This window comes from Heptranchias perlo, chromosome 12 (genome assembly GCF_035084215.1).
Source record: "Heptranchias perlo isolate sHepPer1 chromosome 12, sHepPer1.hap1, whole genome shotgun sequence".
NCBI classification, from domain to species: Eukaryota; Metazoa; Chordata; class Chondrichthyes; order Hexanchiformes; family Hexanchidae; genus Heptranchias; species Heptranchias perlo.
In genome coordinates this window covers 33,720,095-33,864,273 of record NC_090336.1, presented here as the reverse complement: position 1 = coordinate 33,864,273, position 144,179 = coordinate 33,720,095, and the positions used below count along the sequence as shown (strand labels likewise).

General features: G+C 43.1%; 1 protein-coding gene, 1 long non-coding RNA gene and 3 other non-coding genes across 7 annotated transcripts; 1 reads left to right on the top strand and 4 right to left on the bottom strand.

Annotated features, from left to right (window-relative positions):
- Positions 1–32,612: 32,612 nt before the first annotated feature.
- LOC137327944 (uncharacterized) lies at positions 32,613–48,194 on the bottom strand. 3 transcript variants are annotated; one of them, XR_010964572.1, is made up of 6 exons: positions 48,085–48,194; positions 46,878–46,971; positions 44,609–44,675; positions 35,645–35,703; positions 33,725–33,795; positions 32,613–32,877 (listed from the first exon to the last, which is right to left on the bottom strand). It is a non-coding gene; the product is annotated as an uncharacterized lncRNA (long non-coding RNA). The 3 variants fall into 3 exon arrangements; XR_010964573.1 differs by lacking the exon at positions 48,085–48,194 and adding an exon at positions 47,654–47,751; XR_010964574.1 differs by lacking the exon at positions 35,645–35,703.
- Positions 33,536–33,615, bottom strand: LOC137330637 (small nucleolar RNA SNORD35). The gene has a single exon (XR_010965069.1). It is a non-coding gene; the product is annotated as a small nucleolar RNA SNORD35 (small nucleolar RNA).
- Positions 46,411–46,490, bottom strand: LOC137330636 (small nucleolar RNA SNORD35). The gene has a single exon (XR_010965068.1). It is a non-coding gene; the product is annotated as a small nucleolar RNA SNORD35 (small nucleolar RNA).
- LOC137330635 (small nucleolar RNA SNORD35) lies at positions 47,067–47,145 on the bottom strand. Its single transcript, XR_010965067.1, has one exon. It is a non-coding gene; the product is annotated as a small nucleolar RNA SNORD35 (small nucleolar RNA).
- A 69-nt stretch (positions 48,195–48,263) lies between the features above and the next one.
- Positions 48,264–116,995, top strand: ric3a (RIC3 acetylcholine receptor chaperone a). The gene is made up of 6 exons (XM_067993917.1): positions 48,264–48,483; positions 88,894–89,114; positions 98,444–98,528; positions 98,974–99,067; positions 109,520–109,665; positions 113,430–116,995. The coding sequence occupies exons 1-6, from the start codon at positions 48,363–48,365 to the stop codon at positions 113,897–113,899; spliced, it is 1,137 nt and encodes a 378-aa protein (XP_067850018.1). The 5' UTR covers positions 48,264–48,362; the 3' UTR covers positions 113,900–116,995.
- The last annotated feature ends 27,184 nt before the right edge of the window (positions 116,996–144,179 follow it).

The following is a 144,179-nucleotide window of genomic DNA, read 5'->3' as shown; positions in this document are numbered from 1 at the left end:
TTAGGTCAATCTCAAAGTCTGTAAAATATCACACACTGTGTTTCATAACTCTCTATTAAGTCCTTCACCAAAGATTCATCCAGTTGCCTCTTGAATTTACCAACATAATCCTTCTCCACTGCTTCCCAGGCTGTTCAGTCGCCATCCTGTATGTCAAGCAATTGAATCTAAGCTGCCTTTTCTCAGCTTGAGTGGGTTCCTCCCTGTAGACTTTGTGGCTGTGTTAAACATATTAGGATTCAGTCAAATCTTGAATAATCAATAAAATTCCCTATGAGCCTTCCCTTCCTAAAGGTAAGCATTCCCAATTTACATAGCCTCTTTAGGTGCCTAATCCAGGGTATCCTTCCCAAAGCCAAGATGTCCCTACTATAGCATAGCAACCAAAATTGTATACAATATGCCAGGTGATCCTGGACCATTGTTTTGTAGAAATGCAGTATCATTTCCTAGGACTTTTACTCTAGGCCTCTGACTATTCTGCTCAGGATCCTGTTTTCTTTCTCTCCTTGTTGCTGCTGCGCACTATGCCGTTTCAATGATCCATCCACCAGTATCCCCAGATTCCCCTCCCGTTTTGTGTCCCATGGATCATTACCATTTGGCATATATTCCCACCATTTATTTCCATTCCCCAATGTTATCACTCTGCATTTATCTACATAAAACAATATTTGATATGTGCCTGGGGCCCTCAGACCATCCAATTTGAGGGGAGGGGGAGGGTGGAGGGGGGGGAGGTGTCCAGGTGCGAAGCCCATCATCAGCTCTTTGGGACACCACTGAAAATGGGCATTCCTGGACCGCAGCAGAAAAAATTGAGGCAGGAGGGCCAGGAATGCCCATTCCATTTCCATGCCAACATAGGCCCTCCTCCACCCCTTGGTGCAGATCCTGGGCAACTTAATGGGGGCAGAGACCTGCCACAATGGGTTTCCATGCCCTTTTTCCTTACCTTTTCACCCAGGCAATAGGCATTCCCAAGGGGCAAAAGTAAGGAAACTTCGCCCTCTCATGTCTTGAGAATCCCCTTTAGTAAAGCTGCATCTCCACTGGTTTCCAGAGCTGTGGTTGTTCACCCCAAAGTGGTGCCTCTGATACTGGTCAACTGGAATGGGAGCTCCTTCTTTCCACCCGCTCAGTGGCACCCTGGAGTGTGAGAGATTGAGCACTGTTAGCTCAGCTATTTGTCTTAACCTTTCAGATCCCTGATCTAGTAACTGTACTTTTCAATTCTCATGGACAACTTCTTGGAACCAATCTCTCAACATCGAATCACTCAAGCATTCAACAGACTGTACACTTTTCCCAACTGCTATTTCCTCGCGGAAAACAATCTGTAATTATCTATGAACAGAGTCTATGTATGTTTGATAGTCTAAGAACAGCTTAGTTTAATATGTGCATTAAATTGACTAATATTAATGTGAACTAAGTAGATTTTGGTGCAAATTCTATTTTTAGTGATTTTCCATTGTGCAACCTGTTTTTGTAATGAAGTACCTCTGGTTGTCTGCAGCAGTCCTTTGTGCTCTTGATGGAGTTACATTGTGTTATTGTTTGTGGTTTACATTTATGTATTTTCTCTCTGTGTTTGACAATAATTTTTGATTCAGTTTCACAGATGCACTGTTGATGTAGACTTTGCTTCAGTCAGGCAATTTATATCATTATTTCCCAGCCAGCTCGTATGGATAGTGTAAGTTTTTCTTTAATGCAATCTCAGATCATTTTAGAAACTTTAAATCTAAAGTAGAGATGAGAATATTGAACAGTTCTTTCTGGAAGCTTGTATGTTTTCCTTTGAATGACCCAGTCTATTTTCCTCTGGGAGTCTTTTCCTCTAAATAATTGTTTTTTTCTTATTATTTGTTCTTGGCAGTATTTAATGCCCATCTTTAGTTGCCCCACATGTAGGACTGGAATCACATGCAAGCCAGACTAGGTAGGAGTGGTAGGCCCCTTCTCTGAAGGACATTAGAGCACGAGTTGAGATTTTATGATAATCCAGCAGCTTTCAGGTGAATTCAATTTCACACCTTTGAACTCATGACCTCTGGCTCACAAGTCTAGTACCATAACCACTAGGCTACCGTACCGTCTGGGTAATATTGTTTTCTGTCATGAGATGATGGCCGCCTCAGCCCCAAGAGCCTCTTTCACAAAACCAGCAGCCAACCACCTCTCGTGACACTGGACCTCAAGTGGCACTAGACAAAGCACCAGGATATGTCATAGGAAAGCACATCTAGGTAATCAGGAGAAACATTGTGATAAGAAGTAGGTTTGATAACTGTAATTATAAAATAAACCATATATAGCACTTTGAATTGTCTCTGTTGCTAGATGAGCAGATGTGGTAATGCAAGCTCAAATTGGGGTAACGTGGCATGTATGCTTATGAGGGCCAGGAAGTCGGAATGCAATGATTGGAGACAGCAGGAAGGCTGGGGAGATGTAGTAATGGAAGTTTTCAAAGAGCACCACTTTAATTTGAAGGGAATGCATTATTAATGATCACCCTATGAATTTTCCTAGTAGCTGTCATGGAAGAATGCTCTGAGTACTGATTCTCATGACGCTGATTTCGAGGTTCCTCCATCACCTCATCCACACCCAACTCCCCCTAGGATTTCATTTCCAGTCTTTTCTGAATAGCAAAGTTGTAAAGAGCACAACAAACAACCACAATGTGAAAGACTTGCTCGGATGCATACTGCAGTTCCTCTCCAGATCTATCCAGACAGTGAAACCTTGCCTTCAGAGCCCATCAAGTCTTCTCAATGATTACTGTAGATGATGAATGAGCCTTATTGTAGTGATGTTCTGCTTGTGAATTTGGCAGTCGAAATGGGGCCATGAGCCATGGAAGCAAGGGGCATGCCATGACTCCCAAAAGCTGTCCCAACACTTCACCATCTTTCCTGAATAGAGCTGAGAAGCTGGAGTTCTTCATGATGAATGCATCGTGACAACTCCCTGCAAATTTGGCATTGACTAGTAGGATTTGTTGTAGCTGATCACAGGAACTTGAACATTGAGGGAGTGGAATCCTTTCTTATTCAGGAAATTCAACTGTAGGAGCCTCCTACTCCATTGCCCCCTGAACTTTGAGGAAAGCAGCAACATGAATAGCCATGTTATGCTGCCGCCAAGGGGTCATCCCAAAATGAATAAATTCCCTAGCTTTCCTGAAGATGGTATATAAAGGCCCAGATGGCACCTGGGTGATGTTGTAGAAGGTCCTCAGCTGTGGCTTGGAAGGCAACTGTTCCATAAACGATGAGAGCTGTGCTGACTTTGACAGTCACTGACAGAGCTGTTCGGTTTCTTGATCTGGGCTGTTGATGATCGTGCAGAAGGTGGCATAGTTCATCAAAGGCTTCTTTAGTGAATCAAAGTCAGTGGAAGCACAGCTCCTCTCTCAGTCCCTCATAAGATCTCTAGCGAGATAATAGCGAGTTATCATACTCTTTTAATGGTGCCTCTCTCTTGATCTTTCTTCTTCACAAAGATTGCAAAGATTGGGATACCCATAGGAAAACCCATGCTGCCCTATGGGGATTGAATATGTGCTGATGACCAGAGAGTCTTTCGCTCTGGCAGTTTGAAATGCAGCTCTGTTGCTCCCGAAAGCAAATTTTAAAAAATTCCCAAAACATGCTGGCAAACCTGAGAAAGGGACAAAAGTTGTCCAGAGAGTAAGCACCTTTAAATGGATCATTTTTGCCAGGTGGACCTGCTCTTTTATCTGCTCATAAGGTAATGATATCAACAGCAATGATGTCTAACAGGGACAGAAATCACGGAATTCCACTGCCCCATGCCAGCTATCTCATTTTCATATGCATGCTAGTGAATGGACAGGCACATGATACAATCCCACCCACCTGGACTGGAAATTTCAGTGGAATGAAAACAGGGTTTAAAGCTAGTGGAAGCTGGTCCTGTCCTAAAATCCAACCCCCAAAATTGAGGTGCACCTACATTACACTCCATCTCTCCAAAACCAATGTGAGTTTTCAGCCGCCCCATGCCATAACAAATCACAAATCGTTCTCAATAAAACTATTTACCTTCTTTCGGAATGACACTTAGCAGACGCCAGTCACCGGCTCCCTCATATATCTTTATTTTCACTAAATACTGCACTAAGAACTTAGCGCATTTCTAGCCCAACCAGCTGCTCTTGCCATCCAACAACTGCTAAATTACACCATCAATCAACACAACAAAAACTGAAATATATCTGCAACGACAGTTCCACTTACACAAGGGTCAACAGAGACTCTCTGACTATACCTCATGCAACTTCCTGTAACTCATTGAATTTATCAATGACCCCCCGATAAACACACTAATGTGCAATAAAAGAAACAACCATCATTTACACACGAATACAAGGTTTTCGAGTCTATCTGTAGCACTCCACAACTTCCGTTCAGCACAAATACAATTTGGAGCTTTGAATAAAAAACTAACAAATGCCAGTTATGTATTTGAGCTGGATTCTCCTCCGATTGGTGGATTAGTGGCAAATTGGGACTTCAGTCCATTCAGTTGAATCAGTTGCTAACTAAGAAGGCCTCGTCATGTGGGGTGGGCCAGCAGCAGTTAAATCAATGGAAAGTAAACTCAGGCAGGGTGTAAAACGATCAGGACGATCCTGTCAGTTTCCTGCTGAGAAGGTTAGGTTAAAATCACCCCCCCGGGTGTCAGGAGGTTATTTGACTGCAGGGGCATCACAGCCAACCCTGTCCTAACTTAATGTCCATAAACATGCCCAAGTAGCAAGGGTAGCTGGATAGCAACTAGGAGCAGAATCTGTGACCAATGTTCCCCTCCCTAACTCATGGGTGCAAAGGCCAATCGGAGTACTTTCAGCTGCCACAACTAAATCAACGCAGACCAGGGAAAAAACCTGGCAGCAGCTATTCACTGGATTAACGCACTGCTCTTAACAGCTATAGTTCTAGGATGCAGAGGCTTCCTGGTTTCTGAGCATCATGGTGAGAAAATTAACCACCAATTTCACGCATCAAAACTGCTTCATTTAATTGTGCATCTGGGTGAAAAGCATATTAAATACATTCCAAGACATATACTCTGGGCCTGAAGTACTGATTCTTTCTACCTGCTTCTCCAACACCTCTCTTTGTTTGTCCAGGTCACTGGGGTTGTCCTTGAATGCTTCCACTCCTACTCATTTGAACAAAGCCAGAGCACCTCCAGCAATAGTTTCTCTTCTCAATCACCACACCATCAACTCCAGACACCCCAAGAAACTGTTCTTGGCACCCTTCTCTTCTTCGTGTACATGCTGCCCCTCGGCAACATCGTCCACAGATATGGGGTTAACTTCCACAGAATCATGGACACCCAGCTCCATGCTGTCAGACTGCTTGTCCAACACCCAGTCTTGAATGAGTTTTAACTAGGGGTGTAGTCATGGCTGGGTTATGGCCATGAGCTTAAGATGCATCAAGAAAAATTTTGAAAACTTTGTTAGTTGTATGCATGGCTAGGCAATCCTGCTTCGTAAATCTTCTTCCTATGGACCCAAACGATACATGCTGTCATTTTGAATGTGCTTTGATTAAAATACGTCAACTCAGTTATTGAAACATTGTCTGTGAGCTATATAAACCATGCTAATTTGTACTAATCTAATTATTAAAATAGTAAATATGAAATTCCTCAAGCTGACATTGAATATCTTAATATATCTCCGATAGTAAGTAAACATATGCTGAATCAGAAAATGACATTTTAATTCACTATGCCATAACTAAGTGGAGTTACTGCTCACTTACCAGTCAAAATGCTTTTACATTCACTGATCTGAAGATAGAGCCCACGAACTCTTCATGACAACATTAAAACTATAAAAGTCAATCTTCAAATTGATGTAGCTCCCCTCCTGAGCTGCAGTATGAGAAACTAATGGAAAGCTGCAAGGGGCACACTCTGTGATTGCTGTTGATTCATGCCTTACGTCAGAGCACCACAATAGGCAAAGTTCACCAAAAGTCAATATTTTAACTTTAACAAAATAGGTCAGGATAAAATCCTACAGGACATTCCCATTGTAATGATCCTGTGGAGGGCATTAGTGTTGAACTGCTCTTCCCCCATTCCATCTATCACCATCAATCTCAACTGTGCTCCTGCCAACAATCAGTTCAATTGATGATGTCACAGGTCAGCAACCAAATGGAGCAAAACGTTCTTTTAAGTAAGGGTGGGGGGAGTGGGGAAAGAGTAAAATGTAAGGTATAAATTCAGGATATTGAACCTTTAAACATTATATGGGTGTAACATAAAACCCATTTGGTGTCCAAATGTAAAAAAAACAGGATGTTACCTTTGGGATGTGTACTGAATTAGTAGTTCTAGTGTAGTTGCTCTAGTTTATGGTATCACTGCAACCAAACTAGTTTCTAAGTGAGTAAAGATTATTTTAAAACATTCTTGCACACACTCCTGATGACAAACACTGGGAGTGCGAGAGGGCAGTAAAAAGACATCTCATGCCTGGCAGGGGGACTCTGGAATTCTCATTGAGAAGTGAAAAATAAAAAGTTCAAAACCAGTAGGCCATTTTGAAGACTTACGACCTAGAAATAACACAGTGCAGTATTAGCATACAAATACTTAAGACAGCCATAATAAATTAAGCTACCTACTATTTAAAAGAGGCATTAATCCATTTAAAATAACAAAAAAAATATTTCATACAAACATATTAAACATTTGTAGTTCCGATGGAAATTTTGCACTGTATCATTTCTGGGCTGTTGTGTTCTTTATGTTGCTTGTACCCAAGAAAACCAATTTCTGCTTCTATTCTATAAAAACATTTTGAATGGACTACAATACCAGGAATTTTGCACAAATACATTATATAGGCAGGAAAAACTTTAGATGCCTATGAACTAAAACCTGAGGGAAAGCTTTTAAAAAGGTATTATCTTCATAAAATGTGTGGCAAACATTTTCTATGTTTGAGGAAGAAGAACCATGAATCATATGCAAGTGGTGTAATGTGATTCAGTATGATTTGTGTCGTGTATCATAACAAAATGAGTAACAACCAGCCTAAAAGTTTTGCACAGAGTGCCCTTTAAAAGGGGATTTTAATAATAGGAAGCTCTCTTTTTGAAGAATGCACATAGCCTTCACTGGAGGAATGCTGAGGCTGTCTGAGAGGTTAAGTAATGGGTAATGGCTCTTTAGTTATTTTTTCCTGGGTTTCTTCTTTTGACAAGTACTTATGGTGAGACTGCTTTTACTTAATTAAAGACGCTCTTCTCTCTAGCTTCCTTGCTTATGCTATGACTTTACTCTGGAATTCAGTGAGTGAAGTCACACAGGTTCAATCCCCAGTCTGTATGACATTAGCTGATCTGACCCATGGTGGTGGTCTCTTAGCTTCAGTGTTCCTGGGTTAGGGAGCATAGCAATTGGCCAGGGTTCCCACTCCCAATTGCTATGCAGTGACCTATGTTGGAAATGCACGCGGGTGGACATTGGGTGAAGGAAAGATCAGGCTCAGCTATGATACCCCCCAATAGTTGAGTAGTCTGCTGATTCTCACTGTTTAGATTCACATGCGAAGAATGGCTACTTTGATGAGGTACCAGAGGACAACGAGCAACTGTACCTCAGCATGGAGTCCACAACTTCAGAAATGTAAGGGACAAAAAGTGAGATTCTTTTTGAACAAGTACACTGGATTTGATGCTACTTATTTTTGAATCCAACATCCTAGTACCTGCTGACTCCACCTTATTACATCTAGCGCAGTAACAATAGGTAGGGTTGAGTACACCTGCCACCTCCAATTCTCATTCCCACTCACTCATGCAAAACCTGCATCCCAATTTAGTGTGCAATTTCCACTTCCCTTTATATCAAATGCATTCTTATTTTTGGAAAATCTTGTCTGGGAATGCAATAAACTCCTGTCAATCGTCTGAAGTTGTAGGACAACAATCAAATGGAAAGTGGATGGAGGGGAGGAGATTTAGTGTTAATCGAGATAAGGCCAGTAAGTGCACTTAGCTATAAAATGTAAACATTAGAGGCACCAGTTCAGCCTTTCACCCCTGTGTGAGCCTGCAACATAAGCAGCTGACCTTGGCAAACTCTCAAAGCATGAACATAGGGCTCTGAATAAGCAGGATAAATGAAGGCTGTCTTCTGAAACATTTTTAACATAACTACAAAAACAAGCAAGGCACTGTCTCAGGAATAATTACAGGAATAGGATACAGGAAGTACGGGGTTGGATCTGAAAGGAAGATCAATGGACCGAAGGTCTGCATAGGTCCACAGGGGTCAGGAGTTCTTAAAAGAACATGTATATTAAATCTATAACTCTTTTCTACAAAGTGGAATCAGCAGTTTACTCGCCCAGCACCTTTTAAAAAAATTGTAAAAGGTTTCCTGATGGATAAAAGCACTATGTGATGAGACAATGAGCAGTACAGAGCAGCAACTTCCCAAGTTTAGTCTCTGGTCTGTGCTGAGTTAACTGATCTCAACCAAAGGTGGTCATGAGGGAGCTAGAATTGGCCTTAACGTTCCTGGAATAGGGAAGAAAGAAATCAGTAAGGATTTTTAATTTCTTGGCTCAGTAACTCCTGCTGCCAGGTGCACGTGTGGGGCCGTCTAATGACGATTGATCAGACTCAGCTGTGAAGCGCCCATGATTAAATATCACATAGATTCTCACTGTCTAGGTTCACTCAAGTAAAAATAAATGCAAGTTCATTCATTCATGTCCATTTGGGCAAGTTACTGGAAGGCTGCTTGCACTCACAGAACTCAACCAAGGTTACCAACCCTCCAGGATTGACCTGGAGTCTCCAGGAATTTAAGATTAATCTCCAGGATACTGCTGCGAGCAAACCCAGGAGAAAAATCATTGGGGCATTAAAAGAAATTGTGGGGGTTTTTTTTTTTCATTTTCTTTTAACACTTTCCCTTATTAGTTATAAAAATATTGGAGATGGGGAGAAAGGCTGTTTGACTGAGAGTCAAGAATCATCTAATCGGGCAACCAATAGAATTTGTTTGCTTTCTAATTGGTGTGGAAGGCAGTGCGCCATGAGGATGGAGTGTTGGGTGACCAATGGGGAGGCAGCAGGTCATGTGATGAAACCTCCAGGGATACATCCAACCAGAGTTGGCAAACCTAAACTCAATCTGAGCACGAGTCATTGCCTTCAGGCGAGAAATACGAGAATCAGAAGGAAAGTTGGAGAGAAAGAAAAAAAAATATCTTGAGCCCTAATGCTGAACACAACTAGAACCCACTGATTTCACTGGCTGTGCAATAACGTACAGGGGATAGTCACCTGGCAATATGTGGAAGAGATCTATTAATATACAGTATTTTATGTAGAAGGCTGTACAATATCAGAAGCAGTGATGTGATGACTTTCTTGTACATTTAGCCATCAATCTCTCTCCCAATGTCAACACATTTCTTGTCTCTATTTTGGGGGATTCCAAGACACCACCCATGGGCCAAATGCGGCCCATGAGCTCCTTTGATTTGATCCGTGAAACCTCTGCTGGTTCTTTTCTATCTTGTGTGCTCAGCTTACATCTTTACACTTCCTGGGCCTGGAGGACTGGAAATGGTTGCTCCCTAATGGATTTTGACCAATCGCGGAGCACGTTCTTTGTGACAATCAGGAATCACTCTTTACCAGTTCCCCAGACCCCAGAACTTTAAAGAGCTGAACCTTGCAAGCTTTTGAACTTTGGGAGAAAGAGAGGAGGATAGAGGGGATAGGAGGAAAAAGTATAGGTAAAGGAGGGAGTGGATGAGGGGAAAGGAGGGAGGAGAATGCTGGAATGAGTAAGACATAGATCAAAGTAATAGATTGGAAAAAGCTAATTTTGAGGGGATGAGAATGGAACTGGGGAAGGTAAACTGGAAAAAAAATTGACAGACAAGGAAATAGAACAGCAGTGGGTAATATCCAAAACGGTAATCAACAGAGTCCAGGAGAAATATATTCCACAAAAAAAGCAAGAACAAACTAGCCAGTAATGACACACCATGGACGAATAAAGAAATAAGGGCAAAATTGAAACTGAAGAAAAAGGCATACACTAAGTACACAGACAACAAAGGAGAGGATGACAAAAGGGAATACGAAGAGGTTAGGAAAGAAGTCAAAAAAACAATTAGGAAAGCAAAAAGGAACTATGAGATTAAATTATCAAGGAATATAAAAAGAAATAGTAAAGTATTCCACAAACACGTAAATAACAAAAGAAAAATCAGAATAATGGATGCACATGATAAACTCACAGGTAATGACAGTGAGACGGCAGAAATATTGAATAGTTATTTTGCCTCTGTATTTACCAGAGAGACTAACAAAGTGGGCAGGACATTAGAAGAAGAGATTGAAAAAGATATTAAAACATTTAAGATAGAAAGGAGGGGAGATAATTGATAAACTAATCAAACTTAGGGAGGATAAAACCCCTGGTCCGGATGGATTGCGCATATTAAAAGAAGTTAGGGAGGAGATGGCAGAGGCACTATTACGTATATATAAACATTCACTAGTAAAGGGAAAAATGCCAGAGGACTGGCGGACAGCTAATGTTATTCCTATATTTAAAAAGGGAGAAAGAACAAGTCCAGGGAACATAGGAACAGGAATAGGCCATTTAGCCCCTCGAGCCTATTCCACCAATGAGATCATGGCTGATCTGTGACCGAACTCCATATAGCCGCCTTAGGCCATATCCCTTAATACCTTGGGTTAACAAAAATCTATCAATCTCAGATTTAAAATTAACAATTGAGCTAACATCAACTGCTGTTTGAAGAAGAGAGTTCCAAACTTCTACCACCCTTTGCGTGTAGAAGTGTTTCCTAACTTCACTACTGAAAGTCCTGGCTCTAATTTTTAGATTATGTCCCCTAGTCCGAGACTCCCCAACCAGCAGAAATAGTTTCTCTCTATCTACCCTATCAGTTGCCCTTAATATCTTGAAAACTTTGATGAAATCACCCCTTAATCTTCTAAATTCCAAGGAATACAACCCTAGTTTATGTAATCTCTCCTCATAATTTAACGCTTGGAGTCCAGGTATCATTCTAGTAAATCTACGCTGCAGTCCCTCCAAAGCCAATATATCCTTCCTAAGGTGCGGTGCCCAGAACTGAACACAGTATTCCAGGTGTGGTCTAACCAGGGCTTTGTATAGCTCTAGCATAACTTCTACCCCTTGTATTCTAGTTCTCTAGATATAAAGGCCAGTATTCCATTAGCCTTTTTGATAATTTTCTGTATCTGTCCATGACATTTTAACGATCTATGTACGTGAACCCCGAAGTCTCTTTGGACCTCCACTGTTTCAAGCTTTTCAACATTTAGAAACGGATCTATCCTTTCTAGGTCCAAAGTGGATGACCTCACACTTGCCTACATTGAAATCATTTGCCACAGTTTTGCCCATTCACTTGATCTATTATTATCTCTAATATCTCTATAATTTTATGCTTCCATCTACACTGCTTATGATGCTGCCTATCTTTGTGTCATCGGCAAACTTGGATATGTGGATCTCTATCCCATCATCTAAGTCGTTAATAAATACAGTGAATAGTTGAGGCCCCAACACAGATCCCTGTGAAACACCATTAGTCACATCCTGCCAATTTGTGTACTTGCCCATTATCCCTACTCTCTGTTTCCTGCCACTCAGCCAATTTCCTAACCAGGTCAATAATTCCCTCAATTCCATGAGCTTCAATTGTAGCTAACAGTCTCTTATGAGGGACTTTATCGAATGCCTTCTGGAAGTTCATGTAAACAACATTCACAGACAATCCCCTGTCCACTACTTTAGTCACCTCTTCAAAAAATTCAATCAGGTTTGTCAGGCATGACCTACCCTTTACAAAACCATGCTGGCTCTCACTGATCAGCCGAAAATTTTCAAGGTGTTCAGTCATTCTATCCTTAATTATAGGCTCTAGTAATTTCCCGAAAACAGAGGTTAGACTAACTGGTCTATAATTGCCTGGTTTCTCTCTCTCACCTTTCTTAAATAGTAAAGTGACATGTGCAATTTTCCAATCTAAAGGAACGGTTCCTGAATCAAGAGAACTTTGGAAGATTATAGTTAGGGCTTCTGCAATGTTCTCACCTACTTCCTATAGACCTATGGACCAGCTAGGCCAGTTAGCTTAACATCAGAGGCAGGAAAGGCAATGAATCTTTACTCAAAGATGTAATAGAAAGATATCGAGAGAACGAAAACATCAGAAAGAATAGTCAGCAGGGATTTCAAAAGGGAAAGTCATGCTTGACCAACCTTATTGAATTCTTTGAAGAAGTAACAGAAAGAGTAGATAAGGGTGATGCAGTAGATGTAATATATTTGGATTTCCAAAAGGCCTTCGATAAGGTCCTGCATTGTAAACACATGGCTAAGGTCAGAGCATGTGGAGTTAGGGGACTGACAGCAGAATATATAGCAAGCTGGCTACAAAACAAAAAAGAGAGTAGGGGGTTAAGGGTAGCTACTCAGACTGGCAAAAGGTGGAAAGTGTTGTACCACAGTGATCGGTGCTGCGACCATTGTTGTTCACAATTTACATTAATGATTTGGACTCGGGAATCGGAAGTATAACCTCAAAATTTGGGGATGGCTCCAAATTGGGGGGAGTAATTAATACAAAGGGAGAATGCATCACAATGCAAGAGGACATTAATAAACTTGCAGAATGAGCAAATAATTAGCAAATGAATTTCAATATAGATAAGTGTGAGGTGATGCATTTTGGTAGAAAGAATAAGAAGGCCATATACTGCTTGGGTAATAAGAGCCTAAACGGGATAGAGGAGCAAAGGAATCTAGGGGTACAGATACACAAATCACTAAAAGTAGCAATGCAGGTTAATAAGGCCATAAAAAAGGAAAATCAAGCACTAGGTTCATTTCTAGAGAGACAGAATTGAAAAACAAAGAAGTTATGTTAAACTTGTATAGAACCTTGGTTAGACCACACTTGGAGTATTGTGCACAGTTCTGGTCTCCATGTTATAGAAAGGATGTAGAGGCATTGGAGAGGGTGCAAAAAAGATTCACAAGGATGATACCAGACCTGGGAAGATATACTTATCAGGAAAAGCTGAAAGAGGCTGGAGCTCTTTTCTCTAGAAAAGAGAAGGCTGAGGGGTGACCTGATAGAGGCCTTTAAGATAATGAAAGGGTTTGATAGGGTAGATGTAGAGAAAATGTTTCCACTTGTGGGCGAGTCCAAAACTAGGGGTCATAAATATAAAATAGTCGTTAATAAATCCAATAGGGAATTCAGGAGAAACTTCTTTACCCACAAGGAGTAGTTGAGGTAAATGGCATAGATACATTTAAGGGGAAGCTAGATAAGCACATGGGGGAGAAAGGAATAGAAGGGTATCCTGATAGGGTTAGATATGGAGGGAGGGAAGAGGCTCATGTGGAGCATAAATGCAAGCCTAGACCAGTTGGGCCGAATGGCCAGTTTCTGTGCTGTAGTTTCGATGTAACTCGATAGGGGAAGGAGGGAGTAAGATGGGGAAAGGAGTGGAGGGTGTTAGAGGAAAACTGTACAGGAAGGATGGAGAGGGAGGAAGGGGGAGCATAATAAGGAAGAAGGAGGCTTGAATTTTTATGTATGGGAGGGTTGGCTCTCACTTTTTGTGTGTCTGGGAGGTTTTTTTTTGATGCATGATCTCACACATGTGTATGAGGGCTCACATTTTTGCACAATCATATGCAGGCCACTCAGTAATTTTGACATGTGTATCCAAACATTGATAGTGCCCTACACTATTGGCCTTGGCCTAGATTTCTCATCAAAAAATAGTTGCTGTGTCTTCTGTAGCACAAGTTGTCCCCAGCAACTGCATGGCAGTCTTGTCTGAGTTTCAAAGCAGGCTATTGTTGACTGCTCGAGAACCTGAGCTTGACTAAAAAGCACCTTAATAAAATCACAGTACCCTGTGAATCATCACATCAGCCATTCATGGGATATAAACTATATACCACAATTGATCAGCAGAGTGCCTCTATTTGTGCACTTTGGTCTTCACACCCAGAATAGCAGGGCACATAAATTAAAATGTTTGAATGTAACTGCAATGTTTTAATTATTTACACAGGGTAGATTAATTAAAATGTTTAGATGTAACTGTTCAGCACTTTAATTATTTATGCAAAGAGTTTCCATATCAGCTTCTGTGGCAAACACATTCGCTCATTATGTGTTGTGAAACATTGCTATTTTTGTTGAAAAAAATGACTATCTAATTTTGTGAAGAAAACATAGTGAATTAATTATTTCAAAAATACCGTAAAGGATAAATGTAATACTGTAAAGCATATACAGCTGTCAGGACAATGTTGCCACTGGTGAAATATGGAACTGCGCCATAAAGGCCAGGTAAGTCCCAGGTTTGATCCCCAATTCGCTGATGTCAGTTAAGATGGCAATATGAGTACTACATTTGGCCTCAGCACCCCTAGGTCAGCCAGGATTCCTGTTGCCAATCAGCATTCACAGTGGATGCTGGGTAATGATAGGATCAAGCTCAGCTGTAATACCCCAGAGGCACTGTCTAAGCTGATAGAGCAAGAATAGCTATTTGGCTGGGGCACTGGAGGGAGGCTGGTGGCTCTGGCAATCTGAGCAAAGGCTTCAGGAGGAGGCCAGAAAATTGAAGGGCCAAAATAACCCTCTCAGGATATGTGTTTATTTCTTTAAACTAGATATTTGAATCATCGACAGCTACAGGTGAGGTGCCTGAAGATTGGAGGGTAGCAAATGTTGTGCCTTTGTTTAAGAAGGGCGGCAGAGAAAAGCCTGGGAACTACAGACCGGTGAGCCTGACATCTGTAGTGGGTAAGTTGTTAGAGGGTACTCTGAGAGACAGGATCTACAGGCATTTGGAGAGGCAGGGACTGATTAGGAACAGTCAGCATGGTTTTGTGAGAGGAAAATCATGTCTCACAAATTTGATTGAGTTTTTTGAAGGGGTAACCAAGAAGATAGATGAGGGCTGTGCAGTAGATGTGGTCGACATGGACTTTAGCAAAGCCTTTGACAAGGTACCGCATGGTAGGTTGTTACATAAGGTTAGATCTCACGGGATCCAAGGTGAGGTAGCCAATTGGATACAAAATTGGATTGACGACAGAAGACAGAGGGTGGTTGTAGAGGGTTGTTTTTCAAACTGGACGCCTGTGACCAGCGGTGTGCCTCAGGGATCGGTGCTGGGTCCGCTGTTATTTGTTATTTATATTAATGATTTGGATGAGAATTTAGGAGGCATGGTTAGTAAGTTTGCAGATGACACCAAGATTGGGGGCATTGTGGACAGTGAAGAAGGTTATCTAGGATTGCAACGGGATCTTGATAAATTGGGCCAGTGGGCCGATGAATGGCAGATGGAGTTTAATTTAGATAAATGTGAGGTGATGCATTTTGGTAGATCGAATCGGGCCAGGTCCTACTCTGTTAATGGTAGGGCGTTGGGGAGAGTTATAGGACAAAGAGATCTAGGAGTACAGGTTCATAGCTCCTTCAAAGTGGAGTCACAGGTGGATAGGGTGGTGAAGAAGGCATTCAGCTTGCTTGGTTTCATTGGTCAGAACATTGAATACAGGAGTTGGGATGTCTTGTTGAAGTTGTACAAGACATTAGTAAGGCCACACTTGGAATACTGTGTACAGTTCTGGTCACCCTATTATAGAAAGGATATTATTAAACTAGAAAGAGTGCAGAAAAGATTTACTAGGATGCTACCGGGACTTGATGGTTTGACTTATAGGGAGAGGTTGGATAGACTGAGACTTTTTTCCCTGGAGAGTAGGAGGTTTAGGGGTGATCTTATAGAAGTCTATAAAATAATGAGGGGCATAGATAAGGTAGATAGTCATAATCTTTTCCCAAAGGTAGGGGAGTCTATAACGAGGGGGCATAGATTTAAGGTGAGAGGGGAGAGATACAAAAGGGTCCAGAGGGGCAATTTTTTCACTCAAAGGGTGGTGAGTGTCTGGAACGAGCTGCCAGAGGCAGTAGTAGAGGCGGGTACAATTTTGTCTTTTAAAAAGCATTTGGACAGTTACATGGGTAAGATGGGTATAGAGGGATATGGGCCAAGTGCAGGCAACTGGGACTAGCTTAGTGGTATAAACTGGGCGACATGGACATGTTGGGCCGAAGGGCCTGTTTCCATGTTGTAAACTTCTATGATTCTATTCTATGATTCTAGTGGATCTCCTTTTCACAGCCTTATAGTCTGTTTTGTAAGGACAGGAGTTTAATAGCAAGAAACACACAATGTAATATTCTGTGGCAAAAGTACAGTGTTCAGTAACCTTTTAACAAATCCTCAGGTGAATTAGAGGTCTGACTGTTTTTATTTAAACCACACTTATTTTAATGACTTTCTGTTGCTAGGGAATTTTCTCTGTGGTTCGGAAATGGCGGGCTTCCTTCCTCCTTTTTAAAGATTGTTTTGCACCTGTAATGTGATGTCTGCAGTGTGACATTTGGAGTGAAAAAGACATGCACTAGTTGCAAGATTTCTTTATACATAGATAGACACGAGTTGGACCAGAGAGGTTTCTGTGAATCCTATTAAATTTGTTTCTCACATTTTTTGTATAGCTTTTCAATTCCACAGTTCCAGTTCACTATTCTCAGTTTCTTGTACACAAACCTTCAATTGCCATCTTTACATGATTTTTGGCAGGAAACGCCATTATCTACTTTACACTCAGCTAGAATGTCAATGCAGGTGAATGCTTGTAAACTCAGTTGCTGCTATAGTACACGTTTACAACACAGAAGGTGGCCATTTAGTTGCAAATGCACTATACAGTACTTTGAATGGGGAAAACTGGGCAATTTGGGATTTAGGTTCACAAGACATTAAAAGCACTATCCAGGACAAAGCAGCCCATTTGATTGGCACCCCATCCACCACCCTAAACATTCACTCCCTCCACCACTGGCGCACAGTGGCTGCAGTGTGTACCATCCACAGGATGCACTGCAGCAACTCGCCAAGGCTTCTTCGACAGCACTGCCCAAACCCACGACCCCTACCACCTAGAAGGACAAGGGCAGCAGGCACATGGGAACAACACCACCTGCACGTTCCCCTCCAAGACACACACCATTCTGACTTGGAAATATATTGCCGTTCCTTCATCGTCGCTGGGTCAAAATCCTGGAAGTCCCTAACTAACAGCACTGTGGGAGAATCTTCACCAGACGGACTGCAGCGGTTCAAGAAGGCGGCTCACCACCACCTTCTCAAGGGCAATTAGGGATGGGCAATAAATGCTGGCCTTGCCAGCGATGCCCACATCCCATGAGCAAATAAAAAAAAAGCAGCACCTCAAGCATATAAGACCATCAGAATAGCTAGTGCGGTTCTGGGTTTTAGAGCAAGATATATTGAATGTAAAAGCTCAGATGTAATTGAGATAAACCTTAGTAAGACCACAGTTGGAGTACTGTGTGCAGTTTCGGGTTCCAGGAAAGGACGTTGAGGCAATAGAGAGTGTAAAGCAACTTCAATAGGATTCTGCCTTGTATGAGGAAATACAAATACAAAGACCTGTAAAGTTGGGGCTGTTTTCATTAGAACAAAGGTGATTACAGGGTGGCTTGATAGAGATGTTTAAAATTATGAAGGGATGGCACAAAGTAGATAGAAAGAACTTGCATTTATATAGTACCTTTCACGACCTCAGGTCATCCCAAACGCTTTACAGCCAATGAAGTACTTTTGAAGTGTAGTCACTGTTGTAATGCAAGGAAAAGCAGCAGCCAATTTGCAGACAGCAAGGTCCCACAAACAGCAATGGGATAATGACCGGATAATCTGTTTTAGTGATGTTGGTTGAGGAATAAATATTGGCCAGACACTGGGGAGAATTTCCCTGCTCTTATTTGAAATAGTGCCATGGGATTTTTTACATCCACCTGAGAGGACAGACAGGGTCTTGGTTTAACGTCTCACCCGAAAGACCGTGGGTGCAGTACTCCCTCAGTATTGCACTGAACGGTCATAGATTTTACGCTCAGGTCTCTGGAGTGGGACTTGAACCCACGACCTTCTGACTCAGAGGTGAGACTGCTACCCACTGAGCCACTTGTTTGAAGCAGATTGTTTCCAGTTGTTTGGAGGGTTGGCGGGGGGGGGGGGCGGTGGGGAAGAGTCTAGAGTGAGGTGACAGACATAAGATTAAATGTAAGAGATTTGAGACAGAGAAAGAACATAAGAACATAAGAAATAGGAGCAGGAGTAGGCCAATCGGCCCCTCGAGCCTGCTCCGCCATTCAATAAGATCATGGCTGATCTGATCCTAACCTCAAATTTAAATTCATGTCCAATTTCCTGCCCGCTCCCCGTAACCCCTAATTCCCTTTACTTCTAGGAAACTGTCGATTTCTGTTTTAAATTTATTTAATGATGTAGCTTCCACAGCTTCCTGGGGCAGCAAATTCCACAGACCTACTACCCTCTGAGTGAAGAAGTTTCTCCTCATCTCAGTTTTGAAAGAGCAGCCCCTTATTCTAAGATTATGCCCCCTAGTTCTAGTTTCACCCATCCTTGGGAACATCCTTACCGCATCCACCCGATCAAGCCCCTTCACAATCTTATATGTTTCAATAAGATCGCTTCTCATTCTTCTGAACTCCAATGAGTAGAGTCCCAATCTACTCAACCTCTCCTCATATGTCCGCCCCCTCATCCCCGGGATTAACCGAGTGAACCTTCTTTGTACTGCCTCGAGAGCAAGTATGTCTTTTCTTAAGTATGGAGACCAAAACTGTATGCAGTATTCCAGGTGCGGTCTCACCAATACCTTATATAACTGCAGCAATACCTCCCTGTTTTTATATTCTATCCCCCTAGCAATAAAAGCCAACATTCCGTTGGCCTTCTTTTTTTAAAAACAGAGTTGTGAGGCTGTGGAATGCACTACCAGAGATAGTAATTGAAGCAGAGACCACATCAATTTAGTTAGGTGGTTGAAGGAAAAAGGAATAGAGGAATACATGGGATTAGGACTAGTACTCCTGTGGAATATCACCAGCACTGATTGTTTGGGCCGAATGGCCTGTTTGCATGTTATAATTTTTATGTAATGCTATGCAATCTTTATGAAACAGAAAAAAAGACTGTAGCTCAATGCAAATCATAGTGAAATTGATCATTCTTCTCCTGAAAACGTATTGCCTCTGCATCCCCATGTATGGTCTTTAAAGTTATGGGATTTATTTATTTTGGTAGTTACTCTATTTCACCCTTAAGCCCCCTGCTCCTGGCTTTCCCCTGATCATACAATCTATAGCTTGTCACTGTCCCACGGGTGATTAAGAGGCAAGTTTAGACTAGGGATAGGTAGATGAGGATCTTCTCTGCAGTCTGCTCAGTCGCACCAGGTTTCAGAATTCAGGCTACCAGTTTAATTCAATTTGAAAATGTTTCAATTTGTAACCGTTAAGTAGAGAACAGCAGAACACGAGTGAGTACCCAGGGAAACCCGGAATGTAATCTCATCCAAATGTCAGACGGTATCATAAATTGAGGCAGTTTACATTGTAACGATTGTCTGAGCAAAAGGATGAGACTACTACCTAGTGATCACTTCTACACATCCAATTATTTTCTTATATATAATTTGGAATTAACATTGCAATATAATAATCTGCCTCTCACTTTACTTGTCTTAGCAGTGGGTGACATTTAGTGCAATTAATGGTGACGATGTCCTGAGCAAACCATTAACGATTGTATTGTAATCACTGTCATTTCAGTTACAGGAATTTAATCCTCAGTTGATTCCAGGGATGTAGAAATCGCAGAGACAGTGCATGTATATCACATACTTCTAATTAGCAGAATCCACATCTTCATAATATCTGCTTCAAGAATGTCAATGAACAAACATTGCTCCAGCAACCTAAACTCTTGTTTTATTTTGTACACATACCAGTACCAAGTTCTGCACAAATAAGCATGATTGGGGGAAGGAGAATTTTGGCTTTTAAAAATACCAATTCTGCTGCTTGGTGCTCGCTTGTGTGGAGCCGGTTGTATTATTCATACTGTTACAAGCTGTCCGTACCGAACAAAGTGGCAAATTCACAGCATATCCCACATAAATCAAAGGTTAACAACAGAATTACTTATGCCTCCCATTTACTCTCAGTAAAGTGCAATGTGCTGCTCGCTGGACAAAGTTCCATTTTTTCATTTGCTGAAAACAAAATGACTGTCAGAATAGATATGTTTATTTAATGCTTATTGTGCACAAAAATTATAGCAGAACCCATGCTAAACTCAGCAATTACTTTAATGTGAACATAGGAACATGAGTAGGCCATTGAGCCCCTCGAGCTTGTTCTGCTACTAGATCATGGCTGATCTTTACCTTAACTCCATTTCCCTTGAACCTCATTCTAAAGCCCTATACGTGATGTAAGATTCAAATGTTTCTCTTTTGTGACTGTTTGTTTATTCAGATAAACTGATTTAGGTTTGGGAGATATTTGTGGTTCCACTGTCCAAAGCCAGGGGCGTGGGGCAGGGTCATCAATTTTATCAATGCAAGTGATGCATCCGTCCATCACTGTGAATTGTGATGAAGAAGCTTCAACCATGTGAATGACCACATAAGTGGGCAGGAAAACATCATTCACATTAATAAAGAAACATCTTCGGCCACCATGAAGCCATTCAGTTGTCAATTAACAGTCATATGCACTGCAGACGAGTTTTAGCTACTTTCAGTCACCTTACAGGACGGATACCTTATTATAGTAGGGAATCATGTCTTATGGATGGCGTGGGCAGTGTAGTCTAGCTCCAATGAATTATGCCATGGAGTGGTCAATGATTCCTCAAATGCTAACTTCTGTGCTGGTCGGAGAGCAGAAAGAGGGAAACAAAGGAGAGAACAGCAGAAAGCAGATGTTCCTTGGACAGCTTATTCTAGGTTACTTGAGTGGCTCCTTGCTTCTGGACCTAGAGCAGCATTCTTAGAGGCTTGGGAGCAGATCCCATACCTACTGTTTTGAATAGAAAATTTTGTTTCTATCTCACAAAGGAAGGGTGGAGTGGGGGAGAATACAAATAAATTGTAAACTAGGATTAGAAGGCAATGATACTTTTAACAGAGGCCAACAGAAAATTCATAATGAAGAGGAGACATTTTAATGGTAACACTGAAGTTCTCAGAAATGAGAGCAGCCCATAATTCATCAGTCACAGGTGCAAATGAATTCTGATGCTCTCTGGCATGACTGAGAGAATGTCAGTAATGCACCATTAACATTGCCGCATGCTATCTGTTCTCAAGGTGATTCATGGTTACATTCTAACACATTCTGGAATTTGACTATTAAGTTATAATTTACTGCCATATATGATCACATCACTGGGCAGTGAAATTATCATTCACAATCGTGGAACAAACTAGAAATAAAAAGTGAGCTTATCCAAATCTGTCCAAGATAACCATTAAATCCGGTCCATTCCCTCTGCCCTTCTTGTCTTTTCAACACAGCCACTGCCTATGGATTCTACCATCCCAAATACTACTACCACCATTCCCAAGAGCAATATCATTTCATTCAAATAAATTGGTACCAAATAGCTCTATAATCTTCAGCAATTCCTACAGGATTACTCATGAACAGATGTTACATGATATTTTTGTTTCATCATCAAAGCACATTTCAAACCTGCATCTCTATCACACAAAAATCACTCCCTTGCCTGACGTCTGAGTATCCTAACCCGACCAAACACCCTAACGTGCTGGAAATTTTTATTTTTTGACAATTTTCTCTCCTTCTCTTAAAAGCAATTCACTCTTTGAGGTATGGTTTCACATATGTCAGACACCTCCAGCTATCCCATCCAAGTGGACATTTTCATGTGTGAACCTTAATAATGAGCAGTGATGGACTATTCAACTGTGAGGGCACCACACCCAGGCTCAATCCATGCCGAGTCCCCGTCTTAGTCCCTACACACCCTTTACAGCATGAGCCACCTTTCGACTATCAGGAGAAGCACATCTGGATGATTTCCCCCTTTCTAGCCCAGGGGTACTCTGGCAAATTGTCATTCCAGCTGAGATCAGCCAACTCAGGTATAATTGCAGATAATATACACTAAATGCATTGGGATATCTTACAAAGTGGTGAACTGATTTTTGGCTGGTGATTCCCAATCAGTGAGTTCTTGGTCTAACTCAAGCCACCCTGAACAGATGATGAATGGAGGCACGGTATTTTCCTAATGGGTGTGGGTGGAAATCAGAATGCAAGAGGGTGCGAACCCCAGATCAATCTCACAGGCATCCCCAGTGACTGGTCATAGAACATTGACTGACATGTGACAGCAAGATCGCTTGCTGTAAAAAGGCATGGACCAGGAGTAAAGGACCGTAAAGAGCAGAACGATGCATCACAGATTGGCATTTTCACTTGTTTTCCTTCCTTATTGTGATAGAGCTATTTTCTTCTTCAAGGAAGAAGAACTTGCATTTATATAGCATCTATCACATCTCTCAGAAACATCACAAAAGCAATTCTCACAGAGAACAATAAGACAGCTGCCAGTTAATCTATTTATGATGGTGTTGGTTGAAGGAACAATGTCAACTAGGACACTGGGAGAACTCACTGCTGTTCTTCAAACAAAGCTATGGGATCTTTATCACACACCTGAACTGACAGAGGCTCAGTTTAATGACTCACCTAGGTGCTGGAACCTCTAACAATGAAGCACTCCCTCACTGCCACACTGAATTGGTAGCTTACATTAAATGCCCAAAGCGGGACTTGAGCACACAATCTTGTGACTCAGAGACAATAGCACTACCAATTGAGCCAAGTGAACACTTCAGAATCTGTATTATAACAGAGCTCTCCCTTCACACTTTGTTATACTCTTCCTTCACTCTCTGTTATAACAGAACTATTCTTTAATATCCTCTAATAACAGAGCTATTCCTTCAGGCCTTGCTTTGTAATAGAGTAGCAACATATGATGGCAACAGCAACAGAAATGCAGCCACCAAAACAGTCGCTACTTGCTAGGTGCAGTGAAATTATAAAATGTTTTTTATAAAATGGTTACAATTTCCCTCCATAATGTGAATTTTAGAAACAATAATGGCTACTTTTAGTGAAGTAAAGGGAGTAATTTAATCAAAGGTTGGTAAATCTCAACTGCTTAACCTTCCCTGTTACAGGCTATTATGTCATTTGAAACCCCTTTCACCACTGGATCTCTGCCTTATAATTCAGTGAAAATTATTCATCATATTCTCAGTAACTCAGGTTCAGCCATCCCTTATGAACAGCTTTCAACGGTTCACAAATTCTAAGGACATTCTGAGTCATCTACTCACACCATAAACATAAACATGGCTAAACTGGCATACAGTGTGTCCTATGAGCTTCAGAAGGCAGACAAGAGGCATTGATATATTCCTCTTTTCTCCTGTATCATCTTTTTCTTGTCTTTGTTTTGTATTTTGTTTCCTTTCTTCATAGCCCACTTGGTTGTTGGATTTATGTGTTTTCTGTTGTAGGGAATGAGAAAAGTGCTGGAAATAACGGCACAGTACATACAAGTGGGAGATCCTCCGACAAGAGAATGGGAGATCACTATCTCACCATGGGTCTCCTGCTGAATACAGACGAGTTAATAGGCCTGCTCACTTTACATTTTATTTTCACCATGCAAAAGATCATAACACTATTTGCTGCGACAACACCAGCCATGGCCCATACAGTAGACAACATAGCCACTGTGTGTGGAGCTGATCTTCTCTATCTTTAACTCGAATAATATTGCACTTGCAACATTATGACAAGCCTTAGAAGAAAGCTGAAGACCATTTTGTTGGAGGTTTGATATTTGTGAACCAGCAAAAAAAATACTGCCTTTTTTTTTTAAAAACACAAAAATGGAAAATACAAAAACCCCAAGCTTGCTGTAGTGATATGAATCATACTCCCAGCAAAATTTTTAATTCTGTTTATTGCAGAAGCTCAGAGAGGTGTATCTGACAGCTGCTGGCAGCCACAAAGATTCAATTATACGCTGTGCAAACATTAATAAAAAAAATGGCATTTTTAAAAATGTCACCTATTCAGGATTTGTGAAGAACAATATTTCTGTAATTAGTTCATTAATATTCAATTAGGGTCAGTGGGCTAAATAAAACCTTTTCAGAAACTAGGGGAAATTTTCGAACACACAGTACTGCAGATGCCTACTTTCATTATCATCTGTATACAGGCGTACCTTATCTACTGGCCAGATGTCGGAGAACAATGTTCCCCGATTATCATCCTGGCACAGTCTGCATCTCCGAGCTCTGGTTTTCTGAGTGCACAGAGTAGATACCAGAACATTTAGCGCCATTGATATGTGGTTCATGTTCGATTTTTAAGGCCGTATTTTTTACTTCCTCTTCTTGCAGTGACGGTATTTAGGATGGCAGAATGGGTAGTTGATTGATTTTGTCAGTGGTCTTTCTTCCATGGTTCACTAAACACTCTTCAGTGCAATGCTGTGTCAAATATTGAGCTGAGAGCCAAGTGTTTCTCCCCATTGCTGCTCAGAACACTTAATTCGGTACCCACTATCAGAACTGGATGTTGTAAGCTGCTTTGATTCCCAATAGTAGGTGTGAGTGTTGAGAAAGCAGCAAATTCATAGCGTGCCTCCTTCAGTCTCCTGTACAAGTCAAAAATTGACAATAAGATCATTTTGTCACCTTAGATTTGCTATTTGAAACCCTGTCCATCATCAGAAATATGAGTTCCCATTCTATTCCTACATAGTGTTTGTTTAATGGGGGTTACTTTATAAAGAGAATTATTTTTATTACGGTTTATTCCTATTAACTGCTCGTTGCTATAACTGAAAGAAAAATCCTTCATTGCTTCCTAACACAAATAAACAGTTTGTCCATAAGATGGCATATAATTTTCAGTTACCTGATTGTTGTCTAATGTCAAGTGTTAAACATTACCTGTCCACAACAATCAAATGGATTTCTGAATGTTGGAGGCAACATTGCGGATGATCCTACCCGTTCTTTTTCTTACTCTCACCTATTTTCATGCATCCTAACTCCTCACGTTTTTAAAATTTCTCTCCTTTTGTATTTCAGTTTCACTCTTTTATCCTGCTTTTCTTCATACTCACCAACTTTTCTGCTCTTTCATGTAGGATGCCACAATCATGCTACCTGGTATGGAGTTCACAGAGGAAGGGACAGTCCTGCCAACAGAACCTGGGATGTTGTCATTGAAGGAGGCATTAAATCAGTCACCAAAACAAGAAAAAAAATTGAGCCAGTTTAGACATAATTCTGTAGCGTACCCTTGTTAATCTTTTGGAGTGAGCTGAAGTGGTGTAGGGAAGACTGTCAGTGGGCCTAATCTTGGTGTTACATTCTGAAAAGTTGGCTCATTTTGCCAAACAAATCGTCCATTTATCAGGTTGTTGGTTATTAGACATATAAGCTTTGGTTGTTAGTTGCACAGAGGTGCATTGAAGTACAATCCATTGAATAAACCCAGAATATTCCATATCGATAGTCAACCCATCAGGTGATGAGGGTCACTTGAGGCCATTGCCCGATTATTTTTATATCTACTTCAAATTGCCTAATTCCGCTCATAGATTGAAATCTGCCTTTTCACTTTGTCCTCAGCTATAACTTCCCAAGAGTCAAGCTGTGTTCTATCATGGGATTCTGTTTCGGGCTGTTTTTGCTGGCACCTGTGGAATCGCTTTACTTCCTTCAGCTCTATGCCCACTGCAGTCCTGGAGAATCTTTCATTTGACATTCTCATCATCTCACTCGCATCTTCATCAACATGCTCTTAATCTGGGTTGTTCTTGCTGTTTAGGATGTCAGTATTGGATGGCTGCAATTGTCGAATGGACCCAGGAATTAGAGGTGAAGGTTGAGGTTGCATCAGCTTAAGAGGTAGGCCTGAATACTGGGTCTGCACTGGCCTGGAGCCAAGCTGGGGCAGTAGGGACTTTCCATTGAAACTTAGGCTTTTCAGTTAGACCTGGCCCAGACCCACAAATAGAGTTACAGTATGTAAGGTGTAGTAATAAGTCCTCACTGACTGATACATCTAGCACAAAAATGTTCACATGCCAATCAGCCAAGTCCAGTTATACTACTGAATTCCCCTTACACTGGTCAGTATTCCAGAGTTTGCAAGTTATGGTTACTCTGGACTTGTGTCCCTTCTGTCCTATCCATTACTGTTCTCATATTCAATGCATAAGCAGTAATGTTTGATGCAGATACCTCTGCACTTTACATACTGTGCATTAACAGATGACCTGCCAGTTGTGATTAACCTACCAGGAATAGATGAAGAGGCCATTTTTTCTGGCCCCCTCTCAATTCAGGGTGAGCAGTTTGATCCAAAATAGGAATACAGAGTTATCCCAAATATCATTGCTTCCGGTTCCAACAATAACACACCAGAGTTCTGGGCAGCCATACTTTCCAAGACTGCATCTGCAGTCAGCATCATTCAACAACTGTTGTTTTGCCACTCACCTATCACTGTCAGGCTTTTCTCCAACTGTTTCATCTATTTATGCACAGGTATTGGCTAAAGTGAAGATGATATTATATTGTTATTTTCTTGGCCACACATGCAACGATTCAGCGACACAGACAATGATTTGATGCGGGGCATGCTTGGCTGCTGTGGGTGGTTAGCAAAGTTGTAAAATGTAATACATCAGCACTGGAATATTAGTGTGTGTACACACCCATGAGCTGTCAAGTACTTTTAAAGTAAACAACACCACTTAGATAATTTTGAATTCTTTCCTACCTGCCATTCCCCTTCCCCCATTTAACCTGCACTAGCTTAGTTGCACTCCAACCCTTTATCCCAACTGGTCAGTAACTTCTACTATCCAGCCTCAGTGTTATTATTCAATGTCTGTTGGTGCTTTTGGTCTACATAATATACCTTTCAATTTTATGCATTTGCAATTTATGATTGAATACCAATTTGACCTGAGAGTTGACAGACAAATCAGGGGTTAACAATCAATTTAAGCACAAATATCCAGCAACTATAAGCTGATCCGTGATTGAGGTGACCATGAACGAATGGCATTGTGATCGCTACACACACAACCAAGTGGGTGCAGCCCCATCAAAACTCAGACTGCTTGAAGGAATTTCAAAATGAGGCAAAAGTGAACAAATCATTTTCTTCATTTGAAGCAATAGCTAAATGCTTATTAGATAAGTGCCCAGAGGGCACCTTGTGCCCATGGAACTGAACCCCAGCATGAGCCTTTAGGAGAGGAAGAGAAAGCATTTAGCATTCCCTAGTGGGCAGCCAGTGTCTGAAGTGCCGAACCTGTTCCCTGCTATAATTTCAAAATGAGATGACAGATGTATCTCATTAACAGCGTTTATGATAACACTCACAAGTGATTGTTTTGTTTAACCAGTCAATGCATCACTGAATACCAAGCACCTGGACAAATATAAAGTAAATTGTATTCTGCTAATGCACCAAAAATCTGACATAAGGATCATCTATCAATAGTGACCCTACACTTTAACACCAACAATAAATAGAACCTAAATTAGTTAGGGCATCAGATGCCATTTCCAAAATTTGTCATTATAGACAATAGGATTTTAAAAATATGTACATGTGATGCCTGGCAAAAAAGTATAGCATGTTGACATTAGGTGAGGATTAGAGTGGACTCAGATAGGATACCTCCTACTGCCCAATAGTCTGCTAGCATTCTGTTTAGGCTTACATGTGGAAAGAATTTGCACTTATATAGTGCCTTTCACATCCTTGTTACATTCCAAAGCACTTCACAGTCAATTAATTATTCTGAAAAGCAATCACTGTTATGTAGGAAAATGCCAGTTTGCACACAAAGTCCCACAACTAAAAATGAAGTGAATGAATAGTTACTATGTTTTGATGCTGTTGTTTGAGGGATAACTATTGGCCAACACACCAGGAGAATTCCCTTGCTCTACTTCGAGTAGTACCACCCGAATATGTAGCTTCGGTTTAACATCTCATCCAAAAGACGGTATCTCTGACAACGAAGCACTCCCTCAGTACTGCACTTAAGTGTTAGCCTAAACTATGGGCTCAGGTTTCTAAATGAGACTTAAACCCACAACTTTCTAACTCAGAGGCAAGACTGCTACCACTGAAGCAAACTGAAAAATTGTCATTTAGATAACAGCCCACAGGTAGCTTATGCCCATGGAAATGAAGCCCAGAATGAGCTTTTAGGAGGAGGGGGGAGGGGGGACCAAAAAAAAAACTTATGAAACATACAAATATCCAACACTAGGGTTAAGGAATTAACATTTCAATGCAGTATACATTTGACCATACTTACAGTGCATGTATCCAGCACTTGTTTAAATGGCCATTTCTATGGATTTTATTTGGGGAAAAAACTGGTACATTAACAATGCATTATATTTCATCTATCGCGCAACAATTACAAATACAAATTAAAATAAGAGTTCTAACTTGTGTTGTGCATTATAATTCGGCAAAGCACTTTCCCGTTCAAAGTTACTTGAAGCTTATGCAAACAATGTAGTCAAGGGGGTAAATGTTTGTTATTTTCCATCCTGGCAGTATTAGCTCTGCCAATCCATACTTCATTTGCATACAAAATGCTTCATTCCAGCAATCAATGAAAGTGCTGTATTTAGAGCTTATCACAAACATGCAGGGATCAGATTCTTTAGCCTACTCGTTAAATTCTGGCGATGCATAACAAAACGAAAAGGCTGGAGAACTGGAAACTGCATGGGATTTAGAGATGCCTTCACTTAATTTCAGACAATGCGTCAGGAAAAAGAAACATCACAGGGTTTATCCATTGGGACGTACACATCTTAAGCCAAAAAGGTAATTTTTGAAATGTCAGGAGCATGTCGCCATTATTATACAGGGAAATAACCCAGAAAGCAGCTCTGTCCTACCCTTAGGAGAATGCCATTTTTAAAATTGAACTATTCAGGATAGTGTAGCATAAAATTACATATATATCCTCTTCAAGGGGAAATGCTCATGAACATGGACTTACTATTGAAATCTTTTGTTTATAATTTCAGTATTGTGCTTTCTCTTTCCTCGTTCTTACATCTGCTCACTGAATTAGGTCAACAACCACTCTGAAGTATTTATGGACAAAGGGGAGATCTGTGAGCTTAAGGCAACACATCAAATTCCACTTTGATATTTCTTCATGTTACTGGCAATTGAGATAATAAATAAAAATTCAAAGAAACTGGACAGTGATGTTAACTGATTGTTACTTGCTCCACTAAACTCTATCCTACACACTGCACAAATGCAGCTCGCAAGCTCGAATGCTCTTGATAGGATTTCAGAATGATGTCAAACATTGAACAAGACTTGCTGATCAAGAAGTCTTTCTAGAGTTTGTTTTGATTACAGCAATGTGGGTTGTGCTGCTAAGTCTTAATATAGTAATTTGTTTACTGATATAATTTCACTGACAGGTCAACTCATTACTTTACCATTGGATGTTACCATGGAGTTTGCCAATCTCAGTTGTCATTAAGAGATACTAAGCAAAGGTCTGGTGTTTCCTCCATAGAAAGAGGGAAGAAAAATGGAGGGCAAATAACTCATGGCTGAGTTAGGAGAATCAGATTACAACACAAGCAGTCCTTCAGGTCATCGTGCTGGTACAAACTCTCAATTGGAGCCATCTATTCTAATCCCATTCCCTTGTTTTCAAGTACATCATAGAAAGTTACGGCACCGAAGGCCATTCAACGTGTCCGTGCCAGCCGAAAAAGAGCTATCCAGCTTAATCCCATTTGGCTCGTAGCCCTGCACGTTACAGCACTTCATGTGCACATCCAAGCACCTTTTAAATGAGTTGAGGGTTTCTGCCTCTACCATCCTTCCAGGCAGTGAGTTCCAGACCCCCACCACCCTCTGGGTGAAAAAATAATTCTCTTCAGCTCCCCTCTAATCCTTCAACCAATTACTTTAAATCTATGCCTCCTGGTCACTGACCCCTCTGCTACTATTTTACAACCCCCTACTTATTTTAAATATGGTCTCTGCTCTTTGGGAAACAACATATGGTGGGGCATAAGACAGGCAGGAACTAATGAACTATTGGAGGGGGGGGAAATCCAACAGAACACCCTAAAAAAATTCCAGTTCTCAACAGTAAATGCTAAGTATTGTTCCATATGGATTACCCCTGAAGGAACTACAATCAGTGGATCTGTGTTAAGAATACTGATAAAATACAATGTGGGGCCGTAACAGGGTAGCAATGTAACTTTCATTATACATCTAGGGTCATAAGAAATGCACAGAAACATGTCAGACAGGAGAATGGGCAATTGGCTGCAGCGTCAGTTACGGTCAGCTGAGAAACTAATCCTGCTCCCTATCAGCAGTCTATTTTAATGTGCTATGCCAAGCAGGCAGCAAGGACATCCACCTGACAAGGGCAGGGCCCCACTTTAAACATGCAGTTTGACATCTGGTCACTTCATCAGACCTTGACTGCTATTTCAACTGGTGGCCAGAGTAGGAACACCACTGTGGCTTCCCCACCAGGTGAAGAAAGCAGCAAGAGGACCCAGGGCCAGAAAGTGCCCAAAAGCAAGTTTTTAAAAAATAAACTTACATGGGACAAGGAGCAGGTCCTTCCAGATCCAACAAGGAAAGTTTAAGCTGTCTTTCCTCCCACCCTCAAATCGATCACAAGACCCTCCCTGCAACTTAGCTGAGTGCATTCCTGGCCAGCTGCCTTATGTTCTGCTCGCACCTGACACCTGGGTGGGCAAAATGACCCATGGCTGAGGCCGGCAGGGGTTTTGGTACTTATCTCAGCCCTCAGCTGCCTGATTTAAAGACCCTGTCGCCTGGTGCCAGCAGAGGCAAGACACCATCATTAACTGAAATTAGAGCCCTCAGCACCAATTATTTTCAACTCTGCCAAGCTGGCCATTGCTGGGAGCTGTTAAGCTTAATATACTTTTTAATCTTCTATACAAGATGAGAAATAAAGTAATTAACCAAGCAAAATCAGTTACCAAACTTAGTAGTCAATAGTCAAATAAATTGTGGATTAGTAATCATGAATGGACTATTGCTTCTTGTACAGTATTTATTTAAAGCCTTTGATAGTATTATTCTAACCAACAATGAACAGTATTTGATGCAGGCAAATTATTCCCAGTGATGAAGAATGTATTATACAACCACAGGCCAGCTATCAGGCTGTAGTGTAAAATTCTAACATGTGCCTTAAAAGAGGCAAAAAGGTAGATTATCCACTTGCAGATGGACAGTGCTTCAACAAGGCATTGTGTACCCTGACCACATGACATGACCCCATTATGCTGGCTAGCACAACCAGCTGTGAAACAGGCTGAACATATTGTTGTCCTACAGCAGAATCCCATTGTACACAGTAATGCTATTCCATTTAGCACAAGGTTTCACTCCATAGTAATAGGCATCTTTATAGATTAGACTTTTAAAAAAAAACAGCAGTTGGGAACTTCTGCCTTATAGATGAGGTGAGAGTGACTGCCCTTGACATCAAGGCAGCATTTGATAGAGTGCGGCACCAAGGAGCCCCAGTAAAATTGAAGTCAATAGGAATCAGGGGGAAAGCTCTCCAGTGGCTGGAGTCGTACCGAGCATAAAGGATGATAGGGGTTTTTGGAGGCCAATCATCTCAGCCCCAGGACATTGCTGCAGGAGTTCCTCGGGGCAGTGTCCCAGGCCCAACCATCTTCAGTTGCTTCATCAATGACCTTCCCGCCATCATAAAAGGTCAGAAATGGGGATGTTTGCAGTGATCAGTTCCATTTGCAACCCCTCAAATAATGAAACAATCCATGCCCACATGCAGCAAGACCTGGGCAACATCCAGGCCTTGGGCTCATAAGTGGCAAGTAATATTCACACCAGACAAGTGACAGGCAAAGACCATCTCCAACAAGAGAGTCTAACCACCTCTCCTTGACATTCAACGGCATTACCACACAGACTGCAGCGGTTCAAGAAGGTGGCTCATCACCACCTTCTCAAGGGGAATTAAGGATGGGCATTAAATGCTGGCCTCACCAGAGACACCCACATCGCATGAACAAATAAAAAGAAAATTGTGCATTCTGCACCTCAGTTGAGAACGTCCCACTGATTTATTGACTAACTTTGGGTTAGACCCCCTTATTATCCACTCCACTTGACTTGTTTTCTTGTGTTAAGCCTCAATTGTTCTACTCAACTTTCTAGAACAAAATCAAATAAGTGATACTTCTTTCCTTGTTGGCACTAGATACATACTGTCTAGGAAGCAATCCTGGCTGCACTATCTTTCTCTTTCATTTTCAAAAATTATAGGCCTCTAGCTGCCACTTGTCGTTCATTAAAGCAAATCAAAAATATATGTACACTTAAAGAAAACACTGGCAACTCATTACAAACTATGAATTACTTTATTTGAATGAACTGCACATTACTTACACCCGGAATTTAGCAAAGGCATGCAAAGTAAGTGCTTGTAGGGTACACACAAGCCATAAATGACACTCTAGCCTTTGAAAGGCTTCTGCTGGGAATGAATGTGACCAAGTTTGTAGTGTGTTGGACATTAATTCTGGCCCTTTTATTTTGAGGGTTCCTTTGTCAATATTAAAACATCTCTTCAAAGCTTGATGCACTCATGACCAATACAGATGTCCCTGGAACAGAAAAAAAGTGCAGAAAGTGAATGTCACTTAAATTAACACATCCATTCAACTTCGGAAGTGCAACACTGGCCCAAATTAAGAAGTTTGCCACACCATACATGAACAATCAATTTTTAGGACCCACACAAAAAGCATATTGCATGAGTGCTTTATGTTTTCAATAGTAAGCAACAATGCAGTCTGTTGCAAGAAGCATCCTATTATAATTGGCCCCAAGGAGCCAAACTTTGGCAAATAACATTTTCACTCTTTACTGTAGTGTCCAGACACCTCCACACCTTTCTGCAGCCTAACAAGGTGGTTCATTTAAGCAGATATTGCTGCATGACTGTTCAGAGATAAGGGACGTGCAAGAGTGCTTTGGGCATAGCTTTGTTTCCACACATGAAGTTAATCTCACATATTGACTACTCTGGCAGATAACACTAGACTGTTCTCGGTTCCTCAAGTTTAAGTCATCTACTTAGTCCAATATCTTACATAATTACTTCAGCAATTTATTTGAATCTGAGCTATTACAGCATTACTATGAAGACCATTGTGACTAAATACAAGGTTAAAAATGTGCTACGGGCAGAATACAGGCACATTTTTCATCTTACATAATGCTTCAAATGAACTGTAACCAGTCACTTGCTTCATCCCTATCCCAGAGTAATCAGTCATTGCTATAAAGCAGTTTCATCACTGTTGTTATGAAGACCATCGTGAGTATAAACATCATTTTAACTCTGGACAGGCAAGAGCTCAGAGTTGAGCATATGGTTATGTCCACTTAGTCACAGACAACTTTACATAAAGGCAACTGCACCAGTAGACAAGCTCTCTTTACATGTACCTGAGAAGCAGATTCCTTAGTCTTCCTGATGGAGGGAATACAACTCTTGCATAGCAGAACACTTCATCTGGCTAAAACAAAAACAATTTTAGTGGTCACCACAGCAAAATTTCAGAAAACCCCTTTCCTTAAATAATTAACTTGTATTACTCTACAAAGAGCAGAATTGGAGCCCTCAATGTTTCATTGTTCAGTTTCAATTTTTCTATTTGTGCTTGCCGCCACCCCCTCCCTCCCCCTAGGACAAACTCAAAAGACCAAGAGTCCCACAGATGAAGCAGCACTAAATGGCCAGTCAGGAGGTGCAAGCCTAGACAAGTGCCAGCAAGCTATCACATCTGATTAGGGTTCTTTTCTGGACTGGATGTAGAGGAGGCAAATAGCAGATGCATTTAAGAAAATCTAGATAAGCACATGAAGGAGAAAAGGGTATACTGATAGGGAGATGAAGAGGGGAGATGAAGTAGGGAGGGAGGAGGTTCATACAGAGCATGAAGGCCAGCATAGACCAGTTGGGCTGAATGAATCTACAACACAGAAACAGTCCAATGTAACACTTATGTTCAAGCCCTTTCCTGGTCACAGGATCCCAAACAGTGACACCTACCATTCCAAACCTTCCAATTTCTTTATTGCACTTTTAGAACTAACTGGCATTGATCACCTTTCTCAAAAGGAATTCATCCAGTCCTTTTTGGACTGTAGGAGAGCTGCCATCCCTGATAATTGACTACAGGGGTGACAATTGTGGAACAGACCAAGACCCTTAGCTCTAAATTGTACCTTTAGAGCCTAGTTCTTGATTTGTGCACCTGACAGAAGCAGATCTAAATTACCCACACATGCCAACATTTATTTTTTCCACTGATCCCTTTCCTCAAAACATTGTTGAATAGGGGAAGAGCAGTGGCAATGAAGTTTCAGCTTAAGAGATTAAGATGCTTACTTCCACCTTGTGGTTTTTTTTTAAAGTTTAACTCAATTGCTACCATTTCCATTCTAAATATCAATTATACTTCCACTGAAAGTCATATGTTTCTTCAAGCCAACAAAACCATCCAAGAGTTGAAGTCATTGCTTTAAAGCAGTTTTACCATTATGAAGACCATGGTGAATATAAACATTAACTCTAGATACAAATCTCATTTTGGATATCAAAAAAAGTGTCACTTGCAAGAGAAAAGTCAGCACTATGCCACCTTAACACATCAGTGCAACTACAGAATATGGACAGATGCAATCATGCCTACCTGGTGGACAGACAGCATAGCCTATCTGAAGATTCAAGGGTAGAAAAGGACATACTTGCAGACTACTGAAGCGGTCTAACCAAAATGAGGACACATATACCTAAATTTAAAAACCCTTTTCAGTAAATCACAGCTTAGCACAATTTAAATTGCAAGATAAATACATGAAGATGGCCATTTAACCCATTTGAGCTCCAAATAGGCCCTACAATTTTCCTCACCCCAAATCACAGCATCCAAATGTTGTGATTATAGTTTCGACCTGTACAAGGCCCACCAGAAGTAGATTCACTGCCTGATCACTTGTTGCTTTTTAAAAAATGCCTCCTCTCCATTTCTACAAAACAGAAACCAATTACCATGTGGCAGCTTCCATCAATGGTTATGAGTACCATTGTGAGTATAATCTAATTCTGCAGAAACACAGCCTACACTATCATAGATGCTATTACATTAAATGAACCATCACTGCAAATTGAATGCTGGCAAGCACCCACATGCTTGCCTACTGTACAGTCCATCATGACAAGTTCTTTCAGCTATGGAGCACCAGCCTAATATAAATGCAGGATAAAAACAGAGAAACCAAATAAATTATGAGTCATGATTTCAGTTCAGCTTATTGTTCACCTCCACTGTTACTTGGATTTAAAATTTCAGGAGGACTTACCTATACAAGTTTCAATTACTTCAGTGCCAATGTGGATCGATCATATGGTGGTATCATACCTATGTGACAACCACAAGACAAGTATCATGAAAGCACCTGAAACTTTAACTTTCTTTCTCTACAGATGCTGCCTGACGTTGAGTTTCTCCAGCATTTTCTCTTTTTATTTCAGATTTCCAACATCTGCAGTATTTTGCTTTTGATACTTAACTGCCAGGTTGTTTTGGTGATTGAACAAGAGCACAGCCAATATTGGTCAGTAAATCCAATGGGAAATGTCTACAGAATGTAACCTGAACATCCAAATTGAGTGTTTCTATAGAGCCATACCAATACTCAAATCAAGATTACTTAATTCTATTGATTAAATTATAAGCAGCTAAAACTTTTCTAATGCACTGATTAAAAGTATAATAGGATCTTTGGCAGAACAGCAGAACTTCTTATTCCCACCACAATAACTATTCAGAGCATTTCAATCAAACAGAACAGCACCTCAGTATCAGAAAAGGGACAAGTCCATAACTTGGTTACAACCGACCAACTACAAATGCTATTTTTAACCCATTAGAAATAGTACAAATTCCAGCCAAGAGAACTTTTGCTATTCATTAAGGGAGTCACTTTTCCACAAAGGATTTGGAAAAGGTTTTGACAGTTTAAAGCAACATCAATGTACAATGTTCTGGACTAGTAATCCAGAGGCCTGGACTAATAATCCAGAGTCATGAGTTCAAATCCTGCCACGGCAGCTGGGGAATTTAAATTCAGTTAATTAAATAAAATCTGGAATTTAAAAAAAACTAGTATCAGTAACTGTGGCCATGAAACTACCGGACTGTCGTAAAACCCAACTGGTTCACTAGTATCCTTTAGGGAAGGAAACTTGCCGTCCTTACCCGGTCTGGCCTATGTGACTCCAGACACACAGCAATGTGGTTGATTCTTAATTGCCCTAGCAAGCCACTCAGTTGTACAATCTCGCTAAAAAGTCACAAGAATAAAACCGGACGGACGACCCAGCAGCGGACCACTAGGCACCGGACACGACAAAGGCCAAGCCCAGTCAACCCTGCAAAGTCCTCAATAACATCTGGGGACTTGTGCCAAAATTGGGAGAGCTCTCCCATAGACTAGTCAAGCAACAGCCTGACAGCCACACTCACAGAATCATACCTTTCAGCCAACATCCCAGACTCTTCCATCACTATCCCTGGGTATGTCTTGACCCACTGGCAGGACAGACCGACCAGTGGTGGCAGACATTGATTATACAGTCAGGAGGGAGTGGCCCTGGGAGTCCTCAACATTGACTCCAGACCCCATGAAATCTCATGGCATGTCAAACATGGGCAAGGAAACCTCCTGCTGATTACCACCTACCATCCTACCATCCTCCTCAGCTGATGAATCAGTCCTCCTCCATGTTGAGCAGCACTGAGGGTAGCAAGGGCACAGAATGTACTCTGGGTGGGGGACTTCAATGTCAATCACCAAGAGTGGCTTGGTAGCACCACTACTGACAGAGTCCTGAAGGACATAGCTGCCAGACTGGGTCTGCGACAGGTGGTGAGCAAACCAACATGAGGGGAAAACCTATTTCACCTCGTCCTCACCAATCTACCTGCGCAGGCGCATCTATCCATGACAGTATTGGTAGGAGTGACCACCGCACAGTCCTCGTGGAGACGAAGTCCCGTCTTCGCACTGAGGACACCATCCAACGTGTTGTGTGGCACTATCACCATGATAAATGGGATAGATTCAGAACAGATCTAGCAGCTCAAAACTGGGCATCCATGAGGCACTGTGGGCCATCAGCAGCAGAACTGTATTCCAGCACAATCTGTAACCTCATGGCCTGGCATACTCCTCACTCTACCATTACCAAGCCAGGGGATCAATGAGGAGTGTAGAAGAGCATGCCAGGAGCAGCACCAGGCATACCTAAATGAGGTGCCAAACTGGTGAAGCTACAACTCAGGACTACATGCATGCTAAACAGCAGAAGCAACATGTTACAGACAGAGCTAAGTGATTCCTACAACCAACGGATTAGATCAAAGCTCTGCAGTCCTGCCACATCCGGTCGTGAATGGTGGTGGACAATTAAACAACTAACGGGAAGAGGAGGCTCTGCAAACATCCCCATTCTCAACAATGGCAGAGTCCAGCATGTGAGTGCAAAAGACAAGTCTGAAGCGTTTGCAACCATCTTAAACCAGAAGTGCCGAGTGGATGATCCATCTTGGCCTCCTCCCAATATCCCCATCACAGAAGCCAGACTTCAACCAATTCGATTCACTCCATGTGATATCAAGAAACGGCTGAGTGCAGTGGATACAGCAAAGGCTATGGACCCTGACCACATCCCGGCGGTAGTGCTGAAGTCTTGTGCGCCAGAACTAGCCGTGCCTCTAGCCAAACTGTTCCAGTATAGCTACAACACTGGCATCAACCAGACAATGTTGAAAATTACCCAGGTACGCCTTGTCCACACAAAGCAGGACAAATCCAATCCGGCCAATTACTGCCCCATCAGTCTGCTCTCAATCAGCAAAGCGATGGAAGGTGTTGTCGACAGTGCTATCAAGCAGCACTTACTCACCGATGCTAAGTTTGGGTTCTGCCAGGACCATCCAACTCCAGACCTCATTACAGCCTTAGTCCAAACAAGGACACAAAGAGCCGAATTCCAGAGGGCGAGAGTGACTACCCTTGACATCAAGGCAGCATTTGACCGTGTGGGGTACCAAGGAGCCCTAGTAAAATTGAAGTCAATGGGAATCAGGGGGAAAAACACTCCAGTGGCTGGAGTCATACCTAGCACAAAAAGGATGATGATAGTGGTTGTTGGAGGCCAATCATCTCAGCCCCAGGACATTGCTGCAGGGGTTCCTCAGGGCAGCGTCCTAGGCCCAACCATCTTCAGCTGCTTCATCAATGACCTTCCTCCATGATAAGGTCAGGAGTGGGGATGGTCGCTGATGATTGCAGTGTTCAGTGCCGTTCGCAACACGTCAGATAATGAAGCAGTCCGTGCCTGCATGCAGCAAGACCTGGACAACATCCAGGTCTGGGCTCATAAGTGACATGTAACATTCACACCAGACAATGACCATCTCCAACGAGAGAGAGAGTGTCTAGCCACCTCCCCTTGACATTCAACGGCATTACCATCGCCAAATTCCCCCACCAACATCATCCTGGGGGTCACCATTGACCAGAAACTTAACTGGACCAGCCATATAAATACCGTGGCTACAAGAGCAGGTCAGAGGCTGGGTATTCTGCGGCGAGTGACTCACCTCCTGACTCCCCAAAGCAGTTCCACCATCTACAAGGCACAAGTCAGGAGTGCGATGGAATACTCTCCACTTGCTTGGACGAGTGCAGCGCCAACAACACTCAAGAAGCTCGACACCATCCAGGACAAAGCAGCCCGCTTGATTGGCACCCCATCAACCACCCTAAACATTTACTCCCTTCACCACCGGCATGCCGTGGCTTCAGTGTACACCATCCACAGGATGCACTGCAGCAACTCGCCAAGGCTTCTTCAACAGCACCTGTTGCCACCTAGAAGGACAAGGCACCAGGCACATGGGAACACCACCACCTGCACCCTCCCCTCCAAGTCACACACCATCCTGACTTGGAAATATATCACTGTCCCTTCATCGTCGCTGGGTCAAAGTCCTGGAACTCCCTACCTAACAGCACTGTGGGTGAACCTTCACCACAAGAACTGCAGCGGTTCAAGGCAGCAGCTCACCACCACCTTCTCAAGGGCAATAAATGCTGGCCTCGCCAGCGACGCCCACATCCCATGAACGAATATAAAAAAATTACAAAAGAGTGATGAACGGTAGCTAAAATGCTACTGAGCTAGGCACTGAAGTTGTTTCCCTAAAGACAAAATTTGTTAGCTGGTCTCGATAAACTCGTTCCGAGTACTCTGCAAGGACTGTCTCCAAATTTTTAGATCACCCTTTAGTGGGAGGAATGAGAAAAAAAAAAAATTGATGGGTGCTGTCCAAACATCAAGCTGAACTTACCACATATATGTAGCCCTTCTGGGCATGATTAATATCTGTGGCTTTCAGATGCATCGGAGGCTAACTAAGAATGCAGAGAATGGATGCTGACCAGCAAAGCAGCATTTATTTGATAACCAATCCAAGGTGAGCATGCTTCTGTTATGAGCAAAATGCACTGCTAGTCAGAAAGACTACCACAATACTGCTTTAAAGCAGAGCATGCATCCATGAAATGTCACATAAAAGTCAAGAGCTACAATACACAAGTAATTGCCAATCTGACTAATATTCTTCTCAGACATAAAATGGACAATGACGCAATCTGCCATTCTAAGGAGGCCTGTTCAATTGTAACTGGCACTAGTCTTGAGACAATTTTGCCAGACTATATTTGCTTTAATGAGTAACACACGATGTGACAATTGGTTCGTTGATCACATTTTCCCAGATTTACAGGTTTCTTTGTAGTTTAACACTCACCATCACCCTGCAACAGCTTGAACAAAGGGAGATTGATGAGCAAATTTGGACACCAAGTTAAAAAGCCATAAATCCATTCTTTGATTCACAGAACTTATTCTCTGACTTCCTCCAGATGACTTATGAAACTAACAAAGTTAAACAGACTTCACTAGTACAAGTCTCCTGCAATGTTCCTTTGGCACAAAAACAAAGACCACCATGTCAAATCGCTAGCAACCTATTGGTGTCATGTCAATTAACATGAGAATTCTAGTAGCTGACTCAAGTAAATTCTTATGCACAAATCACAAGCGTTCCATATTGTGAAACATCTGAATCCACACCTAATCATTACCACAAAGAACACAAGCAGGCAGCGGATAGTCAAACCTGGGGCAGCTCAATCAGAAGCTATCAAATAGTCTAGAATAATAAATTTTAGGACAGCTGTAATGTTCAAAGCCATTTAACCTCAAGCCCAAAAATGACAAACTTAAATTCCCTCAAATGGCAATAATCCAGAAATAAGCATCGCTGATTTAACTGTACTAAAAAAGAGAAACAGAAGTGCCAAGAACTGTGCAAGAGCTCATTTCTGCCCTGCTGCATCACCAACTACCCATGCAGTCCAAAGTTTAAGCATGACTGGATGGTTTCAGAATACAAATTAGAAATGGCTGAAGAACTTATTCTGTAGCCTGAGGCCAGTCTCCCATCTGCTAACATTCCAGCATTTACTGGCTTAGAAGAAAAAAGTTTGATCCAATACAAACTGCTAGTTTTCACCTGTACAACACCTAAACAATTTTCTTGTTTCTGTAATTAGGAATGTGCCAGGGACTTCCAACTTTTCACATCTTTGAATCAGCAGAGCTATATGCCTAAATGTCTACAAATCTTATAGAAGACTGCAGGACATTTACAGATAATTTTATTTTCAGCAGCCAGCCTAAGGGATGATTTTCCATCAACAAATTGGGGCAGCTAACTACCCACAAAAATTCACCAATTGTGTATAAAACTAGTGACAAGCTTATGGGTATGTTTGTAATTAACAGTCCAGAATAAGGCCATTGCATACAATACAAGGTTGGACCTTACAATGAGAGCAATAGTGATAAGGGATTCAACAGTTAGGGGAACAGACAGGTGTTTCTGTGGCCGCAGACATGAGTCCAGGATGGTATATTGCCTCCCTGGTACCAGGGTCAAGGATGTCACTGAGCGGCTGCAGAACATTCTGAAGGGGGGGGGGGTGAACAGCCAGATGTAGCGGTCAAGATCGGTACCAACGACATAGGTAGAAAGGGGGATGAGGTCCTGCAGGCAGATTTTAGGAAGTTAGGGGAGATTAATAAGCAGGACCTCAAAAAGGTAGTAATCTCCAGATTACTCCCGGTGCCACACGCTGCCGAGTATAGGAATCGGCAGATAGAGCAGATGAATGCATGGCTGGAGAGATGGTGCAAGAGGGAGGGCTTTAGATTCCTGGGGCATTAGGACCTGTACAGGCCAGACAGGTTACACCTCAGAGCTGGGACCAATGTCCTTGCAGGGAGGTTTGCTAGTGCTGTGGGAGAGAGTTTAAACTAACTTGGCAGGGGGATGGGCACCAGGAATGTAGCACTGGAAAGGAGAAACGAAGTGCACAAAGGATTGGGAGAGACAGATAGCACTAGAGTAAGAACTAGTACAGTATTAGTACTGTAAGCCTGGAGAATACAAGGAGGTCTAAGATAGGTTTACAGTGCATGTATGTAAACAAGGTTGGTGAGCTGCAGGCACAATCAGCCACATGGGAATATGATATTGTGGCAATAACAGAGACCTGGCTCAAAAAAGGGCAGGATTGGGAACTAAATATCCCTGGATACAAGGTGTTCAGGAAAGTTAGGAAAGGGGGTGGCAGTATTGATTAATGAGAATACTGTAGTGCTGGAGAGAGGGGATGTCCTGGAGGGGTCAAGGACAGAATCTATTTGGTCAGAGTTAAGAAACAATAGAGGTGCCATTACACTACTGGGGGTATTCTATAGGCCACTGACTAGTGGGAAGGATATAGAGGAGCAAATTTGCAGGGAAATTACAGAGATGTGCAAGAGCCATTGAGTAGTAATAATGGAGGACTTCAACTATTCTAATACAGACTGGGATAGTAATAGTGTAAGGAGCAAAAAGGGGAGAAATTTTTGAGGTATGTTCAGGAGGATTTTTGACCAGAACGTTTCTGGCCCAATGAGGAAGGAAACATTGCTGGATCTGGTTCTGGGGAATGAGGTGGGTCAAGTGGAGCAAGTGTCAGTTGGGGGAACATCTAGGGAACAGTGATCATAGTATCATAAGGTTTAGATTAGCTATGGAAAAGGACAAGGACCATGCTAAAGTAAAAATACTCAATTGGAGGAAGGCAAATTTCAGTGGGATGAGAACGGATCTGGCCCAGGTAAATGCGAATCAAAGATTGGTGGCAAAACTGTAATTGAACAATGGGTGGCCTTTAAAGAGGAGATGGTTCGGGTATAGTCTAGATACATTCTCACGAGGGAGAAAGGTAAGGCAACTAAAGCCAGAGCTCCCTGGATGACACAAGAGGTGTATGACAGATGTCAGGTTGATAATACAAGTGAGAACCAGGTAGAATATAGAAAGTTCAGAGGGGAAGCAAAAAACAAAATAAGAGGGGCAAAGAGAGTGTATGGGAATAGAATGGCAGCTAACCCAAAAGTCTTCTATAGGCATGTAAACAGTAAACGAGTAGTGAGGAGTGGTGGGACCGATTAATGACCAAAAAGGAGATCTATGCTTGGAGGCAGAGGGCATGGCTGAGGCACTAAATGAATACTTTGCATCTGTCTTTAACAAGGAAGATGCTGCCAAAGTCACAGTAAAAGGGCAGGTAATTGAGATACTGGATGGGCTAAAAATTGATAAAGGGGGTACTAGAAAGGCTAGCTGTACTTAAAGTAGATAAGTCACCTAGTCCAGATGGGATGCACCCTAGGTTACTGAGGGAAGTATGGGTGGAAATTGCAGAGGCACTGGCCATAATCTTCCAATCATCCTTAGATATGGGGGTGGTGCCAGAAGACTGGAGAATTGCAAATGTCACACCCTTGTTCAAAAAAGGGTGTAAGGATAAAACCAGCAACAGGCCAGTCAGTTTAACCTCAGTGGTCAGGAAACTTTTAGAAATGATAATCCGGAACAAAGTTAATAGTCACTTGGACAAGTGTGGATTAATTAAAGAAAGCCAGCACAGATTTGTTAAAGACAAATCGTGTTTAACCAACATGATTGAGTTTTTTTGATGAAGTAAGAGGGGCAATGAGGGCAAAGCAGTTGATGTGGTGTATATGGACTTCCAAAAGGCATTTGATAAAGTGCCACATAACAGACTTATCATCAAAGTTGAAGCCCGTGAAATAAGAGGGACAGCGGCAACATGGATACGAAACTGGTTAACAGTAGTGGTGAACAGTTGTTTTTCAGACTGGAGGGAGGTGTACAGTGGCGTTCCCCAGGGGTCAGTGCTAGGACCACTGCTTTTCTTGATAGATATTAATGACTTGGATGTACAGGGCACATCATCAAAATTTACAGATGACAAAACTTGGAAGGGTAGTGAACAGCAAAGAGGATATCGACAAGCTGGTGCAATGGGCGGACACGTGGCAGATGAAATTTAACGCAGAAAAGGGTGAAGTGATACATTTGGTAGGAAGAACGATAGGCAATATAAACTAAAGGATGCAGGAACAGAAAGATCTGGGGGTATATGCACAAATCGTTAGTGGCAGGGCAGGTTGAGAAAGCAGTTTAAAAAAAACCACACAGGATCCTGGGCTTTATAGAGCCAGAGTACAAAAGCAAGGAGGTTGTGATGAACCTTTATAAAACACTGGTTCGGCCACAACTGTAAGTGTGTCCAGTTCTGGGCATGGCACTTTAGGAAGGACGTGAAGGGCATAGATAGGGTGCAGAAGAGATTTACTAGAATGATTCCAGGGATGAGAGACTTCAGTTATGCAGATAGCCTGGAGAAACTGGGCTTGTTCTCCTTAAAGAGAAGGTTGAGAGGAGATTTGATAGAGGTATTCAAAATCACAAAGGGTCGAGAGAGAGAAACTGCTCCCATTGGCAGAAGGGGCAAGAACCAGAGGACACAGATTTAAAGTGATTGGCAAAAGAACCAAAGGTGACATGAGGTAAAACTTTAAACACACAGCAAATGGTTATGATCTGGAATGCACTGCCAGAGGGTGGTGGAGGCAGATTCAATCGTTGCTTTCAAAAGGGAACCGGATAAGTACTTGAAGGGCTATGCGGGGAGTGGGACTAGCTAGATTGGTCTTGCAGATAGCCAGCATGGACTTGATGGGCCGAATGGCCTCCCTCCACGATGTAACCATTCTATGATTCTAGGTGCAGAAGTGCATATACTTTACACTGTTTGCAACGATACCTGGCTCATTTCCATGATTTTGCCAGGATTGCAGATAATCAGATGAAAATATTCTTGAAGTTGCAATCTGTTGGGAGTGAATAGAAATGTTCAGGTTAAGCCATATGCTGAATTATTTTTGTATCAGTAATATTACAGCTTTCAAAACTTTACAAAAAGGCACTTGCCAAGTCAGTCAGCTTTAATAGCAGGATTAATGCAGCTGGGACATGACCATAGTTTATTACTTTTAAACTACCATTCTTAAAAAGGTTGCATGAACTCAGAAGATTTTTAATTAAGAGTAAGAGGACCAGTTAGCCTAACATCTGTTGTCAGGAAATTACTAGAGTCTATAATTAAGGAGAGAGTGACTGAACATCTTGAAAATTTTCAGCTGATCAGAGAGCCAGCATGGATTTGTAAAGGGTGTGGTATGGCTGAGGAACCTGATTGAAGCTTTTGAAGAGGTGACTAAAGTAGTGGGCAGGGGAATGTCAATGATGTTGTTTATATGTACTTCCAGAAGGTAATTAATAAAGTCCCTCACAAGAGACTGTTAGCTAAAGTTGAAGCTCATGGAATTGAAGGCAAATTATTGACCTGGTTAGGAAACTGGCTCAGTGGCAGGAAACAGAGTAGGGATAATGGGCAGGTACTCAAATTGGCAGCATGTGACTAGTGGTGTCTCAGAGATCTGTGTTGGGGCCTCAACTATTCACTGTATTTATTAACGACTTAGATGATGGGATAGAGAGCCACATATCCAAGTTTGCCGATGACACGAAGATAGGCAGCATTGTAAGCAGTGTAGATGGAAGCATAAAATTAGAGCAAATTAATAGATTAAATGAATGAAATCCATTTGCCACAGTTTTGCCCAATATAGGCAAGTGTAAGGTCATCCACGTTAGACCTAAAAAGGATCGATCAGAGTACTTTCTAAATGGTGAAAAGCTTGAAACAGTGGAGGTCCAAAGAGACTATGGGGTCCATTCACAGATATTTAAAATGTCACGGACAGGTACAGAAAATAAGCTAAAAGGCTAATCAAATGTTGGCCTTTATATCTAGAGGAAGAGAATACAAGGGGGTAGAAGTTATGCTGCAGCTATGCAAAGCCCTGGTTAGACCACACCTGAAGTACTGCATTCAGTTCTGGGCACCGCACCTTAGGAAGGATATATTGGCCGTGGAGGGAATGCAGTGTAGATTTACTAGAATGATACCTGGACTCCAAGGATTAAATTTCAGGGAGAGATTACACAAACTAGGGTTGTATTCCTTGGAATTGAGGATTAAGGGGTGATTCGATTGAAGTTTTCAAGAATTTAAGGGGAACTGAGGGTAGATAAACTATTTCTGCTGGGTGGGAAGTCTAGGACTGGGGACATAGCCTAACAATTAGAGCCAGGACTTTCAGGAGTGAAGTTAGGAAACACTTCTACACACAAAGGGTGGTAGAAGTTTGGAACTCTTCTGCAAACAGCAACGGATGCTAGCTCAATTGTTAACTTTAAATCTGAGATTGTTAGATGTCTATTAACTAGAGGTATTAAGGGATATGGGGCTACAGCAGGTACATGGAGTTAAGTCACAGATCAGCCATGATCTCATTGAATGACAGAACAGGCTCGAGGGGCTAAATGGCCTACTCATGTTCCTATCAGTGGAGGCAATAAAAAGACTAAAGACGATTGTGGCGTGTAATGAACCAAATTGCAGTTCAAATACCCCAAAACTTCCAACTGCTAATAAATAACCATTAACTTTGTAAAACAGATTAGTAGCTAGCTCAAATATAAAAGCACCCAACTAAATCCTGAGCAGCAATCAGCAATGCCTTGAGGCAGTCTCATCACAAAAGTTATGAAGACCATCGTGAGATAGAACATCATTTTCTGCTCCGTGATCATTAATTTCACCAGTTCCTTTTAGTATAATTACTATACAGAGATGGTTAGTACATTCCCTGCCTTCAAAATGCCTGACTATAAAAGTGTAAAAATAAGAATCAGGAAAAGAATTTGCATAAGGTTTAGGAAACACTACATGTTTTGAATTTACACATGATTCCTAATTACCCTTCATGTGTGAAAATGGAACATTCAAGTATTTTCAGACCATCACTCACACACAACTACTCATCAGCTGTCTTCACAAGTAGAGATGTAGTATAGAAAAATTAGGAAACACTAGAGTAAGGATTTGGAAACCCACTGAAATGTGAAGTTGAAAATAAACCACATCATAAAATCCAAATGAGTGATCATCACTTAGAAAGTCTTACTTTCATTTAAGTTACTCGCTTAACCACGTGGTGAAGACTCACTCTGGTCCCTTCCCATCACAGCAGCGCCATCACCCGAAACTCCACCAAGAATCTGCAAATTTTAAAAAAGGGAAAATTTAAATTGAAAGCACCGACTCAAGCCACCGAAATCACTAAATATGAACAAGGTGGGGGAACTAATTCCTGAGCAGCAAATCAGCAATGCCTTAAGGCAGTCTCATCACAAAAGTTATGAAGACCATCGTGAGATAGAACATCATTTTCTGCTCAGCGATTATTAATTCCACCAGCTCCTTTTGGTACAATTACTATAATAGAGATTGTTGGTACTTTTCCCTTCCCTGCCTTTAATATAAATCACTATAAAAAGTTTTTAAAAAAAATACAACTCGGGAATATAATTTGCATAAGATTCAGAAAACACCACTGCATGATATGAATTTGCACATGATTTCTAATTACCTTTCATGTGAGAAAGTGAAACATTCAAGTGGTTTGAGACCATCACACACAACGGCAGAGACCTCATCGGCTGTCTTCACAAGTAGAGATAGAAAAATAGGAGCAGGAGGCGGCCATTCGGCCCTGCGCCGCCATTCTAAATGATCGCGGCTGATCGTCTAACCCTGTTCCCGCTTCCCCCCCCCCCCCCCCCCTTATCCCTTTAGCATTGAGATGTAGGATAGAAAAAAATTAGGAAACATTTAAGAGGAAGAATAAAATAAACAACATCATGAAATCCAAGTGAGTGACCATGAATTAGGAAGTCTTACCTTTCATTCGAGTCACTCGCTCAGCCACGTGGTGAAGACTCCCTCGGGTCTCTTCCCATCTCCACCCCCCGAAACCCCATCTCCACCCCCCGAAACCCCATCTCCACCCCCCGAAACCCCATCTCCACCCCCCGAGAACCTGAAAACATTGGATTAGAAAAGGTGAAATGTGAAGTTTAAAGCGCCTGCCCGAGATACTGAGATCACTCAATGTGATCAAAGCGGGGGAAGGGATGAAGGAGGAGGGGGGGGGGGGGAAAGAGACACGGCGCGGTCCGGGCCCCGGGGATGGGGATGAGGATGAGGACGGGCCCGGAGGGCCTTTACAACGGAGGCCGCTTCACAGCCGCCCCGCGGGGTCGATTAACAGTAACACTGGTGGTGGGGGGGTGCAGGAAACCGCTCTGACGGACTATAAACGCGGCCGTTACCGTCTTGTCCCGAGTCGAGGCCGCTGCTCTGCCCCGGGCCCGGGCCCGCACTCGGCGCCGCCGCCTCGTCCCGACAGAGGCCGGCTTCTCCTTCCGGGTCACTATTTATTACCGGGCCCACCGGAAACTGGCGTCGCGTCACGTCGCGTCACACTCCCTCCCTCCGTTGCCAATGGCATCGAGCCCCGGGCCTGAATTCACTCCCTGTCACCGACCCCCGGGTGAATCCTCCAGCCGACGCTTCGACCCGGCTCTCCAGCGCCGGCTAACTCGCAGCCATGAGTGCCTCCGCCTTCCAGAAGGTGGCCCTGATTTCCTGCATCGTGCTCTGCTGCTCCGTCGTCTTTCCCAAAGTGTTTGTTTTCCGAGCGACGAAGGAAGAGCCTCAGCCGCAGGAGGGTAAGGACGGGCGGGCGGGCGGGGAGCGGAGCGACCCCCTCACCCCAATAGGAGCCGCGGGGCCTGGGTCCTGGTCGTCCAACCCACCTTTATTTCCCTTTTCCACTCCTTTCCCCCCCCCCCATCATCATCCTCACTCCCCCCCCCCCCCCCATCATCATCCTCACCCCCCCCCCCCATCATCATCCTCACTCCCCCCCCCATCATCATCCTCACTCCCCCCCCCCATCATCATCCTCACTCCCCCCCCCCCCATCATCATCCTTACTCCCCCCCCCCCCATCATCATCCTTACTCCCCCCCCCCCATCATCATCCTCACTCCCCCCCCCCCCCATCATCATCCTTACTCCCCCCCCCCCATCATCATCCTTACTCCCCCCCCCCATCATCATCCTTACTCCCCCCCCCCCATCATCATCATCATCCTTACTCCCCCCCCCCCATCATCATCCTTACTCCCCCCCCCCCCATCATCATCCTTACTCCCCCCCCCCATCATCATCATCATCCTTACTCCCCCCCCCCCCATCATCATCCTTACTCCCCCCCCCCATCATCATCCTCACTCCCCCCCCCCCCCCATCATCATCCTTACTCCCCCCCCCCATCATCATCCTTACTCCCCCCCCCCCATCATCATCCTTACTCCCCCCCCCCATCATCATCCTCACTCCCCCCCCCCCCCCCCATCATCATCCTTACTCCCCCCCCCCCATCATCATCCTTACTCCCCCCCCCCATCATCATCCTTACTCCCCCCCCCCCATCATCATCATCCTTACTCCCCCCCCCCCATCATCATCCTTACTCCCCCCCCCCATCATCATCCTTACTCCCCCCCCCCCATCATCATCCTTACTCCCCCCCCCCCATCATCATCCTTACTCCCCCCCCCCCCCATCATCATCCTTACTCCCCCCCCCCCCATCATCATCCTTACTCCCCCCCCCCCCCATCATCATCCTTACTCCCCCCCCCCCCATCATCATCCTTACTCCCCCCCCCCCCAATCGTCATCCTTACTCCCCCCCCCCCGTCGTCATCCTCACTCCCCCCCCCCCGTCGTCATCCTTACTCCCCCCCATCGTCATCCTTACTCCCCCCCCCCCCCATCGTCATCCTTACTCCCCCCCCCATCGTCATCCTTACTCCCCCCCCCATCGTCATCCTTACTCCCCCCCCCATCGTCATCCTTACTCCCCCCCCAATCATCATCCTTACTCCCCCCCCCCCATCATCATCCTTACTCCCCCCCCCCATCATCATCCTTACTCCCCCCCCATCATCATCCTTACTCCCCTCCCCCCCATCATCATCCTTACTCCCCCCCCCCCCCCCATCATCATCCTTACTCCCCCCCCCCCATCATCATCCTTACTCCCCCCCCCCCCCCCCATCATCATCCTTACTCCCCCCCCCCCATCATCATCCTTACTCCCCCCCCATCATCATCCTTACTCCCCTCCCCCCCATCATCATCCTTACTCCCCCCCCCCATCATCATCCTTACTCCCCCACCCCCCCCATCATCATCCTTACTCCCCCCCCCCGTCGTCATCCTCACTCCCCCCCCCCGTCGTCATCCTTACTCCCCCCCCCCCCATCGTCATCCTTACTCCCCCCCCCCCCATCGTCATCCTTACTCCCCCCCCCATCGTCATCCTTACTCCCCCCCCCATCGTCATCCTTACTCCCCCCCCCCCATCGTCATCCTTACTCCCCCCCCAATCATCATCCTTACTCCCCCCCCCCCATCATCATCCTTACTCCCCCCCCCCCATCATCATCCTTACTCCCCCCCCATCATCATCCTTACTCCCCTCCCCCCCATCATCATCCTTACTCCCCCCCCCCATCATCATCCTTACTCCCCCCCCCCCATCATCATCCTTACTCCCCCCCCCCCATCATCATCCTTACTCCCCCCCCCCATCATCATCCTTACTCCCCCCCCCCCCCCCCATCATCATCCTTACTCCCCCCCCCCCCCATCATCATCCTTACTCCCCCCCCATCATCATCCTTACTCCCCTCCCCCCCATCATCATCCTTACTCCCCCCCCCCATCATCATCCTTACTCCCCCCCCCCCCCCCCCATCACCATCCTTACTCCCCCCCCCATCATCATCCTTACTCCCCCCCCCCCCCCATCATCATCCTTACTCCCCCCCCCCCCCCATCATCATCCTTACTCCCCCCCCCCCCATCATCATCCTTACTCCCCCCCCCCCCCCCGTCATCATCCTTACTCCCCCCCCCCCCCCAATCATCCTTACTCCTCCCCCCCCCATCATCCTTACTCCTCCACCCCCATCATCCTTACTCCTCCCCCCCATCATCCTTACTCCTCCCCCCCCCATCATCCTTACTCCTCCCCCCCCATCATCCTTACTCCTCCCCCCCCATCATCCTTACTCCTCCCCCCCCATCATCCTTACTCCTTCCCAACCCCCCCCCCCCCCCCCCGCTATCATCCTTACTCCTTCCCTCCATTTGCCCCTTCCATTGGGTTGCCTACTTCTGTTGACTCCAGCACACTATCCACTGTTGACAAACACCATTCATTTGCTGCCATGATCATATCCAGAGTTATGCATCTCCAATAAAGTTAATTTACACAACCATCATGTTTTGTTTGCATTTCCATCCTGGTTTCTTATCCTTGTGTTTTCCCTATTGTCTAGAACCTGTGCTCCCAACGATTTTGTCCCTCCTCCCTGAGTTGAAATCAGCACCACTGGGTTAAAGAAAAAAGTGCCCTTTTTTCCCCCCCCTTGTTGAGATTTGAATTATTACTGTCTAAATCGGGACTAAAGGGGTTTGAGGGTTTTCTGGCGCCTGTGACTGCTTCCCACTTTTAATTGTTTGATTTTCACCTGTTTATTATTCAGTAAAATAAGAAACAATGTTAATTTAACAGCTTTTAAAAAGTAAGTTACATTAAATATTCTCGGGTCTTCAACCACGTAGTTGCTCTACAGTAATCTCGGCATGAAATCTGCAGAGTAAAGCATTCTCAAGAATTGTTGATATCTTTAACATTTACTAGCTGAAAAGACAGGTGAGGGATTGGCAGTTTCTAGGTTACCTATTGCTAAATCCAACTAGATGTTTAAAAATTTTTTTTAAAAACTGTATTAACTATAAAACATGTTACAACATTGGAAACATACTTACCAACCTAGAAAACCAGCAAACACTGACCAAAAAACTGACACTACAAAAAAGGTGTCTACTCAAAAAAAGTCAACATTTTTATTGCAGGAAAAAATGAAATTTAATCTGTAACTGACTCCAATATTCATTTAAAGAAAGCATAGCAATTACATCTTCTCGTCTTAAAAAGGGACACAGTCCTACATCATGTTTTACATGGTGTGATGCTTCTGTTGTAAAACACATTCTGTAACTTGCCATGGAACAGTACTATGGGAGAAATGCTAATATTAAGTAATATTTAATGCCCTGAGGGATTAATTTGAAAGTATCTTCTCTCCTCCCAGATGATTGTCACCCTTTAAAGAGGATTCTGATTTAAATATTTTTAAAAGGAGGAAGATTGCAGCATTTTGAAAATAAAATGCTCAGTTAATATGAACAGTTTAGATGCTGAAATATTAAACAAATACATTGGGATGATATGTTCAAAGAGACTTCCTTGGAGCACACCCCCTTGTTAACGCTGACCACTTTCCAGTCTAAGATTCTTTTATCTTCCTTCCATTTCTATGAAGTATTTGCAAATACATAGGATCTTAACAGCAGTGCAGTACCTGAAATGGAAAAGCAGAGGTTCTCAAAGGAACCCTGTGAACCAAGGAATTCTTCCTCTCTTTCCCCCCCCCCAAAAAAAATTGCTGTAGAAATAAATACTGTGTATAATTTCTGATACCCTTAAACTCTTTAGCAAGGAGAACTTAGCATAGATAAGGTCAGAGTGAGAAAATAATACAGCAAGAAGCATCAACAGAAGAAAATGAGCACCAATAAGTCACTGGGGCCTGACAGGAAGTGGTGCAACACGTCAAGCTGATCTGCACCATTCAGAGAACCTGGCACTAAATCTGGAAAATGTTTTTTGGATGAACAAATTATCCACATCACAAATTGATTCCTCACATCATGTTACACACTGACCACTGTCCCATGCAAAGCACTTGGACTGCCTTACAACTTTTTGAATGCTTACTATGCATATCCTTACTGCTGTAGGATACAAATTCCAGTTGCAATTTATCCCTGAAACTGTTGACGTACAAAATATTGTGAAATAACCTAGACGCACACGCGCTGCAGGATGGCCACTTGGTAATCGTTCCTCACACTTCAAATAGCTCAACACTACTATTCTGCTTGGAGGACAAGGTGGCATATAACAGAAGGCACCAAACCAGAAATGGAGGAGGGCTCAGCCATAAACTGTAAACAGCTTTGAAGATCACAATTGCATTGAGAACATGGAGGGAATGGAGCAAAGTGAAATTGGTGCTTCTCGCCCCCTCCTCCAAGCTGAGGGCCAGTACCATCTTTCTCATGTCTGTTCTCTACCTAAACACTCACTCATTATTACTGTCACCCAGTCATACATTCAAGGACAATATATTGCAATGAAGAGTATATTTCAAGGGGTGTCATGCAGCTAGCATTCTAACAGTTCTTCCGCTTCTCTATAGGTGTTCCCCCCCAAAAAAACTATCCGGGGCTTAGAGCTCTTATGAAGGAGCTAACACCTGACAGCACCCAGTGTCACTTTTTCTCTCTGTCACAAGCACCAGTACAGATACATCTACCCCAATGGATTTAGGGAGTGAGTTTGAGGAGGGAGCATTGGGTGATAGATTGAGCACGAGTGAGGAGGACCAGGAACCTGCTGTCTGGTAGGCCAGCTTCCATCTTTCCACAGCCGCACATCTTGGGGATTTGGACTTTGTGCAGCCTGTTTATAGAATTCTATCTGAGCACAATCATCGGGTTGTCCACAGCACCCTGCAACATGTGGCAGTGACTATGGAGGAGCCCACTAGTCACACTATGTATTGGTGTAAAAAGGCCCGTTGGTGCTACTGTCCACCGTGCAGCACTCAGCAACTTCATAAGCATCTGCAGCAGAGTCCCCAGTACCAGAGGTCCAAAGCACAGTGGGAGCATCTCATGACTGTTCAAACTGCTGCTCTAGATGACTGGCTTAAACCTACAACAAGGCTCTTTTCCGGCATAAGCAGGTAGTCCCCATAGCATAGGGTAGAACCAGTACCAAGGCCTTCTTGTAACCTGCTACGAGGAAGTAAAAGGCCACTGTAATTGCACAAGGCTGCTATGAATACCCAACAGCCAGCCAAGTAATTAACTCCTTTCACTTGGCGAACACCTAGAAAGAGCATTAGAATTGATTTTAGAAGACACAGTACATTTACATTGTTACCAAGAGAAGCACAGATCACTTTTCGGAAAATAAATTGGTTGCAGTTTATTTCAACCATGTACAGGTCTAGGAGGACAAAAGCACGCAATGAACCGCAGATCCAATCACAGATGTCTGACCAGCGTGGTTTCAGTGCAGTTGCAGGATGGAAGCTGGACTGAAGGAAGATGGTGTGACAAAAATGACGCACACCTGTCTTAGCTTTATAGAGATTCCTTTAATTAAGGAGTTTAAAATAGAGAAGCGACATTCATTTCACTGGATATATATGGTGCGCGTGTCCTAGGCTGTCTGCAAAGCTTGAGAGAGGAGCCAAGCTGCTTTCAAAAAAAACCTAGACTGATAGAATCGTACAAATTTATGGCCTCGTTCTGTGCCGTTCAGCCCATCGTGTCTGTGGCGGCCGAAAAAGAGCCATCCAGCCTAATCCCACTTTCCAGCTCTTGGTCCGTAGCCTTGTATGTTACGGCACTTCAATTGCATATCCAAGCGATGAGGGTTTCTGCCTCTACCACCCTTTCAGGCAGTGAGTTCCAGACCCCTACCACCCTCTGGGTGAAAATTCTTTTCCTCAGCTTCCCTCTAATCGTTCTACCAATTACTTTAAGTTTATGTCCCCTGGTTATTGACCCCTCTGCTAAAGGAAATCGATCCTTACTATCCAATACATTTAGTTATGTGTATAATAGTTATTTTCAAATGTTATTTTCAACAGTTCTTAAAATCCAGGAATCACAGTAATTGTTTTTGGAGACATTTAAAGGAGCTGTGGCAATTTACATCAGAGTCAGTTTAGAACATCCAACAGACAGACAGACATTCATACATACCCTTTTAAATAAAGTCTCTTAAAAGTTTAAACTGAAAATGAGGTCTGATGTGATGTTCTACCACTTATTGAAGACAGAAGAGAGATCCTATGGAGCTGCAGAATTAGCTAAAATAATTACTGGGCAAGCTGTTCTGTTCGTAATCATGGGCACGTTACCGATAGCTTACCTAGATATCAAAGCTAATGATGATACTCTGGAAAGCAAAGAGACTTGGGACTCACCTATGACAGTGAGCCAAAAAGTCTAGAGTATAAATGTAACAATAGGAGGTGATGACATGCTCCAAAACCTTAGAGAGGAAAGAAAGGTTGGAGATGGGGTGGTAGTTAGAGAGGATGGCTGGGTCAAGTGTGGGCTTTTTGAGGAGGGGGTGATTATGATGGTTATGAAAAGGAGGGCAATGGTGCCTGAAAAAGGGGTGCTATTGGCAATGTCAACTATAGGGGCCAGGAAAAGTAAGTGAGTGATCAGTGATGGGCTGGGGAGGGGATAGAGAGAGCAGGATGTGTCTCATGGAAAAGGTGAGCCTCCTGAGGGCATGAGGAGAGATGGGAGAGAAACTACAGAATGATGGGATCAGGATAGAGTAAGTAGGGGTTGGACTTGTTCTTGGGGGTAGGGAGAGTAGCTGGTGGCAGGGGCTTTGAGTCTTAGAAATGATGAAATCCATCAGTTCTTTGTACTTGCTGTAGGAGGTGAGGGTGGAAGGGGAATGAAAAAGTTTGTGAAGGCGATTCATCATGGAGAAAAGGAGCCATGGATTATCCTTGCCCTCCAAGATAATCCCAGAGTAATAAGAAGATTTGGCTGAAGAAAGTGTGACACGGTAGAGTTTAACAGGGTTGAGCAAGATCTGAAGATGAATGACTAGGCTAGTCATACCAGTTGTTGTTTAGTTTGTGACCCTCGGATTTAAGGGACAAAGATGGGAACTGTGCCGGGGAGTGGGAAAAGGTGACTCATTTGGTGCAAACAGGCATTGAAAGCAGAGATGAGGGAATAGTTGAGCAGGTTAACAGCAGCAGGGGTGTTGTGACAGATAGAGGGCTAGAGGAGAGGAAGTTGGAGGATGGCGGAAGAGTTTTTTTTCCCCAGGGATAGAGGGTTAGGGTAGTGGAGTTGGAGGTAGGAAGGCAGGGGAAACAAGGGTGTTAAGGGAGATGTGGAAGTGATCAGAGAAAGCCTGAGATCTCGGAGGTGGAGAGGTTGTGTGAAATGATGAGGTTAAGGAGTGACTGTGGGTATGGGTTAGACTGAATGAGGACAGAAGGCCAGTGAAATCGGAGGAGAGGGGGCTAAGAGAGTTTAGTTGTAGGTTGAAATCACCCAGGATGCAATGTTACCCAGTGTAGAGGTTAAGGGAGGAGATCTCAATGATGGAGTCAAGATGCAGTTTGGGAGGGCAGTAGGCGATAATGATTTTAAGTGAGAGGTGGGAGGGATGGATGGGGATTAGGTAGTTAAAGGGGGAAGGGGAGTGGCCAAGGTGGGATTTGCAATAAGAGCTACACCAACCCTGCAGCAGTTTTGGTGAGGTAAATGATGGACTGTGTAGCCAGCTAGGGAGGTTTCGGTGAGGGGGAAGGAGTAATCATCCTTAAGCCAGTAAGTGGAATACAGAGTGGTTTCTCAAAATTATTAATCATCTCTAAAATGATTATATCTGTTACTCAGTGGTACATTAAGATAAAAACAAATGTAATTACGTGACAAGTTTACATATGTAGTTTCCATTAAATGTGGACATAGGAATTTATAATGGAAATAGTTCAGGGAAAAATATGATAAAAAATAACAGGAGTAAGTAAGCCTCTGTATACAGGAAGTGTGCGCAGATGTACGATGTTTAATATATTGTTAGCCAGTCTCCCATGGTGCTGATGGGTAGATTTTGACTTGGTGCGATAGTGTAAAATGAGTGATAGCGAATCGGCAGCCCATTTTCCACTGGAAATAAAAATCGGGAGAGATGTAAAATGGGCTGCCGATTTGCTATCATGCCAAGTCAGAATCTACCCTGGGAGTCAAGACCAAGTGTATTTTTCAGGTCAAGCAGGTTTAAAGGGCAGGGAAATAATTGGATCTTGGTAGGGAAGGGAGAGTGGGAGAACAGAGGTAATGAAGACAGGAAGTAGTTGAGCAGGAAAGAATGAGAAAGGATGAAGAGGATGGGAAGAGGAGGAGGTGCAAAAAGAGGATGGGAGAAAGGGAGAGAGGGGGGAAGAGAGAGAAGGAACATAAGAAACAGTAGCAGAAGTAGGCCACATGGCCTCTCAAGCTTGCTACGCCATTCAATCAGATCATGGCTGATCTTCAACTTCAACTCGACTTTCCTGCCCGATCCCCATATCCCTTGATTCCCTTAGAGTCCAAAAATCTATCGATCTCAGCCTTGAATATACTGAACGACTGAGCATCCACAGCCCTCTGGGGTAGAGAATTCCAAAGATTCACAACCCTCTGAGTGAAGAAATTTCTCCTTATTTCAGTCCTAAATGGCCGACCCTTTATCTTGAGACTTTGCCCCCTAGATATAGACTCTCCAGTCAGGGGAAACAGCCTCTCAGCATCTACTGTTAAGCCCTCTCAGAATCTTATGTTTCAATGAGATCACCTCTTATTCTTCCAACATCCAGAGAGTAAAGGCCCATTCTACTCAATCTCTCCTCATAGGAGAACCCTCTCATCCCAGGAATCAATCTAGTGAACCTTCGTTGCACCGTCTCTAAGGCAAGTATATCCTTCCTTAGGTAAGGAGATCAAAACTGTACTCAGTACTACAGGTGTGGCCTCACCAAAGCCCTGTTCAATTGCAGCAAGATCTCCTTACTCTTATACTCCAAGCCCCTTGCAATAAACGACAACATAACATTTGCCTTCCCAAATGCTTGCTGTACCTGTATGTTAATTTTCTGTGTTTCTTGTACAAGGACACCCAAATCCCTCTGAACACCAACATTTAATAGTTCTTCACCATTTAAAAAATATTCTGTTTCTCTATTCTTCCCACCAAAGTGAATAACCTCACATTTCCCCACATTATACTCCACCTGCCACCTTCTTGCCCACTCACATAACCTGTCTATATCATTTGCAGACTCTGTGTCCTCCCCACAGCTTACTTTCCCACCTAGCTTTGTATCATTAGCAAGGATACATTACACTCGGTCCCTTTATCTAAGTCATTAATATAGAATGTAAATAGCTGAGGCCCAAGCACTGATCCTTGCGGCACCCCACTGGTTACAGCCTGCTAACCTGAAAATGACCCATTTATTCCTACTCTCTATTTTCTGTCCGTTAACCACTCATCTCCATGCAAGTATTACCCCCAACCCCATGAGCCCTTATCTTGTGTAACAACCTTTTGTGTGGCACCTGATCGAATGTCTTTGAAAATCCAAATATACTACATCCACTGGTTCTCCTTTATCTATCCTGCTAGTTACAGCCTCAAAAATCTCTAATAGATTTGTCAAACATGATTTCCCCTTCATAAAACCATGTTGACTTTGCCTAATCATATTATGATATGCTAAGTGCCTCATTACCACGTCCTTAATAATGGATTCCAGCATTTTCCCATACTACTGATGTCAGGCTAACTGGCCTGTAGTTCCCTGTTTTCTCTCTCCCTCCTTTCTTGAATAGCGGGGTTACATTTGCTACCTTCCAATCCACTGGGACCGTTCTAGAATCTAGGGAATTCTGGAAGATCACAACCAATGCATCCACTATCTCTGCAGCCATCTCTTTTAGAATTCTAGGATGTAGGCCATCAGGTCCAGAGGATTAGTCCCATTAATTTCTCCAGTACTTTTTCTTTACTAATTTTAAGTACTTTAAGTTCCTCACTCTCATTAGATCCTTGGTTCCCCACTATTTCTGGTATGTTTTTTGTGTCTTCTACTGTGAAAAGGAGAAGCAGGAGGAGGGGAAGATACAAGAAGGACAGAAGGCAAAAGGAGGAGGGAAACAAGGGGAAGGAAAGAGGGAGTAGAGGGGAGAGGTAGCGGACGTGGAGGGAGAGTTGCTGATTCAGGGACAAACGTTGACCAGGACACCGGGGGAATTCCTTGGCTCTTTGAATAATGATGTAGAGATGCCGGTGATGGACTGGGGTTGACAATTGTAAACAATTTTACAACACCAAGTTATAGTCCAGCAATTTTATTTTAAATTCACAAGCTTTCGGAGGCTTCCTCCTTCCTCAGGTGAATGTTGTGGAAATGAAATCCTCGAAATGAAATCGCATTTATAACTCACAGAACAATGCTTGGTGATTACAGACAGACTTTTCAACTGCCCGTTGCCAAGGCAATCAGTGTGCAGACAGACAGGTGTTACCTACAAGGTCTCCGAATATACAAATCATCAAAAAAAAACAGAGATAGAGAGGTAGAAACATAGAAAAGACAGCAACTGACCCGTTATATTAAAAACAGATAACATTTGTTCACTGGTGGGGTAACGTGTAGCGTGACATGAACCCAAGATCCCGGTTGAGGCCGCCCTCATGGGTGCGGAACTTGGCTATCAATTTCTGCTCGACGATTTTGCGTTGTCGTGTGTCTCGAAGGCCGCCTTGGAGTACGCTTACCCGAAGGTCGGTGGCTGAATGTCCTTGACTGCTGAAGTGTTCCCCGACTGGGAGGGAACCCTCCTGTTTGGTGATTGTTGCGCGGTGTCCGTTCATCCGTTGTCGCAGCGTCTGCATGGTCTCGCCAATGTACCATGCTCTGGGGCATCCTTTCCTGCAATGTATGAGGTAGACAACGTTGGCCGAGTCACAGGAGTATGAACCATGCACCCGGTGGGTGGTGTCCTCTCGTGTGATGGTGGTATCTGTGTCGATGATCTGGCAGGTCTTGCAGAGGTTACCGTGGGAGGGTTGTGTGGTGTCGTGGACGCTGTTCTCCTGAAAGCTAGGTAATTTGCTGCGAACGATGGTCTGTTTGAGGTTGGGTGGCTGTTTAAAGGCGAGTAGTGGAGGTGTGGGGATGGCCATAGCGAGGAGTTCGTCGTCATTGATGACATGTTGAAGGCTGCGGAGAACATGGCGTAGTTTCTCCGCTCCGGGGGAAGTACTGGACGACAAAGGGTACTCTGTTGGTTGCGTCACGTGTTAGTCTCCTGAGGAGGTCTATGCGATTTTTCGCTGTGGCCCGTCGGAACTGTCGATCGATGAGTCGAGCGTCATATCCCGTTCTTACTAGGGCGTCTTTCAGCGTCTGTAGGTGTCCATCGCGTTCCTCCTCGTCTGAGCAGACCCTGTGTATTCGCAGGGCCTGTCCATAGGGGATGGCCTTTTTGACGTGGTTAGGATGGAAGCTGGAAATGTGGAGCATCGTGAGGTTGTCCGTGGGCTTGCGGTAGAGTGAGGTGATGAGGTGCCCGTCTTTGATGGAGATTCGTGTGTCCAAGAAAGAAACTGATTCTGAGGAGTAGTCCATGGTGAGCTTGATGGTGGGATGGAACTTGTTGATGTTATCGTGTAGTCTCTTTAGTGATTCCTCGACGTGGGTCCATAGAAAGAAAATGTCGTCGATGTATCTGGTGTATAGTGTTGGTTGGAGGTCCTGTGCAGTGAAGAAGTCCTGCTCGAACTTGTGCATGAAAATGTTGGTGTATTGGGGTGCGAATTTGGTCCCCATGGCTGTTCCGTGTGTTTGGGTAAAGAACTGGTTATTGAAGGTGAAGACATTGTGATCCAGGATGAAGCGGATGAGTTGTAGGATGGCGTCTGGAGATTGGCTTTTCTTTGAATAATACCATGGGATCTTCATATGTCTACAACAGTGACTAACTTTAAAAGTACATCATTGGATGTGAAGCACTTTGGGACGTCCCGAGATTGAGAAAGGTACTCTGTAAATGCAAGTTCTTCTCTGCGTTTCTTTTTAATGATTATAGAACACAGTACAAAACTACAACAGGTGTGTAATCAGAACACTTCTCTCACACACTTGTGCTCATTTTTTTTTAAAAAAAGCATAATATAAATTTTACCTCAGTAAAGCTTTCCAAAATTGTTCTCATGTTTTTCAAAAATTATTTAACAAATAGCTATTGGGCAGAAGGCACTAAGAGATTAAGGAAAATATCCCATTCATACAACCGACTGAACAGTTGTAATGCATCCTGTGAAATTAGTTACAATCTGCATGTTCAGATTGTGCAATCTAAATTCAACATAGTCTCAGCTCTGGGCAAAAATATCAACTCCAAACCCACATTTTGGGAGAGACAGAGACCTTCAAATAAAAATTTTAATGGAGGCATTAAAATATGCAAAAAACATTTCCATGGATAAATTTTATTATATTATTGAATTTTATTTTGTTTCTACCTTATTTTGGATATTAGAAGTGACAGTTATTGGAGAAAAAAAATGGTGGATAAAAACATTGAGAAAGCATTTTGAGCAATTTATAGGAACTAAGTGGCTAGTTTGTATAATCTCAGGGTAACATACTCCAACTATAAAATAGCAGCTATTGTATGGTGCACAGTGTGACACCTTCAGCCATCACTGGACCACCAACAGGTACTTATGAGTTTTCAATGAAATGTGTACACCACATACAGACAGCAGATAGAAATATACACACATGCATACATAAAACAAGTGATGTTTAAGTGATTTGGATGCAGATCAGTCAGCCCCTGATTGGAGCACAAAGCCTAACAAGTGTAGATTTTTTAAATTGCTCCTCCACAGGCAAGAAAAAAATATGAATCTGGTCAGTTTTAGATTATAAAAAAATCATGCTTCAGCAAAGTTAGTGCCAATGAAAGAAAAACAGCCTCAAAGAGCAATACTTGTCCATAAGAGGGTCCAATTTTATTGGGGAAAAATTGGGTCCTGTAAGTCATTCAAAGACTATCCAGTTTAAAATACTGATAAAGCATTGAGAGAGATTAAGAACTGCGGGAGGAAAACATCTAGGAGGTTATATTGGATAGCCCCCAAAAACGGGCACTGAGATTGTGGTGTGTGATTAATCCACGCCTGTTCGTTGCGATGCAGGCAGCACATAAAATTTGTGCTGCCTGCTGATTTAAATGATTGCTGCGTGCAGCCAGCATTACCTGCTCTGTTCATTGCCTGCACGCATCAGTAGGGATCCCAACATAGTTCCTGATATATTTGAGTAAAAACTATGGTGTGTTTCAAAGTAAGACCAACAGGTCAATCAATAAACTGACCTGTCCCATTAATTGTTGAACACTGCATTTCACTATGAATGATGGATGTGCAGTATGAATTAAGAGATATGTCCACGTCTCCACTTAAAGCATGAAAATACCGCTGAAATACACAATGAAAACAGTTCTTAAAATCAAATCTGCTAACTTGCGCTTTATTTATTTAATATCATTTATGAGTGCGATTGGGGAAGGAGGAAATAGGCTGTGTCCCAAGATCTTTCCGAAAATACCACTCCAAAAATGCCTGGAATACACAAAGCTAGCACCACTTAAAGGCAGTCTACACCTCTTAAAGGGGAGGTGCACTGTGGCTGATGGAATTGGTGTCAGGAAGTGGGTTGCTTTGGAAGACCTTTTGTGAAGATGTCCCAACCTGCATGAGAGCGTGCATCAAGGTTTTCTGATAATGCACTGGAGGCCTTGATGCAAGAGGTGGAGAGAAGGAGAGACATCGTCTATTTGCAGGGGGGCAGAAGGCCCTCCAGACATATGCTCAGGAGGCAGTGGGAAGACATAGTGTTGGAGGTCAATGCCAGAAGCATTGAGCCAAGGACATGCATGCAGTGCAGGAAAAAGTTCAATGCTTTGACATAAGTGGTCAAGGTGAGTGAGGTCAACTGTCAAGTGGCACATCCTACCAACTGCACCACTAGCCTCATCCACTGCTCCACGCACTACACCCCCACCCCCCCCCCCCGCACCCCATCACCCACCTACCAACAAACTCTTTCAATCAGTACGCGACTCTTCAAATCAGATGCTTCGGGCTCAATATTGGCAGGGCAGCGGGTTCTCAGCGGGGGGGGGGTCGATTGGGCGCGTGGGTAACACGCCCGGTGAAATCAGTGTGCTCCGCACGGAATCGCAGGCTAATTGGAGCTACTTAACTGTGCTTCCGGGTTTCCCCGCTGGTAAGCTGCGCGGCGGGCGGACTGCGCAGCAAGGTCTGTCAGCTGGAGGAGCCCTATTTAAAGGGGCAGTCCACCAATGCTCCTCCTGTAGCAAACAACCAATGCTGAACCATGGAGCAGGCCAGAGTGAAGGCTGCCCCCAGATTTTCGGACTCCTCACTCCAGGTGCTGCTGGATGGGGTGAGGAGGAGGAGGGAAATCCTTTTCCCATCTGATGGGAGGAAGTGCCCTCCCTCCACCATGAAGAAGGCCTGGCTGGAGGTGGCCGAGGAGGTCACCAGCAGAGGCAATGTGCCACAAACCTGGGTACAGTGCAGGAAGAGATTTAATGTGAGTATACTTACGCATTCTCCTACACTCCATCTTCCACATCACCTCCACCACCACACACCCCTTCTGCACTGTCACCCCAATGTTCTCGCATCACTCCTCACATCCACTCAACTATCATCCTCACCTTGCCTGCACGTATTCACCACCCCTGTCCCAATTCGAACACTACCACGCAACCCAATCCTCATACAATATCATGGCTATGTTGCACAAGCACCCTCCCATGCATCTCCCTCACGCTCAACTCCACCCACACCAATGCATGCAGCGGCTCACCATACAACCGTCACTCAATCACGCCTCTGTGTTTTGCCTTGATAGGAGAAGAGATGCCAGAATGCCCGGGAGAGGGCACGGACCGGAGGGGGCCCGCCACACCAGGTGGCACTAACAGATGCAGAGCAGCAGGCATTGGAGATCAGCCGCACGCTGGAGTGCCTGTCCGTGGCGGCTGCCGAGGCTGGGATTCCACAAGCGGCCGGTGACAAAGCTAACACTCAGCACTCATGATAGCAAATGATCTTAGCATCACTTGGCATCTGCAGCACCTCAACATCTGTCCACATGCCTAATATTGCTTTCTGTTCTCTTGCAGGGCCATCTGCGAGCGCCGTGACCGTGGAGGGCGATTCCTCAGAGGACCTACCGGTGCGGGAATGTCTGCGATGGAGGAAAGGCTAGCCTCCCTCGAGCGTCAAGCACGGCTCAATAATGAGTCCATTCTGGCCCTGACACGGCCGTTCGGATTCAGGGTGAACAACATTCAGCCGCCTTGAACAGGCTGACAGATACTTTACAAGTGGATCTTCCAAGGTCTCTCACAAGTCCTCCAAACTGCCATCCAGCACGGTGGAAGGAGTGATGTGGGCCTGGGCCACGAGAGGGATGATGGTGAAAGGGGACATGGAAGTGGGGACGCCACTCAAAGCGCTCCCACATCTCACCCGTTGCCCCCCTCTCAACCAGTACCCGCAATGCTGCCCCCTCTCCAGGTGGTCGAGTCTGCCCCTGCACAGGTGCAGGTGGAGCAGTCTTTGGAGGGGCCCTCACGGGCACCCAAACCCAGAGGGCGTCGGCCCAAAGCCTCTCATCGGTCAGGGCATGGACAAGAGCAACCTGCCACTACCTCTGCTGAAGCCACAGGGGTAGCACCACGTAGGGGTTCCCGGAAACGCAAGGCGAAGGTTTTTTAAGCAGAAAGGGAATGCACAAGGGTGTCTGACGATTTGTCATTTTTTAAAATTTATATTGCTTTTCTGCCACATGCACAATAAATATTATTATTATCACCACTGCTGCCACCTCTTGCCCATTCTTGACTGGCTTGTGGAATAGGTCCCTTTCATGGGGTTCACCATGAACACGCACACTTGATGCCACCCATTGTGTCACTGTAGAGTGGGCGTAGGTGTATTTGCAGGGCTCTTGTGTAGACGACTGAGAGACGTCGGCGATGTCCCTGGTGGCACCCTAGAAGGATGCGAAGGAGAAGTTGTTGAGGGCAGTGGTGACTTTGACAGCGACAGGTAAGATGGCGGCGCTCGGGCCAGCCGGGAGCAGCTCGGCATGAAGGAGGCTGCAGATATCCATGACTACATATCGAGTGACTCTGAGCCTCCGTGTGCACTGCTGCTCAGAGAGGTCCAGGAAGCTGAGCCTCGGTCTGTAGACCCTGTGGCGAGGGTAGTGCCCTCTGCGCCGCATCTCTCTCTGCGGTTGCCCTCCCTCCTGCTGTACAGGTGGATGTGTCACAGCACTGTGTTGTGGAGTTCCAAGTGTCAGAGGTAGACGGTGTGGCCGGCGAGGCTGGTGATGCTCGTCCTCCGAGGAGGTCATGACTGCAGCTAAGGTGGCCCCCATCCGGAAGATGTACATTTGAGAGGGTCCGCAAGGTAGGTACATGTATCTGGACACCAGGGTAAGTGTGCAAGTTTGTGAATTTTATTTTTAGGAGGAGGGTGGTGGAGGCCAAACTTTGTCCAAAGTGACAGATTGGCCTCCTGCAATGAGTGAGGGTCTCGCCCCGCCCCAGTCAAATGGACCTTTGCAGCTGCCACAGGCTGATGGCTGCAACACATCCATTTGAACTGGGAGTGTTTCCCCCAGTATGGGAAACAGTCTCAGTTAATTTCAAAATCCCAGCCCTCCTAAAGTATCAGGTCAATCAGGTCTGTAAACAACCTGAAGTACCTGTTTAAGTACTTTAAGTGGCACCCCACCGGCTATAATTGCCGGCAGGAGTCCCACATGCAGGGGCTGCGCGCACATGTCAGCGCGTCATTGGGGAACCCAGAAGTGGGCGGGTTGGAGCCGGGCTCCAGACCTGCCCCGGGAACCCCCGATTTTCGTAGCCCCCCCCCCCAGCCACGAACGCACCCGATTGGGGGTGCGAAAATCGAGCCTTTCATCTCACCCTCATAGATTATCACTGTTGCAAGCCGCACACCCACAATTCACAGGTTACGCACACTGGCAGCTATTCAACCATGACAGCCACATCACCCAAACATCTTGCAGGACACTCACTAACACACTTCCCTCTTTCTTGCAGGAGAAGGTGACGCATAACAGAAGGCAGCAAGTGGCAGTGGCTCCATGGAACATGAACCAGCTGTCCTTTCTCAATATGATAGCATTCCTGCTCCCACCCCTGCCACTCTGCCAGTGCCCTTGCTGTTGCCTATCAGCTAGCCAGCCCACTCCCTGAAAAGTATTGAAACCTTATTCAAGTATAGGAAACCTCCAAAAACACGTACAAATGCATCAACAGCCAGAAGAAATAATCCAACAACTAATCTGTAACTCCTGCATGATCCCTTTAAACAATGCTGGTGGGGGATCCTTCATACCGTTTAAGTCCTGGCTGGAACATGGAGTTCCAAAATAGCAGCAGTCCCTTTAAATCAACACTGCACACTGATTCGTGTCATAATCTCCCTACTCTACATGATGCCGGCATTCGTTAGTTTTCACCTTTACCAAGGTGGCATCCTGTGCACTTCATGTTGGAAGTGTGTGCACATCTCGGACGCCATTTTTTGGGCTTAGGTGTCCGCGTAGCGGCTATAAACAAGGCGCTTCACTGTCCAATTTCTCCCCCACAGTATCAATGTTAAAAGTATTGTCTCTTAAACAACTGGTTACAAATTTGATTTATCAAAACATTGTACAGTGTAGTCTTAGTCTGGTTAAATATACCATGTATCTAAATGAAATCATATAGGGATGATCTGTTGCAGTCCGATTTTGATAAATGGGTAATATCTCCAGTGGAGTATTTCATTTGTTAGCCTGAATAAAGTAATTTAAAAACCATCAAAAATGTCAGATGTCCTCTGACTGCAGCTTACTCTCCCTTTAACCTTTGAGGTCTGAAGCAGTAGTTCTGCAGCAAAAATGAAAAATGCAACATGATTACAATTTCTCAGTTTATTCAAACCAGAGAAATGCTTTGTGGTGGTTCCACACATTTTTATGACTATACTGATTGATATGACAGGTTTGTCTTATACTTTAAGCTGGAATAAGGAGCAGAGCTACTTGAAACACAAAGTGAAAGCGGAGCATTTAATTACCTTGAAGTCCCTCCCTCCCACATTCTAGCATGAAACGATATGATTAGTTCTTACAGTCATTGCTAGATAAAGCCATTTGGGGCCACTTTTTAAAAGAAATAGAATATAACGTAAGAGTGCGGGACTTTTAAAACTACAAAATGTCCGCTCGCCAGCCAGATTACTTACAAAAATAATTGTCTGCTGTACCGCAAGTATCAAAACAATCTTAGCTCTTACTGGAAGTCGGACATCACAGTGTTCAAGGGTTCAGTCAGATTCCGGCTTTTAAGTAATCCATGGAAACAAGCAAGCTTGAAGCAGGAACACACATGCACGCACAGTCACAGATGTGTGCACAAAACGTCATTATTTATTCTGTATTGGAATTAGTAGATGTTCAAACAGTAAGGGTAGAATATCCAATCAGCGAAGTTTGCATACCAACACTTAATGTACTCATACTACATTCCTGCGTGCATTATTTTTACACCGGTGTTAACACCAATTAGAAGTTCTGTCCTCTATATTTGATATATTCAGAACAATTAACACTGACAGCAAGGCTAATGTCTTAACCCTTGGACTTCTGAAAAGTTTTGTTTATTTTCAGCTCATCACATTACAGTAATGAAGCTACTTAAAAACAGACAACACAATTTTAATAAATTAAACACTTCATTCTGCTTTCTTTTTGCCATTCTCTCCTATTTTTATAACTTTAATTTTACTTTCTACCTAATCTAACCTGCCTTTTATAAATTTTTCACAAAATAATAGGCATTAATCCTTTCACTTACTTTGTTTCTTCTTCTGTTACCACTTTCATTTTGTATTTCTGCGCAAGATTGTTTTTTTTTAAAATTCATTCTTTTGTGCCATTTTATGCTCAAGGTGAGAGATGTTGGTACTGAGGGTTTGAATGTGAGCATCAAGCACTTCCGTCAGGTATAGCACGATTATATGCAGACTAACGCTTCCTTTAATATTCCTTTTTGCCATTTCCCATACAGATCATCCTATACCCTCACGGCGTGAGATTGTCAATTAGTGTCAAATTAGAAACAGTTTTGGGCTGTGGGTCTATATCCACTAGGAATGGGGTTACACCTCCCTCAAACTCATTTCATGTAGGATCTTATAGCCGGCCAATAAAGGAAATTATCTTTTTATCAGTTTGATTTCAACCAAGATCCCAGAAGTGAAAAAATACCGTCTAACTCATGGCACCATTCAGTCCCCTAGCAGCAGTTTATTTTTTAAGGAAAAGGTTTTCGTTGATTAAAGACCACATTTAAAGAATGACAGGGACTTAGCCATTCAAAAGCTCAGGCTCAGAAGACTGACACATTCACATTACAGATCCTTTGATGTGTCCTTACTTGTCAAAAGAGCACAGTTGGCAGTGGTCTCTGCAGCCAAATGGCACACAAACAGTAAACTCATGTATTGTGCTTGAAGGTTTGAAGGAATTCTAACCCAGAAAATTTGGTCCCCTTCCTGTTATCACCTGAGGAGTTTTGATTTGTTGCCCAGTTTCTTATCAAACATAATTGCATAAGAACCTGTGATACAGGCATAAATTAACCAGAAATGTGGCAACAGCTACAATACCTGAGCATATTGTGCAGTTGGAGAGATGATGGAAAGTGGTGCACTCCAACCCAGTGTATCCCAGGAGCAGGGCAGAAAATTTGTACTTCTTGTATTTAAATGCAGAGAAAACGGGTGTTCCCAGCCTCCTGCCCTGTTTTTCCTGTACATCTGCTTGGCAGAGAGGCGCCTATCAAAAGCTGACTCAAAGCTTTACCGCAGATCCCCACAGGAGGCCTGTCAGGGTCCCAAGGGCATGCACATAAAATTTGCATATAAGTGGAATTCTTTTTTACTCCCTGCCCCTTGAATGATGTGGAGATGTCAGTGATGGACTGGGGTTGACAAATGTAAGGAATCTTACAACACCAGGTTATAGTCCAACTGTTTTATTTGAAAATCACAAGCTTTCGGAGGCTTTCTCCTTCGTCAGGTGACACCTGATGAAGGAGAAAGCCTCCGAAAGCTTGTGATTTTCAAATAAAACAGTTGGACTATAACCTGGTGTTGTAAGATTCCTTGAATGATTGGAAGCATTCCAGATCTTCTGGATGTGAAATCCCTGATCTCAGCAGTGTGGAGTGCAACTATAGGCCACATTTCCTCCAGCATCTTTAAGTGTACAGCCCAGCCAGAGGACAGGCTTGAACCTGGAGTTTCCCCAGGTATGCAAGTATCCAGGGGCAGCACATCTGACTTAAGTAAGCCCTATTGTCTCCTAACCAAGCCCTATTATCTCCCCTCTCTGTCCTTATTTCAACACGATACCTATTAGACACAATACTGTGAGAGTACCCAGAGTAAAAATGCACAACATACTGCACTCATAGTAAATTGAAAAGTTTACTCAGTATGGGGAGTTGCATACCACTTAGCTATAAAGAGTACTAAAATTATTCTGTCACTTTTGTGGGCCTTTTACATGGACTTGTATTGAAAGGTAGAAAATTTGAAATGCATTTTCTCATCTGTGAATTGTTATAATTATGTGATTGAACATCTTTTAAGTACTGAGGCTCAAGCTTTAAAAATATGTATACATTTTCTATCAACCAACATGCGCAAATGATTTTCCAATTAAGATTATAAAACAGAATTTATAGAAGGGGATACAGCTGTTTTTTCAGTGCAAGCTATAAAATTACTCAGTCAGAAAATAGATTAATATTTGAAGTTCATAACTCAATCCATCAAGTATAGCAGTGGTGCAGTGACGGTGCATTTTACCAAATGGAAATATATTTCCTAGTGTAATTACTGGACAAGTGAAGGTAGGTAGCTAGAGTAATCCTTAGCAGAAACATAGAAAACATAAAGCAATTCAGTTGCAACTAGCAGATCTCCTGTGGTGATACTCATGGTAAGTCAGATGATCCACTGAGGGAAAAATTAGTTGTGGCCCATTTTCGAGCGGATAATTGATGGCACACACGCAGCACGTGTCCAGACTGGGAAGCACGAGGCTCACCTGGAATTGGGCCTCGGGCCTTATTTTAATAATTGTACAAGCTGCCGGCATCTGTCAAGCCTCCAGAGGCAGCTCACCGCTTTTCCACAATTCAATTAGGGCTGCTTGCCTCGCCAGCAACGGCCCTGGGGTAAGTCACGGGGGTGGGAGAAGTGAGGAAGGAGAAAGCAAGTGGTGATCACAGCCAGCAGTGGCCCTTGGGAGTGCCATGGAGCCAGGAGGAGCACTGCTGCTCTTTGTGGTTCCACATGAAAGAGAGGCTGCACCATGGCAGGTAAACCTAAGCGGAGTGGGCCCATTTCAGAAAGGAGTCCCAAAACAGGCATTAGGCTCCTCCTTAACATAAGCAAGGGACCTATCGCCTGTTTTAGGTGGCTGCCAGGGACGCCCGAAAGATCACCTGACCCAATATGGAGTCAGGCGTATTACGGGCATCTTTGAGGCGCGGGACATAACACAACAAAATTCGTTCTTTTTACCCTCCTTTTTCCACCTGGCAATCAAGCACAACAAGGTCTGATTTTTACCCTACTGTTGTCTAAGGACAGGAGTGTTATACCATGTATGGCACAATGTATTATTCTGCTGCTTCAATGGAATTGTATCCCTCTAAGACCACAGAATCCAATTGTTAATTAATGTAGAAATAATGAGAAGTGAACCCTGTGGAACAGGATAAGAGTAAAATATCTTTGAATTCACCGATTTTTATAAACACTAGACTGCTTCTGTGTTTAAGGTGCTGATACTGAAAGCCAGATCAAGCTAGAATTAAAATAAATAAGCAAAGTGATGGTAGAGGAAGCAAAGAATAATTGTTGTGAAAATATCTTCAGGAGAGCCACCAGCCCAAATTATCTGCAGTGAGGCTTTTAATTGTTGTTTGGTAAGGGAAGTTTGCAGATGGGAAAGTGGTTCCTGGCCACATTTATCCTTCAACCAACACCAATAAAACATATTATTTGGTGATTTATTGCTTTGCTGTTTATAGGATTTTTCTGCGTGCAATTGGATGCCATGTTTTCCTCCATTACAACAGTGACTGTGAAGTGCTCTGGGACGTCCCGAGGATCTAATAGGCACTATATATATGCAAGTTCTTTCTTTCTCTTTTTTAGCTTCAGGCTGCAGAACAAAAGCGCTTTGCATTAAATGAGTGTCCCATTCCCCCTCCACCCCTAAGATTGTTTTGCATTGTTGTTGTTAACAAAATGTAAGTTCAGGTCATTCAAAGTTTAATTGTTATTTAAGCAGGGAACTTGCACATTGGGATATGCTCATCAGTTACAGACTGCAGCTCAGAAATTTTCAGCATTTTCAGGTTGTTTTCCATCTGTAACAAAGTGTGTGATCTGGATTTTTTTTATTTGTGGACGTCGCTGGCAAGGCCAGCATTTATTACCCATCCCTAATTGCCCTTGAGAAGGTGGTGGAGAGCCGCCTTCTAGAACCGCTGCAGTCCAAGTGGTGAAGGTTCTCCCACAGTGCTGTGAGGTAGGGAGTTCCAGGATTTTGACCCAGTGATGATGAAGGAATGCTGATATATTTCCAAGTCGGGATGGTGTGTGATTTGGAGGGGGATGTGCAGGTGGTGGTGTTCCTATGTGCCTACAGCCCTTGCCCTTCTAGGTGGTGGAGGTCACGGGTTTGGGAGGTGCTGTCAAAGAAGCCTTGGTGAGTTGCTGCAGTGCATCTTGTGGATGGTACACACTGCGGCCATGGTGTGCCGGTGGTGAAGGGAGTAAATGTTTAGGGTGGTGGATGGGGTGCCAATCAAGCGGGCTGCTTTGTCCTGGATGGTGTCGAGCTTCTTGAGTGTTGTTGGAGCCGCACTCATCCAGGCAAGTGGAGAGTATTCCATCACACTCCTGACTTGTGCCTTGTAGATGGTGGAAAGGCTTTGGGGAGTCAGGAGGTGAGTCACTCGCTGCAGAATACTCAGCCTCTGACCTGCTCTTGTAGCCACAGTATTTATGTGTCTGGTCCAGTTAAGTTTCTGGTCAGTGGTGACCCCCAGGATGATGGATTCAACAATGGTAAAGCCATTGAATGTCAAGAGGTGGTCGTTAGATTCTCTCTTGTTGGAGATGGTTATTACCTGGCACTTGTCTGACGCAAACGTTAATTGCCACTTATGAGCCCAAGCCTGGATGTTGTCCAGGTCTTGCTACATGCAGGCTCGGACTGCTTCATTATCTGAGGGGTTGCGAATGGAACTGAATACTGTGCAATCATCAGCGAACGTCCCCACTTCTGACCTTATGATGGAGGGAAGGTCATTGATGAAGCAGCTGAAGATGGTTGGGCCTAGGACACTGACCTGAGGAACTCCTGCAGCAATGTTCTGGGGCTGAGATGATTGGTCTCCAACAACCACTACCATCTTCCTTTGTGCTAGGTATGACTCCAGCCACCGGAGAGTTTACCCCCTGATTGCCATTGACTTCAATTTTACGAGGGCTCCTCGGTGCCATACTCAGTCAAATGCTGCCTTGATGTCAAGGGCAGTTACTCTCACCTCACCTCTGGAATTCAGCTCTTTTGTCCATGTTTGGACTAAGGCTGTAATGAGGTCTGGAGCCGAGTGGTCCTGGCGGAACCCAAACTGAGCATCGGTGAGCAGGTTATTGGTGAGTAAGTGCCGCTTAATAGCACTGTTGATGACACCTTCCATCACTTTGCTGATGATTAAGAGGAGACTGATGGGGCGGTAATTGGCTGGATTGGATTTGCCCTGCTTTTTGTGGACAGGACATACCTGGGCAATTTTCCACATTGTCGGATAGATGCCAGTGTTGTAGCTGTACTGGAACGGCTTGGCTAGAGGCGCGGCTAGTTCTGAAGCACAAGTCTTCAGCACTACAGCCGGGATGTTGTCGGGTCCCATAGCCTTTGCCATTTCTTGATATCACGTGGAGTGAATCGAATTGGCTGAAGACTGGCTTCTGAGATGGTGGGGATATCGGGAGGCAGCTGAGATGGATCATCCACTCGGCACTTTTGGCTGAAGATGGTTGCAAACGCTTCAGCCTTGTCTTTTGCACTCACGTGCTGGACTCTACATCATTGAGGATGGGGATGTTCATGGAGCCTCCTCCTCCAGTAAGTTGTATAATTGTCCACCACCTCGATTATACACCTGATACACATATGATAGAGGTTTTTAAAATTATGATGGGTTTTGACAGGATGAATAGCGCAAGAACATTGGGTTTAACTATTTCAAAAAATGTGCATCAAGGAACCAGACAAATTCTTAACCCCCTTCACCTTAACTCCTCACTAAGGAACCACCTGGGGTTTACCGACCAGCTTAAGTCTAGGAGTGAATGATGCCTAAGTTTGGCTTGCTGAACTGTCTTACATCACTTAGTTTGGATTGAATATGAGTTCATCTTACCAACCCCGAATTAGGATACCCACAAGTTACTGAGTGAATGAATTAACCCTTTCTTGCCAAATCATCAAAAGAAGAAGTCAGGCATGTCATGTATGAACAATTGTTTATTGACTGCCATATTGTAATTAACACTACTTAAACTCAAATATTGAGTATAGAAATAATTAATAGATAGAAATACTTTTAGACAGGGTCACCTAGCAATTTGAATAACAAATAATCAATAGACAGATTTGTGTAACAAAATGAGTAACAGAGGTTGTAAAGGCAGCTCTGTGTATCACTGTAATTCAACATTAACTAGGTCGCTGATTATTAAATTATAGTTGAGATCAGTGTCTGAGACTGATACAAATTGATGAGATTAATCTAGAATTAAACTCCTTCGATACTTGCCATGTTAACAGCATTAGATAGCGAGTCTATTGGCTAGATTAAAGTCTATGTATAGAATCATAGAATCATAGAAGTTACAACATGGAAACAGGCCCTTCGGCCCAACATGTCCATGTCGCCCAGTTTATACCACTAAGCTAGTCCCAATTGCCTGCACTTGGCCCATATCCCTCTATACCCATCTTACCCATGTAACTGTCCAAATGCTTTTTAAAAGACAAAATTGTACCCGCCTCTACTACTGCCTCTGGCAGCTGGTTCCAGACACTCACCACCCTTTGAGTGAAAAAATTGCCCCTCTGGACCCTTTTGTATCTCTCCCCTCTCACCTTAAATCTATGCCCCCTCGTTATAGACTCCCCTACCTTTGGGAAAAGATTTTGACTATCAACCTTATCTATGCCCCTCATTATTTTATAGACTTCTATAAGATCACCCCTTAACCTCCTACTCTCCAGGGAAAAAAGTCCCAGTCTGTCTAACCTCTCCCTGTAAGTCAAACCATCAAGTCCCGGTAGCATCCTAGTAAATCTTTTCTGCACTCTTTCTAGTTTAATAATATCCTTTCTATAATAGGGTGACCAGAACTGTACACAGTACTCCAAGTGTGGCCTCACCAATGCCCTGTACAACTTCAACAAGACATCCCAACTCCTGCATTCAATGTTCTGACCAATGACTGGTGGTTAGCAATGTTTTCAGAGCTAATACTACCTTGTGCTTATGACCGACATGATTGAGTCAATCTCCTCCATGCCATGGGATGTGGCATTAGGTTCTGGAATGTTGAGTTGATGAACCCCTTCAATGGCGGGTTATCTGCATTAGGGTTTGGGTTTGGGTTAGGGTTAGGATCCTCTGTTCCAGCTGAACCCACCTCATGCACTGGCAACTGTAGCTGAGCTCGCTGGATTAACCCTCATCTACCTTGATCTCAGATAACTTATACATTAAGTGACACGCTTATCTCTGCCTGTAACTGGCTGGTATAGCCATACAATTTGACATATATAACCTCTTGCTCTCTGTCCTGAATACACTTTGTACTTATAAAGGTAGCCTTCCATACCTGCTAGGTAAAGATTACTGCAGCAGATAATTAGAGAAGACAAAGAGAATCTTCTTCTAACTAATAGAGAACCTACATCTAATGAAGCCAAAGAGAGTCTGCTGAGAGGCAAGCACACTCTTATATAGCCTGAGTTCAAAGAAAAACCCCATTCTGTTCAATTGACCAATCAATGTGACAGACAGAAGATATAACCCGTTGGCGTTAATCACTTCGAACAGTCATATTCGTAGCCTGGAAGACGCCAAGTTCATGAGGCATGGATACCTAGACGGACCAGGCTTTACTTTTACTCCTCCTGACTTCTATGTCTCTTCTTTAACAAATGGTCCTACATCGGACCAGATAGGGCATAGCATATTTATGTCCCACTAATGCACTATTCCGATTACAGTACTTATCTGGGCTTCTTATCATTGGTAAGGAATGTTCTGTTCCAATAATTGTCTTAGTTTAACTACTGACTCCATTTTGTTGTACACCTTTAAAGCAAAACTCCATTTTGAGAACACATCAGGCAATTTACAGGGCATTTTCCCTACAATGGGGAGAAACTATTTTCTCTGGTTGGGGAGTCAGTGGCAAGGGGTCATCAATTAAAATTGTCACTAGAAAAGTGACGAGAGAGGTTAAGGGAAATTCCTTTACACAGAGAGTTGTTAAATCATGGAATGTTTTGCCATAGTGAATAGTTGAGGCAGATGCCACTGCCTATTCCAAGGAAAAAGTAGCCAAATAGTTGAAGCAAAGGAAGATACAGGTTTATGCAGAGAGAGCAAGATATTAGGATTAGTTTCAGATTACTCTAGCAAAGAGCCAGCACAGACACAATGGGCCAAATGACCACCTCTGTGCTGTAAACATATGATTCTATCAGACTCCTGAAAATTGGACATGGAAGTCCTTGTTTCAAAATTCTGGATCTAGCAGCACAAGGTTTCATATTTCAAGAAGTCTTTCCATTAGACAAGTTGAGCTAAGATTGACATTATTATAGACATGTCGCAGAAACGGAAAAAAAGAACAAGTATGCTGAATCTTACTGTTTTATTGGTAGATTGTTTCTTTAAATCTTAAATTCAAAAATGACCACAGCCCAGTTTGCACAATGCATTCACTCATGACAGTTGTTCCACAAAATGTACAAATCTACAGTATTATTGAGCACCATGAGAGCAACGTTTAGAAGAGAATGAACATGGTGTAGAGGCCTGACAAAAAATAGAAGTCTGATATCTATACTGCATTATTTTTTAAGATTGTGCAGAAATGCTACTATCGTAAGCCTCAAAGGGTTAAGCAAGTTTCAAGTCTAGGTAATTTGTTTAGAGATAAGTCTGTTGAAACAATTAACCCAAGTGCATAGAGGTCTCTGGTTCAGTTTAAATTTATGAAATTGACTGGAAATTGTAAATGGAACCATTCAAACAGGGATATTGCCCTTTGAAATGCATTGCATTTTTTAAAAATGGTTATTATTTTTGTTGACTTTCAATTTTAAAAACACTGTCAAGTCCTCACTCGGCTTACAGCTAACCAATAACTTCCAATTACCTGTTTGCACATAATGGAATAAATTTCACTGTGGAATTATTGCCTATTTTAACAGCCATAAGAGGGGTAATACCCTAGTGATGGGAAGAATTGGCAGCCATGTAGCCAATTGTACAGAATGATTAACCTATTCAGAGCTGATGAGCAAAACGGCAGAAAACTTATCAGATGCAATTTACGTTATTTAAAATGCCGCTCTCTTGGGTGCTTATGCAGATTAATGCCATGAATACTGAGTGACATTTTATAATACCTTCACATCTGGTAATAAAAGAGTAGACACAGTAGATTAACATTTGCAATAGTTATTTATACAAATGGTAACCCGGCAACCGAAGACAGAATAGCAGGGGTTGAGATAAGTAGTTCTCTGATCCCCACGAGGACCACAAATTAGGAAATAAGACGCAAGTCAAAAAGTTTTAATTCCCTACATGACAGAGACACATTTCCTCTTTAGAGTTTATTTGAACAGTTATATTTAGCACTTTCAAAAAATGAGCCATGAGATGGTGAGGATCAAATAAGGGAAAAATGTTCTCCTTCAAAGTCATCTACCAAAATTTAATTTGAGGCTGCATGTTTAAGAGATCTTATTGATAGGTTGTTGCTCGGCACTAGTTATCATTGTAGTGTAAGGAAACAATGGTAGTCTGTGACACAGATCCCTATATGGCCACCATCAGCACCACCCTGAGACTAGTCAACAGGTGGGTAAGTGGGCTTCTGTTTATCTTCATTACTTCTAATTATTACACCATGGATAATAAACCAAAGCTAGGATACCCCACTTGGGATTTCTTTTTCACTATTTCTCACTTGACGAACACTTCACATTCACCCTATAACCTTGCCTTCTCCTATTCCTCTTCTTTTTTTCTTCTGTTCAAATCTTTGACTATTTCCACTGTCTCCATGGCTGTGAGAACATGTGTGAATCTGCAATACCAGAGCTATTTTTAATCTTTCAGGCAATTGTGTAGCCTTCAGTTGTTAGTCTTATTACTGTTTATAATTCTTTATTAAATCCCATGATGGCTCACTCAGTTTATCCAGTGAATTGCTGAGTTATACAGGCCAAGGAAGTCCAGGTTCAATTCCCCTCCCTGTGCTGAGTTAGCTGGGGTGACTGGATTTCCACCACTGACCCGCTAAGGATGGGAGGGAGCAGCTGTGTTGTCCTCCACAGTCAAATAGTCTGCCGACGGCCAAGACTTAGGTATGAAAATAGTTATTTGCATGAGGTGCTGGAGGGAAATGAGTGCCCATGGAACCATATCTCAGCAAAGAGCCAATGCCTTCAGGAGAGGGAAGGAAAAACTAACATGGAAAACTCTTATCTGAATTTAAGTTAAAAGTTGCATTTGAGGTTATACAGGGGTAGGTTGAAATTAATGTACTTAGGAGGGTTATTCGGAAATGCATATGTTTGCCAATGGGGCAGAGGGTTCAGAAACTGATTTTCATCATACGTACAATATAGACAGACCTTAGATGTAAGGCAGAGTGAGAAACATCCACAAGATACAGAATCATAGAAATGATACAGCACAGAAGGAGGCTATTTAGCCCCATCGTGCTCGTTGGTAGAGCTATCCAATTAGTCCCACTCCCCTGCTCTTTCCCTATGGCCTGTAATTCTTTTCCTTTCAAGTATTTATCCAATTCCCTTTTGAAGGCTACTATTGAATCTGCTTCCACCACCCTTTCAAGCAGTGCATTCCAGATCACACAACTTGCTGCATATTTTTTTTTATTCCTCATGTCGCCTCTGGTTCTTTTGCCAATCACCTGTTGGCCAAGACACCAGAAGAACTCCCCTGCCCTTCCTCGAACAGTGCTGGGGGATCCCCTGTGTCCACTTGTGAGGGCAGACGGTTTAATGTCTCATCCGAAGGACGGCACCTCTGACAGTGCAGCACTGCCTCAGTACTGCACTGAGTGCCAGCCTACACCATGTATTCAAGGAGGTGAAATTGGTCAACGCCAGTAGCACAATATGCGCTGACAGCAATATGACAGGCTGTTTTACACCGTGCCTGATTTTCAAGCTTCTGGAATGGGGCTTGAATCCACAACCCTCTGACTCAGAGTTGAGAGTGCTACCATTGAACCTCGGCTGGCACATACAGTCATGGTCTGGCTGATTCTGCTTAGCTTCGTGAAGTGTAGCAGTCAAGGACTTCTTGGCTGATGGTATTCTCCGTGCCAACTATAATTATAATTTTTTTTTAAAAAGGGCAGGCAGATGTTAAAATGTTGCAAAGGTAATTCTAAAGCAACAATTATAGTTACTTTCTTAAATGGAGAAGGTTTGAATTGCACCTCGGTTAAAATAAGTATTGCAATAAAATGGAATCCAGTAATATTTAACTCGATTAGCCACCGAGACTAATACCAGCAGCAGGTGCCAATGTACCCTGGTGCCCCACGATATTCTACCACAGTGGACCTGGATCCAACTGCCAACACCCCCACCCCCCGAAGAAAAAACCCAATCTGAATATTGTAAACAATTTTACAACACCAAGTTATAGTCCAGCAATTTTATTTTAAATTCACAAGCTTTCGGAGGCTTCCTCCTTCCTCAGGTGAACGTTGTTGGAAATCAACAACGTTCGGAGGCTTCCTCCTTCCTCAGGTGAGGTTTCCAACAACGTTCACCTGAGGAAGGAGGAAGCCTCCGAAAGCTTGTGAATTTAAAATAAAATTGCTGGACTATAACTTGGTGTTGTAAAATTGTTTACAATTGTCAACCCCAGTCCATCACCGGCATCTCCACCACAATCTGAATATTGGCAATCCCCAAACCGCTTAACATTGTTCTTTTAAAAACATTATAATAAACACGACAAAGGTCGAGAAGGCACTAAAACTTATGCAGAAAAGTAAATATCACATATTAAAAGTGACAACGAGGAGGCGAGATGTTGTAAACAGAATCCCCTCCTCACAGTTCATGTGACTGAATAAGGACTTCAGACATTGGGTATTGGAATTACACACAGTATTTTCTGGATGATCTTCAAGGAGTACAAGGTACATTTGAGGCAATTTTCATCTGCCTACTGCTCCATTGATGCTGAAAGTTGGGACAGTCAGCAGAAGAAAATGGGCAGCCAACATTCGCGTTTTTAGGGCACGGCGCGGTTGAATTTCTAGGCTGGTGAATATGAAACCTGAGTCAATCAACCCTAGTGAACCAAAGTGCAAGCAAGTCAAAGGTTTGACAAATCAAATTGGGCAGAGCAGCCTTGAGGACGAGTTCATTGAGTGCATCAGGGATGGATTTCTTGAGCAGTATGTAACTGATCCTACAAGGGGGCAGGCAACCTTGGACCTGGTCCTGTGTAATGAGTCAGGATTAATTAATAATGTCCTAGTTAAGGATCCCCTTGGAACGAGCGACCACAACATGGTTGAATTCCATATCCAATTAGAGGGTGAGAAGGTTGATTCTCAAACAAGCGTACTGAGCTTGAATAAAGGAGACTATGATGGTATGAGAGCGGAATTGATTAAAGTGGACTGGGAAAATAGATTAAAGGGTAAGACGGTACATGAGCAGTGGTGTTCATTTAGGGAGTTATTTTACAACTTTCAAAATAAATATATTCCACTGAGGAAAAAAGGGTGTAAAAGAAATGACAGCCACCCGTGGCTAAGTAAAGAAATCAAGGATAGTATCCGACTAAAAACAAGGACATATAAGGTAGCCAAACTTAGTGGGAGGATAGAAGATTGGGAATTCTTCAAAAGACAGCAAAAAGTAACTAAAGGATTGATTAAGAAAGGGAAGTTAGATTATGAAAAGAAATTAGCAAAAAATATAAAAACAGATAGCAAGAGTTTCTATAGTTATATAAAAAGAAAAAGGGTGGCTAAGGCAAACATAGGTCCCTTAGAGGATGAGACCGGGAAATTAATGGTGGGAAACATGGAGATGGCAAAAATGCTGAACAAATATTTTGTTTCAGTCTTTACAGTAGAGGAAACTAAGAATATCCCAACACTGGACAAACAGGGGACTCTCGGGGGGGAGGAGCTAAATACGATTAAAATCACTCAAGAGATGGTACTCAGTAAAATAATGGGACTCAAGGCGGATAAATCCCCTGGACCTGATGGCTTCCATCCTAGGGTCTTGAGGGAAGTGGCAGTAGGGATTGTGGATGCTTTGGTGATAGTTTTCCAAAATTCCCTGGACTCAGGAGAGGTCCCGGCAGATTGGAAAACTGCTAATGTAACACCGTTATTTAAAAAGGGTAGTAGGCAGAAGGCTGGAAATTATAGGCCAGTTAGCTTAACATCTGTGGTGGGTAAAATTTTGGAGTCTATTATTAAGGAGACAGTAACGGAACATTTAGATAAGCATAATTTAATAGGACAAAGTCAGCATGGCTTTATGAAGGGGAAGTCATGTCTGACAAATTTGCTTGAGTTCTTCGAGGATATAACGTATAGGGTGGATAAAGGGGAACCAGTGGACGTAGTGTATTTAGACTTCCAGAAGGCATTCGACAAGGTGCCACATAAAAGATTATTACTTAAGATAAAAAATCACGGGATTGGGGGTAATATTCTGGCATGGGTGGAGGATTGGTTATCAAACAGGAAGCAGAGAGTTGGGATAAATGGTTCATTTTCGGACTGGCAACCAGTAACCAGTGGTGTTCCACAGGGGTCGGTGCTGGGTCCCCAACTCTTTACAATCTATATTAACGATTTGGAGGAGGGGACCGAGTGCAACATATCAAAATTTGCAGATGATACAAAGATGGGAGGGAAAGTAGAGAGTGAGGAGGACATAAAAAACCTGCAAGGGGATATAGACAGGCTGGGTGAGTGGGCGGAGATTTGGCAGATGCAATATAATATTGGAAAATGTGAGGTTATGCACTTTGGCAGGAAAAATCAGAGAGCAAGTTATTTTCTTAATGGCGAGAGACTGGAAAGTACTGCAGTACAAAGGGATCTGGGGGTCCTCGTGCAAGAAAATCAAAAAGTTGGTATGCAGGTGCAGCAGGTGATCAAGAAAGCCAACGGAATGTTGGCTTTTATTGCTAGGGGGATAGAATATAAAAACAAGGAGGTATTGCTGCAGTTATATAAGGTATTGGTGAGACCGCACCTGGAATACTGCATACAGTTTTGGTCTCCGTACTTAAGAAAAGACATACTTGCTCTCGAGGCAGTACAAAGAAGGTTCACTCGGTTAATCCCGGGGATGAGGGGGCGGACATATGAGGAGAGGTTGAGTAGATTGGGACTCTACTCATTGGAGTTCAGAAGAATGAGAGGCGATCTTATTGAAACATATAAGATTGTGAAGGGTCTTGATCGGGTGGATGCAGTAAGGATGTTCCCAAAGATGGGTGAAACTAGAACTAGGGGGCATAATCTTAGAATAAGGGGCTGCTCTTTCAAAACTGAGATGAGGAGAAACTTCTTCACTCAGAGGGTGGTAGGTCTGTGGAATTTGCTGCCCCAGGAAGCTGTGGAAGCTACATCATTAGATAAATTTAAAACAGAAATAGACAGTTTCCTAGAAGTAAAGGGAATTAGGGGTTATGGGGAGCGGGCAGGAAATTGGACATGAAGCTGAGTTCGGATCGGTCAATGCCCTGTGGGTGGCGGAGAGGGCCCAGGGGCTATGTGGCCGGGTCCTGCTCCGACTTCTTGTGTTCTTTAGATTTGTGGTTGGGATCAGATCAGCCATGATCTTATTGAATGGCGGAGCAGGCTCGAGGGGCCGATTGGCCTACTCCTGCTCCAATTTCTTATGTTCTTATGTTCTTATGTTTCAATATTAACCGATTAAACCATCAAATGCGTGAAACATGGCCCTAACCCACCGCGCACACGCCCGTTGCCGTTTTTACGGCGGTGGATATCATGGCGTCTGTGTGCCCCGGCATGCAATTGGGAGCCCGATTTAAAATTAACTGCAGCTGCGTGGGTTTCCCAGGGGTCGGGAAACCCAACAGTGAAAGGGAGGTGGGAGCTGCTGCTCCACAAGGTAAATGCCTTTTCCAGCACACCTTTTGGGCCAGGAGGAACAGGAGTGCTCCCCAAAGCCCCTCAAGGAAGACTTCAGCCTCCGCCCTGCTGATCGCGGCCACTCTCTCCCCCGCTCCAGCCCTGATGTCCTCTCTTCCCCCACCCCGCCCCGATGTCCGACCTTCCTCCCCAGCCCCCATGTCTGACCTCTCCCCTTTACCAATGTCCTCTGTCTCCTCCTGCACCGATGTCCTACCTTTCTCCCCCTGCACTGATGTCCTACCTTCCTCCCCCGCCACGATTTTCGTCCATTCCCCACCCCCGCCACTGTGCTGATCTTTCCCCCTCCCGATTGCAGGGTACTGTCCCCAAGGGTCCCCGGCTGCGGCCTCCTGCCGCTGGTTTTCCCACCTGGCCAGCGGCCAGGCTATTAATTTGGCTGGCTGACGGGTGGGAAACGGATCCAAAAAATTATAATCAGGTTCTGCTGTCAAGTTTGGCATTACCACCGTGTCCCCCACCTTGTCGGGTTCTTTGACTGCTTTCGGCCTCCCCCGCACCTTCCCATCTCTCCATAAATATTAGGGCCAAAGAGTCAGGCGTCAAAATGTGATACTAAAATGTCACAGCCAAAATGTGATATAGGAAGTATAACATGGCAGACAGGAAGTGCAGGCTATCATACTATTATTAGCAGATTCACTGCAGCATTGCTAATGGTGAACCAGAGGTTATGCTGTTGCAAGGAAGGGTGGAATCGGTTGCAAAGGTATGTAGTTTGTGGTAGGGCCAAAGAGGATGGTTTTGGTCTTCCAAATGCATAACTGGATATCAGACAAACAGTTTGACAATGCAGAGGCAATGGAAGAGTTGAGAGAGGTAGAACTGAGCATCATCAGCGTACATGTGGAAGCTGATCCCATGTCTATGGCTGATGTCGCCATGGGCCAGCATAGAGATAAAGAAAAGGAGGGGACCAAGGATAGATGCTTGGGGACTCCAGAGGTAACAGTGCGGGGACTGGAAGAGAAGCCGTTGCTGGAGATGCTCTGGCAACGATCAGAGAGGTAAGAGTAGAACCAGCAAAGGCAATCTCACCGAGCTATACAAGGGAGGAGAATTGTTAGTGGAGGATGGCGTGGTCGACCATGTCAAAAGCTGCATAGAGGTCAGGGAGGATGAGGAGGGATATACCACCACAGTCACAGAATATGTCATTTGTGACTTTGGTTAGGATCGTTTCAGTGCTTTGGCACGACAGAAACCTGATAGGAGAGTTTTAAGTATGAAGTAGTGCATTCCACTTCCTCACAAGTATTAAAAACATTCTCCTGTCCTAAATCTCTTATATTTAACATTATGTCCATGTCCCCTTGTTCTAGACCCCTCAATCACTGGAAACAATCCATTTTTATTTACTCTGTCTAGTCCCTGCATAATTTTAAACACCTCCATCAAATCACCTCATAATCTTCGTTCTAACAAAAATAGCCTCAATCTTTCAAGTTTTTCTATGTATTTATATTTCCTCATAGCATCCTAGTGAATCTGCGCTGTACCTTTTTTATTGCCTCAACATACTTCCTAAAGCATGGAGCCCAAAACTGCAAGCAGTACTCCAACTGTGGCCTTACTAAGGTTTTGGGATTATTTTTTGAGCAATTTGATTATTTGTACTGACTAGGCTTCTCCTTACTAACAATCCTTTCGAACAAATTAATATATGGGTGGATCTAAATTAATACATTTGATACCAACCAATAAACAGAAAGAACTTCGCTTGAGGTAGAATACATTTTATATCAGTCAGTCAAATGGAAAATAGTTTGGATAAATTTATAAATGTGGCTGATTATCTGTTGCATAAAAATGAAGTGCTAGACAGGAAGAATGACAAAATCACTTATTATACTTACATCTTCATAATATATAGATAGTCATTAGTTAGTCTTGCACCTAGCATGTCCATCACACTTCAAAGCATCACATGTGCAGTCTTTGTTACACTTGCACCTGATAAAATAGTTACAAATGAGAACATATGGAACCTATCTGTGGACAAATGGCATCTTAAAAAAGATAGATTGAAAAAGAAAGAAAACAATTAGCCAGACCTCACTGTGTGCCTATTTCAGCAATTAGACTTTATGGTCTCAAAGCTTCAGGGTAGGTCAACATAGATCCTACTTAGCAGCTGAATAATTCATTGTGCATTACATGGTAAATCACTCCCATCCTTATAAAACATTGCAGCTCTGACTTATTGTGAGCAATACCAAGGGTGAATTACTGGTAGTGATCCTTTTCCTGGAACAATTTTGCCAATCACCTTCATCATTTTGCAAACTTCAATTAGGTTATCTCAAAGTGTCATCTTTTCAAAGGCAGCATTGTAGTATCATCAAAGTATCCTCAATCCTACTCTGCTGTTCTCAGTTAACGGCTTAGAGAACATTCAAACAGTCAGCCTCTTCACTAAGAGATAATTAAATGACTCTGGTATTGATGAGATGCCCAGATCGCAGATCTCCACATTTACTTAAAGCACAAGTCATTTATTCTCTTGTGCACCCTTGACAAAACAGTTTATTGCAGGAATGGAAGATGTTTAATATAGAATTGATAGAAGCTTTTTTTTAAAAAAAAGGATCACTGAGTGCGTTCAGTTCTTCAACCTGAACTCTTTAAAAAAAATCTCAACGGTGGCATTGTGACAAAACAGCCACTTTACCAAATCAATCACAAAGGATTCAAAAGGACAATCAAAGACTGGCTGACGAAAAATACTGGATACAGCACTGAAGAATTGCTGAACACATTGCAATCTTTGTTGCTATGATTAGCCAACAATTAACCCCTGCTGTTTTATACTTGTGTCCTACAATATTTAAACATGGCCCAAATCAAGCAGGTACAGTGAGCTTATTAGCCAATCCCATATCATAACCAATGATCACATTTTAAAACATCAACCATGTTGTATTCATTTCTATTTAATTTATGATGTTTTATATCATAATAAAGTCTATGTCATCAACGAGTTTGGCCTAGCTAAATTTTGTCATACCTAGCCCATGTAAATTCCCCATAACTCCATGAACAGATGGGCATTTGAATAGTCTAGGTCGTTGAATTAATCCTTTATACCATCAAACCTCCTCTAAAAGATTCCTGTGACCTTTTCCTTCCCTCTTTATTTCACTCCTTTGCATTTTTTCATTTGATATCCTTTTCAAATTATGTTTCTAAATTTGTTTCAAATGATTTTTATAATCCTGCTTGACATCATAAACCTGGCCAGCAAACGATGTGCAATAATAAGTAGCCTCTGATGACGTTTTCTAAATGCAGAAGGGAATTTGGCTTTTAATTAAAGACTGACACAAAAAAACCTTACGGTATTGGCAGTCTTAAAATAATCAGACCTTGGAAAGATAGAATCTATAAATCAAAAAACTGTTGGAAGTTCTGATGTTTTTTTCAACTCAACTAGGTAAACAGTGTCAATGCCAAAAATACATTACTCTGTAATTATGTTCCTTCTTCACAGGGGAATCATTACTCAATTCAAAACTGCCACTATATATATTTTATATAAGCTTTGTGCCTGCGCACTCTCCCTGTGTGTAACATTTTCTTCCTGTAGCATCATATCTTCTCTATCACACTTTGTTGATTGGCTCAAAGTAAAACAACTGCAAATCAGAAGTGAAGAAGTTGTGGAAAACATCTGAATCAACAGCAAGGAAAATGGCCAGAAAGGTACCAATTAGAAATTACTAAGGACTTATCAAAACAAACAATACTGAATGACCAGTGAAGTGAACCTACCAATAAAATAAAGTGGAAGGTGAACCAGTCAAATCACAAAATGTTTTTTGGAAAACAAATGTAATTTTTCAGTAATTGAAATTTCTAAAGTCTAAAATAAGATTTGTAAATTGGAAAGACTATCTGTGTGTGTATGTTGTGTGTATGTACGTTTGATATAATTGTAAAACACCTTTTTTTCTGTTTATAATTGAAGAAGCCTTTTTTGAGGAGATTTTGGCCTCCATTTTAGCACCCGCTATCGGGTGCGTTTCTGGCGGGGGGGCTCCGAAAATCGTGGAATCCCGGAGCGGGTCGGGAGCCCGGCTCCAACTCGCCCACTTCTGGGTTCTCCACAGACGCGCCGACGTGCGCGCGCAGCCCCCACATGTGGGAATCCCGCAGGCAATTAAAGCCAGCGGGGTGCCAATTGAGACTATTTACCTAGATATTTCAGGTCATTAACAGACCTGATTAAGGGAATATGTCAGGAGGGGTGGGATTTTAGAAACAACTGGGACTGTTTCCCTTACTGGGGGAAACACTCCCAGTTGAAATGGACGTGTTGCAGCTGTCAGCCTGTGGCAGCTGCAAAGGCCCATTTGACAGGTGGGGGGTGGGGGTGGGGAGACCCTCACTCATTGCAGGAGGCCACTCTGTCACTTTGGACAACGTTTGGCCTCCACCACCCTCCTCCTGACAATCAAATTCACCAACTTGCACACTTACCCCAGGGTCCAGACACATTTACCTACCTTGCGGACCCCCTCAGATGTACATCTTCCGGATGGGGGCCGCCATAGCTGCAGTCATGACCTCCTCGGAGGGCGAACAACATCACCAGCCTCGCCGGCCAAGCCGTCCACCTCTGACACGTGGAGCTCCACAACACAGTGCACAGCAGGAGGGAGGGCAACCGCAGAGAGAGATGCATTGCAGGGGGCACTACCCTCGCCACAGGGTCCACAGACCGAGGCTCAGCTTCCTGGACCTCTCTGAGCAGCAGTGCACATGGAGGCTCAGAGTCACTCGACATGTAGTCGTGGACATCTGCAGCCTCCTTCATGCCGAGCTGCTCCCGGTTGGCCCGAGCACCATCTTCTTACCTGTCGCTGTCAAAGTCACCACTGCCCTCAACAACTTCTCCTCCGCATCCTTCCAGGGTGCCACCGGGGACATCGCCGACGTCTCTCAGTCGTCTGCACAAAAGAGCCATGCAAATGCACCTACACCCACTTTGCAGTGACACAATGGGTGGCATCAGGTGTGGGTCTTCAATGATCCTCAGGGAAGGGCATTATTGCACAAACCAGACAAGATTCGCAAAGACGTGGCAGTAGTGGTGCCAATATAATATGTGATGTGAGTTGGTCAGAAATTAAATATAAGTAAAAACCATGACAAACCCTCAAAAACCCTTGTGCATCCCCTTCATGCTCACGACACGTTTGCCTTACGCTTCCTACTGCATAAATGTGATGCATGCGCTGTGGCTGCAGCACAGGTAGTGGCAGGTTGAGTGAGGCTGACCGTGAAAGAGATGCATGAGAGGGTGAGTATGAGATAGAGCCATGAGATTGTATGAGGATTGGGTTGAGTACTGGCGAGGTGAGTAAGTGCAGGTAAGATGAGGATGAGGTTTGAGTGGGTGTGAGGGGTGATGTGACAGAGTAGTGTTGGCAGTGCAGAAGGAGATGTGGGGTGGGGGCGGTGATGTGGCAGACGGAGTGTAGGGGAATGAGTAAGTGTACTCACTTTGGCTGACCGACTTAGGGCATTGCAGCGCCTCCTGCACTGTATGCAGGTGTGCGATATGTTGGTGGTGCAGGTGACCTCCTCTGCCACCTCGAGCTACGCCTTCTTGGTGGCAGAGGCAGGCCGCTTCCTCCCGCCCGCCGGGGGGAAGATCTCTGTCCTCCCCCTCCTCCTCACCCCATCTAATGATACCTGGAGTGAGGCATCATTAAACTGGGAGCAGCCTTCCCCCTGGGCTGCTCCATGCTGTAATTTTTCCTATTTGTTGCAGCATCAGTCAGTGGAGGACTGCCCCTTTAAATAGTGCTCCTCCAGCTGACAGAGCTTACTGCGCATGCGCAGTCCGCCTGAAGCGCAGATCAGCAGTGGGGAACCCGGAACAAGAGGTAAGTGGATCCAATTAGGCTGCGATCGCGCGCGGGGCAGACTGATTTCACCGGGCGCGTGCCCCCTGCCGCGAACCCGCAGCCCTGGTAACATCGAGCCTTTTATCTTAAAAGACAAAAATTAATTTTGAAACATTTTCAGTTAACTACATAATTTCAAGCTAATTACATCACCCATGTTTGTTTATATTTAGCTTTATCGTTGAGAAGCTGATTACATCGCTTGTGTTATCTGATTGTAAACACCCATATTAATTACATAACTTTAATCATAACTATCAACTACCAAAAAAAGGTTCTCAATTCTCACATCTTTGCCGTACATTTTGATTTTGACCTATTGCATCTCTGTTTCTGTAAAAAGAAAAAAGGACTTGCATGCTGCCAAATGTATTTCCTCCTCCCACCTCACTGATATTGCTGTATTTTACTAATGAACCACTTATTCTTGCAATTAATTTCTAAATCTACCCACACAAACCTAGATTTCAGGCTGCCAACATGACATAATTTTAAATCATGTAACTGAATCTCAAATGTGACTAATCACATTGCAACCAATGATTCAACTGTTAAAGACAGGTTTGGGGATTGGTTGCTCTTAGAATAGGTTCGAAAATATCAGAATTTATATTTTGAACAAATTGAAATCTGCTTTTGCAAATCAGCAGCAAAAATATTACGTTAACGTTTTTTTGCTTTATTTTGCAGCTGGTCCCCAACGATTTTCTCCCATGATGCAGCACCCAATGGTCTCAGAAACCAAGCAGCAATGGTCAGCACATCCCCATTTCCCTGGGTCCCACCAGGCAGAATCAGTTGCCAAAGCAAAGGGTGGAAGTAGTGGAGGTGGCAACAAAAGCTTCATGGCCCAGATCATACCTGTATATGGATTTGGATTATTTATGTACATTCTGTACATCCTCTTCAAGGTACTGTGGAAATTATTTACTAGATGACCTTATGGTGCAAGCTGAGCTCAAAGCAAACAAGCATTTCAGGCTTCATTTTTTCTTATATTGCGCTGTTCCCTTGTAAAGTTAATTAACATACTCAGGATTATAAAACAGCAAAAAATGGCACAAAAGGATCAAATATGGGAAGAGCAACATAATTAAGGGAAGATGAGGGGGGAGGGAGGAGAGGCAGCTTACAATGGTCTCACTTTTTTGGGTATGGGGCTTACATTATTGCGTAATCTCGTATTCATTGTTTTTACCTGGCCTCCAGCTTCAAAAGGTTGGATATTCCTGCCCCACCACATCCATACACAAAGACAATTATATATTTTTAGCAATAGTGCTGAATAGCATCTTGATGCAGACATTACATTTACTTAAGTCACACAAGAGAAAAATGGATACTTTGTAAACACTGGCACACAAGATCATAAACATAAGGGCCGATTTTAAACCCCCCGCCTGGGGGACCTGTGCTGGCGGGGCGTAAGATGGCGGAGTAGGGGGGGGGGGTTGGGGTGGCATTGCATTCCTGACATGTTCCTGCTCCTCATCATGTTAACTTGCCTGAATTCAGGCACAGGAAGGCTGTCTGCCCAAATGAGCGGGGGCCCAATTTAAATGGCAAAGTTGCATCCCATTGAGGTCTTTGGTGATGCACAAGCCATTTTAACCATGAGCAAAGGTTTGTGGCAGCAAGGATCCAGGCCCAGGTAAGTGATTTTGAAACATATTTGGAAGGATCCTTGCGAGCCAGGAGGAGCAGAAGTATGCCATCTGGCCTGATAAGGATACCTTTGGCCTCCCCTGTCCCAAGCTTCCCCCTGTTTCCATGGGTCCCCTATGGCAGTCTGACCCCCATCTAATTATGGCTCCTACCTATCAGTGTTGACGTCATCCCATCGACTTTGGGCTGGATTCAGATTTGGAGCACGCAAATGAGGCCTGGTAGTTAAAATCTACCGGGCCTCAACCTCGGTGGGGGGGGGCAGACGGTTCACTACCCTCTTCGGCCCCCGCATCCGATTCTCGCCCCAAGTTAAAAATCGGCCCTATAATGTATTAATTAAATCTACGTTTATAAATTGTGGGGAGAAAGAGATGAGAAATCTTGTCATGTGATTGAAATAGAGATGAACTGAGAAGATGAACTGTGATTAAACATAGCAGTGCAATTGCCACAGACTGATATAGCTCATTTATTGTTCTCCAAAAAAAACATCAGGCAGACTGAAGCTATCTAGCATCGTGCATTGTGTCTGGGAGAAGTAATGTGCATTGATTGAATTTAATACCTCAGAGATGCTCACCTTTGAGTGATAGTAGAAATAAGATAGAGCTGAGACCAGCAAATATGATTGGTGCAAATGAAGTATGTTAGGTGTAATAACATATCCAATCTATTTGGTGGTCCTTTGATTTAATACTTTGAGAAGTGAACCGGACAACACTCAAATATGTTTCAGTATTGCTTTGTGGCCGTTATTTACTGCAGTTTAAGGAAATTATATAATATAATATTCGGACCCAGTTTACTGCTCCAGAGTTGGGATACTTCTGCTTACCCGAAATAATTTTTGGTTGTCAATCAGATTTTAGTTTTTTATAATAGCAGAGAAGAAAGCCTATTCATTGAATTGTGGAATATTACAGCACAGAAAGAAACCTTCTGCCCATCACATTTCCTCCACATGTGCCTCCATACCCTTTAATATTCCTCTTTTTCAAACAACTTTTTAATCCCTTTTAAAAGAATTTATTAACTTCAATAATTGTTCAATAATGGTTTATAGATACTTTTAAATTCTATCCTCTGTGTAACTATTTTTTTTCTAAGCTCCCTTTTAATTATTTTTGCGATTATCTTAAGTTTGTACCCACTTGTTACTGTCTCACAGACAAGTGGGAACAATTGATCATTATTTAGCTTATAGCCCTTCATAACCTTGAAGATCTCTACCTCTTAACCTTCTCAACTCTGGTGGAAGAAGGTTCTAAATTCTCAAGTCTCTTCATAGCTGTAACTGGTCATCCCTGGTAACACCCTAGTGAATCTACACTCCAGCTTTTCTATCCTTTCTATAAAGAGGTGCCTACAAACTCTACACAGTATTCTAGCCATGGCCTAACTTATACACTTTTAACAACTTGTTCTTGTGCCCTATGCCTTTAGATACAAAACCAAGGATTCGGTTTTAGTTACTTACTCAATGACATCAGTATCTGCACACCAGCACTCCTTGCTTTTCCAGTCCAATTGAAATCTTACCATTTAATGTGTGTTTCCTTTCCCTACTCTTACTTCAAAAATGTCTTACTTCATATTTTTCTAAAGTGAACTGCATCTGTCACTTATCTGCCAATCATATCAGACTATCGATTTCCTCTGTCTTTCACAATTTGCCATACCCCCAGTTTGGTGGTCTCAGCAAATTTTGACAGTGTTCCTTAATTCTTCAATATTTATGTAGAAAGTTAACCAGAACAGCTGCAACACAGATTGCCACTCACCTCATCTTTCCAGGCCAAGAATCTTCCTTTTAGCTTCATCAAAGATTCTATTTGTCTTCCTGTGCTGCAAATATCTCTCTACCCAGGTGGCCACAGTCCCCGTAACTCCATCTAATTACCTAATTATATCATGGTTATTGCTTCCCAAATGTTCCCTGTAAGGTCACCTACTTACTCCACTTCATCACCAAGAACCAGGTCAAATAATGCTTCCTTCCTTGCTGTAATAGCAACATAATGAGTGAGAAAACAGGCCTGAACACATGCAAAAAATAACTCTTTCTCACCACAAAACATTTTTTCGTATCCCAGTCTATTTGTGGATAATTAAGATCTCCTACAATTATAACTCAATTTAGTTAATACACTTCTCTAATTTGGCTACAAATTTCACCCTTAATTTCCTTTGACAGGCTATAATATATCCCCAGTACTGTGACCAATCTCTTCTTTTCCTCAGTTCAGTCCAAAAATAATCTGTTGGTTCTTTAGCTGGCAGCTAGGGTTTTAAAAGCCTGTAGGTTGTAGAAGTCCACAATTTTTTAAAAAATAGGTTGCACCCATACTCAGTTTGTTCCATGAAAAAAGTCAGTTTTATATCCCCATGGAGAATGTATTAAAGTGATTACTTATAACGGCGGATTTTCTTAGTTCTTGCTTCACCTGCCAGCAGCACATTTCAGGAAATTACAGGTGTGCTGACCACAATTTCCTGATGTGTGCAGCTGGGAGAGGTTGATGCTCCCCGTCATGGTGTGAACTCAAAGTTACCTTCTCAACGTGCAATTTTGTTATTCTTAATTATAATCAAATTATAAACTTATCTAAATTTCTGGCACTTGATTCGATGATTAAGGGAAAATATATTCTACCCAAACTAAATTTCTTCCAGTTGGTAAAAGAATTTGATCCTGTGGGAGGTGGAAAGTTACACAATGAATGATTCTAGTTAAATATCTTTAATATGAACAGGACAAAGTTAACTCAAGGGGTTTGCTGCTAATTGCTCGGTCAGCATACGAAGGACAGCAGCTTGCTGCATGAAGAGATAAGAGGTGTATGTGAAATGAGAAAATTTATATTAATGGATGACTTCAATCAACCAAATATTAATTGCGAATAACCAGGCAGTTTGGAGTCAGAGTTGGTAAATGTAATTCATTACTGCTTCATAGCCACAGGAGGTAGTGCACATCTTGATCTGGTAATGGTAAGTGAAACATACAGGAAATGGAAGTCATGACATCTTTGGACAATAACAACTACAGAATGCTTCAATTCAATAAGATCCAGGACTGAGGTTTACTGAGGACTAGGGGCCCAGTATTAGGAGGGAGGCGGGTTGCCAGCGGGGGTGGGGGGGGGGTCGACTGGGCACGTGGGTAACCCGCCCAGTAAAATCAGTGGGTTCCGCACGCGATCGTAGTAAATTGAAGCCACTTACCTTGGCTTCCGGGTTTCGCGCTGGAAAGCTGTGCAGCGGGCGGACTGCGCACCTGCATCATGGGCTGTCAGCTGGAGGAGCCCTATTTAAAGGGACAGTCCTCCACTGACTGATGCTGCAGAAAGAACCCAAAATTACAGTATGGAGCAGCCCAGGGTGAAGGCTGCTCCCAGGTTTAATGATGCCTCACTTCAGGTCCTACTGGATGGGGTGAGGAGGTGGGGGAGGACAGAGATCTTCTCCCCGGCGAACGGGAGGAAGTGGCCTGCCTCTGCCACCACGAAGGCCTGGCAGAGGAGGTCACCACTACCACCAACATATCACGCACCTGCATACAGTGCAGGAGACGCTTCAATCACCTAAGTAGGTCAGCCGAAGTGAGTACACTTACTCATTCCCCTACACTCCGTCTGCCACATCACCGTCCCCACCCCACATCTCCTTCTGCACTGCCAACACTACTCTATCACATCACTCCTCACACCCATTCAAATCTCATCCTCATCTTACCTGCACTCATTCACCTCACCAGTACTCATCCCACCACTACCACTCAACCCAATCCTCATTCAATCTCATGGTTCTGTCTCATACTCTCCCTCTCATGGTCAGCCTCATCTCACCTGCCACTACCTGTGCTGCAGCCACAGGGCATGCATCACATATGTGTAGTAGGAAGCGTAAGGCAAACATGTCGTGAGCATGAAGGGGATGCACAAGGGTGTTTGAGGGTTTGTCATGGTTTTTACTTATATTTGATTTCTGATCAACTCACATTACATATTATATTGTCACCACTACTGCCACGTCTTGGCCATTCTTGACTGGCTTGTGCAATAATGCCCTTTCGTGAGGTTCTCCATGAACACCTTTGATGTCACCCATTGGGTCACCCTACAGTGGGTGTATGTGTAGTTGCACGACTACTTTGTTCAAGTGCCTGTTGCGCAGCACTGTGTTGTGTAGCTCCACGTGGCGGAGGTGGAAGGCATGCCTGGCGAGGCTGGTGATGTTGCTCGTCCTCCAATGGAGTGATGAATGCAGCAATGGACCCTCTCCCCATCCTGACGGTGAGAGTGTGAGGGGGTCCACAAAGTAGTTAAATATGTTTGGACAGCAGAGTTTAGGGTATGATTTAATAATTTGGAGTGTGGAGACAACGGTGTGGCAGGCAAAACTTTGTCTGAGGTGACAGAGTGCCCTGCTGCAATGAATGAGGGTTTACCCCGCACCTGTTAAATGGACCTTTGCAGCTGCTGCTGGCTGCAACACGTCTGTTTAAACAGGAAATGTTTCCCCCAGCATGGGAAACATGCTCTGGGTAGTCCAAAATCCGAATCCTCCTAAAATCTCCAACTAATGAGGTCTGTAAACAAACTCAAGTACCCAGATAATGATCTTAAATGGGATCCCGCTGGCTTTGATTGCCAGTGGGAGTCCGCATGCGGGGTCTGCGCACGCACCGATTCGCGTCATTGGGGAAGCCGGAAGTGGGCGGGTTGGAGCCGAGCTCCGGACCCGCTCCCGGAATCCCCAATTTTAGGAGCCCCCCCCCGCCACGAATGCACCCGCTCGGCCATTCAAAAATTGACCCCTAGGTATCGGGTATATAATTTTGAAAGAATGAACATCAAAAAAGTGAGAACAGCTTAAGCAAATTAATTGGGGAGGGGCGTTCAACAAGACTTCAGCAGAAGATAAGTAAAATACTTTTAAAAGCGTAGTGTTGAGCATGCAGGATAAATACAAGTGTAGTCTAAAAAAGTGTGATCCTCAATGGATTAAAAATTAAAATCAGAAGTGAAATGAAAAGGAAACACAACCTCTGAATCCTGCAGGAAGAAATGTGAAGGGGATCACTGGGATATATACTGTAATATGCAGACTGTGGCCAAAGGGGCAAAAGGAGACTTGGAACAAAACATAGCTGCAAATGCAAAATGTTATAGTAAGAATTTTTTTCAGTATTTAAACAATTAGAGGACAGACAGGGAAAAGGTGAGAACCCATAAAAGATGCAAACATAGCTGAACTAATGGACAATCACAATATAGTTAATATTCTGAATGATTACATAATCCAAGTATTCAAAAGTGAAAACATGAGCAACATACACTCCCTAAGTAGTGATAAATCTAAATAGAATTGATAACGTCAATATAAATGAGTTGAAAGTCCTAAATGGGCTTAAAGAGCTCAAAACAAATAAATCCCCGGGGATAGAAGATAATTTATACCAGAGTGCCGTGAAACAAGATTTGAGATGCATTTATGGCCATTATAAAGCAGTCACTGAACTCTGAGGAAATACCAGCAGATTGGAAACAGGCTAATATAATGCCCATTTTCAAAAAGGATGACAACATAGATGCAGGCAACTGCAGAGCCATCAGTCATATTTCTGAACCATATAAAATAACAGAATTGATAATTAGGAATAAATGTGATTATAGTCTATACAATATCCACCTGGTAAACAGCAGTTAAAATGAAATCAGAAGGGGAAGTTCCTGCCAGATTTACCTCTTTAACCTTTGTGGAAGTGACGTCCCAAGTCGCCTGAGGAAAGTTCTACAATGTGGTTTCCAAAAGACATTTGCCAAGAGTTCCAATGAAAGGTCACTAGTTAAGCTCAATGTGGTGGAGATTCAGGGTAAATCTTGGGAATGGATAAGAAATTGGTTGAAGGGTAGAAAACCCCAGATATTAGTGATTGGAGTTGTGTTAAGGTGCGCGGGGGCAGGGGGGGGGGGGGTGGGGTTGCTGAGTGGGTGATTCTGGGATCACTACTGTTTCAAATTTACACTAATGACTTCAATTCAGAAACTCGCAATTTAGAAAATTTGCGGTTGATTCCAAACTAGGAGAGGCAATTGATTCTGAGGCAGCAGCTCAGGAAACACAAAATGAATTGGACAACATGAATGGGGGTTTTCACTTCTGCATTCACCAGCCTGTAATTTTCTGCTTATTATAAAGAATGCACAGCAAATAACAGGCTGGCGAGTGCAAAAGCAGAAGACCCCAGCCAACATGCAAGTGGAAAGAACAATGGCAGATGAAATTTAATGCAGACACATGCAAACGATGGTTGCAGTGTGTGTACCATCCACAGGATGCACTGCAGTGTATACCATCCACAGGATGCACTGCAGTGTGTACCATCCACAGGCTGCACTGCAGTGTGTACCATCCACAGGATGCACTGCAGCAACTCACCATGGCTTCTTCAACAGCACCTCCCAAACCAGCGACCTCTACCACCTAGAAGGACAAGGGAAGCAGGCACGTGGGAACACCACCACCTGCACATTCCCCTCCAAGTCACACACCATCCTGACTTGGAAATATATTGCCGTTCCTTCATCGTAGCTGGGTCAAAATCCTGGAACTCCCTTCCTAACAGCACTGTGGGAGAACCTTCACCACATGGACTGCAGCGGTTCAAGAAGGTGGCTCACCACCATCTTCTCAAGGGCAATTAGGGATAGGCAATAAATGCTAGCCTTGCCAGCGACGCCCACATCCCATGAATGAATAAAAAAAAAACGATTACACTTAGGAAGTAAAGTGAGCAACACACACACACTCCACGAATGGTGTTGAAATTGCTGAAGTTGAAACAGACCTAGGAGTTATGTGGACTCAACTGTCAACATGTCCAACCACTGCAGAGCAGCAATCAGCAAAGCAAATTGAAATCTGAACTATCCAGCCACTACATTAGCTTACAAGTCAGAGGAAGTCATGTTAAACTGTATAGTGCTTGGCTCAGACCACACCTTGAGCATTGTGTCCAGTTCTGGTCACTGACAAGGAAGACATTCAAGCAAGCACTGGAGGCTTTTCAGAGAAGAGTCATGAGGCTGATCCCCAGTGTTTGAGGCATGAAGAAAGACTGGAGAAACTCGGTCCTTTCAGCCTCAAAAGGTGAAAAGTGATCTTAGAGGAATATAACATAGTAAAATTATGGAAAAAGTGGATCCAGAAGATTACTTCAAACTAAATTGTGAAAGTAGGACAAAGTGACATAAGTTTAAACAAGTAAAGGGCAAAATTTAGAACTGATATCAGGAAATTCTTCTTCACATAAAGAGTGATCAACACTTGGATTGGAGTTCCGGGTACTGTAGTGGATTCAAAAACCCTGGGATTATTTAACAATCAATTAGATGCTTCAATAGGGGACTGTAGAGTCTTTCTGGGTGGACAAAATAAAATGAACTGAATGTCCTTCTTCATTCATATTTATCTTGTGGTTAGCTGATGTGAAAATTAATTAATTGGTAATCACTCATTAATTTGTTGACAAAGTCGATGGCTAGCTAAGTGAATCAATCAAATCACTTAAAAAAAACTTTTTCCAAGTACTTTTATCCGCCATCATTTTTGTCAGTCATTTAAAATCTCTTAAAATTTTAAACAACATAAAAACACAAAAAAATATATTTCACGATAACCGAATGAAAACTGTTACTGCTGAGGTGCCTGCCAGCCATGTGCATCAGGAAGTTGTGGGCTTGCTGTCCGTGACATTTTGTCCTCTAACTGTAATCAGCCCAATGGCATTTTCTTTTGTATCCTATAGTCCCTTTATTTTTGCTCCCCAAGGCCTGTCTGTCAGAAGTCTTGGGTGTATTTTGCCTGTTACATACATAGGCTTCCAATATTGCTTTTCTACTGAAACCCATTTTCACCAATGTCCATGTATAGTCACTTTCCCACCAAATCCATTCCCCACCCCATCTTCCCACCATTGCCGGATCCCTGATCCACCCCTCTTGTACTCCTAAACCCTGCCAGCTACTCCCCACTACTCCCAAACCAATAGACTAAATTTTCTACCCATTGATTATGAATGGGTGGAAAATCTGGCCAGAGATCTGATCACGACTGGATTTTTGGTTCCGATAATTTGGATAAAATCTAACTATCTGAACAGATGACCAAAGTTGTGCATGGAATGATCAAACATCAGATTTCAAAAGACCTATATATTCACAAAACTGTACAAGAATAACCTGATTTTCATTAGCATTACACTAGTGATTCACTGCAGCATTTCCAATATACCCTGATCTTTAATATAACCTGCAGTGCATATGATCATCCGACAGAGAGAAAATATATAATATGCCCTCTCTAGACTGTACACCTAGTGAGGGTTCCACAGACAGTGTTACTTAGGGTGTGGTGTAGTAAAAAGCTGTTATGAATAAATGTCAGATTTCTGTGAACCTGCATGAGCCTGAGTAAAGATGTTTGCATTCTTGTTGATAAAGGCTGTTTTATATTCCAATGTGGCTCATTTCCATCTCCTGTCATATATATTTTTTGTACCTTTCAGATCTCACCGAAAGGTAGCACCTGTAGTCCTAAAGTAAGGAAGAGATGTACAGGCACCAGACCCTGGAATATGAAGCGGAAAATTAGTATGTATACATTGGTTAACATTCTCAGCATCAATTAAATTGAGGCACAGCTTTCTACCATGAACCAGACAGAATCAATTACTGATCAAATTTCCTGTTTGATTTGTTGTGTTCATTCGGATACATCTTTATTTTGAATTCATCTATAAATTCAGTGTAACCAGCCACTATTAGATTGCTAATAGCAGAAATGCACTCAAAAATCTTAGAGTATTCATTTAATTCTAACTTTAGACTGGGATTAGTCAAATAAGCAAAAGTAAGGGTACCAAATGCAATCTTCTGTAGTCTACAGGCAATAGCTTTGTGTCCAGGATTTATTTAGGGGCTAATTCTTTTAAGGAGGTGGTCCCTCTTGGTACTGTAGCAGCCAGTGGCAAAGCTGCAAGTATATAATTTAACCAGACCTGCTAGGAATGACATACCCACATAATATGTTTTGCAGCTGATTACGAGCTGGCTCAGCTTCAAGAAAAACTGAAAGAGACTGAAGTGGCCATGGAGAAAATAGTGTCGAAAATGGGAACTAAATCAGACAAGTAAGAAATAATTACTTAATATGCTTAAAGTGGTCTTTGGCAAGGACATTTGGTGTATTTGCTTAAATACAGTAGTTTCTAATGAGATTCAAATACATTTTGAAGTATGTACTAGGGCTTCTAATCCTTAATCAAGGGGTGTCTGAGATTCAGCCCACACGCTTTGGAAATCTGGTCAACAAAACCCAGGCAATACATTTTTATTTATGCTTATATTTCTTACTTGTTGGTGTGATAGATTTGTCATAGTCCAAATTAGAAGAAAGTCTACATGTTCTTAATATCTATTTATGTGATGTGGTTACTGAATGTTGAGAGAAAATCTCCCAGTTGCTTGTGTCTCTCTACTAACTGATTACCTACAGATTGAAGTAGATATGTATCACTGTCGGGTGTTCAAAATGTCACTTCAAAGGCATTATTCCTACGCAAATACGTTTTACTTGCAAAACCAGAAGAAACTATTTAAAACTTACTTTGTCCTGGAAATAACCAATTTAAGGAAATGAACTTGGATATCATATCAGGGCAGAGTGCAGGATAACTTTGTTCAACCATTGAAGACACTTTTTGATCTCCTGTATCCCAATTTTTAACTTCAAAAGGATTAGGTCCCCAGTTCTCATTGAGATAGAGGCTAAAAGCGTCATCGGAGTTAGATGAAACCTCATGTATAAGTTCTTTGTTACAGATGCTTGGCCATGTTTAGTATTACTAAGAGAGTTAGCAAAGTGTTGTGTCTTTTATTATTTTTTGTACCTAAGGAAATACAGTTAAAAGTTCTAGTGGACGGGAGGAAGCAGCAGAAGCACTTGAACAGACGGTCTTGATCTTATGGATGAAGAAATTAATGAACTCCTCACACTTGTTAGAGGGGAGGGTGGAGGAAGCAGGGGAGAGAAATTAAAGGAGGTAGTCGGTAGTGGAATAAAGGAGCCTGGGGTTATCTTTGCCCTCCAGGATGAACCCAGAAATTGAGGCAGTTTTGGCAGAGGAGATCGAGGCCCAGTGGACCTTCATGTGGTCAAACCAGATCTGGTGGATGGCTAAGCCAGTTGTGCACCAGGTATGCTCAGGTTTGCACACTTTGGAATTCAGTAAGCTAATTACAGTAATGAAAAGTTCTGTATAACCACTGGGTAACACTTAATTACCAGACTTTGTACTGATAAAGTCACACTGCAGTTTGTAGGGAATATTGGGCCAGAAATCGCGCAGAGTGACGAGGCATCGCTCACCGCAGCTCCTGCGAATTAAATCAACAAAACTACTTACTGCAGGCTCTGTGGTGTCGAATTGCTTGAATATGGACTTTAAACAAAAGGTGGGCTATCAACCCAGCCTCGAGCAGCGAGAGTTGCCATACGGCTGGAAAAGTGTGTGAAGAGAAGATACACCCACAAAATCTGTCAGCCACAGATTCAGGCTGCATTGCTCAAATAGGCAAGCAGACGTCATTCATTTAAAGTTCGTATTCTGTATGTCAAAAAGCCAAAGAAATAATTGAATTCAATTAAAGAGACAGAAGGGAAAAGTAAAAAAAAATTTTAATGACCAAAAACTATTAAAATAAGGAGTAATATGCAACTCCACATTTTTAAAAGTTAATTTTTAGTTGTTTGGCAGTCATTAAGACTAACCACACCGTTAAAACTTAGTTTAGACCTGGTATTTTTAAACCTACCTGTTGGTGGCAATATTAGTTACTTTCCAGCTGGGCAGATAAGCAAGTTTGCGCTTTTTCAATGATTTCTCCGATTACAGCGTGCGATGGCCCTTTAATTCAAAGCTGTCATATCACCTGCGAACCACGAGGAGCAAGTTCCAGATTTCTGCGTTTCACTGCGCATGTGCAAAGCTTGAACTTGCTCCTTCGATTCACCACTAAAAACTGAGAGCGCTGTTGAGCTTCACCATTATTTCGGAAGCGATTTCTGGCCCAAAGTCTTTGTCACTGGGAATGAAAGTGCAAGTCTAAATTTGTGACAGCTGGTTTGTTATATTTAATTTTGTGGACCTGTAGATTTAGAAAGGTCATCCTTAGCATTGTTGCCTCATTGGTGGATAAATCCTAAATTAGAGTACCAGGATTTGGTAGTGTCTTGAGATATATAGAAATTAGTGGGACCAGTGATTTAAACTTTCTATGTGGCCCATGAGGTTCCATGGTATGTATCCAAATGACTCACAAAAACATAAGGCTACAACAATCCTGCTCAGGTAAGGTACAAGCATAGTAATTCATTTTGGAAATCAAATGAGGATACTGTAGATAACATTTATTGTATGCACAGTTACACCCAAGTCTAATCCTGTCCCCATCCAACATTGACCTTGGGCATTTTTAGCTGGATAGGGATGAGTAGCAGGAACCTTGCCCGATTGTGCACCCCTGCCCCCACCCCAGAGTGCCAGGGTCAATTTTAGCTACTACTGCCTGGCTTCAATCAGCTAGCTCAGTAAAGACTATGATTCAAATTTGGGACCTTCCTGATTCCCAGATAAGCTTATTGAACCATCAACAGAGTTGCCTGTGTTGTCATTTCTGCAGAAATATTTATATATATATGAACATAAGAAATAGGAGCAGGAGTAGACCATACGGCCCCTCGAGCCTGCTCTGCCATTCAATCAGATCACGGCTGATCTTCGACCTGACCTCCACTTTCCCGCCCGATCCCCATATCCCGTGATTCATAGAATCATAGAATCATAGAATCATAGAAGTTACAACATGGAAACAGGCCCTTCGGCCCAACATGTCCATGTCGCCCAGTTTATACCACTAAGCTAGTCCCAATTGCCTGCACTTGGCCCATATCCCTCTATACCCATCTTACCCATGTAACTGTCCAAATGCTTTTTAAAAGACAAAATTGTACCCGCCTCTACTACTGCCTCTGGCAGCTCGTTCCAGACACTCACCACCCTTTGAGTGAAAAAATTGCCCCTCTGGACCCTTTTGTATCTCTCCCCTCTCACCTTAAATCTATGCCCCCTCGTTATAGACTCCCCTACCTTTGGGAAAAGATTTTGACTATCTACCTTATCTATGCCCCTCATTATTTTATAGACTTCTATAAGATCACCCCTTAACCTCCTACTCTCCAGGGAAAAAAGTCCCAGTCTGTCTAACCTCTCCCTGTAAGTCAAACCATCAAGTCCCGGTAGCATCCTAGTAAATCTTTTCTGCACTCTTTCTAGTTTAATAATATCCTTTCTATAATAGGGTGACCAGAACTGTACACAGTACTCCAAGTGTGGCCTCACCAATGCCCTGTACAACTTCAACAAGACATCCCAACTCCTGCATTCAATGTTCTGACCAATGAAACCAAGCATGCCGAATGCCTTCTTCACCACCCTATCCACCTGTGACTCCACTTTCAAGGAGCTATGAATCTGTACTCCTAGATCTCTTTGTTCTATAACTCTCCCCAACGCCCTACCATTAACGGAGTAGGTCCTGGCCCGATTCGATCTACCAAAATGCATCACCTCACATTTATCTAAATTAAACTCCATCTGCCATTCATCGGCCCACTGGCCCAATTGATCAAGATCCCGTTGCAATCCCAGATAACCTTCTTCACTGTCCACAATGCCACCAATCTTGGTGTCATCTGCAAACTTACTAACCATGCCTCCTAAATTCTCATCCAAATCATTAATATAAATAACAAATAACAGCGGACCCAGCACCGATCCCTGAGGCACACCGCTGGACACAGGCATCCAGTTTGAAAAACAACCCTCGACAACCACCCTCTGTCTTCTGTCGTCAAGCCAATTTTGTATCCAATTGGCTACCTCACCTTGGATCCATGAGATTTAACCTTATGTAACAACCTACCATGCGGTACCTTGTCAAATGCTTTGCTGAAGTCCATGTAGACCACGTCTACTGCACAGCCCTCATCTATCTTCTTGGTTACCCCTTCAAAAAACTCAATCAAATTCGTGAGACATGATTTTCCTCTCACAAAACCATGCTGACTGTTCCTAATTAGTCCCTGCCTCTCCAAATGCCTGTAGATCCTGTCCCTCAGAATACCCTCTAACAACTTACCCACTACAGATGTCAGGCTCACTGTCTGTAGTTCCCAGGCTTTTCCCTGCCGCCCTTCTTAAACAAAGGCACAACATTTGCTACCCTCCAATCTTCAGGCACCTCACCTGTAGCGGTGGATGATTCAAATATCTCTGCTAGGGGACCCGCAATTTCCTCCCTAACCTCCCATAACGTCCTGGGATACATTTCATCAGGTCCCGGAGATTTATCTACCTTGATGCGCGTTAAGACTTCCAGCACCTCCCTCTCTGTAATATGTACACTCCTCAAGACATCACTATTTATTTCCCCAAGTTCCCTAACATCCATGCCTTTCTCAACCGTAAATACCGATGTGAAATATTCATTCAGGATCTCACCCATTTCTTGTGGTTCCGCACATAGATGACCTTGTTGATCCTTAAGAGGCCCTACTCTCTCCCTAGTTACCCTTTTGCCCTTTATGTATTTGTAGAAGCTCTTTGGATTCACCTTTGCCTGATCTGCCAAAGCAATCTCATATCCCCTTTTTGCCCTCCTGATTTCTCTCTTAACTCTACTCCGGCAATCTCTATACTCTTCAAGGGATCCACTTGATCCCAGCTGCCTATGCATGTCATATGCCTCCTTCTTCTTTTTGACTAGTGCCTCAATCTCCCGAGTCATCCAAGGTTCCCTACTTCTACCAGCCTTGCCCTTCACTTTATAAGGAATGTGCTTACCCTGAACCCTGGTTAACACACTTTTGAAAGCCTCCCACTTACCAGACGTCCCTTTGCCTGCCAACAGGCTCTCCCAATCAACTTCTGAAAGTTCCTGTCTCATACCATCAAAATTGGCCTTTCCCCAATTTAGAATTTTAACTTTTGGGCCAGACCTATCCTTCTCCATAGCTATCTTAAAACTAATGGAATTATGATCATTGGTCCCAAAGTGATCCCTCACTAACACTTCTGTCACCTGCCCTTCCTTATTTCCCAAGAGGAGGTCAAGTTTTGCCCCCTCTCTAGTCGGGCCATCCACATACTGAATGAGAAATTCCTCCTGAATACACTCAACAAATTTCTCTCCATCCAAGCCCCTAATGCTATGGCTGTCCCAGTCAATGTTGGGAAAGTTGAAGTCCCCGACTATTACCACCCTATTTTTCTTGCAGCTGTCTGTAATCTCCTTACATATTTGCTCCTCAATTTCCCGTTGACTATTTGGGGGTCTGTAGTACAATCCTATCAAAGTGATCTCTCCCTTCTTATTTTTCAGTTCTACCCATATAGACTCAGTGGGCGAACCCTCGGATATATCCCCTCTCACTACTGCCGTGATGTTCTCCCTAATCAAGAGCGCAACTCCCCCTCCTCTCTTACCTCCTGCTCTATCTTTCCTATAGCATCTGTACCCTGGAACATTGAGCTGCCAGTCCTGCCCCTCCCTTATCCATGTTTCAGTAATAGCTATAACATCCCAGTCCCATGTACCCATCCATGCCCTGAGTTCATCTGCCTTGCCCATCAGACTTCTTGCATTGAAATAAATGCAGTTTAATCTAGACTTCCCTTGGTCTTTGCCCTGCTTTCTCAGACCATCTGTCCGGTCATGTTCTGTACACTCTCCCTTACTGCCTTTTGTTTCTGTCACCATTTTATTTCCCACTGACTTCCTGCATCGGTTCCCATCCCCCTGCCACATTAGTTTAAACCCTCCCCAACAGCACTGGAGTCCAGAGTCCAAAAATCTATCAATCTCAGCCTTGAAAATATCCAACGACTGAGCATCCACAGCCTCTGGGGTAGAGAATTCCGAAGATTCACAGCCCTCTGAGTGAAGAAATTCCTCCTCATCTCAGTCTTAAATGGCCGACCCCTTATCCTGAGACTGTGCCCTCTCGTTCTACACTCTCCAGCCAGGGGAAATAACCTCTCAGCCCCAACCCTGTCAAGCCCTCTCATGATCTTATATGTTTCAATGAGAACACCTCTCATTCTTCTAAACTCCAGAGGGTATAGGCCCATTTTACTCAACCTCTCTTCACAAGACAACCCTCTCATCCCAGGAATTAATCTGGTGAACCTATGTTGCACCGCCTGTAAGGCAAGTATATCCTTCATTAGATAAGGAGACCAGAACTGTACACAGTACTCCAGGTGAGGTCCAACTACAGCCCTGTACAATTGTAGTAAGACTTTCTTACTCTTGTACTCCAACCCCCTTGCAATAAAGGCCAACGTGTCATTTGCTTTCCGAATTGCTTGCTGTACCTGCATGCTACTTTTTGTATTTCTTGTACGAGGACACCCAAGTCTCTCTGAACACCAACATTTAATAGTTTCTCATCATTTAAAAAAATTCTGTTTTTCTATTCTTCCTACCTAAGTGGTAACCTCACATTTTCCCACATTATCCTCCATCTGCCACCTTCTTGCCCACTCACTTAACGTGTCTGGTTAGACTGCACCTGGAGTACTGTGAGCAGTTCTGGGCACCGCACCTTCGGAAGGACATATTGGCCTTGGAGGGAGTGCAGCGTAGGTTTACTAGAATGATACCCGGACTTCAAGGGTTAAGTTACGAGGAGAGATTACACAAATTGGGGTTGTATTCTCTAGAGTTCAGAAGGTTAAGGTGTGATCTGATCGAAGTTTATAAGATATTAAGGGGAACGGATAGGATGGATAGAGAGAAACTATTTCCGCTGGTTGGGGATTCTAGGAGTAGGGGGCACAGTCTAAAAATTAGAGCCAGACCTTTCAGGAGCGAGATTAGAAAACATTTCTACACACAAAGGGTGGTAGAAGTTTGGAACTCTCTTCCGCAAACGGCAATTAATACTAGCTCAAATGCTAAATTTAAATGTGAGATAGATAGCTTTTTGGCAACCAAAAGTATTAAGGGATATGGGCCAAAGGCAGGTATATGGAACTAGATCACAGATCAGCCATGATCTTATCAAATGGCGGAGCAGGCACAAGGGGCTGAATGGCCTACTCCTGTTCCTATGTTCCTATGTCTATATCCCTTTGCAGACTCTTTGTGTCCTCCTCACAGCTTACTTCCCCACCTAGTTTTGTATCGTCAGCAAACTTGGATACATTACACTCAGTCCCTTCATCTAAGTCATTAATATAGATTGTAAATAGCTGAGGCCCAAGCACTGATCCTTGCGGCACCCCACTAGTTACAGCCTGCCAACCTGAAAATGACCCGTTTATCCCTACGCTCTGTTTTCTGTCTGTTAACCAATCCTCTATCCATGCTAAATACGTTACCCAGAACCCCATGAGCCCTTATCTTGTGTAACAACCTTTTATGTGGCATCTTATCGAATGCCTTTTGAAAATCCAAATATACTACATCCATTGGCTCCCCTTTATCTATCCTGCTAGTTACATCCTCAAAAAACTCTAATAAATTTGAGTGAAGTTATAGATTTGCTTCCCTGATGGCTCATTGGGTTCTAGACTGTGTGGTGTGGCATTGAGCCATATAGAACCAGGAAGGTCCAAGGTCTGATCCTCTGGGAAGCTAGAAAAGTACATGAGGGAGAAAGGAATAGAAGGATATGCTGATTTGGGTTGGATGAAGTAGAGTGGGAGGAGGCTGATGTGGAGCATAACTGGCATAGACCAGTTGGGCTGAATGGCCTGTTTCTCTGCTGTAAATTCTATGTAATTCTTCTGAGCTGAGTTAGGTAATCACAGCCAGGATGGCAGTATGGGTGCCACAATTGGCTTCAACGTCTCGGTGGGGTGGGGGAGGAGGGGGAAGGAGGGACTAGCTAGAGTTCTCACTTGATTGCCAGCATCATTTGCACAGAGACAAGGACTGAACAATGATTCCCACAGTCAAATAGCCTGACAATGTGTCCTGGTTCATACATGAAGAATGGATGCGGACAGAGTAGTGGAGGGTCGCTGGCATTGGCAGACTGCATTCCACCATGAGCCAGGTCCATCGGGAGAGGAAAGGCAAGAGAAAAGATATATACCTCACCAATGCTTTTTGGAGAAAGAAAAGCTTTATTTTTAAACATTTTAAAAATCCTTTAAATTCCCTCCTCATCTCTAAAAATTCTTTTAATATGAAAGGGTCCATCTCTATCAAACCCATCACTCGAGACAGCAGCAGAGGAAAAAAAAAACACAAATTGATTAGGGTATTTGAAAATGAAAAGCAAGCAAGCAGCACTAATGTGTTCAAAACAGACCAATTCCTTTCAATGAAAAAAACATTGAAAGATCCATATAAATTAAACTGAGAAATAGAAGTTCTATTTGGAGTGCCCTCTACTGATCTATTCATACTGTTCGCAGTGTGTATTTGCAATTTCGAGTGCCTTGAGTGTTGCATATAATGTCCTCTAGTGGTGTGCTGTTGTATGAACAATTATTACTTGCAGATAGTTTTAATTAAAATGGAAAGAAAGCCTTGCGCAGGAATACTATGCTGCTGCCAGTCCAGCTCCTGTTCTGGATGTTGCTCCCCCTGATCTCCCAGTAATACTGCATACCTCGACCCCAGTGCCTCTGCATGGACACCATGCTTTTGACAAGCACAGGTTGGAGGCTGAGTGGCTAAACATTCAAAAAGTTGGCACAAAACATACAAGCCCGTTGTTTTGGCTAATCAGCTCATGGCTTCAAATAGAATGACCTCTTCATTCTATTGGCCAGTAGCATTCTCTCAAACATTTTATGCAAGCATATTCGATGAAACGCTGAGAACAATGCACATAGTTGAGAGAAGCTTACTGTACTGTTCACATGCAAATACATGGGCAAATACAACAGACCCCTGAAAGAAAGAGATGAAAAGTATGGTTTTGGGGGTTTTATTTTTGTGTATGGAACTTTTTGGAAGGAATAATATATTGTATTTTCTCCCCTATTTTGCCTCCTGTAATTTCCCTGCACCACACATCTTTGCAATAGAAGAAGCTGAATGCACAGGACTGTATTTTAGCTTTAGGCAACCAGCAGTAAAAAAGCCCCATAGGTTTCCATGTTGCTAGGCTGCCTTTTTGGTCCTTATCTGAATAAAGAGGCTTCTGAGACCAGAAAGTTCAGTGTCACAGTAATACTGAATGTTCTGGTTTTGGATGCTCCCCGCTAATTGGGACAAAGCATCCAGAGATGCATGGTGCTCACTGCTGGGAGCTGACAGCTAATGCATGGCTCTGTGGAGGTAGCTCTCCAGCTTGTCATCTTGGCACTTTGGTGGAGAAGGCGCATGTTACAGAACTGGTGAGACTTAGAACCTCTAGTTGTGGAAATACGTTAAGAATGCAGTTAAGGAAAGTAGTTTAAAAAATACTCAGTGTACTGTATCCAGTACTAAGTAAGAACTGTTTGTGTTCACAATTCTGGATTTCTGCTGGTACTTTCTTTTTACAGAGGTGCATTTGCTATTGATAAAAATTAAATACAGAGCGTTGCCTTATGGTGAACCTGTGAGAGTGGGCTCTTCAGTACTCCTAGACCAGAGGGAGTACTTTTTATTTAGAGAATCTATGTTCAAATAAAAAACTTCTTTGATGGTTAACTGCACTATCAGGTCAGATATCCTCCTCACTGCTAGAGTTGGTAATTAGTAGATGTAAATTTAAAATCATTCCCAAAAGAACAAAGGGAGAAGCTAGGAATTTAAAAAAAAAGTGACAAGAGGGTTGTTAGGACTTGGAATGCTCTACCAGAAACAATGATAGAAGCAGAATCCATTACTTTAAAAAAAGAAAAGTGGATAAATATTTGAAAAAGAACATTTTAAAATGATATTAGGAAAGTTCAGAGGAATGGGACTAATTGTAAGCCCATTCAGAGATCTAGCACAGGCATGATGGGCTGAATGACCTTCTTCTGTTCTGTAAAGTTCGACAATTCTAAGATTCAATGTGGCTGGACCATGTCAAACGTTACCATGCTGCCTTCTTCACAGTCAAGTCCCCCTTCTACTCCAGGATCATCCTAGAGGGCAACAACATTCCACAACCCCTTTTCTTTGTGATAAATAACACCACATACTTCTCTTGGCCCTTCAGCCCTTACCTCGAACACCAAATGCAAGGAGCTCATTGATTTCTTCATCTCGAAGATTGAGACTATCCATACAGCTGTCATCTCCCTCTCCTTTCCGCCACAACCACCTCTCAGCTCACATTTATCCTAACTGTAAACCGCCATCACTTTGCAGCTTCTCTCCCATCTCCCATCTCCAACCCCCTGCCCTCTCCAACTTTCTAAGTAGTTTGATAGATAAGATTTATTTGTTTTCCTTTAATGCCGTATCTGTTTGGATGAACAAAGCAATATTTGGGGAGGGTGGGGGAAATGTTCTAATAATAAGTTACTGAAACACATCTTGAGTCAGTGTTTGACAGAATGCCAATTTTTTAATTTTGTGTGCTGAAGGATTACAAATGTTACCACTGAGCAGGAAGAAAAGCTACTGAGACAACTGAAGGAAATCACCAGGGTCATGAAGGAGGGAAAACTCATTGAAGGCATCAACCCTGAGAAAGAGGCAGAGGAATCCCCATACATGGAGGACTGGGAAGGTAGAGCTAAATCTTTAAACACTTACAGCAGGTAGAGAAAAGAATGCATGTTCAATAAACTAATTCAGAGCAGGCGTACTGAAGCAGTATAGTGGGAGGTTTGCACTATTAGGGAATATAAGGGCATCTTTTCTGGTCCCACAGCATCATCAATGGGACTGGAGCACAGCGAGATTTTTGCTTCCCCGAATCAGGATAAACCCCTTGGATTTTCAGTTAGTATGCAACGTGAGTTCCCAGCCTGGATTAGCCTTGCAAATGCCACATTACTAAAAGTGAGGGGTACCAAATAGTACACATTGTCAGCCCTTAAAGGGATGCATACCAGAATTAAAAAGTGATGGGAACACTTAATAGGAACATAGCAACAGGAGTAGGCCTTTCACCCGTAACCCTTAATACCCTTGCCTAACAAAAAGCTATCAATCTCAGTTTTGAAATTTTCAATTGACCTAGCCTCAATAGCTTTTTGGGGGAGAGAGTTCCAGACTTGCACTAACCTTTGTGTGAAGAACTGCTTTCTGACATCACCTCGGAATGGCCAAGCTCTAATTTTAAGGTTATGCCCCCTTGTTCTGGACTCTCACACCTGAGGAAATAGTTTCTCTCTATCTACCCTATCAATTTCTTTGATCATCTTAAACACCTCAATTAGATCACCACTTAATCTTCTATACTCAAGGGAATACAAGCCTAGTCTATGCAACCAGTCCTCATAATTTAACCCTTTTGGCCCCACTATTATTCCGGTGAATCTGCGCTGCAACCCTTCCAAGGCCAATATATTCTTCCTGAGGTGTGATGCCCAGAACTGAATGCAGTGTGCCAGAGGGAGTCTCACCAGAGCTCTGTAAAGCTGTAACATAACTTCCACCCCGTTGTATTCCAGCCCTCTTGAGATAAAGGCCAACATTCCATTCGCCTTTTTACTTTTATTTTGTACCTGTCCACTAGCTTTTTGTGATTTCTGTGCTTCGACCCCTAAATCTCTCTGCTCATCCACAGTTCCTAGCTTCTCGCCATTTAGAAAATACTCTGGTCTATCTTTCTTGGGTCCAAAGTGGATGACCTCACACTTTCCGACATTGAACTCTGCCACAGTTTTGCCCACTCACCTAATCTGCCAATGTCCCGTTGCAACTTTCTGCTCCCGTCTACACTATTTACTGTGCCACCTGGTTTAGTGCCATCAGCAAACTTAGATATTGGGCTCTCTATTCCTTCATCCAAGTCATTTATAAATATAGTGAAAAGCTGAGGCCCCAGTACAGATCCCTGGGGGACACCACTAGTCACATTCTGCCAATTTGAGTACATACCCATTATCCCTACTCTCGATCTCCTACCTCCTAACCAATTTCCTATCCAAGCCAATAGGTTGCCTCTAATTCCATGCACTCTCATTTTCGTTAACAGTCTATTATGTGGAACCTTGTCAATTGCCTTCTGGAAGTCCAGATAAATAACATCCATAGATACTCCCTTATCTACCACATTAGTTACCTTCTCAAAAAAATTTAGCTAGGTTTAGTAGACTTGACTTACCCATTATGAATCCATGCTGACTCTCTCTGATCAGCTCATATTTGTCCTTATGCTCAGTCACTCTGTCCCTAATAACAGATTCTAGTAATTTCCCCATAACTGACGTTAGACTAATAGGCCTATAATATCCTAGTTTACCTCTCTAATCCTTCTTAAATAGTGGAGTGACGTCGGCAGTTTTCCAATCCGAGGGGACAATTCCTGAATCGAGAGAGTTTTGGAAGATCATGACTAACGTTTCAACAATTTCCTCACCCACTTCTTTTAATACCCTGGGGTGGAAACCATCGGGTCCTGGGGACTTGTCTATCTTTAATCTCATTAGTTTCTCCATCACCACTTTTTACTTATATTGAATCTAGTTAGTTCCTCCCCTTGATTTATTTTTACTTTTCCTTTTATCTCTGGCACTTTATCCTCACCCTCTACTGTGAAGACCGATACAAAGTAACTATTTAGTAAATCAGCCAAATCCTGATTCCCAATTACAATATCACCTGCGTCTGTCATTAAGGGGCTCATATTATTCTTAGCCACCCTCTTTCTCTTAATATATTTGTAAAAACCTTTAGTGTTGTCCTTGATATATCTCTCAAGCTTTTCTTCATATTCCCTTTTTGCAGCTCTTACCACTTTCTTTGTATCCCTTTGCTGTTCTTTATTTCTCTCCCAGTCCACGGGATCTGTTCTTTGCCTTTGTATAAGCTCTTTTAGTTTTATACTATCCCTCACTTCCCTTGTTGACCAAGGTTGTCTAATTACTCATGTAGAGCTCTTGCCCTTTAGGGGTATGTACAGGTCTTGTATTTTACCAAATACTTTATTGAACACCTCCCACTATCCATTAATAGTTCTGCCTGTCTATTGTGGTCAATTCCTGCCTCATTCCTCCAAAGTCAGCCTTACCTAAATTCAAAACCTTAGTTCATTACTCACCCTTCTCCCTCTCAAACCTAATATCGAATTCTATCATATTATGGTCACTGTTGGCTTGGTGTTCCCTTACCATTAGATTATTGACTAATTCATGCTCATTACTCATTACTAAATCTAATATGGCCTGTTCTCTTGTTGGTTCAAGAACACATTGTTCCAGAAACTGTCCCGAGTACACTCAAGAAATTTGCTGCCTTTGGGACTTGAGCTGTTCTGCTTCCCCCAGTCTATATGAAAATTAAAGTCTCCCATTATAACCACTCTGAGCTTCTCTGATCTCCACGTTTATGTATCCCACTACTTTATCACTGCTACCTGGAGGTCGATAAACAACTCCCACCAAAGTCTTGCATTCTTTTTCATTCCTCAATTCTACCCATAGCGTTTCCACTGCCTGCTCCCCCTTATTGATATCCCTCTTTCTAACGCTGTAATAGTGTCCCTTGTCAAGATTGCTATTTCTCCTCCTTTTCCTTAATACAGTAAGTGACCACACGTGGGGACACATTAGCGCAGCGGCCCACGGGTAAGTGGATTGGGGCCTCGGGATTGCTGTTGGGAGGGTCGAGAGGGTGACTGGGGCCTCAGGATTGCAGTCGGTGGGGATTGAGAGGGTGATTGGGGCCTCAGGGTTACTGTCGGGGGGTCGGGGATGGTGAACGGGGGCCTCAGAATTGGCGTGGGGTGGGGGGAGGGAAGGGAAATTGGGAGGCCTGGTTGTCGGGGTCAGGGGGAGGGAGTGAGATCGGGGGGCCTGGAGGTTGGATGTCAGGAATCTCGGGACGGGAAGCGGCAGTGATTGTGGCGATGCTTAGGGTTGGTTTTCCCTAAGGCAGTCAGCGCTGGCTGCTTCAGGGCAAACCAAAGTTGCAGATGGGACCTGAAGCAGGCGTTAGGCCCCTCATTTGCATATGCAAATGGCTTAAGGCCTGCTCCTGGCGTGGGTAAAAGATGCCTCTTGCTTGTCCGTACCCAATATAGCAGTCGGCGCACTTCTGGTCGGAAGCATGTGCATGCACCCTGCCTGCCATTTTGGGGCCTTTGGAGGCCACGTAAAACAGGCGCTACTTGGCCCAATTTAACCCTCGTAGAGCCAGAACTTTTTATTAGTAGACCACTTCAGTTTATAAATTCACTGACATCACTCCTATTTCAGGCAAGATGTTGGAGAAACCAGATTACACTTTTAAAAGGTGTTCTTTTGTTGTGCGATATAAAATTGTAATTTAAGTTTGATACAGTTCATCTTCTAATGCCAAAAATTTTGTATTTCTTTTCCTAAGGATATCCTGAGGAAACATACCAGAATTACAGAGAATCTGAATGCAGCTGTCAGCATAACACCAACCCCAATTATTCTGAGTCCAACCAGCTTTCTGCAGAGGAGTTGGCAGAAAGAATAGACAAAATAGAAGACGAATGTTTCTCAAATGAAACTATGGAGGATAAAACAAAACAAAACAAAATATATCAAGACCATCAGGAAAACACACAAATTGGCATGAGTGGCCATGGTAACAGTACTGAAGTGGAAGAATTCCAGTGCGAAGACTGCAAGTATCTTGACCATGAAAGCGATGACCCAGCTATTATAGCAGAGAAGTCTGGTGTCAGCTTTGAGAACCACAGCGATGAGGATGACCAAGTCAGAGGTGAATTTAATGTGGACATTTCTGTCCGTGAGCAGCAGCAAGTAATCACATACAAAGATAAAGGTGTACTGCGAAAGCGCAACAAGAAGATGATAGAGTAACTAGTTAGAAGCATCATCATAAAGATGGAATCCCTTTGGTATATATTATTCAGGCTATATCAGGTCTTCCAAAGAGAGCAAAATTATACAGTAGATAGATACCTTCTAATATACACTCTATTCTTCTCCAGTGTTTAGTTTTCCATGATTGTTCGATAAATCTACTTTACCCCACAGCTACTGGTCTAGATGCAAACCCTTTGCCTAGGCACTCTCCCATCTGTCTTTAAACCCTCCTATTTTGTTCTATTAACTTTTTTTCTTTTCTTCATGACAAAAGTTCTTACTCAGGCTGTTTAATGAAAGTGTAGAGTGCTTTCACCTATGCTACAAAACCCAGATAACAATATTACTGCACTATGATCCCCAGCACCCTCAGCAGGTAAGGGACAGAGGCTGAATATACTGTTCCATCAGGTTTGCAGGTCCTCAAGCTAACTGGTCCATCACACTCCTGACTTGAGCCTTGTATATGGTGGAGAGACTTTGAGGAGTCAGCGTGTTCCCCCTGTAAACTTCAGAACTCTAAATATTTAAAGCCCTGCAGGATTGCATAAAATGTTTAAGTATGACATTTACTCCAAGTAAATTCCAGATTCCCTTGTTCTACTTCTTCATAACTAGGCTTAATAGAAATAAATGAACAAATCTGACATTTAGAAAAATGATGGAGCTCCTCCTTCAGGGACTCCTTTCAAACGAAAACTCTTTATTGTTCAGGGTTTTGTTTTAAAACAAACCATCAATACCAATGTCCCGGGATAAACTAGCTCACGCTCTGTAAATACCTTGTGTTCTATGGTTTCTTCAACATTTTACAAGCATAGATCCATCATCATCATCATCATCTGTCAGTTATATTTCAGCAGTGCACTTGGCCAGCAGTTTGCACGCATCTCGATCAGCACAGGTGCGGTCTAGATCGATCCTTTCATCATTAGTGTCCAATCTATTTCCCACCTGTTTCCATAACAACATAGGTCTGAACTATGGGAAGGGTAAGAATGAAACATCTACCATTCTTATGTATATTTGCGTGTCTCTATCCATTGCCTGGAATAGACAGGAAGCTAGGTAAGTAGAATACATCACCAAGTAAGGTTGCCATGACGCTGCTAAACAGCTCTTTCATGTAAAGCTTGGCAATATAGCATGACTTTTGAAATATGTCACAATTCTGATGTCACCATCTTCACGGGAGAAAAGTAATTTAATAGCCCCTTTGTCACACAAGGCTAACTACTTTCCTCTCTTTTATATATTGTTCTCAAAAGCAGTGAAGGTGCTTACTTCCATTTTTTTTAAAACCAAGGAATAGCTAGCCAGTTACCCTAACTGCTGCCCCCTCTCTAGCAAAAAGATCCATACAAAATACCTACAGGATATTAACATAAGTCATACTCTTTGTGTCATATTTCAATTTGTGCATCATTCTGTAGATAAGATGCATATGACGCTATCAAAAAGCTGAAGAGAAAATTAGGTAACAATTTCAAACAAACTCACCAGAAATGTACAAACCCAGAGTTTATAAATATTACCTTCAGCCCAGCTATCCAGGAAGAGCCTCAAATTCTGTTCAGCCGCTCCCAAACGATGATTGTGGACCTGAATCTGAAGCCATCTGAATTCTTCATTCGTGCAGGATTGTTGCCGCTCTAAGCAATCAGATTCATTTTAAACACCTCAAACTTTTTTTTGAAAAAGGAAGTTGTATTGAATTGAAGATGCTACGCGAGTCCAGCTCATGGAGACAAATTAAAAGAATGCTGCACCTTCAACGGAATTCTGGAAATAGAGGGGGCAATTTTAACCTAGTCTGGCGAGAAACCGACAGCATCGGGTGCAACGCTGGCTTTGCACCCCGCCCGATTTTACTCTCCATTGAAGTCAATGGCGGGGTGTAAAACCACTGATCCACTCGATCCCATAGGTTTCCCGCCCATCGAGTTCGAACCAGTGGAGGTAATTTTAATCTGAGAAAGGCTACATTTGGATGAACCACGGTGCATTTATTGCATGGTAAGGTATGAAATATACAGCAAGACACTGAATAACTCCCTGGTCGCACAGTGACCTTCACATCACAGTATGTTACTTGGTGGAATGTGATATCTGTTTATTTCTATAGGTTACAGCAGAAATAAGTAACATGCTTACTTTGGAAAGACTGCATAGTTTAGGGCCTAGTCATTGCCGTGCCTGTAAGTAGGCTGATTGCTCCCCCTCCCCCTCCCCTTTTGAAACATTTTATTTGCAACAGCTGCTAGAAGTGCAATAAATGTGATAAACTGTAACCTCGTTTAAAAGGGCATGTCACATACAGAATCCCATTATAAAATCTTCAGTGCAGCAAGACAATATTGCCACTGTAATTTGTTCCAAAGGATATTATAGGCTGTGATCCATCCCCAGCCAAATCACAAGTGCAACCTCACCAACATCCTTGTGCATCTAAAAGCACCGTTTCTAATATTTAACAATAGTACTTTGGATGTTTAACAGATTTTAAAACACACACACACATATATATATATGCTAAATGTTAACAGTATTGATAGGAGTGAAAATCAGTACAGATTATCAATACTGTTCATTGAGTTTACTTAATTGGACTCAACAAATGATTAATCAGATTGTGTTCCTTGAAATAACATCATACGTACCCATGTGTATTTTCTTCGGAAAATGGATGTTGTGGTGTAGCACGACCAGCTTTGCACTCTGGCTCATGAGGCCACACCGGGAACAACACAAACAGCGCATTACCCACAAAGCTCCATGGGCAGCTTCTCCCCAGAGCATGTACACATGTACGTCAACAGAGCTCCTAGCTGTGAAACAAATAGAATTGTACATGGAGTGGTGTAGTGGCAATTGTAGAAGTGTGTATAGTATGAGTCACGTGTGGGTTTTAGTTTCTAGGGAGAGTCTGGAGGTATGAGGCTCCCTTTGGACCCTTTCTCATCACCCTCTCCAAATTTAGTTTGTTGACATTTTATTTGATGCATTTTTAGCATTTTGGAGTAAACAAATCCATATGTTAAATATCTTTATGTATGAAAGCACTTCCTCATCACAAATATTAATTCTTGTGTCACAACTTTTGTCAATATTTTCATGTCAAGATTAAACATTGAAACTGCTCAAGTAAACATTTTAATGTCATTTCCCCCATGTAAACAGTTAACCATCCTGGTTTCATGAACTAATTGAATCACTAAAAAGGCTTTTTGAAAAAAAATCATCTGCCATTTTCTTCCCTCTCCATAACTGAACTTTTTGAATGTCGAAAATAAGATTTTTAAACAAAATTTTAAATATGGTTTATAATAACATGATTAAGTTTATCCATTGGATTTTCTTTTGCATCCATTAATACCTTCGTTAAAGTTTTACTTGAAGGCCTCAGTCTTCCCAAAAACCTGGGCTTGGATTTGATATTTTTGCACCCAGCTGTGACTGTTTAAAAAAGAGGCTGTCTACGTGAATTAGAGAGAAAAATATGAAAGACTGTACTGATTACACCAGTTGTAACCTTAGTTGTTAGAAAATAAAGACCACTCATTTATGGTTTTCACAGGATAAGAGTGCCATCCCAAAGCACCAGTAAAAATCCCAGAATACCCCAGAGCTTCAAAATGTTCATCTGAAAATGGCTGCCCACATGACCCTGACTGTGATTTGCCATTTTTTTTATATGGGCAGGATAGCGTAGTGGTTATATTACTGGACTATTAACCCAGAGGCCTAAACTAATAATCTCAGGGAATTTGAGTTCAAATCCTACCATGGCAGTTTGAGAATTTGAATTCATTTTTTTAAAAATCTGGAAATAAAAAGCTGGTATCAGTAAAAGTGATCATGAAGCTATCGGACTGGTGAAGAAACCCAACTTGTTCACTAATGTCTTTTAGGGAAGGAAACCTGCTGTCCTTACCTGATCTAGCCTATATATTATCAACATGGGTTACGCTTAACTACCCTCTGAAATGGTCGAGCATGCCACACAATTGCATCAAACCGCTACAAGGAATTACCCTACAGACTACAGCAGCTCAAGGAAAAGATCCAACACCACCTTCTCATGGATGGGCAATAAATGCCAGGCCTTACCAGTGGTGCCCACATCCTGAGAATGATTTTTTAAAAATTGCCAATTTATGCATTTAATGCTAGGATCTGATGTATTTCTTTGGATCCACAAGGGAAGAGGGGTTCATTCAGATTTACATCTTGAAACTCTGTCCGAAATGAAAGGTGCTGTTCTATTTGTCACTTCTCTTTATCTTTTGCACATTATAATTATTCTGCTTTCAGTAATACGGAGCTCTTCAAAATTAGGGTTCAATTAAAACTAAAAATGAATCAATTACCTCACTTAGCAGTGCTACATAGTTTAATTGAAAAAATCTTAAAGGAGAGTTTTGCTTCCCAAAGAGGGCTGATAAGGTTAAAGATGGGAAATTCCCAAGTCATTTATCAGATGCCAGATTTAAGCAGTAAATGGAGATGTCAATTTATAGGCCATAGGCCAATCTAAGTATCCATTTATTAGAGCATTGGTGCTTTTTTAGCAGCCTGTATTAATCAGTAAGTTTGAGAGGAAAAATTTTATGTCATAAAAATACAGAATATATGTTACATTTACAATCCAGTGGGATTGGTTCAGTAAAAGTGGAATGTGCTAGCAGGAATCACAAACATTAGTGTGAAACCCTAGATATCTAGGCCAGTCTAAAGTGCTCTCACACAAAATATGGAAGAATTTGTATCATAAGTATTGAATTGCATTGTAATCAATGCGAATAGTCCCTAGCACCATTTCCCTTCCATTTAGGATAGGATCACTAACACTGGGCACTCAGAGCTGGCAAAAAGGGAAGCTCCATATGTGATGGAGCTCCTAAAAGAATAGCCTTTAAAAAAAATTCCAATGCCTTTTAATTGCTTCAAATTTTGTTTATTCCCAGATTTGTTTTTTAAAATTGGTATCAGAACATGTAGGAAATATTTCTGTAGAGCTGGAAAGCCAACTTTAATTCAGCAAAAAGGCATTAAAAAGAGGGGGCATGAATGGGTTTTTACAGCACAAATCTTCTCTAGAGATCAGGGAGCAACCAGTCAAAGCACTTGTGGATGAAGACAATGCAGCTTTAAATTGATGTCCACTAGCCCAGAGTAGGCAGGGGTTGACTTTAAGTCATGAATATATATTTTTTGCAAGAGAGTGTTGTAGCAGGCAATGAAAGCACACCAATTTTTATGCAATACATTACTCTTTTACACTCTCGGTGCTTGGAGAATTCTCAGTGATCAATAAGATGTTGAGTTGGACTTCCGATCAACTGGCACGGCAGCTGCTTGAGAGAACACTGCAACCAACGCCCCCCCCCACTGTGTACTTCAGGACACACAGATGTCGAAGAACTCAATATCAGCAAAGAAAAAGTAATTAAGGGCTCACAGACTCCATCAGCAGCTGTGAATATTACAAGTAAAAAACAAAACAATAAATATATATTGTGCAGTGGGCCAACTCCACTCTCCCAGGACTTCAGATTGGTGCAAAACTTCAGCAGGGAGCAAGTAATATACAAGGGCACTGTAAAGTTAAAAGAGGATTTACAGCCTGAGAACAAAAGGAGAAATGAATTGGACAGAAAGAATTGATTCAGCCAGCAATCAAGAATCATTTAAACTAGATGGGGTGGTGGAGGGAAGGAAGGGAGGAAACAAGATTCTAGATGAGACTGAAGATAGGGTAGAAGGTAGTCAACAGATAGGTGTAGACATCGAGGGGTATAAATTCATTGTAGCCTTGGTTTCGGGCGCAAAGGCAGCAACGTGGCCACAACACGTGCCAGAGCTGGGAGGCCTGAGACAAGCCCGAAATTGGGCATCAGGCCTTATTATTACTTGGGTGAGCTGCCGATACCTGTCATGCCGCCACAGGCAGCTCGCCCATTTGAAGAAATTAATTTCAGTGGCCCAAAGATAAGTTCCGGGAGGGGGTGTAAAGAGCGGCAAAAGGGGATGTCGTCGGGGTGGGGGGGGGGGGTGCAATCGGTATACTGCGGAATCGGGGAGCACACCTGCTCATCCTGGTTCCACAACAACGATTTTTTTGTATTTTTTTTAAAAACACCTTTTGGTGGCGGTCACTTCTGCTCCGCTCTGTGGCGAGGGAGCCTAAAACAGATGTTAGGCCCCTCATTAACATATGTAACGCCTGTTTTAGGTGGCCATCAGGGATGCCTGAAAAATCGCCCATCCCAATATTGGGTCAGATGTCTATCAAGCGTCCTTTGGGCATGGGATGTTAATTCCTGCAATTGGACCTCATTGTGCCCATTTTAATGACCTTAAAACAGGCACAACGAGGTTCAATTTCTACCCCAGAAACTCTGATACATACATGAACCAGAGACCAGGAAGAAGCAGACACTGGGTGACATGAAAGAAGGTTAAAATGTGTATATACATAAATGCTAGAAGCATTAGAAATAAAATGCTGGATCTAAAGGCTGTTGTGGTATCAGGGAATTATGATGTAGTAGGAATGTCAGAAACATGGCTAAGCCCAGAGGATGGGAATTAATACAACATTCGGGGAGTAGAGAGTGTTCAAAGAAAAGAGAGAAAAGGAGCTGATGTAGCCATATATCAAGGAGACCTGGGAGGTAAATGAAGTTGTTCCTGTGGGCGGTCGAAAATTACGCCAATACATTTCTCTGGTTAGACATATCTAATATGAAAAAAAGCCGAGCAAAAGAGACTTAGAAAAAAAGCCTAACGCTAGCAGACACAAAACATAACAGCAAAAAGTTCTTTCAATATTTCAACAGCAAGGGGGTAATCAGAGAAGAGATGAGCACCATAAAAGATTCAAATCCAAAGTAGAGAACCAGCATAAGATAGTAAACATTCTGAATTACTACTCTCTCCAAGTATTCACAAGGGAAGACATGAGCAACATGCCCTCCCCAAAGGCAAAATTAATGACTTTGATATAAATGAGATGCAAGTCCAAGACGGACTATAAGTGCTCAAAATCAGTAAGTTCCCAGAGATAGATGGTACGTTTCTCAGTACCAAAGGAGACTAGAGAGATCTCTGAGGTATTGACAATCATTATGAAGGAGTCAGTAGATACTGGAGAGGTACCAGTAAATTGAAAAGAAGCAAATGTGGTGCCCGTATTCAAAAACCACTACGGACCCTTTAATCATATGAACATATGTAAATGATGAGCAGGAAAAAAAAACAGCTGCTCCGTTGAGCCATACAGTCATGTTGCACTGAGCATCATAATCTCCAAAGCTCCCCACCCACCATCGGCCAAGTAATCTCCTGGGAGAGGCAAACAGAAAGAAGAAAAAATCCTAGGCAAATTCGGAAAAAGAAAATTCTGCAAAATTCCTTTCCAAACCCTGAAGGCAATCAGAAGCTGCGGGAGACCACAATGATCATGAGGCGCATCACCCAACATCCCACTTACCTTTTGTACACAGTGATATCAGTCACAGGCTCTCTTTTGAATGCTTGCAGCAAATCTGCACTCAATGCACAAACCACCTTAATTCAATCCCATGTAAAATAATGGAATTGATTATCAGGTGTGAACCCTTAAGATTATCATTGTATCAGAGTAGGTATAGCACAGGAGGAGGCTTATTGTGCTCTTTGAAAGAGCTATCCAATTAGTCCCATTCCCCTGCTCTTTCCCCATCGCCCTGTAAATGTTTTCCCTTCTTGTATTTATCCAATTCCCTTTTGAAAGTTACTATTGAATCTGCTTCCACCATTCTTTCGGGCAGTGCATTACAACTCTCTGCATAAAAAATGTTTCCTCATGTTTCCTCGCCTCAAATCTGTATCCTTTGGTTACCGACCCTTCTGCCACTGGAAACAGTTTCTCCTTATTTACTCTACCAAAACCCTTCATGATTTTGAACACCTCTATCAAATCTCCCCTTAACCTTCTCTGTTCTAAGGAGAACAATCCCAGCTTCTCCAGTCTCTCCACATAACTGAAGTCCTTCATTCCTGGTACCATTCTAGTAAATCCCTTCTGCACCCTCTCTAAGGCCTTGACATCCTTCCTAGAATTGAACACAATACTACAGCTGAAGCCTAACCAGTGATTTATTAAGATTTAGCGTAACTTCCTCGCTTTTGTACTCTATGCCTCTATTAATAAAGCCCTGGATCCCATATGCTTTTTTAACAGCCTTCTCAACTTGTCCTGCCACATTCAAATATTTGTGTATGTGAACCCCCAGATTTCTCTGTTCCTGCACCCCTTTAAAATTGTACCATTTAGTTTATATTGCCTCTCTTCATTCTACCTGTGCAGTAATTAGCTTAGTAAAAAATGAGATGCAATATGGATTCAGAAGATTCTGCCTGACCAACCTCCTTGACTTCTTTGAGGAACTGATGGCCCAATTGTACTGCAGTAAGCTTATGACATGACATACCTAGACTACCCAGAAGGCATTTGACAAAATTGTGCATGAAAAGCTAGCGGTTAAACTCAAAGCAATGGGGATTAATGGTAAACCCTGAGAATGGATAAGAAAATAGCTGAAGGGTAGAAAACAACAGATATTTGTTAGAGGAGTTATGCCTGGGTGGGTGGGTGGAACTACTGAGTGGGCTGCCCAGGGCTCAGTGCTGAGACCATTACTGCTTCTAATTTAGATCAATAATTTGGACTGAAACCCAATGCAAATTGGTCATATTTGCAGATGATACCAAAATAGGAGAAGCTGTGGCATCCAAGGTTCAGAAATTACAGAATGAGTTGGGCAAAAGTGTGAGTGGGTAGAATAGCAGATGAAATTTAATACAAACAAATGTAGAGTATTCAACATAGGAAGAAAAAAATGGGCAACATATAGTCCATTGAAATAGTCAAAAAGGAAGATGGAAAAGACCTAGATTGTCTTGGTAGACTCAACACTCAAAATCTCCAACCAATGCAGAGCAGCAATCAACAAAGCCAATAGAACTATAAGCCAAAACAATAGAATACAAGTCAGAGGAAGTCATAATCAAACTGTGTCCAGTTCTGGTCTTCAAGACACAAGTGAGACATCCAAGCAACTGGGACTGTTTCCCGTACTGGGGGAAACACTCACAGTTCAAATGGACGTGTTGCAGCCATCAGCCTATGGCAGCTGCAAAGGTCCATTTGACAGGTGGGTGGGGAGACCCTTTCTCATTGCAGGAGGCCACTCTGTCACTTTGGACAAAGTTTGGCCTCCACCACCCTCCTCCTAACAATCAAATGCATAAACTTGCACACTTACCCCGGTGTCCAGACACATTTACCTACCTTGCGGACCCCCTCAAATGTACATCTTCCGGATGGGGGCCACCTTAGCTGCGTCCTCGGAGGATGAACAGCATCACCAGCCTCGCCGGCCACGCCGTCTACCTCTGACACGTGGAGCTCCACAACACAGTGTTGTGACACATCCATCTGCACTGCAGGAGGGAGGGCAACCGCAGAGAGAGATGCGTCGCAGAAGGCACTACCCTCGCCACAGGGTCTACAGACCGAGGCTCAGCCTCCTGGACCTCTCTAAGCAGCAGTGCACATGGAGGCTCAGAGTCACTCGACATGTAGTCGTGGACATCTGCAGCCTCCTTCATGCCAAGCTGCTCCCGGCTGGCCCGAGCACCATCTTCTTACCTGTCACTGTCAAAGTCACCACTGCCCTCAACAACTTCTCCTCCGCATCCTTCCAGGGTGCCACCGGGGACATCCCCACGTCTCTCAGTCGTCTGCACAAAAGAGCCCTGCAAATACACCTACACCCACTCTGCAGTGACACAATGGGTGGCATCAGTTGTGGGTCTTCATAGTGATCCTAATGAAAGGGCATTATTGCACACACCAGACAAGATTCGCAAAGACGTGGCAGTAGTGGTGCCAATATAATATGTAATGTGAGTTGATCAGAAATTAAATATAAGTAAAAACCATGACAAACCCTCAAACACACTTGTGCATCCCCTTCATGTTCACAACACGTTTGCCTTAAGCTTCCTACTGCATAAATGTGATGCATGCCCTGTGGCTGCAGCACAGATAGTGGCAGGTTGAGTGAGGCTGACCGTGAAAGAGATGCATGAGAGGGTAAGTATGAGATAGAGCCATGAGATTGTATGAGGATTGGGTTGAGTGGTAGTGGCGGGATGAGTACTGGCGAGGTGAGTAAGTGCAGGTAAGATGAGGATGAGCTTTGAGTGGGTATGAGGAGTGATGTGATAGAGTAGTGTTGGCAGTGCAGAAGGAGATGTGGGGTGGGAGCAGTGATGTGACAGACGGAATGTAGGGAATGAGTAAGTGTACTCACTTTGGCTGACCTACTTAGGTCATTGAAGCGCCTCCTGCACTGTATGCAGGTGCGTGATATGTTAGTGGTGCTGGTGACCTCCTCTGCCACCTCGAGCCAGGCCTTCTTGGTGGCAGAGGCAGGCCGCTTCCTCCCGCCCGTCGGGGGGATGATCTCTGTCCTCTCCCTCCTCCTCATCGCATCCAATAAGACCTGGAGTCAGACATCATTAAACCTGGGAGCAGCCTTCCCCTGGGCTGCTCCATGCTGTAATTTTGCCTATTTTCTGCAGCATCAGTCAGTGGAGGACTGCCCCTTTAAATAGGGCTCCTCCAGCTGACAGCCTATGATGTGCCTGCGCAGTCCGCCCGCTGCGCAGCTTTCCAGCACGAAACCCGAAAGCCAAGGTAAGTGCCTTCAATCAAGCTGCGATTGTGTGCGGAGCACCCCGATTTCACTGGGCGCGTTACCCACGCACCCAGTCGACCCCCCGCTGCCAACCCGTCGACCTCCTAATATTGGGCCCAGTAAATCCAGGACAAACTAAATTGGCACTTGGAAAAGGATGGGCTAATAAATGAAAGTCAGCACGGATCTGTTAAAGGAAAATTGTGTTTGACTAACTTGATTAAGTTCTTTGATGAAGTAACGGAGAGGGTTGATGAGGGTAGTACGGTTGGTGTTGTGTGTATGGACTTTCAAAAGGCATTTGATAAAGTACCACATAATAGACTAGTTAGCAAAATTAAAGCCCATGGATTAAAGGGACAGTGGCAGTGTGGATACAAAATTGACTAAGGGACAGAAAGCAGAGAGTAGTAATGAATGGTTGTTTTTCAGACTGGAGGGAATTATACAGTGGTGTTCCCCAGGGGTCAGTATTAGGATTACCGGTCTTTTTGATATATATTAATGACCTGGACTTGGGTATAGAGGGTATAATTTCAAAGTTTGCAGATGACATAAAACTCGGAAATGTAGTAAACAATGTGAAGGATAGTAACAGACTTCAGGAAGACATAGACAGACTGGTGAAATGGGCAGACACATAGCAGATGAAATTTAACAAAATTTAAGGGAAGTGTGAAGTGATGCATTTTGTAGGAAGAATGAAGAGAGGCAATATCAACTAAATGGTACAATTTTAAAGGGGGTGCAGGAACAGAGAGACCTGGGAGTGCACCTACACAAATCTTTGAAGGTGGCAGGACAGGTTGAGAAGGCTGTTAAAAAAGCATATCGGATCCCAGACTTTATTAAAAGAGGCATAGAGAACAAAAGCAAGGAAGTTCTGCTAAACCTTTATAAAACACTGGTTAGGCCTCAGCTGGAGTATTGTGTTCAATTCTGGGCTCCACACTTTAGGAAGGATGTCAAAGCCTTAGAGAGGGTGCAGAAGAGATTTACTCGAATGGTGCCAGTGACGAGGGACTTCAGTTTCGTGGAGAGATTGGAGAATCTGGGATTTTTCTCCTTGGAGCAGAGAAGGTTAAGGGGAGATTTGATAGAGGTGTTCAAAATCATAAAGGGTTTTGACAGAGTGAACAAGGAGATACTGTTTCCAGTGGCCAGAGGACACAGATTTAAGGTGATCGGCAATGGAGCCAGAGGCGACATGAGGAAACATTTTTTTATGCAGCGAGTTGTAATAGTCTGGAATGCCTGAAAGGGTGGTGGATGCAGATTCAATAGTAACTTTCAAAAGGAAATTGGATAAATAATTTAAGGGAAAAGTTTATAGGGCGATGGGGAAAGAGCAGGGGAATGGGACTAATTGGATAGCTCTTTCAAAGAGCCAGCACAGACACGATGGGCCGAATGACCTCCTCCTGTGCTGTACCTACTATGATACCATGATACTATGAACAGACTTGAGGGACTGGGTGGCCTACTCCTATTCCTATGTATATATGTAAATGAGGGCCCTATTTCCTGTTTCTGGACCCTTGCACTAAACTGATGAGTGATGAACGGATCAGGCTCCAGGCCTGCTCTGCTCAGGATTCTTCAGCCCTAAGCAGCGACCGTCACCAAAAAGTAATTTTTTAAAAAAACGTTCCTGTGGTGCCAGAAGGAGAAGAGCAAGAGTGCTCCTCTCAGCTCCGCAGGGCTTGCTGCTGGACTGTGATCTGCCCCTCTCCCATTGTCCTTTCCCCCACCCCACCCCCAACCCAACCCCACTTCCACCTCTGGGACTAACCTGAGGGCCACCGTCCTCATTTTATCAATGATAAAAGGAGTCGATAGAGTAGATACAGAGAAGCTATTTCCTCTGATGGTGATTCCAGAATAAGGGGGCACAATCGAGTGATATGGATCAACAGCAGATAAATGGAGTTGAGGTACAGACCAACTGTGATCTAATTAAATGGTGGAACAGGCTCGAGGGGCTGAATGGCCTAATCCTGTTCCTATGTTCCTATGAAGCAGATGGCCTGAAATTGCAATGCTGCAATAGGAAAGTTGCCTCTGGAGGGGTGACAGGCTCACCCAAATTATTGAAACGAGGCCCAAGGCACAATTTCGGGCAAGCTTCGGGCCTCCTGGTGTGGGCATGTGTTCCATGCCTGAAAGCCAAGCCATAACCAATTTTTACCCCTTTGTCTTTTCAGCCTTGAAAGATGTCTGAGAGGCGATGTTGAAGAGTTTCACAAAATTGCAAACTTTATGGAAAAGATAAATCTGGAAAATTACTTGAAGCTAAATTGCAAGATTAAGACAATGGGTCCTGGAGCCAAAATAGTAAAAAAGCAAATTTAGGACTGATATATGGAAGTTTTTCTTCATACAAAGCATGATCAACGCATGGAACAGACTTCTGTGGATACAGTGGTGGAGGTGAAAACCTGGAATAATTTAAGAATAAATTGAATACTGCATTGGATGAGGGGCCTTTAGGGACATTCTGGATTGGATAGTTGAACTAAAATAGAGTGCATGGCCTGACTAACCCATGATTATTTTATGAAGTATGATCAAAATTATTGGAAACCACTACTTGCTTTGACAGTATCAAATGAGAATTAGATATCTCTCTGCTGCTTTTGTTAGCTTGATTTATTCAGATGCTCTACCTGGGTTCAACCCTTCTTAGTCTGTTAGAGACAATGACATCTGCACATTGTAATCATTTTAATTTTAACCACTGGGAGAGGTGCTCTAAAAAGCAAGAGCTAGAAGAGGGGGAAATTTTAATCCCCCCAGGATGGGCGGGACAGTGTCGGGGGCAGGGGGGCGGAGTTAAATTGTTAAAAGTGGGAAACCCAACCACAACCCTCCACGAAAGTCCCCACTTCCAGTTTAACGACGGCGGGTTTGGGGTCGGCTGAGTAAACTGCTCTGGCGAAGTGGGTCCATAATTGTATTATTTAAATGAGGCTCCCGCATCAGAATTTGTCAGCGATTTGGAATTAACGCCTCCGGGGCTCAGGAAACCCGGCAGCTAAAGGGAGGAGGAAGCTGCCAGATCCAGCAGGTAAGTGCTTTTCCAGCACTGCTTGTGGGCCAGGAGGAGCGCTTCTACCCGGCCCCTCAACCTAACCTGCCATGATTTGCCTTCCTTCCTGTGATCCAATCTCTCCCCCCAGGATCTCTTCTATCCCCCCCGCCCATGATCTCCCCTCCTCCGCGTTCTTTGCCTCCCTCCTCTCCGCCGCGCTCTGAGCCACCCCCACCAACTCCTGATCTTCTCAATTGCCGGGGACCTCCCAGTGGACCCAGGCTGCGGCCAGCTGCCAGGTGGGAAACAGAGTTTAAAAAATTCTAATGAGGTCCTGCTCATTAAATTACCCTTCCCAGTATGGCCGGGTTTCATAAGAACATAAGAAATAGGAGTAGGAGTAGGCCATACGGCCCCTTGAGCCTGCTCCGCCATTCAATCAGATCATGGCTGATCTTCGACCTCAACTCCACTTTCCCGCCCGATCCCCATATTCCTTGATTCCCTGAGAGTCTAAAAATCCATCGATCTCAGTCTTGAACATATTCAACGACTGAGCATCCACAGCCCTCTGGGGTAGAGAATTCCAAAGATTCACAACCCTCTGTGTGAAGAAATTTCTCCTCATCTAAGTCCTAAATGGTCAACCTCTTATCCTGAGACTATGCACCCTGGTTCTAGACTCTCCAGCCAGAGGAAACAGCTTCTCAGCATCTACCCTGTCAAGCCCTCTCAAAATCTTACATGTTTCAATGAGATCACCTCTCATTCTTCTAAACTCCAGAGAGTATAGGCCCAGTCTACTCAATTTCTCCTCATAGGACAACCCTCTCATCCCAGGAATCAATCTAGAACCTTCGTTACACCGTCTCTATGGCAAGTATATCTTTCCTTAGGTAAGGAAATCAAAACTGTACTCAGTACTCCAGGTGTAGTCTCACCAAAGCCCTGTACAATTGCAGCAAGACTTCCTTACTCTTATACTCCATCCCCCTTGCAATAAAGGCCAACATGCCATTTGCCTTCCTAATTGCTTGTTGTACCTGCATGTTAATTTTTTGTGTTTCCTGTACATGGACATCCAAATCCCTCTGAACACCAACATTTAATAGTTTCTCACCATTTAAAAAATATTCTGTTTTTCTATTCTTCCTACTCAAGTGAATAACCTCACATTTCCCCACATTATACTCCATCTGCCACCTTCTTGCCCACTCACTTAACCTGTCTCTTTGGAGTAAATTTTAACCCCCAAGAATAGGTGGGTTGGGGGTGGGTGAGGAGTAAAAATCCTCCGTTTTCAGGGTGGGACCGCATCCCGGCTCCAACACGCCTACTTCTGGGTTTAACCCAGGCAGGTTTGTCTGCGTGTGGAGAGCAGACACCAGGAAGTCCCGCCTCCACTTAAAGCCGGTGGGCCGATACTTAAAAGGGCATTGTACCTCATTGAGATACTTGAGGTACTTAATATTTTGTGTATTAGAATAAGAAAATGAATTTAACATTACCTGTTCGGGTTTCCCATCACTTCCCATTCACATAAGGAGAAAGCGGGTGGGAAAGGCCAGATCCATGAGGTGAGTGCCTTTGTTGCACTGCTTGGGGGCCCAGAGGAGCAGGAGTGCTTCATCCAGGCCCAACAAGCTCACCTGACCGACAGGACACCCGTGATCAGCTAACCCCCCCCCACCCCCCCACCATGGTGGAACCCACCTACCTTTGACTCTTCACCCGACCTCCGATCTTCTCAGCCCCCCGATCTTCTTCTCAGCCCCCAATCTCTTCCTCAGCTTCCACCCCCATCTTCTCCCCGGCCCCTCCCCCCTCCGACCTTCTCCCCGGCCCATGATCCCTCCCTCCCTCCTTCCCTCAATCCCTGGCTGTGGTCTGCTGCAGTCAGCCAGCCTGTCCACCAGGCAGGCTGTCGGGTGCGAAACCCAGAAGTGCCATTGATGGGCCTCATTAAGGTCGCGATCCACCCACTTACCTTCAGGCTTTCACACCCAGAAATTTTCCCCCACCCCCCGCTCTCTTCCGGGCTGGAAGTTAAAATTGACCCCTTTGTGTCCTCCTCACAGCTTACTTTCCCACCCAGCTTTGTATCGTCAGCAAGCTTGGATATATCACACTTGGTCCCTTCATCTAAGTCATTCATATAGATTGTAAATAGCTGAAGCCCAAGCACTGTTCCTTGCGGCACCCCACTAGAAAATGACCCATTTATTCCTACTCTTCGTTCTCTGTCCGTTAACTAATCCTCAATCCATGCTAATATATTATCCCCAACCCTGGACGCTGACAGGCACCCCCACCTCCCTGTAAATATCAAGGCCTTTGTGTTTGTTCCTTTATCATTTGAACAATATTGCTACTATCCCTTGGAAATCTAATTTAAGTATTTATTGTTAAATAAATCTGATGCTAATTTAAGATATAGCAAGTCACCCTGCAATGCTTTGTTGATTGGTAAGATATACTCTGCCTGAGTACAAATGCAGCAATTGCACAGATAATCTCCTATTTTCTGTGACAGTGTTTATACATCCCAGCTGTCTCTGATTTAGTCTCATAATCTGTCATCAGCAGTAACTGAATGACCGATGGGCTGGATAATATAAAGGTTTATAAAATTCACCAAGAGTTTCCAATTATAATCCTGCAATAAATACAAACCTATTCCCCTAACTATAAAATGCTCCATTTAAAATAAGTCCATATGATTTTAACATTGAAAACATATGACAGTCGATTTCCAAACCTTTATCAAAGCTCGAATCTTCAGAGGACAATTAACCATCCAATTATTTTTTAAATCATTCAATCCGAACAGGTTTGTTAATTTAGTGAATTCAAAGCGTGCAGATTAGTTTTCTAGATATCATTAAAATACAAAACTCAATCTCCATTTAAAATATGTGTCTCCATGGTCCTTCAAACTATGGACAGGTTTTTAGTTTTGTTGTTCATAATATATACTTAAAAAGAATTACAGACTTCAAGGAGCGCAGTCTATTTTTTTGTATTTAAGGGAAATAACTGAATTTTGGGTAGTTTCTAAATTAAAGAGTTGTTGAGTGGGGAATGTAAACATCCCAGTGAGAGATTTCCTCTGTTGATTAGGCGTAAAACAGGGGTTTTCAAAACTGGAATCGCTGGACTTTATGGGCTGGTTGGCTGTTGGGCAGGAAGGCCTGCTGCAGCAGGCTGCAGCCAGGGATTGAAGGGAGGGAGGGAGGGATTATGGGCAGGTGAGGAGATCGGGACGGCCGAGGAAGAGATCAGGGGTGCCGAGGAAGAAGATTGGAGGTCGCTGGAGGTCGGGTGAAGAGTCGGAGGTAGGTGGGGGTCCACCATCGGTTGTGGTGGGGGGGGAACGGCCGATCTCGGGGGTCCTGTCAGTCAGGTGAGCTTGCTGGGCCTGGATGAAGCACTCATGCTCCTCCGGGCCCACAAGCAGTGCAATAAAGGCACTCACCTCATGGATTCTGCCTTTCCCGTCTGCTTTCACTTGACATGAATGGGATGCAATGGGAAACCCAAACAGATAAGGTTAAATTTGTTCCATTATTTCAATACACAAAATATTAAGTACCTCAAGTATCTCAATGAGGTGCAATGCCCTTTTAAGTATCGGCCCTCTAGCTTTAAGCGTGGGGCGGGACTTTTATGTCTTCTCTCCACACGCAGACAAACCTGCCTGGGTTAAACCCAGAAGCAGGCGTGTTGGAGCCGGGATGCGGTCCCACCCTGAAAACGGAGGATTTTTATTCCCCACACACCCCCAACTCACCCGTTCTTGGGGGTGATTTCTGGATTTGTTGACTTACCAGCATATTATTTCTATTGCAGTATACTAATACAACTACCTCTGCAATGGAAACAGTACTGACAGTCGTTCAGAAGGTAGGACAGCAGGTTCCCATTAAACGTGCTAATAGGTGCCGCAGGTTCTCAAAACTTGAAAGGATTCCCGTGCAGAAAAGTTTGAAAATTATTAAAATCAAACAGGTTTATAAAGAAGGGGTTTATGATTTTGCTACTCCCAATGCACAGAAGAAGTCACCCCTGTTATATACTACTGACATGTAAATAATAATAATGTGAAACAGATATCCCAAAAGACTACTAGGTAAGTAGGATAATACGCCATATTACAAAGTCAAGAATCGATTAAATGAACAATTAGAACCTTGTGCTATGTTTTTCAACTTGCAAAGGAAGAACGTGGGTGGCGGTTGTAACAGCTCCAATGAGATAAAAATAATGAACTGCTGAAAATTAATAAGCAAAAGGACCTTGAGGATGATTAAAAATACGATAAGGGAGAAAACTGTTCGGAAACAAACTGTAAAAGAATAGGGGAAAACCAGGAAGAAAACGCACAGTTAACTGGCATGGGAAGCCTAAAGGTCAATCCTGGGCATGAATCCGAAGGAAAACCAAAAGATTACCCTGGGCACAAATAAAAAGATTTGAAGGGCTGCTTGGGTGGCAGACCCAGATATGGGAGTTTGAAATAACAGGTCACATGCATTGTGAGATGAAGGAGAGAACCTAGATAAGAAATATTAATTTGCTTTATATATCTAGTCAATAAAGGTCAATAAAAGAAATAAGGAAAGGAAATTTACTGTCTCTGCCTTCCTCTGTTCCTGAGTCACATCAAAACCTAAATAATAATTAATAGTTTCTTTAAATCGTGAGAAACTATTAATTGTTGGCGTTCAGAGAGACTTGGGTGTCCTGGTATAAGAAACACAAAAAGTAGCATGCAGGTACAGCAAGCAATTAGGAAGGCAAATGATATGTTGGCTTTTATTGCAAGGGGGTTGGAGTACAAGAGTAAGTAAGTCTTTCTACAATTGTACAAGGCTTTGGTGAGACCTCACCTGGAGTACTGCGTACAGTTTTGGTCTCCTTATCTAAGGAAGGATATACTTGCCTTAGAGGTGGTACAGTGAAGGTTCATTAGATTGATTCCTGGGATGAGAAGGTTGTCCTATGAGGAGAGGTTGAGTAGAATGGGCCTATACTCTCTGGAGTCTAGAAGAATGAGAGGTGATCTCATTGAAACATATAAGATTCTGAGGGGGCTTGACAGGGTAGATGCTGAGAGGTTGTTTTTCCCTGGCTGGAGAGTCTAGAACCACATCGTATAGACGCAGAATAAGGGGTCAGCCATTTAAGACTGAGATAAGAAGGAATTTCTTCACTTAGAGGGTTGCGAATCTTTGGAATTCTCTACCCCTGAGGGCTGTGGATGCTCAGTCATTGGGTATATTCAAGGCTGAAATAGATAGATTTTGGACTCTAGAGGAATCAATGGATATGTGGATCAAGTAGGAAAGTGGAGTTGAGATTGAAGATCTGATTGAATGGCGGAGCAGGCTCGAGGGGCCATGTGGCCTACTCTTGCTCCTATTTCTTATGTTCTTATGGTCTTAAGCCGTCTAAGTTGTCAGCTGGCTCTGCAATTTAGGAACAGATAGTGTTTTAGTCATTCAGCAAGAGGTGACAATCTTGGTGCTGGAATAGAATACACAACACCCCTCCTCCACCCATTCACAAATCCCACAGGCATTACCATTACTCCTCTCACTGAAGGTGTAAGGGTGATATAAAGGGTGATAATATAAAATTAAGTTTAGAACAGGCATAAAAAGAATGTTCTGCTGTTGCCATTTACAGCTCCTCCAGACCCATCTTTTGTTTCTTTACTTGTCCCATTACCACCCTCCTTGCCTTTCACTATCATCCCTTTTGTCATTTAATCACTCCTGCCCTCAATCCTATCTGAGGCCTTCCTTTTTGTTCTTTCCTCCCCTCTCTCCACAACTCCCCCCACCCCTTCCCCTGGCTCTGTACTTGCTTAAAAACTGTTAAATCTTTAATTTCTTCCAGTTCTGATGAAAGGTCTTCGACCTGAAACGTTAACTCTGTTTCTTTTTCCACAGATGCTGCCTGACTTGCTGAGTATTTCCAGCATTTTCTGTTTTTATTTCAGATTTCCAGCATCCGTAGTATTTTGCTTTTGATAAAAAGAATGCAATTGAGGCTGATTTACCGTGAATTAACATCATGTAGAATATTGTGAACTCTTAGAAGCTGTGACTGATACATTTTTGGTTTTAACTCGAGATATTTTTTCCCAGCTTCAGCGTCTCAGACCAGTCCTGTAGGAGAGCCCTTTCCCTGCTCAATCTATGTAATTTGTAGGGAGACTAGGGATTAAACAGAAAACTCTTATTACTTTAATTCAACAAATGATACCACATACCCTCATGTGATATCCTTCAGAAGGTGGGAGAATAAACATTTTGTTAGGTTATGAACTACAAAACACATTTACTAACCAGTAAATGAATAAGTTAACAGAAGCAAATTTTATATCTCTGCATAATTTCGGTAGTTACAGGCTATCCCTCTGTAGAAGATAGGAAAGTAACAATTACATCTGCTATGCTAAACTGCAATACAACCAAGGTTTCAGAATGTTAACCTTTATATGGAGGTTTGTTAACCTTTAAATGGAGTCTCTCTGGCCTATCCATCTCTCCCTGATAGCTTCAGATGGATGACTCAATTTTAAAAAGAAAGTCTGGGGAATACTTTGCAAAATATGACTGGGACAAACAAAATTTAAATAAGGTATCTCAAACTCAGAAAGAGCTGCCACATATATAAATAAAATTCGTAAGATGCTTTTATTTTAATTGCAGGAGATGGTGGCAAGTGGCAGTGGCATTTAGCCTTCGAGTCTGTTCCGCCATTCAATGAGATCATGGTTGATCTGTGATCTACTTTACATGATGCCAGCGTTCGTTATCTGCACATGTGCTAAACCCTTTACCAAGATGGCATCTGGCGTATGTCACACTAGAAATGTGCATGCGCATCCAAGAGGCCATCTTGGATATTCAGGAGGCCACATAGCATCGAAACAACTGGCGCTACACAGCCCAATATAGCGCCCATATGCTTCACCTTCCATCAATCATGGATAGCAGTAGGGCTAAGAATCAGGGGGAAAACTCTCCAGTGTCTGGAGTCATACCTAGCACAAAGGAAGATTGTAGTGGTTGTTGGAGGCCAATCATCTCAACCCCAGGACATTGCTGCAGGAGTTCCTCAGGGCAGTGTCCTAAGCCCAACCATCTTCAGCTGCTTCATCAATGACTTTCCTTCCATCATAAGGTCAGAAATGGGGATGTTCGCTAATGATTGCACAGTGTTCAGTTCCATTCGCAACCCCTCAAATAATGAAGCAGTCCGAGCCTGCATGCAGCAAGACCTGGACAACATCCAGGCTTGGGCTGATAAGTGGCAAGTAACATTCGCGCCAGACAAGTGCCAGGCAATGACCATCTTCAACAAGAGAGAGTCTAACCACCTCCCCTTGACATTCAACGGCATTACCATCGCCGAATCCCCCACCATCAACATCCTGGGGGTCACCATTGACCAGAAACTTAACTGGACCAGCCATATAAATACTGTGGCTACAAGAGCAGGTCAGAGGCTGGGTATTCTGCGGCAAGTGACTCCCCAAAGCCTTTCCACCATCTATAAGGCACAAGTCAGGATTGTGATGGAATACTCTCCACTTGCCTGGATGAGTGCAGCTCCAACAACACTCAAGAAGCTCGACACCATGCAGGACAAAGCAGCCCGCTTGATTGGCACCCCATCCACCACCCTAAACATTCACTCCCTTCACCATCGGCACACAGTGGCTGCAGTGTGTACCATCCACAGGATGCACTGCAGCAACTCGCCAAGGCTTCTTCGACAGCACCTCCCAAACCCGCAACCTCTACCACCTAGAAGGACAAGAGCAGCAGGTACACGGGAACAACACCACCTGCACGTTCCCCTCCAAGTCACACGCCATCCCGACTTGGAAATATATCGCCGTTCCTTCATTGTCACTGGGTCAAAATCCTGGAACTCCCTTCCTAACAGCACTGTGGGAGAACCTTCACCACACAGACTGCAGCGGTTCAAGAAGGCGGCTCACCACCACCTTCTCAAGGGCAATTAGGGATGGGCAATAAATGCCGGCCTCGCCAGCGATGCCCACATCCCATGAACGAATAATAAAAAAAGCACAATCAGGATTATCAGTCATATTGTCTGTGGAGATTTTGCAATAGATTTGCAAATACACTCAAAATAGCAAAATAGACACATTCAAAGTAAAAGTTGTGCTTTGCAAAGGGAAATTTTGTTAGTTATCCCTTCAGTACTGCATGGGAGTTTTCACACAGTCATCATTAGTAATGAATGCTCCTCAGTACATTTTACTTACTGGGTTCAGCCACATGGTGGAGACTGCAGTCTGATATGTATATCAGTAGAAGCTCTACAATTGCCATTAAGCCTGTTACTTGCTTATCTGTAACATCCCCGTAGCAAAAATTCAGCAGCCAATATGTTGTGTAAAGAAAAACAACTTACTGTAATTTGTTGCTGAAATGATGCCTAAATCTGCATAGAACTAAGTAGTAATTGTGTATAATTAAGGTAGTTATTAACTCTACATTACTCTTGACCTCCCAGTGTCATCATACAATTCCGTGAAGGGTTTTTTTAGTCGAAAGATTAATTTGGAATAGAAAAAGGCACCAGATCCTTCTTTAATCCACCTAAATGGAGCCCTTTAATTGTAAAACAGTTATTGTCATCAGGAAATCCTATAAAAGGAGCAGATAATTCTATTACTGAACGGAAATAACAAATTTTGAAATAGTACATTTGTGCACCAAGTTTGCTTTGCTTTTGGGTAACAATTATTTCCATTTGAAAAGAGGGCCTGCCAACTCCCCTTTCAAAGTGTTTTATATGGTTGATCTTCCTTCTCTATGGATTCTTGCTTGATTATCCTACTATCAGCAATTGTTTGTGTTTGGCATGAAACTACAGATTATCCTGGCATATTGCTTTAAAACTTGGCCGAAGCCATTAAAAGATTTATTATTTATTATCCTCTATTGCAAAAAGCAGTACTGTTACTCACCATTCTGTCTCGAGTGAGACTAAGTTTTTATCAAACAGGTACTATGGGGCAGAACTTGCTCCCGAAATAACGGAGGAGCTCAACAGAGCTCTGTTTTTAATGGCGAATCAAAGGAGCAAGTTTCCGCGTTTGCACATGTGCACTAAAACGCAGAAATCACGAACTTGCTCCTATTAGTTCGCTGGCGATTTGACAGCTCCAACAACACTCAAGAAGCTCGACATCATCCAGGACAAAGCAGCCTGCTTGATTGGCACCCCATCCAGCACCCTAAACATTCACTCCCTTCACCACCGGCGCACAGTGGCTGCAGTGTGTACCATCCACAGGATGCACTGCAGCAACTCGCCAAGGCTTCTTCGACAGCACCTCCCAAACCCGCGACCTCTACCACCTAGAAGGACAAGGGCAGCAGGCTATGGGAACAACACCACCTGCACGTTCCCCTCCAAGTCACACACCATCCCGACTTGGAAATATATCGCCGTTCCTTCATCGTCGCTGGGTCAAAATCCTGGAACTCCCTTCCTAACAGCACTGCGGGAGAACCTTCACCATACGGACTGCAGCGGTTCAAGAAGGCGGCTCACCACCACCTTCTCAAGGGCAATTAGGGATGGGCAATAAATGCTGGCCTCGCCAGCGATGCCCACATCCCAAAAGCGAATAAAAAAAAAGATTTGACAGCTGTGAATTAAAGGGCCATCGCACGCTGCAATCATTGAAATCACTGAAAAATCGCAAACTTGCTCATCCGCCCAGCTGGAAAGTAATTAATTACGCCACCAAAAGGTATGCTTAAAACTACCAGGACTAAATTAAGTTTTAAATTAAGTTAGTCTTAATGACTGCCAGAACAACTAAAAATTAAATTTAAAAAATGTGGAGTCTCATATTACTCCTTATTTTAATAGTTTTTGGTTATTGAGTACGGTAGCATAGTGGTTATGTTACTAGACTAATAATCCAGAGTCATGAGTTCAAATCCCACCATGACAACTGGGGAATTTAAATTCAATTAATTAAATAAAATCTGGAATTTAAAAAAAAAACTAGTATCAGTAATAGTGGCCATGAAACTACCAGATTATCATAAAAACCCATCTGGTTCACTAATGTCCTTTAGGGAAGGAAACCTGCCCTCCTTACCCAGTCTGGCCTATATGTGACTCCAGACCCACAGCAATGTTGATTCTAATCGCCCTCTGAAATGGCCACTCAGTTTTCAAGAAGGCGGCTCACCACCACCTTCTCAAGGGCAATTAGGGGACGAGCAATAAATGCTGGCCTTGCCAGCGACACCCACATCCCATGAATGAATATAAAAATAAATCATCATGAGTGAGTGCCAGTTCAGGGTTTCCAGTGGATGAAAACTTTTCTCCTGCCACTTCCCACCTGGACATAGTCACTGTACTTATTTATTTTCCACTACAACGTAAGTTTTTATTTTGATGCAAGGGAAGAAGAGTATAAGGGAGCACAGCATGAGAACAGGCAACAAAAAATTTTAGTAACTGATAAAATGCAGGAGTTCATTGCACACTGTGTGACTGTAATGTTTGTAAACAATTTTACAACACCAAGTTATAGTCCAACAAATTTATTTTAAATTAAATTCCACAAGCTTTCGGAGGCTTCCTCCTTCGTCGGGCGACGAAGGAGGAAGCCTCCGAAAGCTTGTGGAATTTAATTTAAAATAAATTTGTTGGACTATAACTTGGTGTTGTAAAATTGTTTACAATTGTCAACCCCAGTCCATCACCGGCATCTCCACATCATGACTGTAATGTGACAGCGGCTGGTAATGTTTGTCTTAGTCTTTTGCAATGCTTTAAAAAATTATTCTTATTTTTACTTTAGTCCATGAAAAAAGCTATGGGAGATTGACTAGTGTATATTTTATATAAACTTTAATGTAATTCATTAAAACAGCAAGATTTTTCAAAGTTGTTTATTTAAAACCTCCATTCAACAAGTAGGATCTTTACATGACATAGAACATTGTCACTTGTCTTTAATTTAATAACAAAAATGGTCCCAATAAATGGTCATTAACTTCTTTCAACATGTTATTCAGGCAAATAAAATGGACACTTCAGCTGTCATATTAAATGTGCAGGTGTATTCTGGTAGTGCAGACAGACTGTGAGGAGAAGCAGCATGAGAGAAATTACAAATTACCTGATAAAATATGAAGCCAAGTTTTAACAAACATCACACATTTGGAACACATATAGCATTTTTTTCCCAATGGATTTTATATAAAATATGTTTTATGATGTAAAAATCAGGCCATGTCTTGTAGCCCGTTGCACAAATGAATCATGAGCCACACACTCCAACAAGACAAAGCAGGGGGCCCTTCACTCAAGTGGGACATTTGCCTATACGCATTGTTTCACATTAGAGCTTTATCACGCTGTACACAGTTATGATACATAGGAATATCATTAGATTTATTGGAGTACATCAATCATTAATATTTATAACAGGAAATAAAACATCTGAATACATGGTCTCCATTCATGAAAAAACAGTGAATTCAGCAGTAAACATTCCATGCATGTTAGCAGGTAGCAGCGCATGTCTTACTGTGCATAAGCTGCACATGCAAAACAGACATTCATGTTTTGTTTTTAATTATTGAACATCAATACCTTCCAAAACAAAGTCAGCTGACTGATGTGTACAATTTGTGAGCTATGTAGCACAACCATGAAGGTGTTAACTTCATTATGGTGGATTAAAACAAACTTATCATTTTATACTAAAATATTCAATATCATATTTCTATATTCTTGCTCTTTAAAAAGGCCATAAATTATTATTTATGCCACCCCCCCCACATATATATTTTTTCACTGTGCAAATAAGCTCTCCAGCTCCACAAAGCTCAAGTCACAATCAAAACCAATATTTCTCCTGGGTTTTGTTTCTGTGAAGCCTGCACTCATGGGCTGATTACAAGCAAAAGAAAAAATGAAAAAAGGTATAACAAGTGTGGCTCAGAAGCTTGTCTATAGCATTCTGGATCGTTGCTCTTCTCTGAACTATTGCTACACAATGAACAATGGGACTGAACGTGCAAACAGCCAGAAATGACAAGAGTCTAAAATAACATGGTTAGTAACACCATAGACATGATAATTGGAGAAAAAAATCCATTGAGTTTGATGATGGAGGAAGAATTGGAAAGGCAAATTATATAACATAATAAGCAAAGGGGCTTAAGATGGTGCTGTGTTAGAACATCTGATTTCATCTCGAAGACCTGGGTCTGAACCCAGTTCCAAATGAGGCTATGAAAGTTTCCCCTGTTTGGTTGTTATTGTGCAAAGTGAAATAAGTTTGAGCAATAGTCACACCGCTGGGTGATTTTTTTTCCAATTTGGGTGCTGACGTGGTGAGACCATGGAACATCGGGCTTAGCGTTTGGCGATATCACACTTGCTTGACCTAATGGAATCTTCCAGGGTTGGTCTCATTAACTATTTATAGCAAGCTCCCAGCCTGAATTGGGCTTGTTTATGGGAGTTCGTTCTCAACAGGGGAGTGAGAAATAGGACACAACTTCAATTCTTAAAGGCTACAGTTGCTGTTTTCAAATGATGCTTCATAGTTGCTGGGCAGAGGAGGAATCCTGGCTGAACAAACAAGCAGAGCAATTTCCTTTTCAGATGGGCCTTTGGAGGTGCTGATGGAAGAAGGTGCAGCAAAAAAAGTGTTGCCTTCTTTGGTACACCAGGGCGCCTCCTCACAGAAGACATGTCCTAGCTGTTCAGCAAGGGGTGGCTACTAGAGTGATTGCAGTTACATATGGAGAACATGGGAGCGGATGAGGAAAATAGTTAATAGCCTCAGGAATGCATCATATTAAGTAGGTGACCAAAGTATGCAGGCCACTGTTCCCTATCACACAATTACACTGTGACCGAGGCTGCGTGTCAAGTCCTCAGGGCACAACTCCAAGCTTTACTTATGTGTCTATATTTCAGCAGGACATACTTTATTACGACCACTTCAAATGGGAACTGTTGTCGCATGACCATTTGGAAAAGTGACCCCATACAACAAACTTACCACTTGACTACCCTGCATAATGCATGTTCATTTACTCACACATTAGCTGGTAAGCAGGGTGGCTTTTGGCTATTTTCACCAATACGCTCATCAAACATCCAACATCTCAGCATAACTACTCTACTTGCAGGACTAAGTGGTGTACAACAGGAGGGAGCAAACCAGAACCAGAACGAGAACCAGAGGAGCACCACCCGCCCCCGCCCCCATTTAATCTCACCAATGTTGCCATTCGATCTCTGTGCACAGAGCTGTGCCCTATGTGAACCATGAGGGATTTTATTCTTTTAATGTCCAGCTGGTAATGAAACCACTAGTATGGAATAATGCTTCTACAGGAGCTCCCACTGTGCCTTCAATTAAAGCCAATCGTCTATTTCAGCTTTATTTGAAGAGGAAGGATGAGTGACAGGATGATTCTGGAAGACCAAGGCTACCTCTGCAGCCATGGTTCATGACAGCCTTGTGCCAGTCACAGACAGAAGCAGAGTGCAGGTACAAAGAGGCTCATATTACAATCAGACTAATTATCGAATGAACTATTGAGATTTTAAAACATTGGTTCAGATGCCTTGACTGAACAGGGGGTGCCTTTCATACAGCTCACACCTCTTTCCAGGTCTCACGAATAATTGTCATTTGCTGCATGTTCAATAACTTCTCACTGCAAAGAGGTCATACCACGGGGGTCGAAGAACATGACAGCAAAGACATGGCAGAAGAGAAGGATGAAATGGCAATGAGGAATTAGCTGTTCAGCCACTGGTGCAGTGAGGAAGACTGGTGTGCCAGGAACTAATTCAAGATGCCTTTCAATGAATGCCAGTGTTGCCTATTTCCTAAACCTGAAATCTACACCTACAAACTCATCCTCCCAAAACCACCACCACAGACACTTTCCTGTACAATTCTTCAAATACCATCTGTTCCCACCTTTTGTTGTGCTTCTTCTTTATTCTAGCCAATGGCTCGCAGATACTCAACACTATATCCAAATCAGATGTAATGCATTTATTGAATTCATGGTGTGGTGTGTGATTGTTGTAGTGTTAATTTGTAATAATGCTTCCCCGTTGTACGGATGGAATGTGTGAGACATTTAGCACTTAAACTAGTACTTCTCCGAGCAATTTCCTTATGGAAAGAGTAGGTGTGCTGGCTGCAAGGTTTCACTGCTAGCCTGCTGGGATTCTGGTAGCTCTCGACCTCCTTGTGGTGTATATTGCAACAGTCCTACACCTAAGCCAACCACCGCTGCTGTCATTTGTGCACAAATGTTTGACAGACCAGATGTGCTGTGGGCTTAAGATGCAGCCATTGACCTGTGAGTACTACAGCTATCAATCACCCTGTTGGTCTCTCCTTCATGCCCGCTGAAATGGCTGAGAACAGAACTTTGAGCAGCTATGAGATCTGTGAATCTCTTCCTCAAAGTTCTCTGTAGCTGATCTCCTGGCATTTTAATTTCAGCCAAGAGTGCATCTGTAAGACTTGAACTCGAAGCCTCTATAGCAGCAGTGTGAGCATTCATGAGAGATGCTTCTACTGTACCTATGATCTGCAGCACTAAGGGCTCTGCTGCAGCTGCCACAGGAACTACCATGTGCTCCATGGCAGACCGCAGTGCAGATAACTGTTCATCCAAGATTTGTGTCGATCTAGCTAAGAGATTCCGCTATACTTCTCCACAGAGCTTACGATGTGTGTTCCATGGAGACAAGCGACTCAGGAAGACCATCCTGCTCAGACAGAAATCTGTGTCAAAGCAGGTCCTGTGAAGTCTGCAGCTGCACGGGTTACAGCAGAGTCAGAAACCGTGCTAGTTTCCTGGCCTTGAGCAGCCAACACTATTTACTCCTCCTCACCTATGCACTGTCTATACACTGTGGTGCATGTGCCGTGTCTGTGCTGGTGCTTGGCGGAAGTGATGATTGTAATGCAGGTTGCTGTGAGGTGCGAGGTTCCTTCACTGGCTTTGCCTTCACTCTGTTCCTCCTTTCCTGACAAAAGAAAAGGGAACAAAATATCAAAATGTTGCCCTAAATATCCATTTTCAAACACTACTTTAATTGCATGGCACTTTCTGTGATGTTACTCAAGTTCAGTGTGTGGCTGTATAGCAGTCACTCAGTATGACAATGACATGAATATTATGGTACTCACTAGGAGCTCAGGGGTAGCCTCCAGCTTCACCATTGCTCACTGCCACAATGCTGACCAGTCCAATTATGTCAGGAGTGGCTACCTCAAATAGAGTTGGCCGTTGAATTGTTCAAGGCCACCACTTGTACCCATCTGCCCCGCTGATTAAACACTAAGAAGAAACCTAGTATTAAGGTAATGCAATTATGTGGCGTACTGACAATGTTTTGAAGCTTCAAGGCCATAGTGCCTGATACAAATTGAACAAGCAGCATCCTGATTTACAAGCACTGCTCATGTGAACCCACTTAAGAATTGTTGCAGTCCATACAGGTTGGCATATGCACTTGTTTGTATCTTTCTTATACAGAAGTATCGCAAGTCATGTTAAGCCTCCATTGCCTTGGTTCTCTCATGCCAGTACTGCACTGGTTAACCTCTTGCTGGTTACCGTGGTTTAGTAGAGAGGGATTTAAAATTTTCAGGGCAGATTTTCTTACATGGTTAAGTGTGGCAGGTGCTTGTTTTGCCCAACAGTATTCTTAGCAGATTTCTTCAGGTTTGACATATATTCCTAATATCCTTTATGGTCCATTGGATTCAGTTGACAGCATTGACCCATTCTGCTAAACCTTCCCATGCCTGCAACTCCAGGTACTTCTGGGGATGGCAGGCATGCCTGCCATAAATAGAGGATAATTTTAACCTAACCTCAATGGAAATTAAAAATCAGGCTGGGTATAAAACAGGCGAGTGAAACAATCCTGTCATTTTGCCGCTGGGTAGTTTAGATGAAATTACCCCCCTAGTTTCCTTCATTCCCTTTCAGTACTTGATCATCAAACCTGGGGATACATCTTTACCTTTAATAAGTGGAAAGGATGGAAAATTGTAGCGAGTGCACACCTGAATTCCTAATATACGAGCCCTATAAGCGAACTCGCTGCTGGGATCTCTGAAGATGAAAATTTTCCCCTTGGTTTTCACTTGTCTCAGAGGCCCCATAGCACAGAAATACTGCATCTCTACCAGCTGTGCAGATCACCTGGCACTATTGCTGTTAACAGGTTCTGGCCCTCATTATTCATCTTGCTGCTCCGTTGGTCAGTCAGTTGTGTGGACAGTAGTGCATGGTTTATAACTACTTTATAAAACAGCAAAATCAGGTTTGTTGATTACACTTTGTTACACTCAAACAGTTTAAGCAATGCTGAATTGACATTTGATTACTAACTCACTGCCATTTCTAGG

Coding starts and splice junctions, on each gene's coding strand:
- ric3a (XM_067993917.1), top strand. CDS start 48,363: ATGAGTGCCTCCGCCTTCCAGAAGGTGGCCCTGATTTCCTGCATCGTG. Junction 98,529..98,973: donor GAATATGAAGCGGAAAATTA/GTATGTATACAT, acceptor TATGTTTTGCAG/CTGATTACGAGCTGGCTCAG. Junction 109,666..113,429: donor ATACATGGAGGACTGGGAAG/GTAGAGCTAAAT, acceptor TCTTTTCCTAAG/GATATCCTGAGGAAACATAC.